General features: G+C 41.4%; 11 protein-coding genes and 3 long non-coding RNA genes across 17 annotated transcripts; 9 read left to right on the top strand and 5 right to left on the bottom strand.

The window, feature by feature from the left end:
- Positions 1-61: 61 nt before the first annotated feature.
- Positions 62-2120, top strand: LOC112567893. 2 transcript variants are annotated; one of them, XR_003099936.1, is made up of 3 exons: positions 62-122; positions 244-339; positions 1052-2120. It is a non-coding gene; the product is annotated as an uncharacterized LOC112567893 (long non-coding RNA). The 2 variants fall into 2 exon arrangements; XR_003099937.1 differs by lacking the exon at positions 244-339 and having other exon boundaries at positions 69-122.
- Positions 1620-3682, bottom strand: LOC112567895. The gene is made up of 2 exons (XR_003099939.1): positions 2729-3682; positions 1620-2192 (listed from the first exon to the last, which is right to left on the bottom strand). It is a non-coding gene; the product is annotated as an uncharacterized LOC112567895 (long non-coding RNA).
- Positions 3683-8283: 4601 nt separating this feature from the next.
- Positions 8284-42739, top strand: LOC112567880. The gene is made up of 5 exons (XM_025244749.1): positions 8284-8318; positions 10971-11099; positions 40910-41021; positions 41393-41556; positions 41909-42739. Exons 2-5 carry the CDS (start codon positions 11073-11075, stop codon positions 42704-42706), a joined length of 1101 nt encoding a protein of 366 aa, XP_025100534.1. The 5' UTR covers positions 8284-8318; positions 10971-11072; the 3' UTR covers positions 42707-42739.
- LOC112567885 lies at positions 27141-31109 on the top strand. Of its 2 annotated transcripts, none has more exons than XM_025244756.1 (3): positions 27141-27358; positions 28632-28987; positions 29968-31109. In XM_025244756.1, the coding sequence occupies exons 1-3, from the start codon at positions 27174-27176 to the stop codon at positions 30345-30347; spliced, it is 921 nt and encodes a 306-aa protein (XP_025100541.1). In that variant the 5' UTR covers positions 27141-27173; the 3' UTR covers positions 30348-31109. The 2 variants fall into 2 exon arrangements, with proteins under 2 accessions (XP_025100541.1, XP_025100542.1); XM_025244757.1 differs by lacking the exon at positions 29968-31109 and adding an exon at positions 29114-29396.
- Positions 42740-62102: 19363 nt separating the features above from the next.
- Positions 62103-139153, top strand: LOC112567888. Of its 2 annotated transcripts, none has more exons than XM_025244762.1 (4): positions 62103-62341; positions 76566-76921; positions 77884-78270; positions 139033-139153. In XM_025244762.1, the coding sequence occupies exons 1-3, from the start codon at positions 62223-62225 to the stop codon at positions 78222-78224; spliced, it is 816 nt and encodes a 271-aa protein (XP_025100547.1). In that variant the 5' UTR covers positions 62103-62222; the 3' UTR covers positions 78225-78270; positions 139033-139153. The 2 variants fall into 2 exon arrangements, with proteins under 2 accessions (XP_025100547.1, XP_025100546.1); XM_025244761.1 differs by lacking the exon at positions 139033-139153 and adding an exon at positions 78405-79083.
- On the bottom strand, positions 78766-79986 carry LOC112567897. Its single transcript, XR_003099940.1, has 2 exons — positions 79728-79986; positions 78766-79155 (listed from the first exon to the last, which is right to left on the bottom strand). It is a non-coding gene; the product is annotated as an uncharacterized LOC112567897 (long non-coding RNA).
- On the top strand, positions 92545-95767 carry LOC112567478. The gene is made up of 3 exons (XM_025244172.1): positions 92545-93226; positions 94507-94552; positions 95757-95767. The coding sequence occupies exons 1-3, from the start codon at positions 92597-92599 to the stop codon at positions 95765-95767; spliced, it is 687 nt and encodes a 228-aa protein (XP_025099957.1). The 5' UTR covers positions 92545-92596.
- On the top strand, positions 96327-100074 carry LOC112567889. The gene is made up of 3 exons (XM_025244764.1): positions 96327-96542; positions 97822-98177; positions 99166-100074. The coding sequence occupies exons 1-3, from the start codon at positions 96364-96366 to the stop codon at positions 99411-99413; spliced, it is 783 nt and encodes a 260-aa protein (XP_025100549.1). The 5' UTR covers positions 96327-96363; the 3' UTR covers positions 99414-100074.
- On the top strand, positions 102820-110648 carry LOC112567892. The gene is made up of 5 exons (XM_025244767.1): positions 102820-102962; positions 109341-109441; positions 109637-109748; positions 110141-110304; positions 110522-110648. Exons 2-5 carry the CDS (start codon positions 109415-109417, stop codon positions 110621-110623), a joined length of 405 nt encoding a protein of 134 aa, XP_025100552.1. The 5' UTR covers positions 102820-102962; positions 109341-109414; the 3' UTR covers positions 110624-110648.
- LOC112567477 (tigger transposable element-derived protein 1-like) lies at positions 108069-108830 on the bottom strand. Its single transcript, XM_025244170.1, has one exon. It carries the CDS (start codon positions 108828-108830, stop codon positions 108069-108071), a length of 762 nt encoding a protein of 253 aa, XP_025099955.1.
- LOC112567476 lies at positions 113252-120934 on the bottom strand. Its single transcript, XM_025244169.1, has 3 exons — positions 120433-120934; positions 119376-120130; positions 113252-113333 (listed from the first exon to the last, which is right to left on the bottom strand). The coding sequence occupies exons 2-3, from the start codon at positions 120077-120079 to the stop codon at positions 113252-113254; spliced, it is 786 nt and encodes a 261-aa protein (XP_025099954.1). The 5' UTR covers positions 120080-120130; positions 120433-120934.
- On the bottom strand, positions 123010-127061 carry LOC112567475 (tigger transposable element-derived protein 1-like). The gene is made up of 3 exons (XM_025244168.1): positions 126445-127061; positions 125672-126310; positions 123010-123196 (listed from the first exon to the last, which is right to left on the bottom strand). The coding sequence occupies exons 1-3, from the start codon at positions 127059-127061 to the stop codon at positions 123010-123012; spliced, it is 1443 nt and encodes a 480-aa protein (XP_025099953.1).
- LOC112567474 lies at positions 132338-137452 on the top strand. The gene is made up of 3 exons (XM_025244167.1): positions 132338-132641; positions 137273-137336; positions 137423-137452. The coding sequence occupies exons 1-3, from the start codon at positions 132373-132375 to the stop codon at positions 137450-137452; spliced, it is 363 nt and encodes a 120-aa protein (XP_025099952.1). The 5' UTR covers positions 132338-132372.
- Positions 136199-139034, top strand: LOC112567891. Its single transcript, XM_025244766.1, has 2 exons — positions 136199-137628; positions 138611-139034. The coding sequence occupies exons 1-2, from the start codon at positions 137466-137468 to the stop codon at positions 138976-138978; spliced, it is 531 nt and encodes a 176-aa protein (XP_025100551.1). The 5' UTR covers positions 136199-137465; the 3' UTR covers positions 138979-139034.
- Positions 139154-144179: the final 5026 nt, after the last annotated feature.

The raw sequence follows: 144179 nt of genomic DNA, 5'->3' as shown, positions 1-144179 counted from the left end.
CCCGCCAGTCAGACAACTGTCTCACCAACGTCAAGGTCACTCAGGTGACAGTCCAGGTGACTGTGTGACGTGCGGTCGTGACGTGGCCAGCTTCCTACACAGTCTCCGTGTTGGTGTTACAGGTAGGTGTGAGTATTGTGTAGTGTAACGTCTGTTGACAGATAAACTTGGTTAGATAACAGGCAGGTGAGAAATAGTCTTGTTAAGATGAATGTGAGATGTTGTTTGTCTAACTACCTACAGGGTGACAGCTCTTCATACGATTTCGTCTTTGACCTTTCATCTGAACCATGGTTTGTGTGGACTGGTCATCTCTGAAAGTGTGACATCATTACCCAGGTTTCTGAATCGGTTTCTGTATCTTTACAACGTGTCTCAGTTTCTAGGACATTTTTATTTAACTGTAACATCTGCGTCATCTTCCCATGTGTTACACGTGTTCATTACTTGTATTACTTGTGTCTACTTCACTGACAATCAATGTTTGGAACTGCTAACCACTCAGTTTTCCTTTGTCTGATGTGCGGACCTCCTGGCTGCACTGTCTGTAGAGTAGATGTTTGTGTCCTCTTCACCTCAACGATGTGACTGACGATGAGTGTGATATCAGGGATTGGTGGTTGTCTGTCGTCTGCTCCATGTGTGTTTGACGCTGCTGTCACGTGATCTTGTGACTGATACTTACCTGTGTTTGTTACTGAAGTATTCAGGTGAATCTTTGTTGACCTCATCTTGACTGTGTGTAACGCCGTTGTTTGTGTTGTTTACTTTGTGTACAACATATTGAGTTTACCTGTAGTGTGATTGTTTGTGGAGTCTGATAATCTACATGGACATTGCTGACTGCTTATGACAAAGCTAATGGCGGAAAAGTTCATTTTCATTGTTATTATAATAAACATTATCATTATGTGTATTATCATTATTATCACTGTGTAAGTCAATGTGTTACTGTTATTTTACGTCGTGTTTATATCCATGTGTCTGTCAGTGTGTACACTGTATCTCCGACAAGTAACTAACAGTAGAAACTAACTTTGAATGTTAACAGAGAATGTCACGACAACAGCCACGACCATCACCTCCACCAACGGCGGCACAACACCGCCCTGCCTGCAGTGGAGAGACATGCTGTTGTTGTACTGGTATAGCATTAGTAACGACTCGGGTATGATGAAGGGACTGAAAGAAGCGGGTATCCCAGTGCGGGTGATGAAGGACGATGACATCGAGGACGTTGCCACGGCTCGCAGTGACGTGGTGTGGGTGACGAGTGGACAGCGTGTTCGTGGTCTGGAGAGAAAAGTTGTTGTCTGTCTGTATGATCGTGCTACAGTCCAGTTTTACTCCATATCCCGGTGTACGTCACAACTTGTGATTGTCTACCCTTAAAACGAACGAAAGGGTATCTGACGTCATCACATCGTGTGTATGACACGTTTATATCTACATGTTGTGTATTGCACTCACAACAGTCGGTGTCTCTCTTTACACAACAACTAGTGTTAACTTTAATAACATACGTATGCACACAGATGAGGTGACACTTTTATTGCAGCATGTAAATACGTTTACAACATAGCACACCACACATAAACTAAACTTTTACGAAAAAATTCTTTTTTATCAACAATTCGAGAAAGTACATGCACTGTAGCTGCAACATCACCAGGAGCAGCAGTAACTGTGTGTCGGGCTGTGGCAGTAAAACGTTTAAGACAAAAAAGATTTTTCTCTAAATATTAACTTTTCTTGTTCTTTTCTGCAGTGGACTGTTGAATTTGTTCCAGTAATATCTTTTCTTGTATTTGTTTATGAATTCACACACAGACTGTGTCATACTAAGTCGTGTACAGACCTCCCTTCAAACCGTTATTTTGCCAGAGCAGCTGTCAACATGTCTCCAAGATCTGAGAATGACGACCCTCACGTGACCTGCCCAGTTGGTTACCCAAATAATAAAACCCATTCTCGTGTGACTTTGTCATTTTTCTCACAGTTACCTTCTACTCTCCTCAGGAGACGATTTTGATTATCTTGCTAATTTGGTCTCTGAATGATTAAACGACAAGAAGTGAACAGGTCTCGACTTTCAAATGAATAAAGACTTTTAATTGTTATCCACCGAGTTCATGTTCACAAGTGTCTGTCAGTCCTTTCACAATCACACTTCTTGCAAGACCAGGACATGACTCCACGGTGTTAGTCTTAGTGAGGAACCTGGTCAGTCCCGCTACACTTGTTTGTTTGTTGTCACAGTACTTTCAACCCAAACACTTGTAACTACACTAATAATTCTCATACTTTGATCTTTGCGTGTGTGTTTTCCCATGTGCGTGAATGTCACGCTGGTTGTCTTGAACATCTTCTTCAGTAGGGTATAGATATTAATGTTTTATGTTCTTTTTACAGCATTAGTAAAGGAGAGAAAAATACAAGACCCATATTATTCAGTGAAGCTTGTCTCGCTCTATCAGCCAACAGACAGACATCCTGCACCAATGGTCACACCCGTTACAACATACCCTGGTGTTGATCAAAACAATTTTAGGTGATTTTTTCATTTATAAACATAACAGCCCTTTTTGCTATATCTGTACTCGCTGCAGACATGACAGTCCGACAAAAAGCCGTTGAAAGGACGGAGTTATTTTCTGGGAAAACCCGATAAAGTAGACTGTTAAAATTTCAGATAAACAATTTACCAGTCATTGCATGTACTCCATACTAGCGGGTGTCTCTTATTTCTAGTGAACTAATCTTGATTACAGCGACAACGCCACCAGAGACAGGCACAACACCGGCCTGGGGACAATGAGACTGGCCGTCAGTGTTGTTGTTGTAACGGTAATTAGCAATCTTAAGCAGTCATCAGTAGTAATGAGCAGTGAGGAACTGCAATTAGTTTTGATGAGAAGTATGGGAATATACTCAGACGTGTACAACCATTTCTGGATAAGGATGAGCCAGACCATTTCCCTAATGTTATTACATGTATATTGTTAAAAGATTCAGATACTCAAGGTAAGACTGACAAGCTACGTGTGTGTAACTTTGTGTGTGTGTGTGTGATTGTGTGTAAGAAATTTTGACCTTTGATCATTTATTGACACCACCATAGGGTTCATATCAAGGGGTAAGTCATTAATATTCAAAAAATACACTGGGTCGGTAAACAATGAAGACATTAAAAATATGTAGTCTGTGGCTCACACGTGGTTATATATACAATCATCTGTGAGTCGAGGGCTCGGTAGATAATTGATGAGGACAGAACAAATCAAACGGGAAGTAATGGTAGTAAAGAAAGCAGTGAGGATAATCTGAACATACGTCCTAGCTATTTGAAGTTTTTGAACTGGAACATAGAATGACTAATGTCAAAGCTAGAAGACACTGACTTTATCGCTGACGTGTCCAAATTTGACTTTGTATGTCTAACTGAAACATTTATAAAGGAGTTCTACTCGAAGAACTTTCCCCATCACACAGCGTTCAGCAAGCCAGGTATTAGACTATCAATGCACGGAAGTTTATCGGGAGGACTATTAGTTTTGATCATGAATGAATTAGTGGCCTATGTAAAGATGTTGATAATAGTTTCGACAACATACTTGCATTTATCCTTAAGAAAGAATTCCTCGGAATAGACAAAGATATGTTATATGTCTGTGCCTATGTGCCCCCTCAACACTCTGTCTACTATGTCGTAACAGGTAACGATAACGGCATCGTTATGAAAAATGTTTATGAAGATGTATACCTCCTTATTTCAGGGGACCTAAATTCAAGAACTGGGACAGAAAACTGCCTTATGTATAGCATTAGTACATTGTATGATATGCATTAAAAAAATGATGAAATGATTACCAAACACAGACAGTCGGAGGATAAGGTGGTAAACAAATATGGCCGATTAGTACTAGATATGTGTTCTACTCTGGACTTGACTATACTAAATGGAGTATGTAATGGCGACCCTTATGGAAGTTTCACATACTTATCAGATAATGGAAATACTATAATAGATTATTACATTGCTTCAGACGAACTCCTACATAAAAAGTCATCTGACTTTAAGATGATAGTGGCAGACAGGAGTGAATCCAAACATTTTCCAGTAGAACGTAGCCTACAAGTTCAGACAGTTGGTCATGTTGTAAGGAATACCGTGTGAGATGTGAAGGCGATTTCACGAATTACATTGAGTGCACAAAGGGAGTTAAGCAAGGAGAGTGTGACCAGCCCTATACTATTTCTCACTTTTTATTAATGAGCTAGCTTTAGAAATTATGAATAATGGAAAAACATGGGGCAACCTTTACACATGAATTTATGGAAATATTCATTCTTTTATTTGCAGATAATATTGTATTGATGTCCGAAACTATAGTAGGACTACAACACCAGCTAAATACTCTATATAACGCATCAGTAAGACTGGGCCTAAATGTTAATCTAAACAAGAGTAATATTGTTGTTTTTAGAAAAGGGGGATTTTTAGCAGCGAGTGAAAGGTGGCTCTATGACAGCCAGATGGAGAAGCATGTACCCGAGTGGTTAGAGTGATGGCGTCCAAACTAAGAGTAATCTGTTTTAATTCCCGAGTAGCAAAGCATGCTCTCCTAATCACCCACCCAGCGAGAATGGGGTATCTGACTGTATATAGGGTAAGACATCGCTCTCATGTAAAGCTGGCTCCAAGAAAAGTGAGGTCTCTGACACCTTACCAACGACCTCAAAAGATTAGGGGATGACTTTTACCTAACCAGCCATTGCCGTCAGTAAAATAGTCAACAGAAAAATCCAGAAAACACGTCATCAAAAAGTAGTGGTTCAAGTTACCGTAGTAAGGCATTATAAATCCGTATTTAAAAAGTAGACGCAATACATAAAGAAACGTTTATATTATTATTATTTACAAAATGTGTAAAGCACATACTCACCATCCTAAGGATCATACTCTTAGTGCTTAAGAACAAGAACAAAACATGGACAGCATGCGAGAGACAGGAAAACAAACAAACGACACATGAGCTAGAAAAGAATGAACAACTGTACTAACGAAGAATAAACAACTGTACTACACAAGTAATAAAATCAAATACAGAAAACACAAAGAGGAACCAAATAACAAGAACAAGAGTTAAGAGTAACATGATATTGCATAAGTAAGAATGTGAAAACGAATAGCATTATGGGAAAGGTTGTTAGGAGTCATGTTAACGGAAGAGGTGCGTTTCTAATATAAGAATATCATTTGTATTACATCATAATTCATCGTGAGAAAAAACGCAACAATAAAAGCATATTCACCTCTCTCGGCGTTTTATTTTTTTTTCTTTAAATTCTTTTTATCTTCCTCGTCAGAAAATACCCAATAATTGTCTAAAGGATGTCACACGGCCAAGTTTGTAGAGGACAGGACTGTCAGTGTTGCCTTTTACGATGTAAATCGTAACCCTTGTAACAACACCGCCCACTGGGAAGTAAATTTCATCTGGAGTATCACCCGACTCGGCATTCGAATGTGAAAGAAATATTCAATTTAAAATAAAAATTTAATCAACACTTAAAAGCAAGCCTAGATTATAAGGTAAACAATTCTTCAGAAAGTTGCTTTTTAAATTTTAATTGCTTAACAAAAATAAGGAACTTATTGAGTCTTTAGAAAAATAATTAAAGCTGCTGATGGCCATACAGTGGCTTGTGGTCACATACGTTGTAGCTGGTATCAGAGTCGTGCAGCGTGCATCATGCTGTAAAATATTCTGTTGCTGCAGACAAGTAAACATCACAACAGTCACAGGTGTATCCCCGGTCAGCCTCACTCCTGCAGTATAATGCTTTATAAAAGTAAAGACGTGCGAGAAGGCCGTTACAACTGACTTGAAAATAACAGGAAGCAAGAGGAGGGTCGTTGTAAAACGCATGCTGATGAAGTGAGGCGGTAGTAGTAAGTACATCGTGTAATGTGATGATAGACACACAGGTAGATGCCGCTCGCTGGATGTTCACAACAGTTAACAGGTGATAATTTTTCCTCATTAAAGGAACACCTTCCCTGCTCACGCGAAGTTTCGCTCCGATACCGCACTAATATTCTTTCGCAACAGCTTTGCATGACTAGTTTACTCATGGTGAACTGCCATCAGAAACAAAAAAAGTTACCTAGGTGATAATAAACCTTGACCTTTAAAACAAAAGGTATCTCGAGACATATACAGCATAAAACAGACAGAACGCATGAAAATATATGAGTTGAAAGAGAGGTAACAGCGTACTAAAAGAAGAATAAAATCAAATACAAAAAACACAGAAGAACCAACTAACAAGAACAAGAGCTGAGAGTTACAGGATATGCAAAATGAAGGATGATTGTTAGCTGTAATGTTTACAGAAGACGTGTGTTTCATTGAACGTGTACAGAATTCAAGCTGGTAGGTGGCGGATATGGGCAGGCAGAGAGTTCCATTATTCGCTATACAATAACTAAACATCATTGGCAAATGTTGTTGTTCTGGTGACAGGAAGAGAAGGAGAACGATCATCAGAGGACCAGAACTTGTGTAACTGAGATGTAAGTGAAGAGCAGATTTCGGAGAACTAATCAGGGCAGGTGTCAGCAAAGAAATTAAAACACAGCACGAAAATGGTGCAGAACGGATTGGGAAATCAGTGTAGACAACGAATGAGAGGGGTGGCGTGGTCACGTGTCCTGCTCTAAGCACCAGATAATAATATGGAATGTCCTTTTTAACTTTAGTTTCAAAAGAGCCAAAAAAAGCAACGTTGCTTCTTAAGAGCTTTGCATGCAGAATAAATTTTCAGGTAGAATTTCTTTTAAAAGTTACATATTTATTACAACTTTATTTACTACTTATCTTGGAAATCAGTTACATCGTTTTCTTCTTTTTCTCCCATAGATAAAATAAACACAGAAAGTAATGTAGAGCTTTATCATCTACCTGCTATGTACTTGTTGAATAAGATGAGACTAGCTTTAGTCCTTACACATCAGTTTTGTACATCTGTACACAGTTCTTGTTAGTAACAAACGGTAACGCTTGTTAATTCCTAATTTTTATTTGTTGTTAGGAACAGGGGGTTGTTGCCCCTGTCTGTGTTAGTCAGGGATTATTGCCTTACCAGTATCAGTGAATTTTGGGTGCGTCGTGTGTTAGCGTCCAGAACACGACGTCATTTTATGACGTAGTTTTAGATTGTGGGGAGAGTGAAAAAGTTTTGGAAGAAGCAGACGACGGGAGACGAGAGATAGAAAAGACAGGCGGGAAAGTGGTCTGACTGTACGTGTGGATACAGGGACCGGTAATAAGTAAACTAGTTGCTTGCCCAGTCAACGAACTACGAAGGGACTCACTGGGAGTGTGGAATCCCAACGTAACCGCCTGAGAGGTGATGAGAAGCGGACGGAGAAACATCCGATGGATTAGTAAGCATTTTCTAGGGTTTATTTATCAGAAACCAGCTCAAAGCATATTGTGAGTTGTATAATTTTGCTTTTGCAATGACATTTTATTTCGTATGTCCTGTAATGTTTCGTCCTTTACTTTTATTTCAAGTAAACTACCAGGCGGTGGTGAAGTTTCGCTTCACGCGCATGCGCAGAATATACCCATACGTTTAGATACGCCCGGAGGTTTCGATTCACTACAGAGCTGTAACAAAGGTCGCTAATACAATCCTGTGTGCAGTGTAGCAGGATATATATTGCTCATAAGTCTTAAGTATCCCGGTAAGTTCACAAAGATTAAAATCACCGAGAATAAACGTAGGGTCGTCTGGGCAAATGACATCTATGTTTGTGTATCCGTCGTCATTCGATAAGTCAGGGTTCAACGAGGCGGATGTAACGTATCCACAGTGTATATACAACTGTGTGAACAGCTGAGAAAATTTCATGCGATTCATCAAGTGTTTCAATCTACTAATTGGGGCCTAAGCCTCGAGGAAACCAGTAAAGGCCATATCCTGTTCCAACGGTCACACTCATAGGAACATCGAACACACCCGGATGTTGATCTATAATACTTATTTATTTAGTTTACATTTCTGTATAAATATCACAATACACTCATCTACACTCATGCCCACTACACATACAATATGATGACATTAAAGCTGAACTATTATTTCGCGATTCGGGAAACTCCGATAAAGTAGATCGACATTGAGAAACATTTTTATAACTGAGTACACAGCTCTTAGTTCCGCCCCCCCCATCTTGCCAGTCCTCGTCGTGACCCAGCAAGAGAAAAATCAGTTATTCACTGCAAAAGCGCGAGAGAGATTTACAGGTGAGTACGATTTCCTTCTGTCGTTGATGTGATAAAGACTTCAATACAGCGATAACATCGCCATCGTGGCCTGAGGAGAGGACACAGGCTGTGAGTGTGTTTGCAATACTTAGCAGTACTGAGTGTATGAAGTGTATATTTGGGTAAATCACAATGCTGAAGTCACTATGAAGTACATGTAGTTCAGTAGTTGTCTCCACAAGCTGGGGAAACAGTGCTAAGACTGCTGGCATCTGATCTGAGAGGCGCTTGGGTTCGATACCCGTGTGGCGCAGCAAACTTTTCCTCGTCAAGCAGCTGCTGGGAATAGCGACATGGCCTTATACAGGGTTGGGGAAGGCAGGACAGTGAGAGAGGAATTTCTCATCATGTTTTATACATTGTAGTTCGTTAATGTTCTTATGTCAAACATCTAGAGTACTCGTTTTAAGCGCAAGCTTATGAATGTGTTTATTTACTTAGTAGCTTTGTAGACACGAATGTGTTGTGTCCACATGATTTGTCTGATAATCCTCAGTCTCAGCTATTATCATCATCTAGGAAAAGGTAGTTTAATACTTTTATTTTTTATATATCCTATCAGGGGTGTCAAACGAGCGGCCCTCGGGCCACATCCGGACGCCATGAAATTTTACCTGGCCCGCGAAAGAATTTTAGATAATCATTGTTAATGGCCCGTCGACGGTGACAGTTAGAAGGCAAAGAACAGAAAAGTTCCCGTCTAGCACAGCAAGCGATGGGATGAGTTTAGTGAAGTTTGTGCAGACCATCAACAGTGCACTGGTCAAGTTACCACCGCTCCTGTTGATGACCTGAAGGGAGGGTGGAGGCGGGGCCCATAAATATGACCTTTGACACGGGACACGCTGGCCTGAACACGGGCCGCGGGTCGAAGATTTTTAGTACCTGTTAACTTCCCTGAATCGGTCCGAGATCAAAGGGTGACTAGGGTCAACCCACGTGTTTGATGAGGCAGCTCAGCAAAAGACTAATAGAAACTCATCACTGTCTGACTCTGCGGGTTGGCGAGCGGAAGTCGTCTCGATGAGACGTTAAGTTGTGAGAAGCAAACTTGTGGAGATCAAGTTGGTGGGAGTATAGCTTCTCCAAGGACAGGGGATTATATATATATATACTACCAACTAGAATTATATGTGCGAACTGTGCGTGATACGTGTGAACTGAATTAAACACGTGGACTGTGGATGATAAGTGACGACTGTGGAATACTGACTGTCCAGTTCCTGGTCGTCAAGAGGGAATGACTGCCGCCAGAGATATAAGTATACGAGTATAAACAGCAAGCCACGGTGTTGAAATTATTGCTGCTTGTGTATTGATGATGTGTGTCTTTTTTGCCTAATTATATCTTCTTTTACATACATATACTGATGCAATAACATCACATGTCATAGCGAATAGTACTGAGCAGAGCAGAGCACGCGATTGCTAAATTAGCCCGGCCATTCAATGAGGGAGAGTTTGTGAAGAGTTGCATGATGAAAGTGTGTGAAGTCTTGTGTCCAAAAAAAAAGTAAATGTTTGCAAATGTAAGCCTCAGCAGAAACACTGTTGCTAATAGGATTTGTGATATGGCCACTGATGTGAAAACACAGCTGAGCGAAAAAAGCAAAGACTTCGTTGCCTACATTTACTCTCTTGCAGTCGAGGAAAGCACTGACACGACGGACACCGCACAGGTCGCCATCTTCATCCGTGGAGTCGACTCCAGTCTGAATATCACAAAAGAAATATTAGACATAAATCCATTCATGGGACAACGACAGGAAAGGACATTTTTGACAACGTATGTCAAAGTATGACTGACATGAACCTGCCCTGGGACAAACTTGTTGCACTTACAACAGATGGAGCGCCGGCGATGTGCGGCCCACAGAGTGGACTAGTTGCAAGGATGTGGTCACATGTCCAAGAAAATTGTAGTGGGGAGTAGAAAGCATATCACTGCATAATACACTAAGAATCGTTGTGTGCTAAAGTCCTCGACATGGAGCTTATTTGTGTGAGCAACATTTCTCTGTGATGAAGATCAACAAAACATCACACAGGAGTCGTCTTACTGATGTACACTTGCAGTCCATCCTGAGAATCTCCACAACACAGAAACTTACTCCAAACATAAACGAACTTGTTGCCAAGAAAAAATGTCAAGACGTCCATTTCTGACAAAGTAAATTAAGAAGAAAAACTGCTAAGCCTTAGTTTGTTATTACTTTAATTTTCTTTTAATGTATGATTTTGTTTACACAAAATTAATAACAAACGTTTAGTTTTCTACTGTTCAATAAAAAGTTATCGGACTTCAATAATAACCTTCGGCCCGCCACCTTGTGTACGATGTGAGATTTGCCCCCTGGGTAATTGAGTTTGACACCCCTGTGCTAAATAAACACAATAAAGTGAGAAATCGGAAGTATTAAAAGAGAAGAGGAACCGAGGAAACAAACAATTATCGTTTAGCATTGTGATTAGTCTTACAAAATGGCTACTGAGGTTAGTTAGTGTATGGGCTATGTTCTAATAAATAACAAAACGATATACCAACACCTACTTGACAATAGAGCTTACAGAAACAGTTTTGTCAGTTTACTGACTCTATGTCACTGACACTATATTACTCTATGACACCAGACACATGACAGTTTGCTGGTTTCTCACCAAGAGTGGAGACCACGTGGTGCAGACTCTGCCTCCTTTAAACTTGGTCCTGTACAGGGGAGACCACTGTCAACAATGTCTGCTCATCCGTCGTCTGGTCAGGTGAGCCACTCTCGCTCCCTGCACGCTTACAGTACTTCGACTAGTTTTATCATCCTGATTTTGTTGTATGCTGGTCCTTTAAGCTAGTATAATGCTGGTGTAGATATTTAATGTCATCCTGTTCATCATCATCTCAGTGATGTACCCAGTGTTCAGTCTCACCATGTTCTCCTCTCACTGTAATAACTGTCACAGGGTAAGCGACCTAAAGGAGGAGGTGGTAGACAGAGTTCTAGAGGCGGTGGCGGGGTCAAAGTTTACCTACACGCTGTGACTGATGAACAGGCGGCACTACTTACAGGTACAGGTAGGTGGTATTTTTAATATGCTTTACTTTTTTTAAAACTAACAATAGATGAAAGCAGAATAAAAAGTAGACAGGAGAAAAGTAGAGAGATAGTATTCACATGTAAACATCAGAATCAGTAAAGCCATGAAAATGGTGGACAATAGAAAAGAAATGATCAATTATTATGATGATTTTGATAATTATAAAGAGCAGCTTCATGATTACGAGTAAATTACTAATGATCTGTGTTCGATGTCAGTACTAAAAATGAACAATAGCATTAGCGCAATCAGTCTTAACATCTCCTCGTAATGATAAATAAACAGTTTAAAAATTATCTTTTATAATTTAGACAATTGTGTATGCGCATTGAAAAACCCTTATAAAAAGGCATTTCTTTTTAAAGTGAACACACGTCCCCTGGAAGAGGTAAAGAAAAACACAGGCGCTGACATACAGTTTGACCCCAACCCCTCACCTGTACCAGGTATGAAGATTCTTATCATACGCGGTCTTCCTTCTCAGATCGAGGCGGCGGTCAGGCTCATCAGCCAGAAGACTGGTTTAAAGGTTTGTTTGTTGACAATCAAATAAATATTAGAACAGTGTGCAACACACTATAACGTAGGAGATAAAAAATACCTTACTGAATGACAGAAAATACAAAGAGCCATCTCCAGTATTAAATAACACTAGGAATACAAGTAAAGTCTGAACAAAAAACCTTAAGTGACTTAATAAGCAGTTATTATTTACCTGACTAGATTGTTCTTCACACAGGACCCATTACCAGACCAGGCCCAGACATTCTGGCTACAGTGGGTGGAGGCCGCGTTCCCTCATCTCGACTCTCGCGCCTACTTCCTGCCTCCTGTCTACGTCAACCGCGTGCCCATGACTAGACAGGCAGCTGCTGGTCAGGAGGTTCTCGTCCTTCAGTCAGCACCTGGACAGGCTGGTCAGTCTAACCAAGTGCCAACGAGTTCATCTTCTGCTGCTCATCCGTCCATTCCTCAACCTCCTCGCCTTCAGAACAGTGATGTCAGAGACGATGCTGCCATGCAGCAGACTTTTGTCTGTCTTCAGAAAATGTTTGAAGAGAACAGAGATGTGATGGTTGGACTGACTCAGCTTCAGTTCGGACAGTACCTGGGTGAACCTTGTTACGCTGCCGCCGCAACCCACCTACCCCGACCCTCCAACCTCCCTCCTTCTCTACCACACAACTGGAAACAGGGAGACTTTGATGTTCTTCTCATTCATCGACAGTACGGACTGGTAGTCTGTGAGGTGAAGGCAGTGGGTGACAATATCAAAGATTTAAACAAGTCACAGCAGGATGTAGACAAGAACATTAGACAGAAACTGAGTAACGCCGTGTCACAGCTGGACAAGGCGGAGGCCATGTTGTCTCACCTGGTGTCCGACATCGCTCCCGGTCTGCCCGTCACTAAGGTCATCGCCTTCCCCAACCTCACGGCTCGTCAACTTCAACAGGCCATCTCCGGTGACGACCTCCTCATTCAGGTTTCAGTACCTTTCCGTAACCTTACATGTCTTCTATAATATACCTTACAGAGTACCTGAATGTGTAAACAATTTTTTTTTTATTATTAATAGAAGACAAACCGATAATGTGGACAGAGCATGTGAATGTGAATGAAATGTTGTGATAGTGTATCTCTATGTTTAAAAAAAGAGAAAATAATTGTTTGGGGGTGTGCATCAATATCAGTGCCAGTAGCGGCGTCCACAGAGTGTCAACTTGTTATCAAATCAAATTCACAATGTAGTGTTACTTGGCAAATAAATGAATTCTTCTTTATTTTTTCTACTTTGGTGTTTACTTTCATCTTCTATCTCTATATTTAACTCTTGTCGCATGACATGATGTGGATCCTCTACAGGACCTGTGCCGGTGTCTTGTAACAACAGATCCCTCCAACATCCCAGGTCTGTGTCTGTGCTGTGATCAGTTGTCTGACCCCAAGACCCCGTGTGACGTCAGTAGTCACGTGCTGAAACAACTCGGACACTGGTGGCAGCGACGTGTGGCTGGGGCTGGACCTGTCAGTCACATGACATCTAAGTTGTACAAGACACTGGTAGCCAGGTAAATATGACAATAATGTGTAGTCACAACACTGTCACAGTCTAAGCCTGTCGTGTACGATGTTAGATGTGACATCAATGTTCACGCCGCTGTTCTCGTCAGACAAATCGTCAACAGACTAAATTTCAAAAGTAAGAGTTTTATCTCTAACAAGGCTTGGTAACTGTTACCAGATGTTATAGGTGATATGTGGAAATGTGATGATTGGCGACGAAGCAGAAGTCCCTAACGCCGATGTAATCAATGGCATGTTGGTTGGTCCTCCATCTACGGTGCCAACCTCTCCAGGAAACTGAGTCTTTGCAGTTGATACGATTTCCAACAACACTTTATTCACAGTATATGCGAGAGTCCTCACTTGCTGACACGTTGGTAACTGAGACACGCGTGTAGATATAGAAATTCGTTAGATTAAAAGTTTAAGTGCATTTCAAATGTTGGAATCTTCGTAGTGTATAGAATATATGTAAAACGTGACCCACCCTAGACCGACCATTTCTTCCTCGAAGATTTTCCTGCATTCTTAAAAACAAAACACTGAAACAAAACACACACACACACGGAAAGCATATACAGAAAACGCAGAGGAACCAAAAAATAAGTACAAGAACTGAGAGTAACATGATATTGCAAAAGGAAGACGAGCATGGAAGTTGTCACAAAGGACTAGCATGGTGGGAAAAGGTGTTAGCAATAATTTTCACGGGAGAAGTGCGTTTTCAGCGCATATGTAGCTCATGAAACCTGTATTCATCAACTGATGTAGTTTCAGGTTCAACAAAAAAATTAAGATGTTGTAAGTCTGACTGTTTGCCAGAGGCGAACCATTGTCACAGTGTTATAATTATTCTCTTGTTTTTTCTAAATACTTTTTTCTACCAGCTCACTAACTGCTTTCTGTAAACTTCTTAAACTTGAAACACATTTTACCTTAAAAAAATTTATTATGCTGTTTGGCATTGTGCTGGAGTACTTCAATACTTAATTTGGAGCAAATCATTGAGTCCATTATAGAAGTAAGCTTTAGAATGTTTCTTAAGCTAACATAAGTTAGACAGTAAAATAAAATGTCTCTTTAGTTTTAATAGAAGTTTTACACATTTGGTGGGAAAATGAATTAATTGTAAAATAATAGTAGTTGTCTTTGTAAAAGACATCAATTGATGTTACTGTACTAGGTTCTGCGGTCCGGCGACAACAGTGACTGTGCCATGTACATGTCCTCCACGTGTGAGTGTCAAGACCCTGGGTCAGGCCGTGTGGTGGACAGGAGAGTGCTATACTGCTGTCATCACACTCTTCCCGGAGCAAGTTCACCTGCTACACACGGCGCCTCCCAGACTCTTTGTCACCGGACCGCCCGGTACAGGTAAAACTGTGGTGCTGCTGCTGATGGCCATACAGTGGCTGCGGTGTGGTCACGACGTCTACATTTTCAGTACTCATAATGGGAGTGAAGCAGCGTGCATGATGTTGTATCACCTGTTGCTGCAGACAGTAAACACACAACAGTCAGCAGGTGTATCACACGGTCAGCCTCACCTCCTGGAGTATGATGGCGGTAAAGACGTGAAGAAGGCCATCAATGACTTGTCACAGGCAGCAAGAGGAGGGTCGTTGTACGTCATCGCTGATGAAGTGACCAGGTGAGTAGTACATCGTGTGATGTGATGATAGACACACAGGTAGATGTCGCTCGCTGTGATCTTATAATCACCACCAGGTGTCTAACAGGTGATATTTCCTCAATGAAAGGAACACCTGCCCTGCTCACGCAAGTTTCGTACCAGTAAGTAACTATTTGTTTTCGCACACACTTTTTATAATGACATGTTCTACGCATGCGCGATCTTCAATACGTGGTTACCAAGGTGACAAGCCTCGACCTCGACTTTCCGAAAGAAACGGCAGTTCGCGTGACGTTAGCTTTCATTCAAACAACAGGTATACAAGTAAACAAAGACGAGATGGAGGTGCTTCAAGACTGATGGTCAAATTAAATGAGAAAGTTGTGATTTGTCCTGATGAACACATTGCGACAGTTAGCGCTGAGTTGAAGACAACGAAGTTGAACAAAAATGTGGAACAGAAGACTACACCAGTCGATGGATTTAATATAGACTCAACAACAAAAACAAAAGTAACAATACTAAATGAGTATTTAATACATTATTGCTTAAAATTGGCAAAGAAAGCTTGCATGTGAAGAACTTTGCATGTTATATAAATATATATATATATTTTAGGTACAATTTCTGTTGTTTAATACAACTATATTTACTACTTATCTTGGAAATCAGTTTCACCCTCCCATCCTCTTTCTCCCATAGACCACATAAACACAGAAAGTAAAATATATTTTATTTCAGTTTCCACCACAATTTCTTTATCGTCTTCTTGCCATGTACGTGTTGAAGAAGATGAAACTAGTCCTTACACATCAGTTTCATACATCTGTACAAAATTCTTTTCAGTAATAAACGTTAATGCTTGTCAATTGCTTAATTTTATTTGTACAAGATACATTTACGTGTATACTTACACATTCTGCTTCAGACAACAGACATATACTCTCTCTTGCCTCCCTCCCTCATGCATGTATACATATCTACACACACAACCACAACATTCACCGCTATTCACACACATTATTATGTACAGTGTCAGTGAGCTTAGTATACAAGTAGCCTCCCCTTGACATCAACATGTTACACAATTACTGTCTAGTCACACACAACACAGACATACTCTGAACACGTGACTTTCTTGTCAATTAAAGTGATATTTCTGTTCATGAAACTTCATAAAATACTTTGACAGGAATTGAACACTTGTGATGTTTGTACGCTCCACGACCTTTGATCAGCGGGAAGCTGTGTGTGACGGTAACTATAGCAACACTCATGTCTGTCACAGGTCAGACTTACGCTCTGTGTGTGACAAGCTGCTGACACGAGTTCCTGATCTCCATCTGTGGGCGGCAAGTTGTTACAATGTAGACGCACCCGCCGGCTGGCAAGTGGAATATTTAACCAGACCCCTCCGCTCTCCACCGGCCGTCATCAGGGAAGTCGAGCAGGACGAGTGGATCACTAAACACCATTATGTCCAGCCGTACAGTGAGCGAGGTGTACCCGACCACACAGACGGCCCGCCAGTCACACGACTGTATCACCAACGTCAAGGTCACTCAGGTGACAGTCCCGAGGACTGTGTGACGTGCGGTCGTGACGTGGCCAGCTTCCTACACAGTCTCCGTGTTGGTGTTACAGGTAGGTGTGAGTATTGTGTAGTGTAACGTCTGTTGACAGATAAACACCGTGTGATAAATAACAAGCAGTTTAGAAGCAGTCTTTTTAAGATGAATGTGAGATGTTTGCCTAACTACCTACAGGGTGACAGCTCTTCATACCATTTCATCTTTGACCTTTTATCTGAACCATGTTTTGTGTGGACTGGTCATCTCTGAAATTGTGACATCATTACCCAGGTTTCTGTATCTTTACAACGTGTCTCAGTTTTCTACATTTTTATTTAACTGTAACATCTACGCCATCTTGCCATATGTTACACCTGTTCATCATTTGTAATACTTGTGTCTACTTCACTGAAACTTTAAACTTTGTTTGGCACTGCTGACCACTCAGTTTTCCTTTGTCTGATGTGCGGACCTGTGCCTCATGGCTGCACTGTCTGTAGAGTAGATGTTTGTGTCCTCTTCATCTCATCGATGTGACTGACGATGAGTGTGATATCAGGGATTAGTGGTTGTCTGTCGTCTGCTCCATGTGTGTTTGAGGCTGCTGTCACGTGATTTTGTGTCTGGATACTTACCTGTGTTGCCTACAAGTGAAGTATTCAGGTGAATCTTTGTTGACCTCCTCTTGACTGTGTGACACCTGTAATGTTGCTGTGTGTAACGCCGTTGTTTACTTTGTGTACAACATGTTTACTGTAGTGTGATTGTGGTGTGGAGTCTGATAATCTACATGGACATTGCTGACTGCTTATGTCAAAGCTAATGGTGGAAAAGAACGCTTTCAGGATGCCATGGTTATTATCTTAACATTATCATGATCATTATGTGTATTATCATTATTATCAATACACTCACTGTGTAAGTCACGTGTTACTGTTATTTTACTTCGTGTTTATATCCATGTGTCTGTCAGTGTGTACGCTGTATCTCCGACAACTAACTAACAGTAGAAACTGTGAATGTTAACAGAGAATATCACTACAACAGCCACGACCGTCACCTCCACCAACGGCGCCACAACACCGCCCTGCCTGCAGTGGAGAGACGTGCTGGTGTTGTACAGGCAGTACATTAGTGACGACTCGGGTATGATGAAGGGACTGAAAGAGGCGAGTATCCCAGTGAGGGTGATGAAGGACGATGACATTGAGGACGTTGCCACGGCCCGCAGTGACGTGGTGTGGGTGACGAAGGGACAGCGTGTTTGTGGTCTGGAGAGAAAAGTCGTGGTCTGTCTGGAGCATCAACTTTTAACCCGGTTCTACTCCATGTCCCGGTGTACGTCACAACTTCTGATTGTCTACTCTTAGGACAAACCAAAGGGTATCTGACGTCATCACATGACGACCCTCACGTGACCTGCCCAGTTGGTTACCCAAATAATAAAACCCATTCTGGTGTGACTTTGTCATTTTTCTCACATGAAGCAACTCTACTGCACTCTTTATCGACACCTCCATCCCATGTTCTTCCGTCAGCTGAGTCCTGGTCTGAACCAGTGCACACATGCCTGGCCTCTCTTCGTACACCGGCACCCGCAGCTCTTCGCCCAGCTCGGTCCTGAGTGTGTTACCGATGATCACTTCCTCCACAAGCCTGGGGATGAGCGCTGCCTCTGCTTTCCCACGGTAATAGGGGGATTCCAAGTAAACTAAGGCCAGTGGGGCGTACGTCGATCCTGTGTTTGCATAGCGTGTCCGCTGTTTACGACCCGTGAAGCATGGGTCAGGGATGAGGTCGCTTCGGATGCACAACATGTCTGCCCCCGTGTCTCGCAGCGCAGTGGCCGGGCGGTTGTTCACTCGAACGGCCTTCCTGAAACTGGCCGTCTTCACACTTTGGGTGCACTCTGTACACAACGCTAGCTTCCCTCCATCGATGATGTTGATCGTCCGTATGACGGCCTCTTCTGTTGTCGGCGTTCCAGTAGCCTTCCCCCGTGGACAGTCCTTCCTCATGTGACCCTCTTGGCCGCAATGATAGCATTGCAGACTTCCCCGATTCTGACCAAGGGCCCGAGTGGGCACTGCCGCCTCCCTCGGACCTTCAGTCCACATCTGTTGCTGGGTTACGACATGGTACTTAGCTAAGTGCTGGGGTGCGGCGTGCTGCTCAGCTGAGTGCCTTGCCTCGGTAAATTGCTGTGCTAGCGTTGCTGCTTCTTCAACATTCTCAGGAGCGCGCTCGCGGACGAATGTGGCCATCTCTACAGACAGGCTGTCGAGCAATTGCTCTAGGAGGAAGAGGTCCTGCAAGCCCTCGAATGTGGACGGTTTACCTGCTAGGTTCAGCCACCTTGTCAGGTATGTTCTTGTCCGCGCTACATACTTCTGGAACGTCTCCGTGCTCTCTCTCCTGGCTGATCGGAACTTCCTCCTGTAGGTATCTGCTGTGAGCTGGAAGCTGACGAGTAGCGCGCTTTTCAGCCTGTCATAATCGCTGGCGTCTGCGTCGCTGAGGCTCACGTACACCTCCCTCCCCTTTCCTTTCAGTAGATTGCCAAGCCTCGCCGCCCATGTGTCCTTACTCCAATCCTGCATCCTGGCACTCCTCTCGAAGTAACGTAGGTATGCCTCTAAATCTTCGTCATCCTCGAAGAAAGGCATCTTAAGTTTGATCCCCTCGAACTCAGCCGCCGCCTTCTGTTGGCTCGCTCCCTCGCTTCTAAGTTTGGCCATCTCTAGCTCATAGTTTCGCTCGTCTCTCCTCTCCTGGCTGTCTCTTTCCCTTTCCCTTTCCTGCCTATCTCTTTCCCTTTCCTGCCTATCTATTTCCCTTTCCCCCTCCTGCCTATCTCTTTCACACTCCTCCCTCACGAAATCTAGCAGATCCCTACCGCTCAGGCCTGCCTTCACGCCCACCTGAACATACCTTTCGGTAGCAGACCCAAAACCTCTCACTCCCACCTCTGAGGTAGCTGTAACACTCACTTGAGGGGGAAACGCCCTCGGTCAAAGGTATCGACCGGCTGATCCTCGCCCTCCGAGTCGCTCTCCATCAGACCGGGCCCCCCTATACGCGCCCGAGTGCGCGCTGATATAGGTAATCCCGACCGCGACATACCGGGGCGATAAAACTCCGACTGTCAAAGAATAAGCCCCTCCCCCATAACTAACGAGCAACCACTGTTAACTTAAACCCACAAGATTACGTCACGTGACGTTGGGAGTGTGTGAGTGGACAGTTAATTCCGCCCTGCCCCGCCCGGCTATATAAACACAGCTATACAAGCCCCCGACTCGCCCCAAACAGGGTCGGACACAGCTCGCGCCCACCCAAACTTATTGACAAAACAATACAATGCAGCTACAGGACAAGACAGCACTGAGGAGCGAGGATTAGGGTAGTGGGTGACTACCCCGCATCTCCAGCCGCTCCCAGCGCCCAACAAACCAACACGCACACGAAACAACGCTACAAATATATATTTAATGAAAACAAAATAAAAAACAACCCCCCCTAAAAAAAAAAAAAAAAAACAGTAAGTACTAAAGTGTTGTCTGTGGAGCACACAAATAACGAGCAGTCACACAACAAACGTGTGTAGGTGAACATACCCACAGAAACATCACACATTATATAACATTAAACTATTGTTATTCATCTTGTTTGACACCAGATGGCGCAGTTTATAGACTATACACAAAGCGTGACATCAGACTAATGGTTACCTTAGAGGTATCTGCCATGACCTCTGACCCACTGTTAGGGTCTGTAGGTCTTCCAGTGCTGGTATGTTCTCATGTTGGTATAAGCTTGACAGAAACTGAGTACACGTGCTTCATCTTCTGTTTCTACTTTACACAGAGGACATGTCACGTGGGCCCACATCGTGTCTGTATCGTTAGCTTATGTGTTGTTATATCAGATATTCCTCATCTAAAGCAGGTATAAGCTACTTTAAAACATTTCATTTGGTAGAGGTTAATGTATCGTTCAGGCTGGAGAGAGATTTTATACGATGACCACATTTCTAGCCATGAACTGTTTCTTACATCGCAATGCCAGTTCTAGGCAAAACAGTCTTCTAGTCTTTGCCGGATTTTTCATCGGGGTACACAGTCGTTCCCTGGCCACACAACTGTGTTGCAGTACAGTTAGTTTATATACAAACACACGCCTTCTCCGGTGGATTTGTTGGTGATAGTAGGACACCTGTCCATGGGAATAGGATGACCAAACCAGCTGACATGTCACTCATTGTCACTGTCAGACTCCTTCAGCCAAGTATCGGTGTAAACAAATATATTAACAGCAGTTAAATCTTATTCATTCAGTGTGAGGTATTTGGTAAGCTACTATGTACTTAAAAACTCCCTACATTTCAAACGAGTCATCATGTGTTTCAATCTACTCACTGGGGCCTAAGCCTACAGGAAACCAGCAAAGACCACATCCTGCGCCAACGGTCACACTCATTAGAAAACGGAAGACACCCGGATGTTGATCTATCATCCTTATTCATTGAGTTTACATTTCTGTTTAAATAGAACAATACACTTCTGTATACTCGTGCCAACAACATATAGAATATGACATCAAACCTGAACTATTATTTCGAGATTCGAGAAAGTCCGATAAAGTAGATGGACATTGAGAAACACTTGTAGAACAGAGTACACAGCTCGTAGTTCCGCCATCTTGCCTTTCATCGTCGTGACCACAGAAAGAGAAATAACTCAGTTATTCCACTGCAAAAGAGCGAGAAAGATTTATTTCAGGACAGGTGAGTACTTAGTTCCTTCTGTCGTTGATGTGATAAAGACTTCAATACAGCGATAACATCGCCATCGTGGTCTGAGGAGGAAGACAGGCTGTGAGTGTGTTTGAGGTCATCACAAGTAAGCAGCAATACTTAGCAGTACTGAGTGAACTGAGTGTATATTGGGTATATCACAGTGCTGAAGTATGCTATTAAGTAATGAGTAATTGTCTCCACTAGCTGGGGAAACAGTGCTAAGAGCGCTGGCATCTGATCTGAGAGACACATGGCTCGATACCCGTGTGGCGCAGCAAACTTTCCCTCGTCAAGCAGCTGCTGGGAATAGCGACATTATACAGGGTTGGGGAGGCAGGACAGTGAGAGAGGAATTTGTCACAGCGTTTTATACATTGTAGTTGGTTGTTGTTCTTATGTCGAACATATCTATAATACTCAAGCTTATTGATGTGTTTATTTACTTACTTGCTTTGTATACACCAATATGCTGTGTCCACATGATTTGTCAGATAATCCTCACTCTCAGCTATTATCTTTATCTAAGGAAAGGTAGTTTTATACTTTTATTTTTTATATATGCTAAATATATACATAATAAAGTGAGAAATCGGAAGAAATTAAAAGAGAAGAGGAACCGAGGAAACAAACAATTATTTTTTAGCATTGTGGCTAGTCTTACAAAATGGCCGTGGAGCTTTTTTATTATTTATTTTCGCCACCAATAATGCATCTTATAATAGGAAACCCAAAGCATTGCAAAAAAATTGCTTTGTTGAAAAAATTCACAAGCAGAAAGTAACCTATAAATGTTGTAATTAAAAAAAGGAGTACTGCAAACATTTGTTTAGAATTGAACAGTGTTCATCTGTACAGCATTCAGAAAGAAAGGTGCACAAACAAAAGAGCATACACAGAGACTGAGAAACATGCAAAGAGAGTAAACTGTACTAAACTTCCAAGCAGCCCACAGACACAAGCACTCCCGTTTGAAGTATCAACTGACCAGTAGGAGAGATTAAATGTGTCACCAAGAAAGCAAAACACCATCACTGTCCAATAACATGTGGCAACCAAATGACTACAAATGTCTCAGAAACCTTTGTATTCTTCTAAAACATACTTCTTAGTTCTCCTGACACTCTGATATATTGTTTTCATCATACCTGAGTTTTGTGCTGTACTAGTACTACAATTACTGAGATGCATACAATCAACCCATTACCTGGAAAGTAATTCAAATTGAGGTGATCTGCATCAGTAACAGCATAGCAAGGCTCCCTGCACCTGCACCTTTTTTTCAAGCATTTTGTTTATGTTTAAAGGAAATTTTTCCTTCACAAAGATTGATTCAATACAGATAATGCATATTTCTAATCCAGACAATCAAAAATTTTGACAGTACCCATACGTTTCATTCACAATTTGACCATTTCCCAAACTCAGAAAATATCCACACAAAAAATATTCACACAAGTGTGCCGTGGAGCTTAGTTAGGGTTTGGGTTATATTCCCTTAAATAACAAAACGAGCTGTCAACACCTACTTGATAATAGAGCTTAAAGAAACAGTTTTGTCAGTTTATGGAACTGATAACATGCTACTGACACCGTGACACTGACACTATATTACTCTATGACACATGACAGTTTGCTGGTTTCTCACCAAGAGTGGAGACCACGTGGTACAGACGCTGCCTCCGTCAGACTTGGTCCTGTACAGGGGAGACCACTGTCAACAATGTCTGCTCATCCGTCGTCTGGTCAGGTGAGCCACTCTCCTTCCCTGCATTCTTAGAGTACTTCAACTAGTTTTATCATCCTATCATTATATCCTATCATCCTATTTTATCATCATTTGTTGTATGAAAACATCTTTAAGCTAGTGTAATGTTGTTGCAGATATTTAATGTCATCCTGTACATAATCATCTCAGTGATGTACCCAGTGTTCACTTCTCCTCTCACTGTAATAACTGTCACAGGGAAAGCGACCTAAAGAAGGAGGTGGTAGACAGAGTCGTAGAGGCGGTGGTCGGGTCAAAGTTTACCTACACGCTGTGACTGATGAACAGGTGACACTACTTACAGATACAGGTAGGTTGTATTTTTTATTTTGCTTTACTTTTTAAAACTCAAAATAGATAAAAGTAGGATAGAAAGTAAAAGTAGTGAAAAAGCATTCACAAGTAAACATCATAGTCGATAAAGCAATGAAAATGGCAGATAACTGACAGAGAAATGATAACCATAATTATGATGATAATCATAATGAGCAGCTTTATGATCACGACTACAGTAATGATGATCTGTGTTCGATGTCAATAATTTTTTTTATGTCATTCGTGTAATCATACAGTTACAGCTCCTCGTAATAATAAATAATAAGTTCAAAAGAAATTTTCTATTTTAAGTTAGAGAAATGTGTATGTTCATTGACAATCAATCATTTCTTTTTAAAGTGAACACACGTCCTCTGGAAGAGGTAAAGAAAAACACAGGCGCTGACATAGAGTTTGACCCCAAACCCTCACCTGTACCAGGTATGAAGATTCTTATCATCCGCGGTCTTCCTTCTCAGATCGAGGCGGCAGTCAGTCTCATCAGCCAGAAGACTGGTAGAAAGGTTTGTTTGTTGACAATCAAATAAATATTAGAACAATGTGCGACACATTATAACGTAGGAGATAAAAAAATACCTTACTGAATGACAGAAAATACAAAGGGCCGTCTCCTGTACTAAATAACAGTAGCTAATACAAGTAAAGTCTGAACACAAATACTCTAATGACCTAATAAGCAGTTATTATTTAATTGACCACACTGTTCTTCACACAGGACCCATTACCAGACCAGGCCCAGACATTCTGGCTACAGTGGGTGGAGGCCGCGTTCCCTCATCTCGACTCTCGCGCCTACTTCCTGCCTCCTGTCTACGTCAACCGCGTGCCCATGACTAGACAGTCAGCTGCTGGTCAGGAGGTTCTCGTCCTACAGTCAGCACCTAGACAGGCTGGTCAGTCTAACCAAGTGCCGACGAGTTCATCTTCTGCTGCTCATCCGTCCATTTTACAGCCTCCTCGCATTCAGGACAGTGATGTCGGAGACGATGCTGCCATGCAGCGGATTTTTGTCTGTCTTCAGAAAATGTTTAAAAAGAACAGAGATGTGATGGTTGGACTGACTCAGCTTAAGTTCGGACAGTACCTGGGTGAACCTTGTTACGCTGCCGCCGCTACCCACCTACCCCGACACTCCAGCCTTCCTCCTTCTCTACCACACAACTGGAAACAGGGAGACTTCAATGTGCTTCTCATTCATCGACAGTACGGACTGGTAGTCTGTGAGGTGAAGGCAGTGGGTGACAATATCAAAGATTTAAACAAGTCACAGCAGGATATTGACAACAACATTAGACAGAAACTGAGTAACGCCGTGTCACAGCTGGACAAGGCGGAGGCCATGTTGTCTCACCTGGTGTCCGACATCGCTCCCGGTCTGCCCGTCACTAAGGTCATCGCCTTCCCCAACCTCACGACTCATCAGCTTCAACAGGCCATCTCCGGTGACAGCCTCCTCATTCAGGTTTCAGTACCTTTCTGTTACCTTACAGATATTCTATAATATACCTTAGAGAGTACCTAAATGTGAAAAAAATTTGTCAATAGAAGACAAACCGATAATGTGGACAGAGAATGAATAAGAATGAAATGTGGTGATAGTGTATCTCTATGTATAAAAAAAGAGAAAATAATTGTTTGGGGGAAGGGGTGTGCATCAATACCAGTGCCAGTAGCGGCGTTCACACGTGTGTAGAAGTGGCGGTCGTTATCAAATCGAATTCCCAATGTAGTGTTACTTGGCAAATAAACGAATTCTTCTTTATTTTTTCTTCTTTGGAGCAAATTATTGTCTTCACGCCATCTCAGGACGATTTGTTTCCATAAAGTCATTGCATGTAGACAGCTGTTCTATCTATTTTAACAACATTATTATCCTGTTGGAGCCATTCTAAGCTACTGATTCGTATTTAACTTGTAATTAATACTTTAATGTTAAGGGTTAGTTAATTTTCGTTAAGTTTACTTCATCTTCTATTTCTATATTTAACTCTTGTCTCATGACATGATGTGGATCCTCTACAGGACCTGTGTCGGTGTCTGGGAACAACAGATCCCTCCAACATCCCAGGTCTGTGTCTGTGCTGTGATCAGTTGTCTGACCCCAAGTCACCGTGTGACGTCAGTAGTCACGTGCTGAGGGAACTCGGACACTGGTGGCAGCGACGTGTGGCTGGGGCTGGACCTGTCAGTCACATGACATCTAAGTTGTACAAGACACTGGTAGCCAGGTAAATATGACAATAATGTGTAGTCACAACACTGTCACAGTCTAATCCTGTCGTGTACGATGTTAGATGTGACATCAGTGCTCACGCCACTTCTAGTCAGAGTAATCGTCAACAGACTATATTTCAAAAGTAAGAGTTTTATTTTCAACAAGGCTTGGTGACTGTTACCAGATGTTACAGGTGATATGTGGAGATGTGATGATTGGCGACGAAGCAGAAGTCACTAACGCCGATGTTGTAATCAATGGCATGTTGGTTGGTCCTCAATCTACGGTGCCAACCTCTCCAGGAAACTGAGTCTTTGCAGTTGATAAGATTTCCAACAACACTTTATTCACAGTATATACGACAGTCCTTACTTGCAGACACGCTGGTAAATCAGAACAACGCTGTAACTACACTAACAGCGACACCTGCTGACCTCACTACTCTGACCACAGTGACACACCTTATATTACATTTTACATTGTAAACATGTCATTATAAGCAGTCAGTTGTAACCCTAAAGTTGTCACAAAGGACTAGCATTGTGGGAAAAGGTGTTAGGAATAATTTTCACGGGAGAAGTGTGTTTTCAGCGCATATGTAGCTCATGAAACTTGTATTCATCCACTGATGTAGTTTCAGGTTCAACAAAAAAATAAAGATGTTGTAAGTCCGACTGTTTGCCAGAGGCCAACCATTGTCACAGTGTTATAATTATTCTCTTGTTTTTTCTAAATACTTGTTTCCTACCAGCTCACTAACCACTTGCTGTAAACTTGTTAAACTTGACACACATTTTACCTAAAAATTTTATTATGCTGTTTTGCATTGTGCTGGAGTACTTCAATACTTAATTTGGAGCAGATCATTGTGTCCATTATAGAAGTAAGCTTTTGAAAGTTTCTTCAGTTAACATAAGTTAGACAGTAAAATAAAATATCTCTTTAGTTTTAATAGAAGTTATACACTTTCGGGGGAAATGAAATACAAATAACAATTAACTAATTATTAATTGTAAAATAATAGTAATAGTATTTGTAAAAGTCATCAATTGATGTGACACTACCAGGTTCTGTGGTCCGGCGACAACAGTGACTGTGCCATGTACATGTCCTCCACGTGTGAGTGTCAAGACCCTGGGTCAGGCCGTGTGGTGGACAGGAGAGTGCTATACTGCTGTCATCACACTCTTCCCGGAGCAAGTTCACCTGCTGAACAACCCGCCTGACAGACTCTTTGTCACCGGACCGCCCGGTACAGGTAAAACTGTGGTGCTGCTGCTGATGGCCATACAGTGGCTGCGGTGTGGTCACCACGTCTACGTTGTCAGTAATTGTGATGAGAGTCGTGCAGCGTGCATCATGTTGTATCACCTGTTGCTGCAGACACTAAAGACACAACAGTCAGCAGGTGCATCCCCCGGTCAGCCTCACCTGCTGCTGTATGATCTTTATGACAATAATGAGAAGGAGGCGGAGAAGATCGTCAACGACTTGTCACAGGCAGCAACAGGAGGGTCGTTGTACGTCATCGTTGATGAAGCGGGGTGAGTAGTACATCGTGTGATGTGATGATAGATACACAGGTAGATGCCGCTCGCTGTGATCTTACAATCACCACCAGGTGTTTAACAGGTGATATTTCCTCAATGAAAGGGACACCTGCCCTTCTCACGCAAGTTTCGTACCAGTAAGTAACTATTTTTTTCGCACACGCTTTTTACAATGACATGTTCTACGCATGCGCGATCTTCCATACGCGGTTACCAAGGTGACAAACCTTGACCTCGACCTTTCGAAGTAAACGGTAGTTCGTGTGACGGTAGCTTTTATTCAAACAACAGGTATACAAGTAAACAAAGACGAGATGGAGGTGCTTCAAGACTGATGGTCAAATTAAATGAGAAAGTTGTGATTTGTCCTGATGAACACATTGCGACAGTTAGCACTGAGTTGAAGACAACGAAGTTGAACAAAGATGTGAAGTAGAAGACTACACCAGTCGATGGATTTAATATATACTTAACAACAAAAACAAAAGTAACAATACTAAATGAGCATTTAATATATTATTACTTAAAATTGGCAAAGAAAGCTTGCATCCTAAGAACTTTGCATTTTATATAAATATATATATATATATATTTTAGGTAGAATTTCTGTTATAAGTGACATATTTAATACAACTATATTTACTACTTATCTTGGAAATCATTTTCACCCTCCCATCCTCTTTCTCCCATAGACCACATAAACACAGAAAGTAAAATATATTTTTTTTCAGTTTACACCACAATTTCTTTATCATCTTCCTGCCATGTACGTGTTGAAGAAGATGAAACTAGTCCTTACACATCAGTTTCGTACATCTGTACAGAATTCTTTTCAGTAATAAACGTTAATGCTTGTCAGTTACTTAATTTTATTTGTACAAGATACATTTACGTGTATACTTACACATTCTGTGTCAGACAACAGACATATACTCTTTCTTGCCTCCCTCCCTCATGCATGTATACATATCTACACACACACAACCACAGTATTCACCGCTATTCACACACATTATTATGTACAGTGTCAGTGAGCTTAGTATACAAGTAGCCTCCCCTTGACATCAACGTGTTACACAATTACTGTCTAGTCACACAACACACACATACTCTGAACACGTGACTTTCTTGTCAATTAAAGTGATATTTCTGTTTATGAAACTTCATAAAATACTTTGACAGGAATTGAACACTTGTGATGTTTGTGCGCTGGACGACCTTTGACCTTGTGTGACGGTAACTATAGCAACACTCATGTCTGTCACAGGTTAGACTTCCACACTGTGTGTGACAAGCTGCGGACACAAGTTCCTGATCTCCATCTTTGGGCGGCAAGTTGTTTCCATAGATACGCACCCGCCGGCTGGCAAGTGGAATATTTAACCAGACCCCTCCGCTCTCCACCGGCCGTCGTCAGGGAAGTCAAGAAGGACGCGTGGATCACTGAGTACCGTCTTGTCCAGCCGTACAGTGAGCGAGGTGTGCCCGACCACACAGACGGCCCGCCAGTCACACGACTGTATCACCAACATCACGGTCACTCAGATGACGGTCCAGATGACTGTGTGACGTGCGGTCGTGACGTGGCCAGCTTCCTACACAGTCTCCGTGTTGGTGTTACAGGTAGGTGTGTGTATTGTGTAGTGTAACGTCTGTTGACAGATAAACACCGTGTGATAAATAACAAGCAGTTGAGAAACAGTCTTGTGAATATAAATGTGAGATGTTGTTTCGTCTAACTACCTACAGGGTGACAGCTCTTCATACCATGTCGTCTTTGACCTTTTATCTGAACCATGGTTTGTGTGGACTGGTCATCTGTGAAAGTGTGACATCATTACCCAAGTTTCTGAATCGGTTTCTGTATCTTTACAACGTTTCTCAGTTTCTAGGACATTTTTATTTAACTGTAACATGTGCACCATCTTGCCATGTGTTACACCTGTTCATCACTTGTATTACTTGTGTCTACTTCACTGACAATCCATGTTTGGCACTGCTGACCACTCAGTTTTCCTTTGTCTGATGTGCGGACCTGTGATTATGTCTGCACTGTGTGTAGAGTAGATGTTTGTGTCCTCTTCATCTCAACGATGTGACTGACGATGAGTGTGATATCAGGGATTGGTGGTTGTCTGTCGTCTGCTCCATGTGTGTTTGAGGCTGCTGTCACGTGATCTTGTGTCTGGATACTTACCTGTGTTGCCTACAACTGAAGTATTCAGGTGAATCTTTGTTCACCTCCTCTTGACTGTGTGACACCTGTAATGTTGCTGTGAGTGACGCTGTTGTTTGTGTTGTTTACTTTGTGTACAACATGTTGAGTTTACCTGTAGTGTGATTGTGTGTGGAGTCTGATAATCTACATGAACATTGCTGACTGCTTATGTCAAAGCTAATGGCCAAAAAGTGCGCTATCAAGATGCCATTGTTTTTATCATAAACATTATCATTATCATTATGTATATATTATTATTACATTCACTGTGTAAGTCACGTGTTACTGTTATTTTACGTCGGGTTTATATCTATGTGTCTGTCAGTGTTTACACTGTATCTCCGACAAGTAACTAACAGTAGAAACTTACTTTGAATGTTAACAGAGAATGTCACGACATTAGCCACGACCGTCACCTCCACCAACGGCGGCACAACACCGCCCTGCCTGCAGTGGAGAGACGTGTTGGTGTTGCACTGGGATGACATTAGTGACGACTCGGGTGTGATGAAGGGACTGAAAGAAGCGGGTATCCCAGTGCGGGTGATGAAGGACGATGACATCGAGGACGTTGCCACGGCCCGCAGTGACGTGGTGTGGGTGGCGAGGGAAGATCGTGTTTGTGGTCTGGAGAGAAAAGTCGTCGTCTGTCTGAAGGATCAAGTTTTAACGCGGTTGTACTCCACGTCCCGGTGTTCGTCACAACTTCTGATTGTCTACTATCGACAAGGCAAAGGGTATCTGACGTCATCACATGGTGTGTAGGAAACATTTCTATACACATGTTTAATGACATTCATATACACATGCTGTGTATGACACATTTATATATACATGTTGTGTATGACACATTTATATCTACATGTTGTGTTTTGCACTCACAACAGTCGGTGTCTCTTTACACAACAACTAGTGTTAACTTTAATATCATACGTATGCACACAGATGAGGTGACACTTTTATTGCAGCATGTAAATACGTTTACAACATAGCACACCACACATAAACTAAACTTTTTGTAAAAAATTCTACTTTTTATCAACAATTCGAGAAAGTACATGCACTGTAGCTGCAACATCACCAGGAGCAGCAGCAACTGTGTGTCGGGCTTTGGCAGTAAAACGTTTAAGACAAATTTTTTTTTTAAATATTAACTTTCTTGTTCTTTTCTGCAGTGGACTGTTGAATATGTTCCAGTAATTTCTTTTCTTGTATTTGTTTATGAATTCACACACAGACTGTGTCACACTAAGTCGTGTACAGACCTCCCTTCAAACCGTTATTTTGCCAGAGCAGCTGTCAACATGTCTCCAAGATCTGAGAATGACGAACCTCACGTGACCTGCCCAGTTGGTTACCCAAATAATAAAACCCATTCTTGTGTGATTTTGTCATTTTTCTCACAGTTACCTTCTACTCTCCTCAGGAGACGATTTTGATTCTATTGCTAATTTGGTCTCTGAATGATTAAACGAGAAGAAGTGAACAGGTCGCGACTTTCAAATGAATAAAGACTTTTAATTGTTATCCACCGAGTTCATGTTCACAAGTGTCTGTCAGTCTTTTCACAATCACACTTCTTGCAAGACCAGGACATGGCTCCACGGTGTTGGTCTGAGTGAAGAACCTGGTCAGTCCCGCTACACTTGTTTGTTTGTTGTCACAGTACTTTCAACCCAAACACTTGTAACTACACTAATAATTCTCATACTTTGATCTTTGCGTGTGTGTTTTCCCATGTGAGTGAATGTCACGCTGGTTATCTTGAACATTTTCTTCAGTAGGGTATAGATATTAATTTTTTATGTTCTTTTTACAGCATAAGTAAAGTACACAAAAATACAAGACCCATATTATTCAGTGAAGCTTGTTTCGCTCTATCAGCCAACAGACAGACATCCTGCACCAATGGTCACACCCGTTACAACATACCCTGGTGTTGATCAAAACAATTTTTGGTGATTTTTTTCATTTGTAAACATAACAGCCTTTTTAAAGCTTCAGAACATTTAGGAAGAGCAATACCCAATTTGACTTACAAAAATATCTGTTGTTACATCTCACCCCGGACCCTGGGGCTTGATCGCCTCCATTACTCAAGTCGACCTGTCAAGTCGTAACAACGGACAGAAAGGATTGTCTTTACTGTCCGCTTCCACTGCCGACCTATAATTATCTACCCCGCTTCAGCTGTTGTTCTCACCTAGAACCAGCTGGTTCATGACAGAATATTTTGTTTAATTTTTGTCGATATCCCATGTTGATGATTATTCTACAAGCATCGCGACTCTTTTTCGCTTCCTTAAGTACTTATCCCATTAAATCTTGTCTAAACTTTTGAAATATTTAAACTCCTCAAATGTGAATCATCTTTTTTCTCACTAATTCCATGTACACTGCCACCCTTCACAATCCAAGATGGCCGCTCCTAGCTGTGCGACGTCTGCAGCTCTCACTTCGGATTCAAATTTATTTCAATTTTTCATCGCTTTCGTCGCACCCTGTGTAGGTTAGTTGTCAAGTTATAGACTTAGGGTGTTGCGTCTGTGTCTAGTGATGATGATTTTTACGTTCATTCTGTTAGGCATGCGTTTATCATTGTGGATGGCTGTGGCCGTTACCACTAGCCGACATTATTAAGATGGCGGTCAGCTTATTTCATGGTGGTCCACGGCTTCTCTACTCCCGCGAGCTCTTGCTCCGTCTTCGTTCATCTCCCTCTGTTACCCGGAGTTTTCGGGCGCTACAAGTCGACATCGCACGGCTCCCTCCACTTCGCAGATCAAGAAGGAGAGGACGCAGAGGCGGTGTGAAGCGGAGACTCAAGAAGTTTCGTCTGGACGATCGACGCAGGTCTCCACCTCTTCCTTCTATCCTGCTCTCCAATGTCCAGTCGATTCGTGGCAAGATTGATGAGCTTGAGGTGTGGATACACAACTTTCGATTGCACAGGGATACTTGTTTGTTGGCGTTTACGGAAACATGGCTACACGACGGTGACGCTGATCTAGACATCGCTGGCTTCTCTGGCCCGTTTAGATCTGATAGATCTGCTGCAGTTACTGGCAAGGCGCGTGGCGGCGGAGTGTGTTTCTATGTCAACAACAGGTACTGTACAACGGTTATTCTTCGTGAAAAGATGTGTACTTGTGACCTTGAACTTCTCACAATTTCGCTTCGCCCATTTTACCTCCCGAGAGAATTCCCCCAGCTGTTTTTCACGCTTGTGTATATTCATCCCAGGGCAAATGTTTCCAATGCGTTACAGTGCATTGCAGAGGTGACTCACAATCTCGACTCGCTTTGTCCTGATGCTCCAAAGTTTGTTTTAGGAGATTTTAACCACTGTGACTGACATCAGTTCTCCCTAACTACGTCCAGTATGTGACATGTCATACTACACTGAGTCAGACAACACTCGACCTCGTGTACGGCACTGTACTACATGCCTACAGATCTCTACCCCTGCCCAGTCTGGGTGCGTCCTATCATTTGAGTGTACAACTGGTACCCGTTTATAAACCTGTGATCAGGCGGGTACGCCGAACAGTTCATTCCACTAAATGCTGGGTTGCCGACAATGTTGCACACTTACAGGACTGTTTTCAATGTACTAACTGGGATGTCTTTTTAGAAGCATGTCCTACTCTGAACGACTTAGTGAACACCATCTCTTCCTATATCTCCTTTTGTGTCGACTGCACCATTCCATCCAAACAATTTGTGCTCTATCCTAATAACAAACCCTGGGTGACCAAGAGCCTGAAAGCTGTGCTTAATAGGAAAAAAAGTGTGTTCTTCACAGGTTCTGCACACGACAAAAAAATAGTCAATCGAGAGGTCCGTGATGCTATCCGTCGAGCCAAGGTGCAATACAAGTCGAAAATCGAGTCACAGTTTGCTACAGGCAACATCCGAGAGGCTTGGCAGGGACTGAAGAATATGGCCAGTACTGTCGATCGGAGTAAGGGGTCGAAAGCCAAAATCTCGATCTCAGGCGTTGACAGTGCGGCCCTTCCTAATGCTCTTAATGCTTTCTTTGCTCGGTTCGAGGCACATGACTTCTCCGTGGAAGTTCACGATGTGCTTCGCTCCCTTCACCCTGTGCCGAAGGTTGAGGTTTGTCGCGAGCAAGTTGTGGAGCTGTTTCAGGGAGTAAATATTCGTAAGGCCTCGGGTCCGGATGGTATTTGTGGCAGAACATTACGTTTCTGTGCGCTCCAACTTGGAGGCATTTTTCAACATCTTTTTCAGCGTTCTATGGATTCACTCTCCATCCCAGCTGCTTGGAAATTATCTACCATTGTTCCAGTTCCAAAGATAGTTTCAGCTCGGCATTTCAATGACTTTAGACCAGTGGCCTTAACATCGTTGGTCATGAAAGTATTTGAGACAATCATCAAATCATTGATTCTTACAGCCGCTAACAATCGTATTGATCCCTTGCAATTTGCATACCAGTCCAACCGAGGTGTTGATGATGCTAAACTGTTCATCCTCCACACTTTAATCAAACACCTGGAGAATCCTCAAGCCCATGCTCGACTATTATTCGCTGATTTCTCTTCGGCCTTTAACACTATCCAGCCACATATCCTAGCTCGAAGACTCCTCGACGAGTTTTCCCTTGATCATCAGCTAGTGTCATGGATAATTCACTTTTTGGTCGACAGGCAGCAACGAGTTCTTGTCAATGGCACTTTTTCCGAATTAACCACCACATGCACCGGCTCACCTCAGGGATGTGTTCTATCCCCGCTTCTGTTTATCCTGTATACCAACAGTTGTCGCAGTAGTCATGAGGGTCACTATCTTGTCAAATTCTCTGATGACACTGCACTGCTGTCTCTCCTTAGCGGGCCGATGCACACCCACGGTGATGCTTTGGAAGAATTCATTGTTTGGTGTGATGTCAACTTTCTAGAACTTAATGTGAGTAAGACGAAGGAGATTGTCTTTGATTTCCGTCGGAATTCTCCACCGTGTCCCGTCTGTGTCATCCATGACAAGGAGGTGGAAATTGTTTCTGCTTTTAAATACCTGGGCACCATCTTCGATAGGCGACTTTGCTGGGATGTCAACACTCAATCTGTCGTGAAGAAGGCTCAACAACGCCTCTTCCTCCTACGGAAGCTGAGGTCTTTCTCTGTCTCCCCCCAATTTCTTCAGCTTTTTTACAGATCACATATAGAGAGCGTGCTGTCCTTCTCGTTCATCTGTTTCTATAATAAATAGTTTATCAGTGAAGGACAAGAGCAGCCTACATCGGGTGGTATCCACCTGCTCCAAAGTCGTTGGATCCACCCAGAGTTCTCTTCAGGATCTGTATAACAGGAGGACTCTTCTGAAAGTGTCTGCCATCCTTCGTGATGACAGGCATGCTCTGTCGGGTGAACTTGTCCAGCTCCCATCAGGTCGCCGATATAGTATGCCTGCATGCAGGACAAACCGACTGCGGCTGTCTTTTGTTGCTTCAGCCGTCAGACTTTTGAATGGATTATGAATGTGATGTGCATGCGATCATGTATGACTTTAATCGAGCTGGTATGATTGACTGCAACACGACTGCCTGTGGGTTTAATATATATAATCGAGCTGCAACTGAATTGCCCTCTAGGGATTAATAAAGTATTATCTTATCTTATCTTATCTTATCTTATCTTATCTTATCTTATCTTATCTTATCTTATCTTATCTTATCTTATCTTCTCTTATCTTATCTTATCTTATCTTATCTTATACACCGTTTAAAAGAGCATTTTAAACACATTTGCGTGGTGTTAATTTCAAGACTTATAGTTTCTGATTTGTTGTAGTAAGCTAACATCAAAGATAGTAACTGTATGGGGCAAAGACTTCAGAACCCGAGGGGAAAGCCACAAGTAAGAAATTAAGAAACTTTTTTTTTACAGAATATATAGAAGCAAAAAGTACCAAACAAGATCATATTTTATTACAATATACATTAGAATTCAAATATTACTTACTGTCATCTTATTTTCTGTTGTTTAAGTACAAATCCACCTCAAATCGAGTGACCTTCAACAATTGTCAATATGGCGCACAGGTAAACAAACTATACAGTGGTTTTAAAAACGAGCAAACACATGATTAGTTGAATGTTTCAGCCCTTAAAGGGAAGTAATCGTTGGAGTAACAAGTCCCAAAGGTTCCCGTGTTTTCTCCCTTGTGTATTCGTTCATTTACGCACAGGGTTTACCCTACACTGGCTACCGCAGTGTTTTGTCCCTGGGCGGCTGAAATGTCCAACCCTAGTATATCCGATATCCACTGTGTATACACAAGTGTGTGAACAGCTGAGGAAATTTCAAACCATTCATCAAGTGTTTCAATCTACTCACCGGGGCCTAAGCCTCGATGAAACCAAAGACTATATCCTGCCCCAACGATCACACTTATAGGAACATCGAACACACCCGATGTTGATCTATAATACTTAGAATTCAAATATTACTTACTGCTATCTTATTTTTTGTTGTTTGAGTACAAATCCACGTCAAATCGAGTGACCTTCAACGAATGTCAATATGGCGCTCAAGTAAACAAACTATACAGTGGTTTAAAACACGAGCAAACACATGATTGGTTGAATATTCCAGCCTTTAAAGGGAAGTAATCGTTGGAGGAACAAGTCCCAAAGGTTCCCGTGTTTTCTCCCTTGTGTATTCGTTCATTTACGCACAGGGTTTACTCTACCGCAGTGTTTCGTCCCTGGGCGGCTGGAATGTCCAACCCAAGTATAGCCGTTTTACCGTCCGCAGGCGGATGAATCGAATCCGTTGTGTATATACAACTGTGTAAACAGCTGACGAAATTTCAATCCATTCATCAAGTGTCTCAATCTACTCACTGGGGCCTAAGCCTCGAGGAAACCAAAGACCATAGTCTGCCCCAACGGTCACACTCATAGGAACATCGAACACACCCGGATGTTGATCTATAATACTTATTTATTTAGTTTACATTTCTGTTTAAATATAACAATACACTCATGTACACTCCTGCCCAATACACATACAATATGATGACATTAAAGCTGAACTATTATTTCGCGATTGGGAAACTCCGATAAAGTAGATCGACATTGAGAAACACTTTTATAACAGAGTACACAGCTCTTAGTTCCGCCATCTTGCCATTCCTCGTCGTGACCACAGCAAGAGAAATAACTCAGTTATTCCACTGCAAACGAGCGAGAAAGATTTATTTCAGGACAGGTGAGTACTTAGTTCCTTCTGTCGTTGATGTGATAAAGACTTCAGTACAGTGATGACATCGCCATCGTGGTCTGAGGAGGAAGACACAGGCTGTGAGTGTGTTTGAGGTCCTCACAAGTAAGCAGCAATACTTAGCAGTACTGAGTGTACTGAGTGAATATTGGTTATGTTACAATGCTGAAGTCAACTGTAAAGTAATCAGTAGTTGTCTCCACTAGCTGGGGAAAGAGTATTAAGAGCGCTGGCATGTGATATGAGAGCCGTATCGGTTCGATACCCGTGTGGCGCAGCAAACTTTCCCTCGTCAAGCAGCTGCTGGGAATAGCGACATGGCTTTACAGTCGAATCTCCCTACTATGCCACCCCGCTACTATGCCACTCTCGGTATTATGCCACTTTTGCTCGGTCCCGACTATAAATTGAATGTAAAAAAAAATTTACTATGCCACCCCAGACTCTCGCTACTATGCCACTTTTTTGTGATTGTTAAAAGGCACAAGTTGTGAAATTCCACGCAGTGCTCGATTATTATACTCTATGGTAGTGTGGGACATGGCAGTTAGGTGGATGGAGCATAGCACGCACACAGGGAGTGTGGAGGCTGGCGATGGGGGGGTGGTGGCTGGCCGGGTGACAGTCACGTGACAGAGGGAGAGCGGGAGGGGGTCGACTAGCGACAGGATGCAGGTGCGAGGATGTGGTTGGGAGGGGTGGAGGATGAAGAGGTGAGGGGGAGAATGAGAGGAGACAGCTAGATTCTTGAGAGCTTTGGACTGATGGGTAACTTGAGCAAATAAAGCCGTTTTTACGAACCCTCGGTATTATGCCACTCTCGCTACTATGCCACTTTTGCTCGGTCTCGGTAGGTGGCATAGTAGAGAGATTTGACTGTATACATGTTTGGGGAAGGCAGGACAGTGAGAGAGGAATTTGTCACAGTATTTTATACATTGTAGTTGGTTGATGTTGATATGTCAAACATATAAGAATACTCCTTTTAAGCTCAAGCTTATTGATGTGTTTATTTACTTATTTGCTTTGTATACACGAACGTGTTGTGTCCACATGATTTGTCAGATAATCCTCACTCTCAGCTATTATCATTATCTAGGGAAAGGTAGTTTTATACTTTTATTTTTTATATATGCTAAATAAACACATAATAAAGTGAGAAATCGGAAGAAATTAAAAGTGAAGAGGAATCGAGGCAACAAACAATTAACGTTTAGCATTGTGGCTAGTCTTACAAAATGGCTACTGAGGTTAGTTAGGGTATGGGCTATGTTCCCATAAATAACAAAACGACATAACAACAACTAGTTGACAACAGAGCTTACAGAAACAGTTTTGTCAGTTTATGGAACTGATACCATGCCACTGACACTATATTACCCTATGACACATGACAGTTTGCTGGTTTCTCACCAAGAGAGGAGACCACGTGGTGAAGACTCTGCCTCCTTCAAACTTTGTCCTGTACAGGGGAGACCACTGTCAACAATGTCTGCTCATCCGTCGTCTGATCAGGTGAGCCACTCTCCTTCCCTGCAAGCTTAGAGTACTTCAACTATTTTTATCATCCTTATTTTGTTATATCTGTAGTGGGTGGGGCTCAGTGAAATCGGACAGTGGGGGAAACCTTTCTGTCCGTTTTTACGACTTGACAGGGCTCCCTGACTTATAGAGGAGATCGAGAACCAGAGTCGGGGGTGGCAGATGTAGTAGGTACGGGATTAGCGCAGTAGGCAGTAGTAGTGTTAGTATTAGAGCGATAGCGTTAGGCACAGGTAGATTAGGTGACGAGTAGTCACGTGTTCTTTTAGTATATAGTTAGGGGTAGATGTGTAGTCGGGGCCTTTCTTCCCAAACACATTACAGTAGCAAGTCTGTGGGGGCCCGTTCTACAAGAACGTATTGCGCTGAACGGAGACAAAGACAGCCTTGACTGGATGATACGACGCAGCCAGCCGTGACCACTTTACCAGCATTAAAGGATCACACACCTGCTGATTCAATTCAATTCAATTCAATTTAACTTTATTATCTCAACGAGGAGAAATTACAAGACGTAGTAAAACAACTGGCTTATAATAAAAACTTAATAAAAACTTAATTCCACTCAAACTATCATCTCACACAAACACATACAGTCCATGTAAATAACCCAACTAAATAAGAAACATCACTAAAACTATATTCACAAAAACACACACCCACACCCACACACTCACAAATCCTTACAACACTTGTTCAGTAAGACAACAGACTTGTTTATAAAACTATTCCTGGAACGGGCAATGGACGCTCTTGGAACATTAAAACGTCTCTTGGACGGAAGAAGATTATAATACTGTGTTAACACGTGTACTATCTTTCACAATCACTCTCGCTTTCCGTACTACTCGTCTTTCATACAACTCACTCAGACACTCCTGTTTCTCCCCAATCACCATCCCACTCACACTCACAACTCTATCTAACACATTCTATTACTAGCTCTCATCCTCCATACCAACATAAAATCCAAATGTCAACACAGACTCAAGAAAACATCTATAAAAGAACTTAAAACCTTTTTGTTGACATTCCGGGAACGGAGTTTTTGTAAACAGTACATCTAGATTGACATTTCTTATGAATAACTCAGTATTGGTGTTAAAAGTGAGTTTGTCGTCAATCACAGTTCCTAGATATTTGTACTGTTCAACACGTTCAACCTTGGCACCATCAATATAGAGGTCAGGGATACAGTGTTTTGCGTGTGAAATCAATCACCAGCTCTTTGTTTTCTTTACATTTAGATCAAGATTAGTTTTTCTGTGCACTGTTTATGAAATTTATCTACTGCATCAACATAGGCAGAGTGTGAGTTTGAGAGGTCTAGGAGAGCAGTATCATCAGAGTATTTAATCAAGAGAGACGAATCAGTGCCACGACAGTCATTGTATAGAGGGTGAAGATTACAGGCGAGAGACATGTACCCTGAGGGCTCCCAACAGATGTATTTCTGGAAGAGGAGAGTGCATGCTGGAAACAGACTGTCTGGGAAGTTTTACCAGAAAGTTAACAATCCAGAGGATGAGTTTGGGGCTGACATCAAGTTGAAGAAGTTTCAGAGCTAACAGATGTGGCTATAAGTATTAAATGCGAAGAAAAATCACTAAAGGAATGTGTACATAGGAGCCAGACCTGTCTAAGTGAGAGTATGCATTGTGCAGAAGAGAGTGTGGCATCGTCAGTGGTCTGTGTTGTTTGTATGCAAATTGAAAGGGATCGAGTGTTGTTGTGTCTGTGAGAGAAGTGTGCGAAGGATGATGCGTTCGAAGCATTTCATACAATAGAGGTCAATGCACGGCCTGTAATCATTTAGTTCAAATCGGTTTCTGGTTTTAGGAACAGGACAAATGATGGATTTTTCAGATGTTTGGTACAGTACTCACATTTTACAGACCAATAGGAACAACTGAGATAAAACACCAGACAGCTGAGTCGCACAGTATTTCAACACTCTTCCACAAATATTATCAGGGCCACATGCTTTCCTCACATTCACCCGTCTAAAAAGTGATAAAACAGCATTTTCCTTAATCACAAAGTCATCCAATTCGCTCCCATGCTGCTCCTTCCCTACTCTCTCCTCCAGTTCAGAAATCACATTAAGTAACTCTTCCCCAATATCATCCCTCTCAAAGTGACAATAAAATTCCTTCAGTTTGTTTGCATAATCTACTCTTTCTTCAAATGACATAAAGAGGACACTGGTCAGCGGTTGGTTTTGACCCGTCAATATTTTCAGGCCTTTCCATGCATCCCTCATGTTCCCACCCTCAAACTGCTTCTCTACCTTTCCTTTATAATCTAACTTGGCTTTTCTAATTTCTTCCCTCAGCTTTGATTGTTCCTGCCTTACTGGTTTGAATGTTGGACGTGTGTTGCCGTCACCATACAACCCCTTACGACTCGGTTACATATGAAAACATCTTTAAGCCAGTGTAATGCTGTTGCAGATATTTAATGTCTTCTTGTACATGATCATCTCAGTGATGTACCCGGTGTTCAGTTCTCCTCTCACTGTAATAACTATCACAGGATCAGCGACCTAAAGGAGGAGGTGGTAGACAGAGTTCTAGAGGCGGTGGTCGGGTCAAAGTTTACCTACACGCTGTGACTGATGAACAGGTGACAATACTTACAGATACAGGTAGGTTGTATTTTTAATATGCTTTACTTTTAAAAACTCAAAATAGATGAAAGTAGGATAAAAAGTAAAAGTAGTGACATAGCATTCACAAGTATACATCATAGTCGATAAAACCATGAAAATGGCGGATAACTGACAGAGAAATGATAACGATAATTATGATGATAATCCTTATGACCAGCTTTATGATAACGACTACAGTAATGATAATCTGTGTTCCATGTTAATATTAAAAAATACTATTAGTCCAATCAGACATTATAGCTCCTCGTAATAATAAATGATCAATTCAAAAGCAATTGTCTGTTATAATTTAAAGAAATGTGTATGTTCATTGGCAATCCATCGTAAAAAAGTATTTCTTTTCAAAGTGAACACACGCCCCCTGGAAGAGGTAAAGAAAAACACAGGCGCTGACATACAGTTTGACCCCAACCCCTCACCTGTACCTGGTATGAAGATTCTTATCATCCGCGGTCTTCCTTCTCAGATCGAGGCGGCAGTCAGGCTCATCAGCCAGAAGACTGGTTTAAAGGTTTGTTTGTTGACAATCAAATAAATATTAGAACAGTGTGCAACACAGTATAGAGAAGAAGATAAAAAAAATACCTTAATGAATGACAGAAAATACAAAGGGCAATCTCCAGTACTAAATAGCAGTAGCTAATACAAGTAAAGTCTCAGCAGGTTTGTTTGTTGATAATCAAATAAATATTAGAACAGTGTGCAACACATTATAACGTAGGAGATAAAAAAAATACCTTACTGAGTGACAGAAATACAAAGGGCCATCATTAATATTAAATAACAGTAGCTAATACAAGTAAAGTCTGAACAGAAACCCTCAAGTGACTAAATAAGCAGTTATTATTTAATTGACCAGACTGGTCTTCACACAGGACCCATTACCAGACCAGGCCCAGACATTCTGGCTACAGTGGGTGGAGGCCGCGTTCCCTCATCTCGACTCTCGCGCCTACTTCCTGCCTCCTGTCTACGTCAACCGCGTGCCCATGACCAGACAGACAGCTGCTGGTCAGGAGGTTCTCATCCTACAGTCAGCACCTGGACAGGCCGGTCAGTCTATCCAAGTGCCAACGAGTTCATCTTCTGCTGCTCATCCGTCCATTCCACAGCCTCCTCGTCTTCAGGACAGTGATGTCGGAGACGATGCTGCCATGCAGCGGATTTTTGTCTGTCTTCAGAAAATGTTTGAAGAGAACAGCGATGTGATTGTTGGACTGACTCACCTTCAGTTCGGACAGTACCTGAGTGAACCTTGTTACGCTGCCGCCGCTACCCACCTACCACGACCCTCCAACCTTCCTCCTTCTCTACCACAAAGCTGGAAACAGGGAGACTTTAATGTGCTTCTCATTCATCGACAGTACGGACTGGTAGTCTGTGAGGTAAAGGCAGTGGGTGACCATATCAAAGCTGTAAACATGTCACAGCAGGATATAGACAACAACATTAGACAGAAACTGAGTAACGCCGTGTCACAGCTGGACAAGGCGGAGGCCATGTTGTCTCACCTGGTGTCCGACATCGCTCCCGGTCTGCCCGTCACTAAGGTCATCGCCTTCCCCAACATCACGACTCGTCAACTTCAACAGGCCATCTCCGGTGACAGCCTCCTCATTCAGGTTTCAGTATCTTTCTGTTACCTTACAAGTCTTCTATAATATACCATTCAAAATACCTAAATGTGTAAAAAACAATTATAAATAGAAGACAAACTGATAATGTCGACAGTGCATGTGGACGAGAATAAAATGTGATAGTGTATCTGTATGTATAAAAAAAGAAAAAAATAATTGTTTGGGGGAAGGGGTGTGTATCAATACCAGTGCCAGTAGCGGCGTCCACAGAGTGTAGAAGCGGAGGTTGTTATCAAATCGAATTCACAATGTAGTGTTACTTGGCAAATAAACGAATTCTTCTTTATTTTTTCTTCTTTGATGCACATTATTGTCTTCACGCCATCTCAGGACGATTTGTTTCAATAAAGTCATTGAATGTAGACAGCTGTTATATCTATTTTAACAACATTATTATCCTGTTGGAGCCATTTTAAGCTACTGATTCGTATTTAAATTGTAATTAATACTTTAATGTTGAGGGTTAGTTAATTTTCGTTAAGTTTACTTTCATCTTCTATCTCTATATTTAACTCTTGTCACATGACATGATGTGGATCCTCTACAGACTGTGTCGGTGTCTGGGAAACAACAGATCCCTCCAACATCCCAGGTCTGTGTCTGGTGCTGGATGATCAGTTGTCTGACCCCAAGACACCCGTGTGAACGTCAGTAGTCACGTTGCTGAGGGAACTCGGACACTGGTGGCAGCGACGTGTGGCTGGGGCTGGACCTGTCAGTCACATGACATCTAAGTTGTACAAGACACTGGTAGCCAGGTAAATATGACAATAATGTGTAGTCACAACACTGTCACAGTCAAAGCCTGTCGTATACGATGTTAGATGTGACATCAGTGCTCACGCCACTGTTCTCGTCACACAAATCGTCAACTGACTAAATTTAAAAAATAAGAGTTTTATCTTTAACAGGGCTTGGTAACTGTTACCAGATGTTACAGGTGATATGTGGAAATGTGATGATTGGCGACGAAGCAGAAGTCCACAAAGCCGATGTCGTAATCAATGGCATGTTGGTTGGTCCTCAATCTACGGTGCCAACCTCTCCAGGAAACTGAGTCTTTGCAGTTGAGAAGATTTCCAACAACACTTTATTCAAAGCATATGCGACAGTCCTCACTTGCAGACACGCTTGTAAATCAGACACGTGGTGTAACTACACTAACACCTGCTGACCTCACAACTCTGACCACAGTGACACACCTTGTATTACATTTTATGTTGTAAACATGTCATTATCAGTAGTCAGTTGTAACCACAAAATACAAATGAACGTCAGATCGCATTATTGTTTTTTACAGGAATATGTTGACAAATACCTTTTGTGTAGATATAGAAATTCGTTAGATTAAAAGTTTAAGTGCATTCTCAAATGTTGGAAATCTTTTGTAGTGTGTATAGAATATATTGTAAAACGTGACCCACCATAGACCGGCCATTTTTTTCTGTGAAGAATTTTCCCGTATTTTTCACCCACCACACCCACACGGAAAGACCATTTTGTCATATGATAATAAACCAAAAAAAAAAAAATGCTAAAATGTGTAAAAAAGTGCCATTTTTTTACTCACCTAGGAGCAAGCTCTAGCGCTTAAGAACACCAGAAGAAACATGGACGAAATACGAGGCAGAACACGAAATAACCACGACTATAAAAGTTAACAACGTTTAATGATATACAACAACATATACGAAAAGCAGAGGACAAAAATAAGTTAGCAGCAAGGTTAATGAAGAGTACACTGATATTTGCAAGATGGGCGGTCAGCGAGTAGTGGTAGAAGATGAGTATGATACGCAAATGGACTTTAGCATTGGTGGGATAAGAAGGGTGGTTAGATATTTTACTGGGTGTGATGTTGTGTTTTTCGCGCTATGTGCTATGTAAGACATATTGCGAGTATCGACTCACGTGCACTGGCTAGTTGTATAGGTTTAGACGTAAAGCGGTAAAAAATAAAGATGTTGTAGTCCGACTGTTTGCACGTAAAAGTGCGAACGATTATGTCAGCACGTCGTTATCAATCAATCATGAAGATAGGGTAATGTCAGATTGATACAGACGGATTGTTATATGATTATAATTCTTGTTTTGTCTAAATCTTTTTTTTCCTACCAGCTCACAATGCTTTCTGTAAACTTCTTAAACTTTGAAACACTTGTGACGTTATTAAAAAATTGCACATGTATGCTTGTTTTTGCATTGACGTGGAGTGCTCGTAAGTAGTAATATTTTATGGGAGATGACATTGTGATGATATTAGAAGAGGGATGATTAGGTGACGTTAGTGAGCGGGTTTGGAAGTTATGTCTTTCAAGTTAGCAGTATAGTATTGTAGAGCATGGTAACAGGATAAGAACTAGCTTGGTTCTCGTTGGTTTATTAATAGAAGTATATCACAGGACTGTTGTGGGGGGAAAGTGATCAATTGTGGAAATGTAGGTGTCTGTATTGTGATGTTTGTAAAAAGCCGTTGATTGATTGATGTGAATTGTCGAGAATTAGTCTTAGGGTCTCCATGCGGTTCGGTGCGGGCCCTGGCAAACGTGCCTGGTGCGTGTCGGGTGTCTCGAATAGGGCGTTACCGTGGTGAGTGTTAGAGCGCTGGGTCGAAGGTGAGTGTGTGGTGGGTGGACGAGAGAGTGCATACTGCTGTTCAGCTCTTCCCTGGAGCGGTTTCACTCTGCTAGCAGGCGATCATAGGCGGAGGATCAGGCGCCTTTAATTTCTCTGACACAGCTCTATTCACCGACGCGGTATGGTAGGAATCTGTGGGGCGATGACTGCTGTGCCGTGAGTGGCGGGTGCGGGTGCAGCTAATGTAGGCTGGCGAGTAGCTGGGGCTGGACGTGTGTCGGTTGTATGCGTTGACGTTTTTTGGTGGGAGTGGTGATAGGCGCGAGCGTGCATATTTGTATCTACATTGTTGCTGCAGACAGTAAAGAGAACAACAGTCAGCAGGTGTATCCACCCGGTAGCCCTCACTACATGCAGTATGATCTTGCTCGAGATAATGAGGAGGCGAGAAGGCACACGATTTCACAGAGCAGCAAGAGGATGGATGTGTATGTCAGCCGCTGATGAGCGAACGAGTGAGTAGTACTCGTGTGATGAGATGATAGAACACAGGAAGATGTCGTCCGCTGTGATCTTATAATCACCATCCAGGTGTTTAACCAGTTGATTTCTCACGCAGTTTGTACAGTTAAGTAATATTTTTTCGCCAACGCTTTTACAATGACATTGTTTAAACGCGATGCGCGATCTGATACGGTTACAGGTGACAAAACTTGACTTCGACTTTCCGAAATAAGGTAGTTCGCGGACCTGAGCTTCTTCAAAGACAGATGGGGTGCTTCAAGACTGGAACTGTTTAAAAATAGAATTGTGATTGTCTTGATGAATCGACTGTGACAGTTGGTATGAGATTGAAGAGAAGAAGTTGAACAAAGATGTGGGAACAGAAGCACACAGTGGATGGATTAATATATACATCAACACAAAAAAAAGTAAATAGTATGAGCTTTAATACATTATTATTTAAAATTGGCATGAAGTGTGAAGAAGATGAAACTAGTCATTACACCAGTTCGTACATCGTACAAATTTTTCAGTAGATGGTGCGCGGATGTCGTGGGAGTTGGTCAAGGCGTAAATGAGCTTGTCGAGTGTGCTTAAGATTTTATTCTGTATCAGAGATATGACATTTACGTGGTATATTCTACACAGTTCTGTGTCAGACAGACAGGATCAGTAAGTACTTGTATGCTCTTCTACATCAGGTTGCAGTGAAAGTCGATACGCTACACTCAGTCAGATAACTCGTTGCATCTGTGATGACTGATCCCTCTCCACATTAATTTAGTATGGTAAAGGTGTTAGTGAGATTAAGTAGAAGCCAGTGCTCTGGCTGGGCCTCCCTGTGGTACAGGCGGTTTCATATTATAGATTCATTAAGTTCACAACTCATGGGGGACTTAGTCTGAGCGACGTGATCCTTCTCTTGTCTATTGAGTGATGATTCGTGGATCGAAGTCTGAGGTCGATAAATGCTTGATCTGGTAATTGAAGCACTTGTGGATGTGTTTGTGTGTGATTAGGTACTATGGAATTGCTAACACTTCATAAGTTCTGTCACAGGTAGACTACTTACATGGCGTGTGTGGCTTGACATATCATAGCTGCTGACAGCCGGTTTGATGCGTCACTATCTTTTGGGGCGGCGAAATGTCTGGTTTGGCTATGCATTACACCGCCGGGTTCAGCAAGGTGGGATATAGGTTTAAGTGTAAGTTATATGGTCACTCAGAACTGGCCGAGGGATACTTCCGGCGCGACATTGTATTACAGTGGCTGGATGATGAGCCGGTGTTAGGAATTCATATTCTTGGCACAGACGGAGATATACGTGGACTGCTCAAGTAATCTATAGCTGGGGAGGTCGCGGTGTGCCGTACTACTCGACGACGGTCCTCGCAAAAGAAGTGAATGGTGCGTAACGTGTGGGAATAGTGTCAGGCTGAAGGGTTCTCCAGTGACTTAACGTGGGAGTGTTCGGTGACGTGGTGCCGCTATCCGATCGTGCCAGTGCTTCCGCGCTGTTGGGATGGTCTACACGCGAGGGTGTAGTTGCGGTGTATCGGATGTAGGACGTCTGCTTTACAGATAAGACTTGGTGTGATAAATTCTCATACATATGCAGGTATGAGTAATGTTTTTATGTGTGAGAATATCTGTGGGATGGTGCTTCGCCTAACTATGCTAAGGTGAGAAAGTCTGATACTAATATGCAACAGAAGGGTGTGTCGTCTGAGTTATGTCGTGGAGACACGTATGTTTTGTGATGGGTTTATGTTCGGGAGGGTCATGGAATGGTGTGAATAGGGTGGATTGTCTTGGTGCATTATGGTTCTTTGGGAAATCTTGTGTGCATGAATAGGTTCGATCTTTACCGACGTGGTCTCAGTAGGTTCTACAACTTGTTTTATGTGGTTTAAATGGTAAGATGAGACTAGGCGTCCATCTCTTGCTTCAAATTTATATGCTGTTATATTTGTAGTTGCTATTAGGACTTGTAGTATGACTGCACGCAATACCTGGTCTTTTACACTATGCGTGGGAGCGAGTCTTTCAGCTTAGGTATTCGTTGCTGCTTATGCTGCGTAGTTAGTGGACTGTGGGGCGTGTGTCGTGGGTTCTGTAGGATGTTGTTGATTGAATACATCTTGGCGTCTTTGTCTTCTTGACGTAAGTGAGACTGTATCGATCTTTGTTGTAAGAATGCAGCGAATTGGGTGGGTTGGTGCGTGTCGCCCCTGTGTGTTGACGGCTTGCTGTCACTTTTGATCTTTGTGTCTGATACTTACTGTTGTGGCCTACACTGATAGTTTCAGGTGAATCTGTGTTCACCTCTGACTGTGTGACCTTAATGTGTAGGGAGTTATCGGCACTTTGGATTATTGTTGTGTGGACAGTCGCCAGCTTGATTTAGATGTGCTGGATGTGTAGCTATTGTGTGGTGACGCTTGTCTGAGTAGGGGTAACTTTAAGGTTTTTAGAGGTAGATGTTGATTTTGTGCTGTAGGGGGTCTTATAATCCTACTTACATTGGTCCAGATGCTAGTTAGTGGAATATAGAGGTTAATCGGCAAGGATATGCTTGGGTTACAGTGATTGACTATAGAGTTGCGGCTATATATATAGGATAGGAAATTGTATATGTTAGTACAGAGATTTTAGCGATGTGAGTAGTTTCATAATACGGTGTCGCGGTAGTTCGTAAGTGGGGATAGCGGACTGATGGTGTTTGGGCGAGGAGACTTGATATGATCTAGGTGATGATATCATTTCAATGATTTAGTACCGTAACGTATTTGCGACGTCGATTTATGACTATATATGGCTAAGAAGCAGTGTAATCATGTAAGCAAGCTGGTGAGACTATCTGGGAATAGAGTGAGACGGTCCAGTGGTGAGGTCTGAATGGTTGATCTTATGAATATTCGTTCGGAATTTTTTTGAGAGTTCGATGATCTGTTGCGTAGAGCAGCGTGTTCATTCAGTGCTGGAGTTGTGTGTGGTATAGTATGAGAACGAAGTAATTTGGCGGAAATCGACTTGGCAACGTGAAACAAAGGGGACGTTTCAGCTTGAGACCACGTAAATCAACTAAGGTATGAATACGTATTATGGAGGTTGCGTAGATGTTGTGCATATGAAGTCATACGTTGTGGGTATGATTCAGTTGTGTACAGCTGTGTCGGGGACGGTAGATAAGAGAATAATTTTACTTTGTGAATGAGAAGTTGGTTCATAGAATTGAGATAAGATAAGGAGAATTGACAATGTATTAGTAGAGGCATGTATTCACGGAGTGGGGTAGGGAGAGAGTGTAAGAGAAATAAGACTAGGGCGACCTATGAGAGAGAAGCTGCGAAACAATGTCTAGCATCGCTATAGGCGTCACGGTGGAGGAGCTGATTTTCCTATGTGTAGAAGACGTTTGTGTTGGGTGATTTGTGACATTGATATTCGTCTTAGTGTGGACTCCGAGTGGTTATGATGAACGGGAATAAGGCAGACGGGAGAAGCGGGTGTCATTGCCGATGCGATTGGGTGATTGATTGATCGAACAGTACATGAGTAGAGGGTGAGTCATGGAACAATAACGGTTCGCGGAGACGTGGTGTGGGTGGAGTGGACTAGTGTTTGTGGTTTGGGCCGCGAATATAAGTTATATCGGCCACTGTGCTGGAGGAATAGCGCTTACGTTGACCCGGGAGTCCTGGGTTTGTACAGCATTTGGTGGAACGCTAATGATTATTACAGTGAATATTCTTGTATAGAGCTGATGGTATCCTATAGCAAGATTAGTGGATAGAGGTTAGCTGACGTACATTGCGATCCAGTCTAGAGCTGTAATAGCTGGAGACGATGCGATGCTTGTGACGATTATATATAAGACTTGGGGTTTTGTATGGTCCTGGTATTAGTACAGGTGGGGCAGAGTTATGGGGTTTTTGTGATACCTACAGTTTAGTATGAGGCATTCGTTGCTTTGTAGCGATATTGCGAGTAGTGGGCAGCTCTCTAATAGCAGGCGAGTGCCTGGGCTTTTTTCCGACTGAGAAGATAGTACCGACTTGTAATATTAAAGCGTATTACTCGTGGCTGAAGATTGTAGTGTGATCCCTATATGCTGCTCTATGGTGTGACTCAGTTGAAACGACTAGTATCAAATATAGTATTTCCGAGAGTCTCTTTTTTAAGGTTATTATATGAAGAGGAACCCATTCGTGAGATAGTTCTTGCACTGTGCATTATGTGCCATGATATCACCAGGAAGGAGTAGTGTACTTGTGGTGTTGGGGTGAGATATATATCGTCCGTAAGAGTCATTAGATAAAGTGGTTGTTTATAATTATCTGATAAGTTTCTTCTGTCGTTTGTAATGCAGGGAGTATGTGCGTGTGAGGGTGGTCTGTAATGTATTCTTATTATTGAGTATCGTATGATATCTAACAGAAGCGAGGTGATCGTGGTCATAACTAAGAGCGTTTTCTGTCGGTAAGACTCCTTACACCGACCTTGTATATTTCGTGTAGACGCTAGTGATGTGGAGATGTTCAAGATCTGAGAATGTACGAACTCACGATATGTCATATAGTTGAGTGTACGGTAGCGGCCAGGGTAATATAACCCATTCTTCGGCTGATATTGGTACATGTCCTTAATGCTCAAGGCGTGTACTATCTCTCTATCGCTCAGGAGACGATGTTTGATTTATTGTAATTGTATCTCTAGATATCTTAAGATGCGAGAATGAAGTGAAACGAAGGTCGCGAGTACATCTGTTTTTCGGATCATGAAAAGTATGGGCCATCGTGTAGAATTATGTTTTATACGCACTGGTTCGGGGAGTAGTCAGTGTTTAACGTTGTGTTGTGGTCAAGGTTCGTGTTGTGTAAGAGTAAACTTTTTTGCATTGGAGTTGCGGACTTGGTCTGAGAGATGTGTTTCATTGAATAAGTCCATGTGGAATAGCCGATTTGAAATATAGGGATATGATGGCGGCGAAAGATCGAAGATTTTGAGATGAGACAGGGCGAGCACCAGACGTAAATGAGTGACGGTCTCGGGAGAGATGGACTGGCCGTCAGTCGTTGTTGTTTTAACGTAATAGCAATCTTAGCAGTCATCAGTAGTATGGAGACGTGAGGATCTGATTAGTTTTAGATGAGAAGTCTGGCATAATACTCAGACGTGTCACATTTCTGGATAAGGATGAGCCAGAGGGAGGTTCCTATGTATATTAATGTATATGGGGTGCTGGTGTTAAAAGTGATTCTGGAATTACTAATTTTCAAAGGATGGGAAGCTGAGAGCTCACTGTGGTACAGTTTGTTTTGTTGGGTGGGTCTAGTGCTCGGATGTCTTGTTACACTCTCTATTGATGATGTGCGTCATATTGCGTAGAGAGAGGACTCTACCAATAATAATAGGTTCATATCAGGGGTAAGTATTATTGTCAAAATCCTTGTGGTAAGGAGCTTGAAGCTTAAAATATGTAGTCTGTGATCACACTGTTTATAATCATTAAATACGAATCGGCAATGACTTTATAGTACGTGTGCGTGTAGACGAATGCGCCGCTCCAAAGCCGAACATCGCGTGCCTTTAAACTCAACACGCACGACGAAACGACAGCCTACAGAATTATTTTATGAAAATAAAATAAAAACAACCCCCTTAAAAAAAAAACGCTCTACACCGGACGCTAACCGATCCATCCAAACGCGCAGTTCCGTTCGGAACGACGGCGGTGACAACGCAGTCAGGCTTCGCAAGTCAGACCACAACCGTTTCTTCGAACGGTAATCACACTAGCCGCCGTTTTCAAGATAGGGGCTCGCACGTCAAAGCACGGTTCCTCATGATGTGTTTGCTTTTTTTTTCCACTCTAATCCAAAAAAAGAACGTAAACAATGACGTAAACTTTATATGGAAGCACAGCCCCGCTTCCCAGGACAAGACTCAGGGCTTGAGCATGCTGCGACACGCGACGTAAGTACTAAAGTGTTTGTCTGTGGGCGCACAAAATAACGAGCAGCCACAACACGTGTGGTGAACATACCCAGAATACACATTTTAATTTAACTATTGTGGTTCCATTTGTTTGACACAGATGGGCGCAGTTTAGACTCTTTACACCAAAGCGTGACATGAGCTAATGTTACTTTAGAGGTATCTTGCAATGAATCTGACCCACTTGTTAGGGTCTGTAGGCTGTGCGATTGCTAGGGGGATCTTATGTGATGTTGGATAAGGCCTTTACAGAAACAGGTACCCGTGCTTCATCTTCTGTTTCTATTTAACACCGAGGACATGTCTACGTGGGACCAAATCGTGTCTGTATGGGAGCTATGTGTGTATATAATAGATATTCTCATTAAAGAGGTATAAGCTAATTAAAACTTCATTTGGTGAGGTTAAGGTATGTTAAGGCTGGAGAGAGATTTTATATCGATGCCCAAATTTAGACTGAATCTGTTTCTTACATGCAATGCAGTTCCGGGAAAACGTCTTCTAGTCTTGCGATTTTCCATGGGGTCAGTCGTTCTCTGGCCACAAGGTGTTGCAGTACCCGGTAGTTATATCAACAACACGCCTTCTCCGGTGGATTTTGTTGGTGATAGCGACACTGTATTGGAATACGGTATGACACACAGTGACTGTATCATTGTCACGTCAGGTCTTCAGCAGTCTCGGTGCAACAAATAGTATTACAGAGTTTAAATCTTATCATTCATGTGAGGATCTTTTGGTAGCTAACTAGTACTTAAACTCCATATTCAACGAGTCTCAGTAGTTAATCTGTTCGGCGTAGCTCGGACGCAAAGACATATCCTGCAAAAGGTACACACTTTAGAAAGGAATACACCGCAGGTTATGGTAGGATCTCGGGTTTATCGATGTATATTTTGAGCATGGAACTGTTGAGCATTATCGGAGGGATGGAGCTTAAAATTTAGGTCTGTTAAATAAGACAATAGAGCGCAGCGATGGCATGCGGACGTGCACGTGTAGATAGTTGAAATTAAGTGCACTGTTAGTACAATGATGTACAGAGACGTTATTGGTGGGAGATTCGCATGACGATAGAGTGTGTCAAAGTATGAGTCCCGACAATGAGAACTTATCGTAGGTACACCCTTGTCGTTCATCTAGATTTTATTCGTGCGATGACGGGAGGTAAATCAGTACACATGATTTAATGTCAATATTAGCTGAAGGAGTGCGAGAAGAATTATTGTTTATGGGACTGGATAAGAAGTAGTATATATAGTAGGTGACTAAAGTCGGTCGCTGTGTTATGGCTGATGATGAGGTTGTAGAAGTAGCGCGTATCTCTCGCTATGAATTAGTGTAGTGGGTGAGGGGAAGAACCCGGCTGTGAGTCGTGTGGGTTCAAAAGTAAGGCAGAATATTAGCAGTATGAGTGTAATGAGTGTATATATGGGTTCATACATGCTAGTATGATATTAATAATGAGTAATTGTCTCACTAAGCTGGGGAGAAGTGCTAAGAGCGCTGGATCTGATCTGAGAGACAACATGGGTTTGATATCCGTGTGGCGGCAAATTTCCTCGTCAGCGCTGCTGGTGGGAACTATGCGGACTGGCTCATACGGTGGGGAGGGCAGGCGTGAAGAGAGGAATTTGTCATAGAGTGTTTTATACATTGTAGTTGGTGTTGATGCTTAATGTCGACATATGCTATAATACTCCAGCTTTGATGTGTTTATTTCTTCTGCTTGTATACATTATGTTGTGTCCACATGATTTGTCAGATAATCTTAATCTTCTATTATCTTATCTAGCGAAAGGTAGTTTTTATAAAATACTTTATTTTATATGCTACTAACATATAAAGTGAGAAATGAAGAATTAAAGAGAAGAGACGGGGACAAACCAATTATTTTTTAGCATTGGTGGTAGTCTACCAAATGGCCGTGGAGCTTTTTTATTATTTATTTTCGCCACGCAAATTGCATCTTATCATAGGAAACCAAAGCCTTACAAAATTGCTTGTTGAAAAAATTCACAGCAAAAGTAACCTATAAACGTTTGTTATTAACAAAAGGAGTATGCAAAAATTTGTTTGGATTCATCTGTTACTGCATTCAAAATGAGGTGACCACAAAGAGCATAACAGAGCCGAAGAAACAGCAAAGAGAGTAATGTACCTAAACTTCCTCAGCAGCACAGACATAGCAGCTCCCGTTTGAAGGTCACTGACCAGTAGAAGAGATTATGTGTCAAGAAAGAAACACATCATGGTCAATAACAGTGGGAACAAATGAATTCAAATGTCTCAGACACTTTGTATCTCTAAAACATACTTTTAGTTATCTGACCTCCTGATATAATTGTTTTTAATCGATACTGATGTTTTGGGGTGTACTAGTATTACATACTGAACTTTAATCAACCATTACCGTGGAAATAATTCAATGAGGTGATCTGCTTCCAGTACAGTCATAGCAAGGCCTACACTGCACCTTTTTCTTCAAGCATTTTGTTTTATGTTTAAGATTTTTTCTTTCACAGATTGATTCAATACAGATTATGGCATATTTCTAATGCAGCATTCAAAATTTTTAAGTTCCCATAGTTTCATAATTTGACCCATTACCAAATTTCAGAAATATCCGAAAAATATTCCACACAGAGTGTGCCGTGGAGTTAGTTTAGGGGTTTTGGCTATATTCTTAAATCCAAAACGAGCTGTCAACGCCTATTGATATGAGCTTAAGAACAGTTTTGTAGTTTATGGAATGCTAACAATGCTCTGATACATGCATGCTTGGTGGTCATGAATATCATTACTCTAGACCGACCATGAAGAGTGGAGACCGATGGTGCAGCTGGTCCTGTCAGGGGAGACCATGTCAAACAATGTTGTCATACCGTCGTCTGGTCGGTGAGCACTCTCCTTCTGATCTTAGAGTATCGAACTATTTTTATCATCTTGCTTTGTTGTATGAACCTCTATTAAGCTGGTATAATGCTGGTGTAAGAATATTAAATGTCTTCTGTACATGATCATCTCAGTGATACTACTTCTCCTCTCAAGTAATACTGTCACAAGGGTAGCGACGCAGGAGGAGGAGGTGGAGACAGAGTTTCGAGGCGGTGGTCGAGTCAAAGTTTACTACACGGTGTGACTGAATGAACAGGCGGCACTTACTCTCAGGTGCAGGTAGGTGGATTTTTAATAGATTTACTTTTAAAACTTAAAGTTAGAGTAAAGTAGGCTAAAAAGTAAAGTACGAAACCATTCACAAGTAATAATCAGAGTGATAAGCTGAAAATTGGCGGATGATGAGAAATGATAAACATACATAATGATGTAATAATGAGAGCTTTATGATCACGCTATAGTATTGAATGACTGTGGTTCGATGTAATATATTTTGTTAAATGTCATTAGTGTATCAAGTTACAGCTCTCCTATACATAATTATATGTTAAGCAATTGTGTTTATCGTTAGAGAAATGTGTATGTTATTGCAATCAATTCATATAAAGTATTTCCTTTACGTGAAACATCTCTGGATAGATGTCAGAAAACACAGGCGCTGATAGAGTTTGACTAACCATCAAATGTCAGGTATAAAGATCTTATCATGCAGGTCTCATTTCAAGAGCTGCAGTCAGGCTCATCAGCAGAAGACTGGTTTAAAGGTTTGTTTATGTTGACAACAATAAATATTCGAACAGTGTGCACTTAAACGTGGAGATAAAAAAAATCCCCTCTGATGACAGAAATACAAGGGCCATCTTCAGTATTAAGTCCAGTATACAATAAAGTGCTGACAGAACCGCCAGTAACTACTAATAAGCAAGTTTATTATTTTTTTTATTGCACCACACTGTCTTCAACACAGGACCATTACCAGACCAGGCCGACATTCTGGCTACAGTGGGTGGAGGCGCGTTCCTCATCTCGACTCTCGCGGCCTACTTTTCCTGTCTACGTCAACCGCGTCCCATGACCAGACAGACATGAGCTGCTGGTCAGGAGGTTCTCTTCTCCTACAGTCAGCCCCTGGACAGGCCGGTCAGTCTAATCCAAGTGCAAGAGATTCATCTTCTGCTGCTCATCCGTCCATATCTCCTCTTTGTGTTCAGGACAGTGATGTCAGAGACGATGCTGCCATGCAGCGGATGTTTGTCTGTTTCAGAAAATGTTGAAAAGAACAGAGATGTGATGGTTGGACTGACTCAGCTTCAGTTCGGACAGTACCTGGTGAACGCTTGCTTTACGCTGCCGCTACCCACCTACCCGACCCTCCAACCTGTCCTCTTCACTTCCAACACAGCTGGAACAGGGAGACTTTGATGTGCTTCTCATACATCGACAGTACGGACTGGTAGTCTGTGAGGTGAAGGCAGTGGGTGACAATATCAAAGATTTAAACCATGTCCAGCGAGGATGTAGACAACAACATTAGACCGAGGAAATGAGGTAACGCCGTGTCACAGCGGACAGGCGGAGGCCATGTGTCTCCTGGTAGTCCGACATCGCTCCCGGTCTGGCCCGTCACTAAGGTCATCGCACCAACCTCAGGGGTCAACAACTCAAAGGCCATCTCCGGTGACAGCTCCCTCATTCGGTTTCAGTCTCTTCTGTTACCTTTACTGTTTCTATAATATTACCATTAAAATACCTAAATTGTGTAAAACAAATAAACATCAAGTAGAAGACAAACGCGATATGTGTACAAGAGCATGTGAAGTGAATGAAATGTGGTATCTGTATGTATAAAAAAGAGAAAAATTGTTTGGGGAATGGGGTTGTGTATATATCGTTCCAGTAGCGGCGTCCCAGCGTGTTTGTGTGTAAGTGGCGGTTGTTGTCAAATTCGAATCCCAATGTAGTGTTACTTGGCAGTAAAGCATTCTTGTTTTATTTTTTTTTCTTTGGTGCACATTATTGTTTCACGCCATCTCAGGACGATTGTTCAGGTAAAGTCATTGCATGTTAAGACAGTAGTCTCTATCTATTTTAACATCAAATATTATCCTGTTGGAGCGCAATCTAAGCGACTGATTTTCGTATTTAAATTGTAATTAATACTGTTAATGTTGTTGGTTGGTTAATTTTCGTTAAGTTTACTTTCATCTTCTATCTCTATATTTAACTCTTGTGCATGACATGATGTGGGATCCTGTACAGGACATGTGGTCGATGTCTGGGAACAACAGATCCTCCAACATCCAGGTCTGTGTCTTGTGCTGTGATCAGTTGTCTGACGCCAAGACCCCGTGTGTGACGTCAGTAGTCAGTGCTGAGGGAACTCGGACACTGGTGCAGCGACGTGTGAGCTCGGCTGGACCATGTCAGTCACATGAATCTAAGTGTACAAGAAACTGGTAGCCCAGGTAAATATGACAATAATGTGTAGTCACAACATGTGTCACAGTCTAAGCCTGTCGTGTACGACGTTCTACGTGACATCAGTGCTCACGCCACTGTTATCGTCAGACAAATCGTCAACAGACTATATTTCATGAGTAAGATTTAATCTTTAACAGGGCTTGGTAAGTGTTACCAGATGTGACAGATGATATGTGGAAATGTGATGATTGGCGACGAAGCAGAAGTCCATAACGCCGATGTCGTAATCAACCTCTCCAGGAGACTGAGTCTTTGCAGTTGATAAGATTTCCAACAACACTTTTTTCACAGCATATGCGACAGTCCTCACTTGCAGACACGCTTGTAAATCAGACACACGCTGTAACTACACTAACAACTACTGACCTCACAACTCTGACCACAGTGACACACCTTGTATTACATTTTACATTGTAAACATGTCATTATCAGCAGTCAGTTGTAACCCTAATACAATGAACGTCAGATCACGTTATTGTTGTTTACAAGGAATATGTTGACAAATTTAATTGTGTGATATAGAATTCGCTAGTTAAAGTTAAGTGCATCTCAAATGTTGGAATGTTTAGTAGTGTATAGAAAGGGTCTCAAACAGGCGTGCCCGCGGGCCGAATGGCACGGAACCTTTTTGTGGGCCCTCGCCAGATCCGCGGTGCATATGTATGTTTGGGTTACTCCGAGTGAAAATTCCCCGTTTTTAGTGCAGAGACAGTAACTTAATTTTAATAAACTACACTGCCTGTCATGTATAACACCTTAAATGTAATTAACTATTATACAAACTTTATTTTAGCATTTATGCAGTGACAGTAGTGGTATCGTAAAAATTTTAAATTTGAAGAAAAACTTTTCTTTTCATGGTGCGGCCCGTGCTGGCTGTTCTTTCCACTGTGGCCACCATGCTATATGAGTTTGAGACCCCTGGTAATAGAATATATGTAAAACTTGACCCACCCTAGACCGGCCATTTTTTCTCGAAGATTTTTCCGCATTTACACAAACAAAACACTGAAACAAAACACACACACACACACACGGAAAGACACATTTGTCATATGATAATAAACAAAATGCTAAATGTGTAAAGTGCATACTCACACACCTAAAGAGCATGCTCTAAGCCAGCGTTCTCAACCTTTTACTTGTGGCGGACCCCTGACAAACACCGGTACTCCGCGACCCCTTAGCCAGCTACTCGGTGAATGAGAGCGGGGGGGGGGGAGCCTTAGCTAACCTCGAACGCCGCGGTCGAGGAAATCAAACAACGGAAAACAAAGTTCGTATCTGCAAGAAGTATACTGTATTTAATGGGTGAAATTTTACTAAAGGCAAATTCTGTGGTGCTAATAAATATTATTTTAATTGGACACTCACTTTGATTAATGAAGAGGTTGAGCCTGCTTGCTGTTGCATAGAGAAGCGAACCTGTGTGCGATGTTCGTACCGCACGCTATTCGCAGCTCAGCCTCTGCGTCCACACGATTTTCTGTATTCGACTTCAGTCTGCTGCGCAATAGCAATCTTGCCACACAATTCAACGAGTTTGAAAATGGCAGAAGAACTTTCATTGCTTCTGCTCAGAAAGCACGTTGACACTAATTCCAGAATGTTGGCACTGGGTTGTTTGGGAAGACCATTTCAGGGGATTGGTCACTCGAAAGGTCGATGAGCTGATCTTCTTCTTGCGTGGAACATCCGCTGGTGCTAGGATCAGCCAGCATGGATTACGATCAATGTATTTCGCACATCATTCAGCGAAATAATGCTGAAAACTTTCTTGCTGTTCCGTTTTAGATTGGCAATAATACATTCTTCCCTGATCAAGGATTCAAGTTGTAGCCTTGCACTTACCAGGCACGGAAACATCAAAATATTTTCTTGGCGGTATCTCTTTGCGTCACACGAAATTTTTCGGACGAAAGTCAATTCATCGTTCGTTGTTTGTATATGGTGGTAGTCCATTCTTGCATAGGAAGTATTCACACGTTCAGCTTTCTCAATATGTCCGATAAATATGCTTAGCAGCAGCCATCGGTCGTTCTTTAAGCAGGTCAGCCTGTTGAAAGTCTCCTCAGAAACCCACCATTCTTCCCGCATTCAAAGATTCCTTGCGAGAGCCTTTCCACGCGACACCATCTTGTTCGCAGTATAGAGCAAGCGTTATGAGTCGGCTCCCATGTTCTTAGACATATCAGAGAAAAAGGCGAGAATCTGGCAGCGCTGTTCTTTACAAAAGTTTACCATTTTCTATACAATCTGTTGCACTGGGTTCAACCTCAAACACTTCAAATCCTTTGGAGCTAGCAAACTTCACGGATGGATCATGCGTGGAGTCCAAACTAGTCTGGAGCACCTTTTTTAATGAAGAGATTGCAACCTTGTCTTCTTTCCCGCCATGCATGGGCGCCATCTGTGCACAGCCGACCGCACGGAACTCACAGGAAAATGCCTTGGTCCTTAAGGGAGTCATCCGGACCAATCCCAAAAATATCTTGGGCTGTTTGCTCTGCGTTCAATTTTCTTTGCAACATAAAAGGTCTTCCAGAAGATTATTTTCCCAACGTAAAGAATGTAAGCAACAAATGTGAGTCACTGCAGTGTCAGTAGTTGTCTACTGCAAAGCAATTTTTGGCTTTTTATACGACCTGATAACACTTGATCAGACACGTCTTCAGAATCCTCAGTTATTCTTCGGCGACAACAACTGATAGTACATTGACAAGCATAGACTTGGCAGTTTGCGTAGCAGCATCGGGTTTCCTATCATGCGTCGACAATGTCCATTGAGCAGACAGTTTTAATGCTCTCCGAATCGTCTGTGCTTTTTTGTTTTTTGAGCAATGCGATAGGACAACTTTGATAACGAGCTAAGCTTTCTTAGAATTGATGTATGTGAGCAAATGTTTTTTTTTTTATTGTCTTGATTGTTATTTCTTGCCAATTTTCGTTAAAAATTCGAGAGGTTTGCAAGGCTAACTCCGCATGCAGTTTCCCAACATTGGCGCCGTATTGTTTGGTTTTCATACTCTTGCAGCTTATGTGAGGCAACAACACACTGTGGCCGCTTCTTTACCATCAACAATTAATGTTTTGTAACATGCTTATTCAAGCTTTCATGTCATATTTCGTTACTTTCGTAGGCAGGCCTTTCCTGGTTTTTATCGGCCAGACCCAAACTTCGCATTCCCGCTGCGCTCTTCTTCCTTTTCTTCTTTTCAAAAAACACCGCAAGCATCAGTTCCTTTTCGCAGCAACAAATTCCTATCCATGGCTAGTTTCAGGAAAAACACGTGTGACTTGATTCCCAAATATTGGGAATTAAAGCATGCTGTCTTTATCCAAGATACGACAAGCGCATTGTCTCGGTAATTGGCCTTCTGTCAGGACCTTATAGAGTATAGGGACTGAGCACGTCCGCGAATGAAAAGGGTGTGGTTGATGGAGTTTCCTAAATGTTGCCTTTTAGATGTTTAAAAAAAGAGGGTGTGACTGGAGAGGGAGAGGGGAGTCAGCGATGAGAGATTGGGAAGAGAGAGGGCAAAAGGTGAGAGGAGGGAGATTGGAAGAACTTAATTGTTGAGACGGGGATTGTGTTTTGAGTTCTTGTAAAGTGAGAAGTTCACTGCATTGCCGAGACAGTGTGTACTGAATGGGAAGAAGAGATTTGGAGTTTGAAGCCCACGCACCACCGGTTACACAATGTAAAACTTATTTCACTAATACCAGTATAAGAAACTTTTTTTAAAAATGACCACCTTCCGACCGACCCCCTTGTAGGCACGTCGCGACCCCCAGGGGGTCGCGCCCCACAGGTTGAGAACCGCTGCTCTAAGCGCTTAAGAACAAGAACCAAACATGGACAGAATACGAGGGACTGGAAAACAAAGGAATAACACACGAACTATAAAAAGATTAAACAACAGTTCTAATGATAAATAAAAAATCATATACAGAAAAAGCAGAGGAACCAAAAAATAAGTACAAGAACTGAGAGTAACATGATATTGCAAAAGGAAGACGAGCATGGAAGTTGTCACAAAGGACTAGGATGGTGGGATAGGGTGTTAGGAATAATTTTCACGGAAGAAGAGCGTTTTCAGCGCATGTGTAGCTCATGAAACTGATGTAGTTTCAGGTTCAACAAAAAAATAAAGATGTTGTAAGTCCGACTGTTTGCCAGAGGCGAACCATTGTCACCCAGTGTTATAATTATTCTCTTGTTTTTTCTAATACTTTTTCCTACCAGGCTCAACTAAACCACTTGCTGTAAACTTGTTAAACTTGAACACAGCATTTTACCTTAAAAAATTTATTATGCTGTTTTGCATTGTGCTGGAGTACTTCAAGTACTTAATTTGGAGCAGATCATTGTGTCCATTATAGAAGTAAGCTTTTGAAAGTTTCTTCAGTTAACATAAGTTAGACAGTAAAATAAAATATCTCTTTAGTTTTAATAGAAGTTATACACTTTCGGGGAAATGAAATACAAATAACAATGTAACTAAGTTATTAATTGCTAAAAAATAATAGTAATAGTTTTTGTAAAAGACATCAACTGATGTGACTGTACCAGGTTCTTGTGGTCCGGCGACAACAGTGACTGTGCCATGTAACATGTCCTCCACGTGTGAGTGTCAAGACCCTGGGTCAGGCCGTGTGGTGGACAGGAGAGTGCTATACTGCTGTCATCACACTCTTCCCGGAGGCAAGTTCACCTGCTGAACAACCCGCCTGACAGACTGTATGTCACCGGACCGCCCGGTACAGGTAAAACTGTGGTGCTGCTGCTGATGGCCATACAGTGGCTGCGGTGTGGTCACCACGTCTACGTTGTCAGTAGTTGTGATGAGAGTTGTGCAGCGTGCATCATGCTGTATCACCTGTTGCTGCAGACACTAAAGACACAACAGTCAGCAGGTGCATCCCCCGGTCAGCCTCACCTGCTGCTGTATGATCTTTATGACGATAATGAGAAGGAGGAGGAGAAGGCCGTCAATGACTTGTCACAGGCAGCAACAGGAGGGTCGTTGTACGTCATCGTTGATGAAGCGGGGTGAGTAGTACATCGTGTGATGTGATGATAGACACACAGGTAGATGTCGCTCGCTGTGATCTTATACTCACCACCAGGTGTCTAACAGGTGATATTTCCTCAATGAAAGGAACACCTGCCCTGCTCACGCAAGTTTCGTACCAGTAAGTAACTACTTTTTTTCGCACACGCTTTTTACAATGACATGTTCTGCGCATGCGCGATCTTCCATACGCGGTTACCAAGGTGACAAACCTTGACCTCGACCTTTCGAAGTAAACGGTAGTTCACGGACCTTCATACCTGGATGCGTGACTTGGGGTCAAGGCCGCGGTTAGTCTTGCTTTCGTTGGCTAACCGAGACTGCGAACACTCTTACCTTCCGGTACGGCGGCTTGTATGAACTCCGATATACGTTTACACACGGCATCTGCTCGCAGACCTAAATGGATTCACAAGAGCCAGCAAAAAAATGGAAAGTGTGCACATTGTTGCTTGTTGGGTGCCATACCACTAAAGCGAAGTGTAGAGGCTTGTCATTCATATCGATTCCTAAAGCAGGCGAGAGCGGAAGATCAAAGACAAGTGGAGGGCGGCTTTGATTAATGCTATCAAATCGGTGCGATAAAAGCTTTCAATCCAAAGAACGCCAAGATCTGCTCTCGACATTTCGAGGAAGGCTGCATAAAATACGGTATGTGCCAATAAGTATGCTATTTTTTTAAAGCTTTTTCTGGAGATGCTGATGGTTATATTTTAGACATATTTTTGTGGCAATGTTTTGAATTATGTTCCCAGAACGTGAACACTATTTTGTACTTTCTAGTAGTTTTTCTTATAATCATCAGCAGCATCATCATGTGCTTTATATTATTTTTGATAAATAACGAATTTTCCATTGTAAAAACAATGACATTCTCAAATTTCTGATTTGTATGATACCGCCAAGTTTTTTAATGTGGTGAGGAGAGAAGAAATTAGTAATGTTTTCTTCCAATTAAATTTCATTATGTTGTTTTTATTCAATAATTTTTTTAACCAAATCCTAACATTTTACAGGTCCATCAGGAAAAATGTAGCGGTCTTGTTCCATGGAGCTTGCCAACTCGTTGGATTGCCAAGCAAATTACATGAATCACCCAAAACCACAAGGCAAAACCTGTAAATTTGTCTGCTCATTTATTTAGTCTTTATAATATAAAATGTATAATACATAACAGTATAAAGTGAGATTTAAAAATAAAGGCCACGGTACTACCTCTTTATTTATAGGAGAGCAATGAAAAGATAAAGGTGATTTAAAAAATATTAAAATAAATTTTATCGCTGAATGTAACTGCAGCTGTCTTCTTTTACAGACTGAACGAGAACAACCTCCATTGCCAGAACGTGTTGTTCTACAAAAACTTTGAAGACATCAAGAAGATTTAAATTAAAATTCAAGCACCATGGATAATCAAGAGTAAACACTCCAGCAAATGTTCAGATTGGGGTTTCATCAGAGGACCGAAATATGTATGGAAAATTATTGTCGAGTTGAGAGCCGAAAACAAACACACAAGCTTATGTGAAGGTAAGCTGTTGTTGAAACACATTTTTTACCTCCGTCATTTCTTTTATAAAACATGTATTGTAGATGGACGTGGTTTAAATTTGTTTTGGTTAATCTTTTAATTGATAGAAATTCTTCACAATGTAAAGGTTACTAAAGAAAAAAAATTTTCTGCTATTATGAGGTAACAAAAGTTATTGCCTCTGATCTATCACTTCAAAAGAGGCAGACATTATCTACCTAAAATTAATATTTAGTTTTATCATAATTATTATTCACTGGATTATACTTTGATCAGATAACATATTTATTTTTGTTGTATATTTGTTATTTTTTATGTACAACTAATACTTTATAGGAATAGTTTGGGCAATTTTGAAAAAAAAAAAAAACTGAACATTTTAGATTAATGTTTTCAGGTTCTTGGGGTGCCTGCTCCACGCTTGACGACAGACCTGGAGTCAAAAAGGCTAAGTACATTTCTGCAAGGAGCTGCAGGTCATGTCGATTTGCACTGGGGTAACTGAAAGTTCACTGCAAGAATATGCTGCCCTACCTGATGGGCAAAACACAATTGTTATCGTCACATTCAGTACACAACAGTTAATGATGTGGTGTGCCATATATCATCAGTCAGATCAGTTCAGTGCTGGCTTCTGCTCCCCAGCAATTCTTCAATTATTGCATGGTTTGTCATCAAAATTGAACATGCACTACTTGAGAAAAAGAAGCGTAAAGAGTCAAGAATATTAACAGCCTGTAAACCAAATGACCGCCACTTCACTGCCTGGACATTGATCAGCTGAAGACCCTCTTTAAAGAAGAACGCAAGGAAAAGATACGTTTAGAAAAAGTCAGCTTCAAATTAGGGCATTCAAGCAGAATTTGAATGAAGATTCTATGACAATGACCAAAGACATGCACAACAGCCTTAGTGCTGTTGACATGACTGAGCTCCAGGATGATGATTTGCCAAGGTTATTCTGGGAGGAGCAGCAAAAGGCTTTTCGGAGAAAAGAACATGGGATGAGGTGGCATCCAATGATGATCAGGCTTGCCATCCTTATCCATAGCAAAAGTAAAGCTGCTTATGAGACTCTCCGAAAAACAGGTGTCCTAAAGCTTTGCCAGGAACTGCCACGCTTAAGGAATACACTAGTGCAATACATCCTCAGAAGGGTTTCAGCCTGAGTTATGGACAAGCTTAACAAGTTTTCTGCAACACTCTCAGAAAATCAGCGATATGTGGGTGCTTCTACATGACGAAATGTCCAGTGAAAAGTGACCTTGTCTTTGACAGTAGATCAGGAGAGCTGATAGGATTTGTCAAAACAAGAGACAAGTGGGAACTTGTTTCACGACACAAACAAGCTGGTATCACATGTTCTGGTCTTTTTTTACGTCGTTGGAGTTAAACTCTTCCTTAAAAATGAGTCTGGGATACTTTGGGACCAGAACTGCTTCTGCTGACCAGTTGTACTACATGTTCTGGCAGGCAGTTGGTTGTCTGGAGGCATGTAATTTAAAAGTTATTGCCAGCACCAGTGATTAAAGCTCCAGCCAACCAGAGGCTGTACCAGATGCATGGAGAAAGTAAAGAAACTGTGCTATAAAACAATAAATATCTTTCACCCGAGAGAGAAATTTTTTCATCTCGGACCCCCCCATCTCATCAAGACCGTCAGAAACATCATCCATAGCAGTCACTGGGGGTCAAACTCTAGATTCTCTGGAAGGATGGGCAGCACATACTATGGCAGCATATTATAGACTTGTATAATATGGATCAAGCACTCCATCTCAGAAGGACGAGCCTTACTTGCTGACCATATCAATCTGACCTCACACTCTGTGATGAATGTTAGATTAGCTGCCACAGGTGGTTGAGCCATCAAGTGGGACGCGTAATGCAGGAGTATGGGTGGGCCCCTGAACAGCAGGAGACTGCCAGATTCATCCTCCTGATGGACAGGTTTTTTGACTGTCTCAATTCCAGGAACCTCTTAGAGGGTAAACGTTTCAGGAAGCCAGACCTGCTCCCATACACACACGTGGAGCGACATTAGGTTTGACTTTCTACAAGGAGAATTTCTTCAATATTTAGAAGACTGGAGGTCATCAGTTCAGAACAGGCAAGGGCAATTTTCGGCAGAGAGAGAGACAAAAAATGTTTCTCTCACTGCAAACATAACAGGGGGCTTGTGATGACAGTGAAATCATTTGTTGAAGTAACGCGGTATCTTCTTTCAAATGGTGTACCATTTGTTCTAAGCCATAAATTTTGCCAGGATCCCCTTGAGGAACATTTTGGGCGTCACAGAGCTATAGGGAGGAGTGCTGAAAATCCCAATCTGTTCCAGTTTGGCCACCAAAGAGAACAGCATCAGGCTCCAACGCCAGATGGCTCTCATAGTTACTCCTAAGGGAAATATCAAAGGGGCAAATCAGCAGCGACCTGCGGTGACTATCACAAGCAGTCCAATGAAGAAAAAGTGCAGGACAAATCGCAATCAATAGTGTGGTATCTATCTTTTTCTTCCTTTTTTTGGGGGGATTACTTGATTGCCCCTTTGTATTTCTTCAACCCAACATTTGAGAATACTTACCACATTCAGTGTCTTCAGTCATTTGGCTGTTGTTAAAACAGTGATATGCCTTCATTTATCCAAGAAACCTCATCTCACATTTGTAATATACCGTGTTTACTCGAATAAATGATTTCACTGTCATCACAAGCTGACCATGAAATCTCACCTTTTATAATATACGAGCCATGTACTGTATTTCCTCTCTACATTTGCAGTGGTTAGATTTTTGGATTTGTGCAAAGCAGCGACGTTGACCGAGGTCCCGATTAAATGCATGTTTGGGCTATCATGCTCCTCAAACGTACTAGACCATTCTATTCACTAATGCTTTGATCCTCAGTGCCAGAAATTGAAAACCATGTGTCCCAGAAATTCATTCATTTGCAGAAGTTTTATTCTGCATGTTCTTTCTAATGACCTTGTCAACAATAAACTGCAATCTAAATTGTAAATCATGGACTGTGAAAAATTGAAACCAGGATCCTGAAGATTGCAGGAGATTTTTGCAGTGTGCCAAGGTTCACTGGCTTTTGTGGATTACTATAGCCCTGTCAAGCCTGTTCTGTTCTTGGCTTCTGCTGGTTTCCTCCACCCATGTGTGTGTGTGAGAGAGAGAGAGAGATTTGAATGATGATGATTGTATCTGTAAGATGCATTTGATGCCTGTTGAAAAGTGCGTGCTTAGGCATCTTCATGAGTTTAAGCGCCTTGAGCCTGCCTGCTGATTGGAAAAGGCCCTCTATAAATAAACTTATTATTATTATTATTATTAAATTTTCACTAAAAATTGGTGATTTTCAACTGTATTTGTGAGTGCAGACTAAGTGGATGATGTTTATGTGCATATTAAGTGTTGTTAGTGTGGGGTAACTTTGAATGAAGCAAAATTTTACATCACTTCATTGCGTTAAACATATATACTATGTGTGTGGGAGGGAAGTGGGATGTGATACAGATTATGCCTATAACATTAACAATAACAAAGCTTACACTATATAGTATATAAAAGCTGTATTAATCATGCTGTATTAATTCATGCTGACATTATTTCAAATAGGCACACAACACATCATACAATAAAACTTACTGTGTGTGGCTGTTTGATTTAAGGGTTTTTCGCAGACTTTTTTTGGCAAAGACCGCACTGAGTTTTTGTTTTTCCATATATTGTCTGCATTCATGGTGAACTCGCACCTTAAAATATAATCTGACAATCCCTTCAAAACACAGCCTCCTTATTGTCCTCGGCACTTTTCTGCCTCATATGTCAGTCCGCTGAATGCCGACGCTATTACACTATCCTGGCTGCACATGGTTTGAAAATCAACCAGTCTGCACCTTTCTACAGACTCTAAAGTAAAGACCTCAAGGGTCTTTTTCTCCAGCAGATGGAAAAAAATATTTGGTTGCAGGCTTTAAAAAATACCAGACCACCTCTATTAAGGTGCTTAGTAAGGCTGTGCACACCATCATCTTCCTGAGTTAGATGTGCCAGACACAACAGCTGTTCTTCCTTTGAAGAGTTCTCCCTACCCCGTTGCAGCCTCTGTTTCATTTTAGTAATAATACTCCCTCCAATGTAGTTTACTATGTCCAGGATATCTTCTGACAACTCTTCATTTATGTTGTCTATATTTGTTGAGGAGGCGATTACCAGGTAATTTTTGTTAAGTAAACATTCAAAGCATCGTAAAGTTAACCACGATGATATCATTGGAGATCCTGTCACGCTGTTCAATGCTCCCATGTTTGAATGTTTGCCTTATGGAAGTTTCCCCATGACTTTTCTCTGTCAGAATGGGAAGTTTTGTCTTGTGCACCAAGCAGGCATTCAAAAATCCCATCTTTCAAGCAGCTGTGATCCTGTAAAACATTAAAATTCACCTATAAGCAAACTAAGTCAATCTGTGTTCAGAAAAAAAAAACTGATGTTTAAAGGTGTATTCATGCTATGCATGTTGTTAGCTGTGTAACACTCTCTGACTGATCAAGGATTATAAAAAATACAGATTACTGTTGACTGATCAAACTTATTTGGAAAGCTCATGTAGATAATGTTATTAAGAAAGTGCATAGCTGCCTGTACTGTCTGAGAATACTAAACGCTTTTAATGTGCACTTCAAAATTCTTGCAAACATCTGTTATATACAGCACATGACCTTCAGGTGTGCTGGGTGAAATCATTGCATAGCAAGACAGGTACAAATTTAACAAGAACATTAAAAAAGCAGGACAGATAGCTAAGAGAGGGCAGAACAATATAATATATGATAAGCTCAAATCAACAAACTGCAATTTTAGCTGACCACTATGAAGACTTCATAAATGTAATGCAGCTAACCCATTTCCATCCATAAAAAGCATAACAACAATTCCTAGCGTTTTTCAGACCATCCATTAAAATTGTTGAAACCCCACCCCATGTTCTTATATATGTAAAGTATATCCTAAACATAACAAGTAATACTTTCCATGTCCAGTTTATTACACAATATCTATACTAGGAGACCTCCTACCTAAACTCCTGATGCAAATTTCTTTGCATAATTTGGAGAACAATTACTTGTTGAAGCATGTTTCTATGCAGTGGAATACATTTATATGGTAGCATTAGTTGTCTGATTACTGAAGAGAAACAAACTGAAGCATTAGTGTCACCCATCCATAAATGTATGTAGTTTGTAATATCTCCCCCCCCCCTTCCCATTAAATTTTTTATGGTTTCAGACCCTCAGCTGTTGAAGGTCTTACCAACCAGTTGCAGAAAAAAAGTAAAAATCAATGTACATGTGTAAAAATATTTGTAATCATCATCCCTGATGTCTAGGAACTGCTTTACATACTCACTTGATGCTTGCTTGAAGAAATCTCTTGCACTGTGTAACACGCAGTTCTGTGACAGTGACGTGCACACACTGTCAATTATTTCCAAGTCAAGCTGCAAAACATATTTGCAATTATTAATTGATCAATACTTCTGATGATTAGAAAGAAATCACCAAAATCATTTATTATCAAAATATATTGTTTTGCTTGTACTGATAATATGCTAATTGCTATATATGATAATATACTAGTCTTGCTTTGCAACATTATTAAATATTAAGATGCTTCTGCAAAATAAGAAAAACAATTACATTTATTATACTTTGATCAGATAACAATTACATTTATTTTAAATAAACAAACTGACACTACTATAATCAACAAACTTAGGTTTCTTTAAAATTTTAAAATAAGAATGTTTTATAATAATGAACACTCGTATCAAGTGGACACATAACACTTATTGTGATATCTCTAAAGGACTGAAAAAGTTAGCAAATATAGCTGCCCACCTCTTTCAACTGTTATGTTTTGAGATGATGCCATCTCATTCTTATTAACAGCACAACAGAGTTCGATTTCATTCTGCACAAAATAATAAATTATATTATTAAGCGCACGTTCAATAAAGAAATCTGATTAAACTGTGGTATAAATTATGTCTAAAAGTATATTTTTTTTCAGAAAAGAACATTCCGTTCACTTGTTTCAAACGTCAATGTTCTGTGGTAAAACAAATCAATACAGTATGTCCTAACGATGAATTTTATATGATAACACGCTCGATAAGGTCAGTCCATCTCTATAAACAAACAGAATACATGTTACAAATAACTCTACTATTAGTTTTACAATCAATCTTCTTCAGAAAGTTTTCTGATAAAAGAAAAGCGTAATTACTCACTTCTAGAATCTGTTCGATGATGGGGAGATCGGCCATTTTGAAATAGGAAACGGAAATGAGTGGGCTTCTTTGTCAAGCCTCGAACTTCAATGATAGGGCAAAGAGGCAGCGAAGGAGAGTCACTCATCCAGGTATGAAGGTCCGTGCGGTAGTTCGCGTGACCGTAGCTTTCATTCAAACAACAGGTATACAAGTAAACAAAGACGAGATGGAGGTGCTTCAAGACTGATGGTCAAATTAAATGAGAAAGTTGTGATTTGTCCCGATGAACACATTGCGACAGTTAGCGCTGAGTTGAAGACAACGAAGTTGAACAAAGATGTGGAACAGAAGACTACACCAGTCGATGGATTTAATATATACTCAACATTAAAAACAAAAGTAATAATACTAAATGAGCATTTAATACATGATTACTTAAAATTGGCAAAGAAAGCTTGCATATTAAGAACTTTGTATGTTATATAAATATATATATAGATAGTTTAGGTAGAATTTCTGTAATAAGTGACATATTTAATACAACTATATTTACTACTTATCTTGGAAATGAGTTTCACCCTCCTATCCTCTTTCTCCCATAGACCACATAAACACAGAAAGTAAAATATATTTTTTTCAGTTTACACCACAATTTCTTTATAATCTTCCTGCCATGTACGTGTTGAAGATGATGAAACTAGTCCTTACACATCAGTTTCGTACATCTGTACAAAATTCTTTACAGTAATAAACGTTAATGCTTGTCAATTGCTTAATTTTATTTGTACAAGATACATTTACGTGTATACTTACACATTCTGTGTCAGACAACAGACATATACTCTCTCTTGCCTCCCTCCCTCATGCATGTATACATATCTACACACACAACCACAGCATTCACCGCTATTCACACACATTATTATGTACAGTGTCAGTGAGCTTCCCTAGCAGCATCGGAAACCATAAGCTCAAGGGGTCCACCAAGTTTGTCTTGATCCGACTGTGATACAGGGGGTCAATCTATCGCAATGCTTGACTCATGGGGCATGGCGCTGCCAGCGCATGCGCACATAAGCCAAGCTCCACGCTCGCCGAGGCGAAACCAGAGTGCGGGAGATCAACCCCACATATAGGGTCGTGACCCCTAACAATGGCAATGACCTTTTTGCCATGGCGTGCTACATACGACCGGCCGCCATTTTCAAATTTGTGAGTCTATACTTTTCCCAACAGAAAAGCTTCTCAAGCGGTCAATTTCTATACTGATACATGTGTTCGACGCTTCGATAACAGTACGTATAATTTTTATACTCTATATTAACATAGTTATTGAGATTTTAACTACAGAAATGTCCAAATTTAATGCAGAATATCATTCTAACAGAAGAAAGAATAAGAGTACACATTAACGCAATAAATGCACAAGTTTTCCAGACAGAGGTAGAATTCGTGCTCAGCAGTTCTGAACGCTTGTATTTGATAATTCTTTAGCCGTTAGCAATGGAGAGAATTTGGAGCTGTCAGAATTTCCTCAAATTGCGATTACGAAAGTGGAACGTAACAGAGCTTCGACAGTTCCGTCTGTTTACTGGTACGATAGCGTTAAAATGCCAGGTTTCTTCGGGCAGTATAATATTTTTTTCTCTTATTTATTGTGGGTTTGTTTTTTTTGTCTTGCAAGTCCTGGGCTGTGTGTGAACTATGCTGATTATTAGGCTCATAACCTTTCATTTATTGTTCAAGAAGCAGTGTTTGTATGGTAAAGGATTTTTGGTGTAAAATGTACTTGCTTTGTCACATATTGCTGATAATGTTGACAGATTTGTCCTTTGGACTCTTAACTCTGCCTCTCAATTTTATAACTTTTTAGGCTAGCTTAAACGACTTTTTCAAACACCAAACTTTCCACTGCAGCAGCTAATTAAGAATATTTGTCAAAGAGCAGCATAAGGATTGTGTTCCCAGTGGTGAACCAAAAAAAAAACTTATATAGATAGCCCATTGACAACTGATTGTGACTGGAAGTATCATTTCAGACAACTTTAATGGTCTTTTTCAACAACAAATCATAATAACTGCATAATGGTCAATAATTTATTTTACTGTTATTCTAGATAGCTGGCTGCTGGCATTTTAAGATGAAAGTGGTCACAGGGTGTGCAACTTCCCACCACAATCTATTGAACCAGATGCAAGCTTCATTAATTAGAGCTATAAAGCTGATTCCTCATGTCCTATGCTTCCAGTTCTCCTGCACAAGTCATTAAGTAAGTGCAATTTACTTTTTGATTCATAATATTCATAATCCTTGTGCAGAAAGAAAATTTATGAAGCATGTGACCATTAATGGTCAAAATGACTTCTATGTTATTGTGTGCTGCAGATTTAAGGAAGGAGAAAAAGATAATACCTGACTGTTTGAACACAGTCATTACACCACAGATAGTGTAGCTTTTGTTGTGATGCTGCACTATAAGAGTGTGTTATTATTATACTTTTGATCTTGATTTGTGAAATCTTATTTGGCCTTCTATATTTATTTCCATGCAGGTAACTACCAAGAATCTAGCTGAATCTGCAAGGGACAAAAATGTCGGAGGTGGAGAGTGATGACAAAAATGCTCCCACTCAACCCAAAAGGATACGGATAACTCCGATTAGATTTCGGTCTGTTTTCATTTCCTCTGCTTAATTTTAGGGAATTTTTTTTGGTGGACATCATGTAGGACACAAGGCTGTGTCTTCTTTTCTGGTAAAATAGCATACAGTGATAAACAAGTTTTGTACAATAACAATAAAATGTTCTTTAAAAAAATGTTAACAACCTATCAGCAGCTGACAGTTTTAAATGTACTAAGCTGAAAAAAGTTTATGCAAATGTATTCATTTGACACAGGGATGCACAGCTAACAGCGAAGGAGAGAAGGATGCCGAGGAATCACTATATGCTGACCATTCAGTTATGCAGCAATGTCCACCACCATTGCCATACTCTTTGCCACTAGTGGTTGGCACCATCTCAAGGGTGTCCCCAAGTAGCAGCTTTCAAAAAAGGACTGTTTCACCTTTGCCTTCACACCCCCAGCGCCTTCCGATTCCATTGTCTGGTTTTCAGCCTGCCAGCATAAAGACCCATAACCCCTTGAAGGTAATTTAAAGCCATTTTGTTTATAATCATTTTAGCTTTTTTTTCTTCTTACCCTGGCCAAGAGTTATGAACAGTGCTTTTATGAGTTTAAACTGGAAGTGGAAAATCCCAGCCTTTTGCCATAGTGAAAAAATTTGAAACAAATATGGATCACATATCAAATAGATATGACAAATGGTAAAGAGTAACCAAAATAAATGGTATTTTCCAGGCATTGTGAACTATAGCAAAGCTAGCAAAGATCAGTATTTTACGTGTTTCTGCTATTGTGTTCTTAGGTTAAACTAAACTAGAGAAAGTTGGGATGCAACAACTGTCTCTTCTGGAAGAGATGAAGAATGATACAAACAACCTTAAAAGGATGTTTACATGGATGGAGGAACAAGAACAGGAAAGGCAAATGACACGGGAAATCTGCCAGAGGGGTTCCAGTCTCCCTTAACAATCAGCAGAAGATGTAGAGAGTCTTGAGGAGATATGAAGACAGACCCATAAAAAAGGACATGCTTGGTATGTGCTTTATTCTGATTTGTTAGTAGGAGGAGTCAAATCTTTTTATCTGATTCCCTTTAAAGGTTTCCATACCATACCATTCATTGTATAAACTAATGACATGTTTGCAGTACTAAAAAGTAATAAAGGCATTGTTATGGTGGCATTGATTAGAGCAGATAGTAAATTTTCTGTACCCACTTTTGCTTGGTTGTATGAAACTTCCTGAATTGTTGCTGTCTTTTTTTTTTGGGGGGGGGTGTCTTTAAATACTAGTTGTCATAACAGGTATTATAATGTTGCCCACTGCAATTTTTTTTTAAATGATGTGTATTTATTTTTGTCTGTTTTCAGGAATGCCATTCGGTGATGCGTCGGGCTTCACATTAAAGCATGTAGTGAGGGGCATTCTATCTGTGCTATTTTCAACTGAGTTGGCCTGATCTTACAACTTCAATGGGACTCAAGAACCACCCCTTCATTTTACAAACAGTTCAGGGTAAGATTTAAATATTTGACTCTGTGTGTGTGTGTGTATACGGTACATTAATACATGCCTGTCATAAAATAGGACTGTTTGGATTGTTTCTTTATCTTTTAGTTATGAACCTTAACCTTTGACTCTGCTAGGTGCAGACAAGAATTTTCATGAGTCATAAAAAAAAAACATGACAGGAAGATAAATCAGGCCTGGAGAACTGTCCCTACCTCATTTTATTGTGATTGAATTACATTGCCAAAATAAAATATGGACACATGTTTACGCAATTTCTAGTGACTGTAGTCCTTTTAATCAGCTCGTTAACACTGTGTAGAAAGGAATTAAAATGACAGTTTATAGACATCTTTACAGTTCCCATGTATTGGGATTGTTTTTGAAATTAGAATTTCCAGAGTTTTTCTGCCTATAGAAATTCTAACTGAAATTCAAATGCAGTTCCACTTGTAGTTCCTTTCTGTTTATAACACTTTAAATTTTTATGCCACTTTACATATCAGTATAATTTGCTTGTACCTCTTTTTGTTTCACATTATATTCTGGATTTTAGGGTCAGTAACCTACAATTAAGTGATTACTTTTTTATGCAGACCTCATATTCTTATATTTGTTCTATTTTTAGATGCTGCAAGAAAAAGTTATCCTGAAGCTACGGATGCTGACTTGCATGCATCAACTTGGTTAGCTGGTGCTAGGGATCAAGAGAATGGCAGAAGGGAAAGGGCTGAGCACAGCCTATACGTCAGTTAATTGTCTGGGGTGGTGGACAAGTAAAGCTGTGCAACTTTCTACCTACAGTTGTAAAATTCTTGTACATAAACCTGCATATACTAAATCTGGATTTATATAATTATATAAACTGTGCTGTGATTATTATTTACTCTAACCCATTAATTTATCAATGAGGATATTTTCACCCGATCCAATAAGAGATGTGTTGTGGTAAATTCAGAATCATTTATATGTTTACAGTTCTTTTCTAATACCTTCTAAAATTCTTGAACATAATTGTGTTTCAAACATGTGTTTGATGGTTTCCTCTTCTTAGTGATAAAGGTGCAATTTAAAATTTTAATCTGTTTTAAAGATTGTAGTTAATACCATAAGCTGCAATCCAACCTAGAACCTTTTATAGTTAATTTCATGACTTTGATTTATTTTTAGAAATGTCTATTAAAGCATCACTCTTTTTTGACAGCAATTCAGTTCATACTTATCATTTGATATATTGTCATAGATCTTTGAACCTTTTCTTTGGGAAAATGTAATTAGTGTTAAGGAAACTGCAATTTAATTTTAATGTTTTTTTCAGTGGATACATGGTTTTGCATCGTTCTACAACTTATAATTCAATAACGAATGTTGCATTAATATATCAAGAGGAAACATCTTTTATGTATGCAAACAGACAATGCTTTAAAAAAAATTTATATATTTTTAAAATTATTTTTTTTTTATCAGTTTGCTTTTTATCCTTATTTATGATAACATTTTTACCTTGATAAATGATAAATTGTTTATGTATACAAATGAGGCAATGCTTTAAAAAAAATTGTATATTTTTAACATTATTTTTTTATTAGTTTGCTTTTTATCCTTATTTGTGATAATATTTTTACCTTGATAAATGATAAATTGTTTATGTATACAAATGAGGCAATGCTTTAAAAAAAATTGTATATTAAAAAAAAATTTTTTAGTTTGCTTTTTATCCTTATTTTACCTCAATAAACGCCAATAAATGACAAATCATGTTTGTTTTTTATAACATTTTGCACTTTTGTGCACTCTTTTGCTGCTTGTTATATATATAATTATTGCAAAATACACAAATTATTAATCCATTTGATATTGTATTTTTTAGGAATTTTGGCATGTCTTGATTTAGAAATATGTAAATCAGATATGCCGAAATCCCTAAAAATACCAATAATCTGAAGATATAAATAGTATATATAAAAAAAAAAAAAAAAAAATGGGACGTACCATGAGCCATCAGGGTTGACTAGCGGTCACAAGGGGGAGAGAAGCGTCCCACGCTTGTTTGACAGGTAAAACCGACATGACCCCGTTGTTACGGCCCGGTTTCACTTTCGCTATGGGTCGGACGCCATTTTGCCACATGGCCCCCGGATACTCAAGACATGTGTCCCACCTGTAGCCAATATTCCTTTGCTGCTGGGGTTAGTATACAAGTAGCCTCCCCTTGACATCAACGTGTTACACAATTACTGTCTAGTCACACAACACAGACATACTCTGAACACGTGACTTTCTTGTCAATTAAAGTGATATTTCTGTTTGTGAAACTTCATAAAATACTTTGACAGGAATTGAACACTTGTGATGTTTGTGTGTGACGGTAACTACTGTAACACTCGTGTCTGTCAAAGGTCATACTTCCACACTGTGTGTGACAAGCTGCGGACACAAGTTCCTGATCTCCATCTTTGGGCGGCAAGTTGTTTCCATGGAGACGCACCCGACGGCTGGCAAGTGGAATATTTAACCAGACCCCTCCGCTCTCCGCCGGCCGTCGTCAGGGAAGTCGAGCAGCACGAGTTTATTACTGAGGAAAATCTTGTCAAGCCATACAGTGAGCGAGGTGTGCCCGACCACACAGACGGCCCGCCAGTCACACGACTGTATCACCGAGGTCAAGGTCACTCAGGTGACAGGCGAGGTGACTGTGTGACGTGCGGTCGTGACGTGGCCAGCTTCCTACACAGTCTCCGTGTTGGTGTTACAGGTAGGTGTGTGTAGTGTGTAGTGTAACGTCTGTTGACAGATAAACACCGTGTGATAAATAACAGGCAGGTGAGAAACAGTCTTGTGAAGATGAATGTGAGATGTTGTTTGTCTAACTACCTACAGGGTGACAGCTCTTCATACCATTTCGTCTTTGACCTTTTATGTGAACCATGGTTTGTGTGGACTGGTCATCTCTGAAAGTGTGACATCATTACCCAGGTTTCTGAATCTGTTTTTGTATCTTTACAACGTGTCTCAGTTTCTAGGACATTTTTATTTAACTGTAACATCTGCGCCATCTTGCCATGTGTTACACCTCTTCATCACTTGTATTACTTGTGTCTACTTCAATGACAATCCATGTTTGGCACTGCTGACCACTCTGTTTTCCGTTGTCTGATGTGCGGACCTGTGCCTCATGGCTGCACTGTCTGTAGAGTAGATGTTTGTGTCATCTTCATCTCAACGATGTGACTGACGATGAGTGTGATATCAGGGATTGGTGGTTGTCTGTCGTCTTCTCCATGTGTGTTTGAGGCTGCTGTCACGTGATCTTGTGTCTGAATACTTACCTGTGTTGCCTACAACTAAGGTATTCAGGTGAATCTGTGTTCATCTCCTCTTGACTGTGTGACACCTGTAATGTTGCTGTGTGTAACGCGTTGTTTGTTGTTTACTTTGTGTACAACATGTAGAGTTTACCTGTAGTGTTATTGTGCTACATGGACATTGCTGACTGTCAGAGCTAATGGCGGAAAAGTGCGCTTTCAAGATGCCATTGTTATTATAATAAACATTATCATTATCATTATGTATATTATCATTATTATCATTACGCTCACTGTGTAAGTCACGTGTTACTGTTATTTTACGTGGTGTTTATATCCATGTGTCTGTCAGTGTGTACGCTAAACCTCCGACAAGTAACTAACAGTAGAAACTTACTTTGAATGTTAACAGAGAATGTCACGACAACAGCCACGACCGTCACCTCCACCAACGGCGGCACAACACCGCCCTGCCTGCAGTGGAGAGACGTGCTGGTGTTGGACTCTTATAACATTAGTGATGACTCAGGTATGATGAAGGGACTGAAAGAAGCGGGTATCCCAGTGCGAATGATGAAGGACGATGACATCGAGGACGTTGCCACGGCTCGCAGTGACGTGGTGTGGGTGACGAGTGGACAGCTTGTTTGTGGTCTGGAGAGAAAAGTCGTCGTCTGTCTGGAGGATAACGTTTTATCCCGGTTCCAATCCATGTCGCGCTGTACGTCACAACTTGTGATTGTCTACTCTTAGGACAAACCAAAGGGTATCTGAAGTCATCACATCGTGTCTATGACACATTCATATACACATGCTTAATGACATTTACAGACATATGGTGTTTATGACATTTATATACACATGTTGTGTATGATACATTTATAGACATATAATGTGTATGACATTTTTATCTACACATGTTGTGTATGACACATTTATATCTACATGTTGTGTATTGCACTCACAACAGTCGGTGTCTGTCTTTACACAACAACTAGTGTTAACTTTAATATCATACGTATGCACACAGATGAGGTGACACTTTTATTGCAGCATGTAAATACGTTTTACAACATAGCACACCACACACGAACTAAACTTTTTGGAAAAAATTCTTTTTTATCAACAATTCGAGAAAGTACATGCACTGTAGCTGCAACATCACCAGGAGCAGCAGTAACTGTGTGTCGGGCTGTGGCAGTAAAACGTTTAACACAAAAAAGTTTTTTTAAATATTAACTTTCTTGTTCTTTTCTGCAGTGGACTGTTGAATATGTTCCAGTAATAACTTTTCTTGTATTTGTTTATGAATTCACACACAGACTGTGTCATACTAAGTCGTGTACAGACCTCCCTTCAAACCGTTATTTTGCCAGAGCAGCTGTCAACATGTCTCCAAGATCTGAGAATGACGAACCTCACGTGACCTGCCCAGTTGGTTACCCAAATAATAAAACACATTCTCGTGTGACTTTGTCATTTTTCTCACAGTTACCTTCTACTCTCCTCAGGAGACGATTTTGATTCTGTTGCTAATTTGGTCTCTGAATGATTAAACGACAAGAAGTGAACAGGTCGCGACTTTCAAATGAATAAAGACTTTTAATTGTTATCCACCGAGTTCATGTTCACAAGTGTCTGTCAGTCCTTTCACAATCACACTTCTTGCAAGACCAGGACATGACTCCACGGTGTTAGTCTTAGTGAGGAACCTGGTCATTCCCGCTACACTTGTTTGTTTGTTGTCACAGTACTTTCAACCCAAACACTTGTAACTACACTAATAATTCTCATACTTTGATCTTTGCGTGTGTGTTTTCCCATGTGCGTGAATGTCACGCTGGTTATCTTGAACATCTTCTGCAGAAGGGTATAGATATTAATGTTTTATGTTCTTTTACAGCATAAGTAAAGTAGACAAAAATACAAGACCTATATTATTCAGTGAAGCTTGTTTCGCTCTATCAGCCAACAGACAGACATCCTGCACCAATGGTCACACCCGTTACAACATACCCTGGTGTTGATCAAAACAATTTTTGGTGATTTTTTCATTTATAAACATAACAGACTTTTTTGCTATATCTGTACTCGCTGCAGACATGACAGTCCGACAAAAAGCCGTTCAAAAGACGGATTTATTCTCTGGGAAAACCCGATAAAGTAGATTAAAGAGTAAATGTTGATGACCAGTCAACTGCTTCACTGTTAAAATTTCAGATAAACAATTTACCAGTCATTGCATGTACTCCATACTAGCGGGTGTCTCTTATTTCTAGTGAACTAATCTTGATTACAGCGACAACGCCACCAGAGACAGACACCACACCGGCCTGGAGACAATGAGACTGGCCGTCAGTGTTGTTGTTTTAACGGTAATTAGCAATCTTAAGCAGTCATCAGTAGTAATGAGCAGTGAGGAACTGCAATTAGTTTTGATGAGAAGTATGGGAATATACTCAGACGCGTACAACCATTTCTGGATAAGGATGAGCCAGACCATTTCCCTAATGTTATTTTATTGTTAAAAGATTCAGATACTCAAGGAAGTCATACAATAAATAAAAAATTTACTTAGAAGATGAGGTTATATATATATATATCAAGACCAACATGAAGCACAATATACTGAATATCTGAAAACAAAATCAGAGACAGAATTTTCAATGTGTTTAGCTGCTCTTGGTAATAGTGTTGAAGACGGGTCGTCCTGTTTTGTAAATTTTCTTCAGAAGCATCTTCCCACATGAAATCAAAGCTCACTGCACAAAAATCTCAGACCTCCACCAACGGCGCCACAACACCGCCCTGCCTGAAGTGGAGAGACGTGCTGGTGTTGAACTCTTATAACTTTAGTGACGACTCGGGTATGATGAAAGGACTTGAAGAAGCGGGTATCCCAGTGAGGGTGATAAAGGATGATGACATTGAGGACGTTGCCACGGCTCGCAGTGACGTGGTGTGGGTGACGAACGGACATCGTGTTTGTGGTCTGGAGAGAAAAGTCGTGGTCTGTGTGGATGATCGTGCTTCAGTCTCTTTCTACTCCATGTCCCGGTGTACGTCACAACTTGTGATTGTCTACTCTTATGACAAACCGAACGATATCTGACGTCATCACCTCGTGACATCATACACATGTTGTGCATGACACATTTATATACACATGTTGTGTAGGACACTTTGATACACGTTTTCTACACTACAGGAGGTGTAGTCGGTGTCTCGATCTCTTTACACATCAACTGGTGTAAACATCAACATCATGCAATGGTTTTTGTTTGTATAACAACTGGTGTCAACGTTAATATCCTGCACACTGGGTCTTGTTTACAACTATTGTTATATCAGACCTCTAACACACTGGGTCTTGTTTACTCAACTTGTAGTAATATCAAACTCACACACCCTGGGTATTGTTTACACAACAACTAGTGTTATCATCAATATCAGATGGCGTACACACTGGGTCCAGCGTGTGACTAGCGTACATCTGTACAAAACGTATTTTCTACTTTTATCAATGTTGGGCTAAAGTTTGATTAAAGTTAATTGGAATAGGGACATGTGGGCAAGCTGGCACCACATCGGCCTCGACCGTCGCGACACCCGTCTAGTTCAAACATTCATGACCATTGTCCAGTCGGGGGCAACGAAAACATACGCCTCCCCCCCTTACCTGGGCGGCCAAGATTCACTTACGTCTTACGGCCATGGGAGATAACTGTGTAACAGTCACATCGCTTGTGTGTCCAGCTATAAGCCGGGTATCGCTCAAGGCGTCCACCACACCTATTGAACAAGGTCTTTCAGTACTGGCACCGGCATTTACTCCATCGGACCGTCCAGTACCGTCAAAAGCAGACTACTGTGTCACCAATGTCACAGTTACCCATTCCACCTGATGACAGCGCGGTGACCAACGCGTCCGCTCCACTCGTGGAGGCAACAGAAGTGTGGAAATAACACTATAGACCTATTCGTAGTTATCTTATGACACCGGGACTTGTTTACACAACAGCTAGTGTCAACGTCAACATCAACTAACCTACACACCGAGTCTTGTTTACTAAGCGTTAGGGTTAGAGACTGGAGTTCATAAGGTCACATTCTACAACAGTCTGAATTAAATGTCTTGTCAAATGTTATCTTGACATACATTAACACACACGATGTTATTAATAGCATCATTAAGACATGTCATACAATAACACACACTTGCTGCTATCAATAGTACCATTAAGACATGTCATACATTAACATACAGCTGATGCTATAAATCTTATTATTAATAATACATGTAATCCTAAAAATATATTGTTGCTGCTATAAATATTATTTATACATATATACTATCTTCAGAATCTTCTACCTCAGTGACATTCGATAGCTTGTCAGTCAAATACTCAGACTATGGTTAATATAAGATACTACTAGTGCGTCTCGCATGCTTGCTTTATTCATTCATTTGCTTGTTGAATTTATTTCATTGCTTATTGTCTAATAATTTTATACACTACACCTCGTCTGTCGAATATCACAAATTATGTTTGGTCTTTCTTTCAGAACCCACAACTCCGGTTGCTGCAAAGCTAAAGAGTTTTTTTTTTAATGTGGTGCAGGTCGTAAGGTCAGGAAGACTTCCTTCCCGTGGCCAGCGACCTGACAGTCAGTAGTGGTGATCACCACAAAATCAATCGGCTGATTGATGTATTTTCTTTTCCTTCTGTTTCTCCTTTTTTCTCTCGAAAGGCAAGAATGATGTTCAAGAAAAAAAAAATCTCATTACATTTTTTCTACAAAATGAACTGTTGTTTTCCACTATTATGCTACCAAAAATTCTGTCAAAATATCTTGATAATAAAACTGTATGATCTTTCCTATCTTTGAGTTTCATTTCATGCGTGTGTGCATGCATGTGCATTATCTATACTTTTTAAATACAAAATGAAATGACAGTGCCATTCATATCAGGTATTATGATGACACGACAGGTTATCCAGATTTTCAGTTTTTGCAAATTGACAGTCTGTAGAACACTGCAGTAGACAATTTACAAGTCTTCCAAAATCATCTTTCAAAACAAATATTTATATGTATAAATTTTCTATTGCTGGTGTTTTCACCACAAAAACCAAATGAAAGATAATTGTGATGAAAATGTCCTTAGTATGTTAACAACAAAACGCAGATAGACATTCATGATGCGATGTACAAATATTGTGTCTGAGGGTGCATACAGCTTGACATTATACAACACAAGAAAGTGTTCTGATTATTTGTTAAATGTTTTAGGTAGATGTGTCTCATATCACATAGACAGAAAGACATCATCATGTTCACTTAATACTTAATAATTAAATGCTGACACAAACATATTGCTACAGAGATGCAACGGTCATGTAACAGTTACGTGATAACTCTTCTCCAGTAGAATTGAATCAACAAATAGTTTAATGGGGTGTAAGGTGTCTGGCGAATGGTTCTGGGAGATGCTCGTCATCCAGACATCAACTGTGCATGTTTGTTTTGCTTTAAGGAGTGCTAGTGTTAAATGAATAATGATTAAGTGAAGTAGGTTGGTAATTTGCTAGAAATCTTATTCGCAAGATTCAACTTAATCTCTTGAAACAGATAATGAAATAGCAACAAAAAATAACAGAGAGAGAGAGAGAGAATACCTGACACACAACACAAAACACACACAAGAGGAATACTATCAAAAGGTACGTGTACACCTTTTTAGTACATATTTTTTCCATTTTTTGACATCTTAAATATAGTAATACCCTTCTATCACACGTCAAAGTTTGTGAAAGAGGGAAAGTCTTAGTTTAGACAAAGTTTATCCAAGCATGCAGTAGCAAAATCATCTCAGTTGAAAGTGCTCTAGGAATAAACGCACGAACAAATCAACGGATTTCGTCAAGCAAAGAAATACAAGAGAGGATAAATGAGATTCTTAATATAGACTACCGATTTCTCCTTACTCTATTGGATATTGCCAATAAATATAAGAACACAAAGCCAAACTAAATGCCAGCCTCGAACATGGGAAACCTTGAACATATTACCTCTCCTCACCCTATCCCTTCTAACCCCTTTCATCTTATTTCCCCTATACATCAAAGGTTCCCAACAACAACAACAACAACAACAACAACAACAACAACAACAACAACAACAACAACAACAAAGTGTTAACTGTAAAGATCTGACGACTGTGCTGTCTTCGTGTTTATGGTGTGGTCTATCATAGCTTTACTCACATCTCAAAAGATTGCACTTGTTTAAAAAATATTCTCTGTACTGTTGACCTCCTGATTCTTGTAGTCGATGTTCAGTGAACTATGTGAGGACAAAGAATAAGTAAAGTCGCTTTCCTTTCTGATCAGAACTTTGTATTGGTGAGGAATGGTTCCACTTTGTAACTGGCACTGGATCTTGGCGCACATTGGCCGCAATTGCCTAAGGGGAGTTTTCTTCAATATTTTATTAAATTAGCTTTTCATTGCATTGAGACGCAGAGCTGCATTACTACTAATAAAACGCTAATAATGATTGCATTCTTAAGCTAATAATTTAAATTATTAAAAGCAAGGTAGCTTTGAGTTCTAATGCATTTAAAGATAAAATTAGGAAATGTACTGAACGGTCACTACCGTTAGTAATATTAGGTATGTTTATCACCAATTATCATTGGTAATTGTTTTACTGGTTTTAAAAATGTTGGTCATCTTTGCTAGAGACATTAGCAATGCATATGGGGCCAGTCCTTTTTTTTTTTGGTAGTACACATGGTCTAATAAAACTACTTAAAGATTTCTTTCTTTCTTTTATTTGCTTACCATACATACTACAAGATCATTTTTTACTTACAATACAACTACCAGATAATAGAATGTAGCGGTTTCTGTATATGATGGTAGTGGGGCTTGTCGGAGGTGGTATTTACTGACCTGACTTTTTTCTTCTCAACTTTGTAAAGGGACCCCTTAGAGTTATCCTGGGACCCCTTAGAAATCTGAAAAAGGGGTCCCTGGGACCCCAAAGAATTTAGCCTTAGCAGAAGCCCTGCGCCGGTAAGCATGTATGATTAAAGGTGTATATCAGAGATTTCTATCATAAAATAAGACATGTAAAAATTAGTGTACATCGTCACATGCACTACTTTGCGGCATCATTTTAAAAAGGTTTGTGATGTACTGCATCTCACGGCCATTACACTTGATAGACATGATATACTCTCTTTCACGATGCCACAAGTATTCTCTCCTCGAATGAGTTATCTTCTTCATTAATAGGTCACAGATCAGCCCAATAGTTCTGGAAACTTGAATTTGTTTGTGAGAATGGTGAATGTTTAGCTGTCTAAGGTTTTGTGGTATCAGATTGTGAAAGAGCCGAGAGAATGGTGTGTGTGTGTGTTTATGTATGTGCGTTTATACATATATGGTCGTAGTGTTACAGTCTCATAGTCATTTCACAGAACCCAGCCGCAAACCGTCCAGCACAAAGAATTAATTGTCACAACGCATGTCGCTCACTCACAACTTGTTCTAAGAACAGAACCACTGACCTTAATGCACGATGACTTGGTCGCTAGGCCAGCGAGGTTAGATAAGTATTATTGTAGGTTCACATACACATACTGATAAGGAAAACATGTATTAAACAGATAGACAAGGTAAGTAGAGTTTATGTGGAGTATAATAACAATAGAGGGAACTGCGTAGAGAAATAAATAAATGAAGTAAAGAAGCTCAAGCTGCCACAGTCCTCAGAAACCTAAAAGAAGGAGAGGCTGACGCTTTAAAAGCTCTCATGCTGTAGTTTTTTTTTTTTTTTAACTGTACTGATAAAAATTCTCCAATATGGTAAACAGCAACACAGTGAATTAACAATGGAAAAAACTCAGTCTGACTAGACCAGGGATGCCCAACCTACGGCCCGCGAAACTTCTGCCCACAGTACAGGAAATCGGCATGTTAGTAATAAAGAAAACCTAAAAAAACGAAAAAAGCGGAAGAAGAAGTATTTATCCCTACGTAGGGGCGTCTCTCAATCTTCCGATGAATTTCATTCTTGATTTTCGTCTTGGGAGGAAACCAGTGTTTGAGAACGAGGGACGCCGCATTCCACAGGGGATTAGTGATCTTTTGATTGGTTAATATTTGAATCAGTCGTTAAAGAGATTGAAAATACAGACTCCGGGCTTTCTAGAAAGGTATAAAACAATGAGGTTCTGATAAGGAAGCAATACCGAAACAGCGTTTGAATTTCGTCTTTTTCCTGTGGAAAACAGGACGGATCGCCTTGGGGTACCTCGATTAAAATGTATTTTCAGACAATTTCTAACTTTTATTTTAACAAGACAACTTCAAATATCCCACTAATTACTACATCATTAATGGTAAGTACAACTTGCTTCTAATAAAAATAATATATGTTCTTTTTTTTGTATTTTTGCGTTGAAGTGGCCCGCGACACGGCTGTCCGAAATGGATATGGCCCGCAGGCCGAAATAGGTTGGGCATCACTGCCTTAGAAGTATCTGCCATGACCTCTGACCCACTGTTAGGATCTGTAGGTCTTGCAGTGGGGCATGTTCTGATGTTGGTATGAGCTTTACAGAAAGAGTACATGGGCATCATCTTCTGTTTGTAGTTTACATAGAGGACATGTCTCGTGGGCCCACATCATGTCTGTATCGTTAGCTTATTTGTTGTTATATCAGATATTCCTCATCTAGAGCAGGTATAAGCAGCAAGCTACATTAAAACATTTCAGTTGGTAGAGGTTAATGTATCGTTCAGGCTGGAGAGAGATTTTTATACGATGCCCACATTTCTAGACATGAACTGTTTCTTACATCGCAATGAGAGTTCCGGGCAAAACAGTCTTCCAGTCTTTGCCGGATTTTTCATCGGGTACACAGTCGTTCCCTGGCACAAACGGTGTTGCAGTACAGTTAGTTTATATAAAACACACGCCTTCTCCGGTAGATTTGTTGGTGATAGTAGGACACCTGTCCATGGGAATAGGATGACCAAACAAACTGACATGTCAGTGATGTCACTGTCAGACTCCTTCAGCCAAGTCTCGGTGTAAACAAATATATTAACAGCAGTTAAATCTTATTCATTCAATGTGAGGTATTTGGTAAGCTACTATGTACTTAAAAAGTCCCTACATTTCAAACAAGTCATCATGTGTTTCAATCTAGTCACTTGGGCCTAAGCCTACAGGAAACCAGCAAGGAGCACATCCTGTCCCAACGGTCAAACTCATTAGAAAACGGAAGACACCCGGATGTTGATCTATCATCCTTATTCATTGAGTTTACATTTCTGTTTAAATAGAACAATACACTTCTGTACACTCGTGCCCACAACATATAGAATATGACATCAAACTGAACTATTATTTCGAGATTCGAGAAAGTCCGATAAAGTAGATGGACATTGAGAAACACTTGTAGAACAGAGTACACAGCTCTTAGTTCCGCCATCTTGCCTTTCATCGTCGTGACCACAGAAAGAGAAATAACTCAGTTATTCCACTGCCAAAGCGCGAGAAAAATTTTTTTCAGGACAGGTGAGTACTGATTTCCTTCTGTCATTGATGTGATAAAGACTTCAGTACAGCGATAACATCCCCATCGTGGCCTGAGGAGGAAGACAGGCTGTGAGTGTGTTTGAGGTCATCACAAGTAAGCAGTACTTAGCAGTACTGAGTGTACTGAAAGTATATTGGGTTTATCACAGTGCTGAAATCAACTATTAAGTAATCAGTAATTGTCTCCACTAGCTGGGGAAACAGTGCTAAGAGCGCTGGCATCTGATCTGAGAGACACATGGTTCGATACCCGTGTGGCGCAGCAAACTTTCCCTCGTCAAGCAGCTGCTGGGAATAGCGACATGGCTTTATACAGGGTTGGGGAAGGCAGGACAGTGAGAGAGGAATTTGTCATAGCGTTTTATACATTGTAGTTGGTTGTTGATCTTATGTCGAACATATCTGGAATACTCAAGCTTATTGATGTGTTTATTTACTTACTTGCTTTGTTTACACGAACGTGCTGTGTCCATATGATTTGTGAGATAATCCTCACTCTCTGCTATTACCATTATCTATGGAAAGGTAGTTTTATACTTTTATTTTTTATATATTCTAAATATATACATAATAAAGTGAGAAATCGGAAGAAATTAAAAGAGAACAGGAACCGAGGAAACAAACAATTATTTTTTATCATTGTGGCTAGGCTTACAAAATGGCCGTGGAGCTTTTTTTTATTATTTGTTTTCGCCACCAATAATGCATCTTATAATAGGAAATCCAAAGCATGAAAAAAAATGCTTTGTTGAAAAAATTCACAAGCAAAAAGCAACCTATAAACCAGGGGTGGGCAACTTATCCGGTCGGCGGGCCGGATATGGGAAATGAAGTCCTTGGCGGGCCAGATTACTGGATCAATACCTTAATCGCGTATTTATCTACCTATGCAAGGAATCGTGTTTAAAGTAAACTCATAAACTTTAATTTTAAAGCATAGAGACTGAAAACAGTATTTAATGAATGTTAACGGAATGTACTTCAATAGCTGCTGAAGTCGATGAGACAGCTGCGGTCGATCACAGTTGTCAACAAGTTGCTTGAACTCTGGCTGCATGTCGGACGTAGACATCCTCAGTAAAGACTGCAGGTGAACATCAGTTAGGTTGGAACGCAGATTGGTCTTGTTAATGTTCATGGTCAAAAATGTTTGCTCACAAATGTATGTAGACCCGAACAGAACAAGTAGTTTCATGTGATCTTTCTCAGGTTGGCAAACTTAGACTCATTCAGTGAGGCATACAATTTGTCAATGCTTTCAGATTGGAATTTCTCTGTCAGGGTAGAGACACACTGCAGGTCAATCCAGTCCAGCTGTAGACCATCCGGCACCTTTTCAAAGTCAGTTGTAAACGGGGATGACAAGATCTCAAACTCAGCAGCAAGTTTCTGGAAATCCGCAACACGACGAGCAAATTCATTGTCTAGTGTAGATATCATGTTGGTGTATTTCTCAGTTGACATCATCTGGGCTGCCATAGTCTCGAGTGTTGGAAAGTGTGTTGTGATATTCTGACAAATTCACCATCACTGAACGATTTGCTGTGCTTGGCAATGTTGTATGCGACCACAAAGCTGACATGAGTAATAGCTTTCTGGGGTACTTTGCTTTTTACGAATACATTCTGCTGCTTTACAAGTTTTCTGTCCAGTTCTGTTGCTCTTGTTTGCCGTTCGACTGCTGATAAAGTCCTGCCATAGCCTGCCATAGCTTGCCATAGTACTGCCATAGTACTGCCATAGCTTGCCATAGCACTGCCATAGTACTGCCATAGTACTGTCATAGTACTGCCATAGTACTGTCATAGCTTGCCATAGTACTGCCATAGTACTGCCATAGCTTGCCATAGCACTGCCATAGTACTGCCATAGTACTGCCATAGTACTGCCATAGCCTGCATGCTTTGTCGCATAATGGCGGCTAACGTTGTACTCTGTCATCACGGCAACACTTTCTCTGCACAACAAACACACTGCTTTCTTGCCGACTTCTAAATCTAATTCTAACTGAAAACAAAGAATAAAAAAACAAAGAAAACAAAGAACCCAAAAATAACTAACAGTCACTATTATTCGACGCAGTAAGCAAGTAATTAGTACATGTAGTGGGAGATTGCGGCAGACTGTGCCCGCGGGCCACATTATCATGTACGACCAGAAACAGTCTGCGGGCCAGTCAAAATCCCGTCGCGGGCCGGATCCGGCCCGTGGGCCGTATGTTGCCCACCCCTGCTTTAGAGGTATCTGCTATGACCTCTGACCCACTGTTAGGGTCTGTAGGTTTTGCAGTGTTCGGACGTCTTCTGATGTTGGTATAAGCTTTACAGAAACAGAGTACACGTGCATCATCTTCTGTTTGTACTTTACACAGAGGGCATGTCGAGTGGACCCACATCATGTCTGTATCGGAGCTTATTTGTTGTTATATCAGATATTCCTCATCTAGAGCAGGTATAAGCTACTTTTCAGTTGGTAGAGGTTAATGTATCGTTCACGTTGGAGAGAGATTTTATACGATGGCCACATTTCTAGACATGAACTGTTTCTTACATCGCAATGCCAGTTCCGGGCAAAACAGTCTTCCAGCCTTTGCCGGTGTTGCAGTACAGTTAGTTTATATAAAACACACTCCTTCTCCGGTGGATTTGATGGTGACAGTAGGACACCTGTACATGGGAATAGGATAACCAAACCAGCTGACATGTCACTGTCAAACTCCTTTAGCAAAGTCTCGGTGTAAAAAATATATAAAAATAGCAGTTAAAGCTTATCCATTCAGTGTGAGGTATATGGTAAGCTAATATGTACTTAACCACTCCCTACATTTCAGACGAGTCATCAAGTGTTTCAATCTACTCACTGGGGCCTAAGCCTCGAGGAAACCAAAGACCACATCCTGCCCCAACTGTCACACTCGTAGGAACATCGAACACACCCGGATGTTGATCTATAATACTTATTCATTGAGTTTACATTTCTGTTTAAATATCACAACACATTATTTATTTTCGCCACCAATAATGCATCTTATAAAAGGAAACCCAAAGCATTACAAAAAAATTGCTTTGTTGTAAAAATTCACAAGCAAAAAGTAACCTATAAATGTTGTAATTAAAAAAAGGAGTACTGCAAAAATGTGTTTAGGATTACATCTGTACAGCATTCAGAAAGAAAGGTGCACACACAATAGACCATAGACAGAGACTGAGAAACATGCAAAGAGAGTAAACTGTACAAAACTTCCCAGCAACCCACAGACACAAGCACTCCCGTTTGAAGTATCAACTGACCAGTAGGAGAGATTAAATGTGTCACCAAGAAAGCAAAACATCATCACTGTCCAATAACATGTGGCAAGCAAATGATTACAAATGTCTCAGAAACCTTTGTATTCTTCTAAAACATACTTCTTAGTTCTCCTGACACTCTGATATATTGTTTTCATCATACCTGAGTTTTGGGCTGTACAAGTACTACAATTACTGAGATGCATACAATCAACCCATTACCTGGAAAATAATTCAAATTGAGGTGATCTGCTTCAGTAACAGCATAGCAAAGCTCCCTACACCTGCACCTTTTCTTCAAGCATTTTGTTTATGTTTACAGAAAATTTTTCCTTCTCAAAGATTGATTCAATACAGATTATGCATATTTCTAATGCAGACATTCAACAATTTTGACAGTACCCATACGTTTCATTCACAATTTGACCATTTCCCAAATTCAGAAAATATCCACAGAAAAAATATTCATACAAGTGTGCCGTGGAGCGTAGTTAGGGTTTGGGTTATATTCCCTTAAATAACAAAACGAGCTGTCAACGACTACTTGATAATAGAGCTTAAAGAAACAGTTTTGTCAGTTTATGGAACTGATAACATGCTACTGACACTATATTACTCTACGACCCCAGACACATGACAGTTTGCTGGTGTCTCACCAAGAGTGGAGACCACGTGGTGCAGAAGCTGGTCCTGTACAGGGGAGACCACTGTCAACAATGTCTGCTCATCAGTCGTCTGGTCAGGTGAGCCACTCTCCTTAACTGCACGCTTACAGTACTTCAACTAGTTTTATCATCCTAATTTTGTTGTATGAAAATACCTTTAAGCCAGTATAATGCCGGTGTAGATATTTAATGTCTTCTTGTACATGATCATCAGTGATGTACCCGGTGTTCACTTCTCCTCTCACTGTAATCACTATCACAGGGTAAGCGACCCAGAAGAGGAGATGGTAGACAGAGTTCTAGAGGCGGTGGTCGGGTCAAAGTTTACCTACACGCTGTGACTGATGAACAGGCGACACTACTTACAGATACAGGTAGGTTGTATTTTTTAATATGCTTTACTTTTTAAAACTCAAAATAGATAAAAGTAGAATAAAAAGTAAAAGTAGTGAAAAAGCATTCACAAGTAAACATCATAGTCGATAAAGCAATGAAAATGGCGAATAACTGACAGAGAAATGATAATCATAACTATGATGATAATCATAATGAGCAGCTATATGAGCACGACTACAGTAATGATGATCTGTGTTCGATGTTAATATTTTTTTAAATGTCATTAGTATAATCATACAGTTACAGCTCCTCGTAATAATCAGTGTTGTCCATAGGAAGGGGAATCCCATGGGAATCCCATGGGAAACGTCCCATGGGATGGGATGAGATGGGACAGCACACATTTGTATTTCCCATGGTAGTCGATACTTGATATTGTAAAATAAATTTACGCTGAAATTTGCATTGTCAGACTTTTTAAGCACAGGAAAAATACTTTTTTATTCCAGTTTCATTATGCCATGACTTTGTTAACATGTGTGCAATGCGCAGTGTTGTCCATAGGAATGTTATTACCATGGTAAATGTCCCATGGGATGGGATGGGATAGAAAAATATGTCCCATGCACAACCCTGGTAATAATAAATGATAAGTTTAAATTAAATTGTCTATTATAAGTTAGAGAAATGTGCATGTTCATTGGCAATCAATCATTTCTTTTTAAAGTGAACACACGTCCTCTGGAAGAGGTAAAGAAAAACACAGGCGCTGACATACAGTTTGACCCCAACCCCTCACCTGTACCAGGTATGAAGATTCTTATCATCCGCGGTCTTCCTTCTCAGATCGAGGCGGCAGTCAGTCTCATCACCCAGAAGACTGGTTTAAAGGTTTGTTTGTTGACAATCAGATAAATATTAGAACAGTGTGCAACTCATTATTACGTGGGAGATAAAAAAAAATACATTACTGAATGACAGAAAATACAAAGGGCCATCTCCAGTATTAAATAACAGTAGACAATACAAGTAAAGTCTGAACAGAAATACTTAAATAACCTAATAGGTAGTTATTATTTAACTGACAAGACTGTTCTTCACACAGGACACATTACCAGACCAGGCCCAGACATTCTGGCTACAGTGGGTGGAGGCCGCGTTCCCTGATCTCGACTCTCGCGCCTACTTCCTGCCTCCTGTCTACGTCAACCGCGTGCCCATGACTAGACAGTCAGCTGCTGGTCAGGAGGTTCTCGTCCTACAGTCAGCACCTGGACAGGCTGGTCAGTCTAACCAAGTGCCTAAGAGTTCATCTTCTGCTGCTCATCCGTCCATTCCACAGCCTCCTCTTCAAGACAGTGATGTCAGAGACGATGCTGCCATGCAGCGGATATTTGTCTGTCTTCAGAAAATGTTTGAAGAGAACAGAGATGTGATGGTTGGAATGACTCAGCTTCAGTTTCAACAGTACCTGAGTGAACCTTGTTACGCTGCCGCCGCTACCCACCTACCCCGACCCTCCAACCTTCCTCCTTCTCTACCACACAACTGGAAACAGGGAGACTTTAATGTGCTTGTCATTCATCGACAGTACGGACTGGTAATCTGTGAGGTGAAGTCAGTGGGTGACAATGTTCAGTCTGTAAACATGTCACAGCAAGATGTAGACAACAACATTAGACAGAAACTGAGTAACGCCGTGTCACAGCTGGACAAGGCGGAGGCCATGTTGTCTCACCTGGTGTCCGACATCGCTCCCGGTCTGCGCATCACTAAGGTCATCGCCTTCCCCAACCTCACGGGTCGTCAGCTTCAACAGGCCATCTCTGGTGACAGCCTCCTCATTCAGGTTTCAGTACCTTTCCGTTACCTTACATGTCTTCTATAATATACCTTACAGAGTACCTAAATGTGTAAACAATTTTTTTTATTGATAGAAGACAAACCGATAATGTGGACAGTGTATGTGAATGAGAATGAAATGTTGTGATAGTGTATCTGTATGTATAAAAAAAAGAGAAAATAATTATTTGGGTGAAGGTGTGTGTATCAATATCAGTATCAGGAACGGCGTCCACACGTGTGTAGAAGTGGCGGTTGTTATCAAATCGAATTCCCAATGTAGTGTTACTTGGCAAATAAACGAATTCTTCTTTATTTTTTCTTCTGTGATCCACATTATTTTTTTAACTCCATCTCAGCACGATTTGTTTCAATAAAGTCATTTTATTTAGACAGCTGTTCTATTTTAACATTATTATTATCCTGTTGGAGCCATTCTAAGCTACTGTAAACCACGCTCGCCGCACTCTTTCACCTTTTTCAACAAAAAGGTCCGGCCAACGATTAACACATTTAATGTTTATGAAATTAACTAACGATGAGATGAGGATGAAACAAAATAAAATAACGCTAACCCCTCCAGCGTCAACCTCCTCCTAACGTTTCTCAGACGGTTGGCGCTGACGAGATCACTGACCAGCAGGTTAATCCCATGAATCACTTCACGCAGTTCGTGAAGTTAAGGAGAGATTAAAGCCGTATCGGCGAAGATGTTATATTTCGACTGAATTGATTTCTACACCACACTCGGAATACACACGATAATACTCCACAGGAAAACCGTTGGATATCCGTTGCAGGCAGTTAACCACACACTGTTCACTGACCACGGAGCTCTGCACTCTCCAACTGCTTGGTCTCGTCTGTGTCAAGAAACGTTAGAATCACCTAGTTAACTCGTCCTTTTTTCCCTCCTGACCAATTAGGCACCCCTAGCGACCAGGTAACTAGGACGACCATCCAACAGTCTTTCTTGGAGACTCTCTCAACCAATCATGAGTACTACATGGCTCTCCATTGCCTATCGTCGCCCTAGTTACACTGTGCTCAGTTCATTTTACGTCATTCACTATATGACGCAAAAGAATCGTCACGCAGAGCTACGTCAGCGCTCGCGCGACTGCTCTTCCCTGACCACAGGGAGAGTTAAAAATAAACATGAATCTAACTAGATTCGTCTCAATCGCGAATCGTTACATAGGGTTAGTTAATTTTCGTAAAGTTTACTTTCATCTTCTATCTCTATATTTAACTCTTGTCGCATGACATGATGTGGATCTTTTACAGGACCTGTGTCGATGTCTGGGAACAACAGATCCCTCCAGCATCCCAGGTCTGTGTCTGTGCTGTGATCAGTTGTCTGACCCCAAGACCCCGTGTGACGTCAGTAGTCACGTGCTGAGGGAACTCGGACACTGGTGGCAGCGACGTGTGGCTGGGGCTGGACCTGACAGTCACATGACATCTAAGTTGTACAAGACACTGGTAGCCAGGTAAATATGACAATAATGTGTAGTCACAACACTGTCACAGTCTAAGCCTGTCGTGTACGATGTTAGATGTGACATCAGTGCTCACGCCGCTTTTCTCGTCAGACAAATCGTCATCAGACTATATTCCATAAGTAAGAATTTCATCTTCAACAAGGCTTGGTAAGTATTTCCAGATGTTACATTCGAAATGTGTTGATTGGCGAGAAAGCAGAAGTCCTTAAAGCCGATATCGTAATCAATGGCATGTTGGTTGGTCCTCCATCTACGGTGCCAACCTCTCCAGGAGACTGAGTCTTTGCAGTTGATAAGATTTCCAACAACACTTTATTCACAGTATATACGACAGTCCTAACCTGAAGACACGCTGGTAAATGAGACACGCGTGTAGATATAGAAATTCGTTAGATTTAAAGTTTAAGTGTATCTCAAATGTTGGAATCTTTGTAGTGTGTGTAGAATATATGTAAAACGTGACCCACCCTAGACCTGCCATTTTTTCGTCGAAGATTTTCCTGCATTTACACAAACCAAACATTAAAACAAAACACACACACACACACACATACAAAAGACAAAATGTGTAAAGTACATACTCATCATCCTAAGGAGCAAGCTCTTAGCGCTTAAGAACAAGAACGGAACATGGACAGAATACGAGGGACAGGAAAACAAACGAATAACACACGAACTATAAAAAGATTAAACAACAGTTCTAATGATAAATAAAAAAATCATATACAGAAAACGCAGAGGAACAAAAAAATAAGTACAAGAACTGAGAGTAACATGATATTGCAAAAGGAAGACGAGCATGGAAGTTGTCACAAAGGACTAGCATGGTGGGATAGGGTGTTAGGAATAATTTGTACGGAAGAAGTGCGTTTTCAGTGCATATGTAGCTCATGAAACCTGTATTCATCCACTGATGTAGTCTCAGGTTCAACAAAAAAATAAAGATGTTGTAAGTCCGACTGTTTGCCAGAGGCGAACCATTGTCACAGTGTTATAATTATTCTCTTGTTTTTTCTAAATACTTTTTTCTAGGAGCTCACTAACTGCTTTCTGTAAACTTGTTAAACTTTAAACACATTGTACCTTAAAATATTTTATTATGCTGTTTAGCATTGTGATTTAGTACTTTAATACTTAATTTGGAGTAGATCATTGTGTCCATCATCGAAGTAAGCTTTTGAAAGTTTTATAAGTTAATAGATAGTAAAATAAAACGTCTCTTTAGTTTTAATAGAAGTTATACACTTTTGGGGGAAAACGAAATACAGTTAACAAATAACTTATTATTAATTGTAAAATAATAGTAATAGTATTTGTAAAAGACATCAATTGATGTGACTGTACTAGATTCTGCGGTCCGGCGACAACAGTGACTGTGCCATGTACATGTCCTCCACGTGTGAGTGTCAAGACCCTGGGTCAGGCCGTGTGGTGGACAGGAGAGTGCTATACTGCTGTCATCACACTCTTCCCGGAGCAAGTTCACCTGCTACACAACCCGCCTGACAGACTCTTTGTCACCGGACCGCCCGGTACAGGTAAAACTGTGGTGCTGCTGCTGATGGCCATACGGTGGCTGCGTTGTGGTCACCACGTCTACGTTGTCAGTACTTGCTGGGAGAGTCGTTCAGCGTGCAGCATGTTGTATCACCTGTTGCTGCAGACAGTAAACACACAACAGTCAGCAGGTGTATCCCCCGGTCAGCCTCACCTGCTGCTGTATCGTCTTTATGAGTATAAGGATGCGGAGAAGGCCATCAACGACTTGTCACAGGCAGCAACAGGAGGGTCGTTGTATGTCATCGCTGATGAAGCGGGGTGAGTAGTGCATCGTGTGATGTGATGATAGACACACAGGTAGATGTCGCTTGCTGTGATCTTACAATCACCACCAGGTGTTTCACAGGTAATATTTCCTTAATGAAAGGGACACCTGCCCTGCTCACGCAAGTTTCGTACCAGTAAGTAACTATTTTTTTCTCACACGCTTTTTACAATGACATGTTCTACGCATGCGCGATCTTCCATACGTGGTTACCCAGGTGACAAGCCTCGACCTCGACTTTCCGAAAGAAACGGTAGTTCGCGTGACCGTGGCTTTCATTCAAACAACAGGTATACAAGTAAACAAAGACGAGATGGAGGTGCTTCAAGACTGATGGTCAAATTAAATGAGAAAGTTGCGATTTGTCCTGATGAACACATTGTGACAGTTAGCACTGAGTTGAAGACAACGAAGTTGAACAAAGATGTGGAACAGAAGACTACATCAGTCGATGGATTTAATATATACTCAACAACAAAAACAAAAGTAACAATACTAAATAAACATTTAATACATTATTACTTAAAATTGGCAAAGAAAACTTGCATCTTAAGAACTTTGCATCTTATATAAATATATATATAGTTTAGGTAGAATTTCTGTTATAAGTGACATATTGAATACAACTATATTTACTACTTATCTAGGAAATCAGTTTTACCCTCCCATCTTCTTTCTCCCATAGATCACATAAACACAGAAAGTAAAATATATATTTTTTTCAGTTTACACCACAATTTCTTTATCATCTTCCTGCCATGTACATGTTGAAGAAGATGAAACTAGTCCTTACACATTAGTTTCGTACATCTGTACAAAATTCTTTTCAGTAACAAACGTTAATGCTTGTAAGTTGCTTATTTTTATTTGTACAAGATACATTTACGTGTATACTAACACATTCTCTGTTAGACAACAGACACATACTCTCTCTTGCCTCCCTCCCTCATGCATGTATACATATCTACACACACAACCACAGCATTCACCGCTATTCACACACATTATTATGTACAGTGTCAGTGAGCTTAGTATACAAGTAGCCTCCCCTTGACATCAACGTGTTACACAATTACTGTCTAGTCACACACAACACAGACATACTCTGAACACGTGACTTTCTTGTGAATTAAAGTGATATTTCTGTTCATGAAACTTCATAAAATACTTTGACAGGAATTGAACACTTGTGATGTTTGTGCGCTCGACGACCTTTGATCAGCGGGAAGCTGTGTGTGACGGTAACTATAGCAACACTCATGTCTGTCACAGGTCAAACTTCCCCACTGTGTGTGACAAGCTGCTGACACAAGTTCCTGATCTCCATCTTTGGGCGGCAAGTTGTTACGATGGATACGCACCCGCCAGCTGGCAAGTGGAATATTTAACCAGACCCCTCCGCTCTCCACCGGCCGTCGTCAGGGAAGTCAAGAAAGATATAGATCTTACTCTGAGATATCGTGTCAAGCCATACAGTAAGAGAGGTGTGCCCGACCACACATACGGCCCGCCAGTCAGACGACTGTATCACCAACTTCACGGTCACTCAGGTTACAGTCCAGTTCACTGTGTGACGTGCGGTCGTGACGTGGCCAGCTTCCTACTCAGTCTCCGTGTTGGTGTAACAGGTAGGTGTGGGTGTTGTGTAGTGTAACGTCTGTTGACAAATAAACACCGTGTGATAAATAACAAGCAACTGAGAAACAGTCTTGTGAAGATGAATGTGAGATGTTGTTTGCCTAACTACCTACAGGGTGACAGCTCTTCATACCATGTCGTCTTTGACCTTTTATCTGAACCATGGTTTGTGTGGACTGGTCATCTCTGAAAGTGTGACATCATTACCCAAGTTTCTGAATCGGTTTCTGTATCTTTACAACGTGTCTCAGTTTCTAGGACATTTTTATTTAACTGTAACATCTACACCATCTTGCCATATGTTACACCTGTTCATCATGTGTATTACTTGTGTCTACTTCACTGACAATCCATGTTTGGCACTGCTGACCACTCAGTTTTCCGTTGTCTGATGTGCGGACCTGTGCCTCATGGCTGCACTGTCTGTAGAGTAGATGTTTGTGTCCTCTTCATCTCAACGATGTGACTGACGATGAGTGTGATATCAGGGATTGGTGGTTGTCTGTCGTCTGCTCCATGTGTGTTTGAGGCTGCTGTCACGTGATCTTGTGTCTGGATACTTACCTGTGTTGCCTACAACTGAAGTATTCAGGTGAATCTGTGTTCACCTCCTCTTGACTGTGTGACACCTGTAATGTTGCTGTGTGTAACGCCGTTGTTTGTGTTGTTTACTTTGTGTACAACATGTTGAGTTTACCTGTAGTGTGATTGTGCTGTGGAGTCTGATAATCTACATGGACATTGCTGACTGCTTATGTCAAAACTAATGGCGGAAAAGTGCGCTTACAAAATGCCACTATTATTATAATAAACATTATCATTATTATTATGTGTATTATCATTATTATCATTACGCTCACTGTGTAAGTCACGTGTTACTGTTATTTTACGTCATGTTTATATCCATGTGTCTCTCAGTGTGTACGCTGTATCTCTGACAAGTAACTAACAGTAGAAACTTACTTTGAATGTTAACAGAGAATGTCATGACAACAGCCACGACCGTCACCTCCACCAACAGCGCCACAACACCGTCCTGCCTGCGGTGGAGAGACGTGCTGGTGTTGAACTGGGATGACATTAGTGTTGACTCGGGTATGGTGAAGGGACTGAAAGAAGCGGGTATCCCAGTGCGGATGATGAAGGACGATGACATCGAGGACGTTGCCACGGCCCGCAGTGACGTGGTGTGGGTGACGAGTGGAGATCGTGTTTGTGGTCTGTAGAGAAAAGTCGTCGTCTGTCTGGAGAATAACGTTTTATCCCGGTTCCACTCCATGTCCCGGTGTACGTCACATTTTCTGATTGTCTACTCTAAAGACAAACCAAAGGGTATCTGACGTCATCACATGTTGTGTATGACACATTTCTATATACATGTTGTGTATTGCACTCACAACAGTCGGTGTCTGTCTTTACACAACAACTAGTGTTAACTTCAATATCATACGTATGCACACAGATGAGGTGACACTTTTATTGCAGCATGTAAATACGTTTTACAACATAGCACACCACACATAAACTAAACTTTTTGGAAAAAATTCTTTTTTCTTATCAACAATTCGAGAAAGTACATGCACTGTAGCTGCAACATCACCAGGAGCAGCAGTAACTGTGTGTCGGGCTGTGGCAGTAAAACGTTTAAGACAAAAAAGTTTTTTTAAATATTAACTTTCCATGTTCTTTTCTGCAGTGGATTGTTAAATATGTTCCAGGGATTTGTTTTCTTGTATTTGTTTATGAATTCACACACAGACTGTGTCATACTAAGTCGTGTACAGACCTCCCTTCAAACCGTTATTTTGCCAGAGCAGCTGTCAACATGTCTCCAAGATCTGAGAATGACGAACATCACGTGACCTGCCCAGTTAGTTACACAAATAATAAAACCCATTCTCGTGTGACTTTGTCATTTTTCTCACAGTTACCTTCTACTCTCCTCAGGAGACGATTTTGATTCTATTGCTAATTTGGTCTCTGAATGATTACACCACAAGAAGTGAACAGGTCGCGACTTTCAAATGAATAAAGACTTTTAATTGTTATCCACCGAGTTCATGTTCACAAGTTTCTGTCAGTCCTTTCACAATCACACTTCTTGCAAGACCAGGACATGACTCCACGGTGTTAGTCTGAGTGAGGAACCTGGTCAGTCCCGCTACACTTGTTTGTTTGTTGTCACAGTACTGTCAACCCAAACACTTGTAACTACACTAATAATTCTCATACTTTGATCTTTGCGTGTGTTTTCCCATGTGCGTGAATGTCACGCTGGTTATCTTGAACATCTTATTCAGTAGGGTATAGATATTAATGTTTTACTTTTACTTTTTAACGATTAACACATTTAATGTTTATGAAATTAATTAACGTTGAGATGAGGATGAAACAAAATAAAATAACGCTACCCCCTCCAGCGTCAACCTCTTCCAAACGTTTCTCAGACGGTTGGCGCTGACGAAATCACTGACCAGCAGACTAATCCTCTGAATTTCTTCACGCAGTTCGTGAAGTTAACTGTGTAGTTAACTGTGAAGTCCGCTGAATTTCTTCACGCAGTTCGTGAAGATAAAAGATAAAAAGCCGTATCGGCGAAGATATTATATTCCGCTTGGATTGATTCCTGTACCACACTGGGTAATACTTCACACGATAATACTCCACCGGACACACGTCGGCTATCCGTTGCTGGCAGTTAACCATACACTGTACACTCCCCACGGAGCTCTGTACACACCAACTGCTTGGTCTCGTCTGCCCCTAGGAACGTTAGATCTCCTAGGTTAACTCGTTCTTTTTCTCTTCCTGACCAATCAGGCACCCTTAGCGACCAGGAAACTAGGACGACCATCCAACTGTCTTTCTTGGAGACTCTCTCAACCAATCATGAGTACTGCATGGCTCTCCATTGCCTACCGTCGCCCTAGTTACACTGTGCTCAGTTCATTTTACGTCATTCACTATATGACGCAAAAGAATCGTCACGCAGAGCTACGTCAGCGCTCGCGCGACTGCTCTTCCCTGACCACAGGGAAAGTTAAAAATAAAAATGAATCTAACTAGATTCGACTCAATCGCGAATCGTTACAATCCGCCGTCATTTGATGTCAGGGTTCAACGAGGTCACACTCTCCTTGTGGGCATGGAAAATCACCAATTTAAAAAAAAATCATTAAAAATAACTGTAAAAGATAGAAAAAAATTAAACTAATAATAAGAGATCAAACTGTGTGAAACAAAACTGTTTACATTTGAATCCTGCATAAACAGTCATTTATTAGGTAATCTAAAGCATATTAGGTAGGTGTAATTAAATTTTTTAAAATTTCACACAGGGTTTCACAGGATATATCATGCGAGCACAAGTTACACCTCCAGGAATCACACTTTGATAACTGCATATAAAGTTGAGATGAAAGAACTTTTTTTTTTGTCAAAAAAAAAAAAAATAAATAAAAAAAAAATCAGATTGATGCATTTAATAATATTATTATCGGTATTCTAAGAACGTACAGAGCCGCTCGAAAAAAAAAAAATCACTACGGAGCACCGAGTAGTCGCGAAGCAAATTTTCACCGGTGTTAAAAAATTTATATCTGTTAAACTACAAAAAAGAGAAATATATGTGATGCGCTTTTTCAAGGAGCATTTTAAAAACACATTTGCGCGGTATTAATTTTTATAGGTTTTGATTTCTCGTATTAAAGATTTCTCGTAAAGCTCACATCAAAGATAGTAACTGTATGGGGCTTAGATTTCAGAAACCGGTCGGAAATTCAAGAACATTTTTTGTGCATGATATATACAAGCATAAAGTACCAAAGAAGATCATATTTTATTAGAATATACATTAGAATTTAAATGTTACTTACTGTTTTCTTCTCAATTTTTGTTGTTTGAGTACAAATCCACGTCAAATCGAGTGACCTTCATCTAATGTCAATATGATGCTCAAGTAAACAAACTATAAATGGCGCTTTCCACAGATGACGTCACGATCTAGCCGCGCAAGGGCTTCTGGGAATGCAAAGCGGATATTTTTTTGTTGTTTGAGTACAAATCCAGGACAAATCGAGTGACTTTTCAACTAATGTGAATATGGCGCACAAGAAAACAAAGTATACAGTGGTTTAAAACACGATGAAACACATGATTGGTTGAATTTCTTAGCACTTAAAGGGAAGTAATCGTTGAGGGAACAGATCCCAAAGGTTCCAGTGTTTTCTCCCTTATGTATTCGTTTATTTACGCACAGGGTTTACCCTACACTGGCTACCGCAGTGTTTTGTCCTTGGTCGGCTGAAATGTCCAACCTTAGTATAGCCGATATCCACTGTGTATACACAAGTGTGTGAACAGCTGAGGTAATTTCAAACGATTCATCAAGTGTTTCAATCTACTCACTGGGGCCTAAGCCTCGAGGAATACCAGAAAAGACCATATCGTGCCCAAACGATTACACTAATATTAACATTGAACACACCCGGATGTTGATCTATAATACTTATTTATTTAGTTTACATTTCTGTTTAAACACAACAATACACTCATGTACACTCCTGCCCACTACACATACAATATCATCGATGACATTAAAGCTGAACTATTATTTCGCGATTCGGGAAACTCCGATAAAGTAGATCGACATTGAGGAACATTTTTATAACAGAGTACACAGCTCTTAGTTCCGCCATCTTGCCATTCCTCATCGTGACCACAGCAAGAGAAATAACTCAGTTATTCCACTGTAAAAGCGCGAGAGAGATTTACAGGTGAGTACTGATTTCCTTCTGTCGTTGATGTGATAAAAACTTTAATACAGCGATAACATCGCCATCGTGGCCTGAGGAGGAGGACACAGGCTTTTAGTGTGTTTGCAATACTTAGCAGTACTGAGTGTACTTTGTGTATATTGGGTATATCACAATGCTGAAGTCAACTATGAAGTACATGTAGTCAGTAGTTGTCTCCACAAGCTGTGGAAACAGTGCTAAGACCGCTGGCATCTGATCTGAGAGGCGCTTGGGTTCGATACCCGTGTGGCGCAGCAAACTTTCCCTTGTCAACCAGCTGCTGGGAATAGCGACATGGCCTTAAACAGGGTTGGGGGAGGCAGGACAGTGAGAGAGGAATTTCTCATCATATTTTATACATTGTAGCTTGTAAATGTTGTTATGTCAAACATCTAGAGTACTCGTTTTAAGCTCAAGCTTATGAATGTGTTTCTTTACTTAGTTACTTTGTAGACACGAATGTGTTGTGTCCACATGATTTGTCTGATAATCCTCACTCTCAGCTATTATCAGCATCTAGGAAAAGGTAGTTTAATACTTTTATTTTTTATAGATGCTAAATCAGGGGTGTCAAACACGCGGTCCGCGGACCACATCCGGCACGCCATGAAATTTTACCTGGCCCACGAAAGAATTTTAGTTAATCACTGTCAATGGCCCCTTCGACGGTGACAGTTAGAAGGCAAAGAACAGAAAAGTTCCCGTCTAGCACAGCAAGCGATGGGATGAGTTTAGTGAAGTTTGTGCAGACCACCAACAGTGCACTGGTCAAGTTACCACCGCTCCTGTTGATGACCTGAAGGGAGGGTGAAGGCGGGGCCCATAAATCTGACCTTTGACACGGGACACGCTGGCCTGAACACGGGCCGCGGGTCGAAGACTTTTAGTACCTGTTAACTTCCCTGAATCGGTCCGAGATCAAAGGGTGACTAGGGTCAACCCACGTGTATGATGAGGCAGCTCAGCAAAAGACTAATAGAAACTCATCACTGTCTGACTCTGCGGGTTGGCGAGCGGAAGTCGTCTCGATGAGACGTTAAGTTGTGAGAAGCAAACTTGTGGAGATCAAGTTGGTGGGCAGGCTCGTTCTTAGCCCCCGCGGGGCCCGAGACAAAAGGCATGTGCGGGGCCCTCACGCCACGATCACACGGTTTTAGTTGGGATCTAAAGTCACTTTTTTCCTCAGGGATATCTCGTCTTTTATCATTGACAGCACGCTGCATACACATTACAACATAAGCCTACGATTAATTTATTTGTAACGTTCGTCAATAGGTTACAACAAAGGGAACCCTATAGTCTGCAGTCGTAGTTGAGGTTGAGTTGATGGGTTTGCATCCGCCATTAAGTAACACACAACACACACACCGACACACGTACATGCGAAGGACATTCAGATTTAGTAACCAAATAACATAGCAACACGTAAACATACGGCATAATATAACATGCAAGTGTTCAACACTAAAAAATATTTACAAGTGAACTTTCCTGGCCTTCATTGAAGCAAAATCATCAATCAGTTCACTGAAATCTAATTCCCGAGAAACACTGTTCTCGATGGAGAGTATGGCCACAGGCCATGTTCCTCAGCCGATCTTGGCACATCGTTGACCGCATGTAAGTTTTAATTAATTTCAGCTTCGAGAAACTTCGTTCTCCGGAAGCTACTGTCACAGGTATTGTGAGGGCAATTCTTAAGGCAATCCATACATTCGGAAAATCGAATGATTGTCCTTTAATGGAGAGGAAAGTCAACATCTTACGAAGGTCTCCATGCACAGAATCTGGAAAAACATACTTCAATACGTCCATTTCCTCGGCAAGCATGTATCCATCGACATCTCGGCTTTCTCCATGTGTTAACACATCTTCCAAATTCTTCCCACATGACTTCAGCACCGACTTTGGCAGCTCCTTGAAGTTGTAGATAAATCCAAAAATTTGATTATGATTCCTTAATTGTTCCAATCTTCTTTGAAGAGACGCAGTTGCTGTATCCACTATTATGTTGAAGCAGTTGATGCGGAAATCCTCCTGGGCATTTCTTCCTCCTACATCTTCTCCTTTGTATTGTTCGTAATCATTCTCCTTCTCTTTCTAATTCGTGTAGCTTTAAAAACTGGTTCTGTATCCAAATCCTCTGCAATTTCTCTTGCATTAATCAGAGAGCTTGAAAATCCATTTTGACGATAATCTGTCAGCCATGTGCAAATGCCCTCCAAGCCATTTAGTGCATCTGAAAAATCCGCAGTCAGACCTTGAAGTTCTTTACTGTTTATTCGAAACAACAAGTCATACCAGAAGCACAAGGAAACAAGGAATTTGAAATTCTTCAGTTCGTTAGCCAGTGATTCAGTTTCACTCCGAGTTTTTGGATCGTTCGTTTCCTCCGACAGTTTGACCAATGCATCATAAAAGTTTCCAGCCTGATACCTCACAGCTTTCACGCTGTCTACACGACACTCCCATCGTGTTTAACATAAAGGTTTGGGAGTCAGGTCTGTCACAAACTGAAGCAAGATTCCCCACCTTTTCCCAGATCCAGAGAAGAGAAGGTACAATCGTTGCAGGATGCCGAAAAATGTCATACCTTCTGGGTAACATTTGGCCATATCACCAAGCAGGAGGTTGTAACTGTGACATGCACAGGGGGAAAATAAGGCGCGTGGATTTATTTCCCTAAGACGCGCTTGGACTCCAGACTTTTCTCCTTTCATTTTGGCGCCGTTGTCGTAACCTTGGCCACGTATATCAGCAAAATCTAGCCCCAGTTTTTCTAGCTCTTCTAGAAGGACATTAGTCAGATCCTCTCCCATACTTTCAGGAACAACCATGAACTCAATGAAATGTTCATAGACTCCTGGAGGAACGTCATCGACGGAACTGTCTGAAACGTACCGTATTGTTAACGACATTTGCTATGTGATACGGCTGACTACACTTCCATATGCCTAGTTACCATATCAATCAAAAGCCCGGGGCCCCTTGAAGAGCGGGGCCATAGGCAGATGCCTCGTCCGCCTGCCCCTAAGCACGGCCCTGTTGGTGGGAGTATAGCTTCTCCAAGGACAGGGGATTATATATATATGCCTACCAACTAGAATTATATGTGCAAACTGTGCATGATACGTGGGAACTGAATTAAACACGTGGACTGTGGATGATAAGTGCCGACTGTGGAATACTGACTGTCCAGTTCCTGCGTCGTCAAGAGGGAATGACTGCCGCCAGAGAGATATAAGTATCCGAGTATAAACAGCAAGCCACGGTGTTGAAATAATTGCTGCTTGTGTATTGATGATGTGTGTCTTTTTTGCCAAATTATATCTTCTTTTACATACATGTACTGATGCAATAACATCACATGTCATAGCAAATAGTACTGAGCAGGCCAGAGCACGCGATTGCTAAATCAGCCCGGCCATTCAATGAGGGAGAGTTTGTGAAGAGTTGCATGATGAAAGTGTGTGAAGTCTTGTTTCCAAACAAAAGGCAAAGGTTTGCAAATGTAAGCCTCAGCAGAAACACGGTTGCTAATAGGATTTGTGAGATGGCCACTGATGTGAAAACACAGCTGATCGAAAAAAGCAAAAACTTCGTTGCCTACATTTACACTCTTGCAGTCGATGAAAGCACTGACACGACGGACACCGCACAGCTCGCCATCTTCATCCGTGGAGTCGACTCCAGTCTGAGTATCACAGAAGAAATATTAGACATAAATCCATTCATGGGACAAAGACAGGAAAGGACATTTTTGACAACGTGTGTCAAAGTATGACTGACATGAACCTGCCCTGGGACAAACTTGTTGCACTTACAACAGATGGAGCGCCGGCGATGTGCGGCCACAGAGTGGACTAGTTGCACGGATGCGGTCACATATCCAAGAAAATTGTAGTGGGGAGTAGAAAGCATATCACTGCATAATACACCAAGAATCGTTGTGTGCTAAAGTCCTCAACATGGAGCTTATTTGTGTGAGCAACTTTTCTCTGTGATGAAGATCAACAAAACATCACACAGGAGTTGTCTTACTGATGTACACTTGCAGTCCATCCTTAGAATCTCCACAACACAGAATCTTACTCCAAATATAAACGAACTTGTTGCCAAGAAAAAATGTCAAAACGTCCACTTCTGACAAAGTAAATTAAGAAAAAAACCTGCTAAGCCTTGGTTTGTTATTACAGTGGAACCTCGGTTAACGAACTTAATCCGTTCTGGAAAGCTGTTCGTTATCCGAAATGTTCGTTATCCGAAACAATTTTTCCCATAAGAAATAAAGGAAACAGATTTAATTGGTTCCCAGCCCCTTTTGACTCGCTAATATTTGAAAGTTACAGGCTATATAGGTATTTGTTTAATAAGAACAGTTATGATACAAAATAAATGAAGTTAAATAAACATAAAAACATTAACGAAAGCATTTAAACATCAGAAAACTCGCCGTTTTGACGGCGTGGTTGGAAGCAGGTGTGGGAAGGAAGGGGTGGAATTACTGCCTGAATTCCCCCTCCATGAGCATACGTGACATTGTAAAATCGGGGGAGACTTCCCTTTTCTGTCGCTTTGAGGTTGAAGGAAAAAACTTGTCCAGTGTCTGTTCCTTCTGTCTCTCTTGTAAAACTCTTCGGTAATACGACATCACATTATCATCGAACATGTTTAGGTTCCTATTGCCTATCGCACTGTTAAGGAAAGACTTTTCTACAAACATTTGCAATTCCCTCCACTTCGCACACATTTCTTTAATCATTGAACTTGGGAATTCCTCCTTCCCTTCTTCCTCCCCCTCCGAAGACATATTCTCAGCTAAATTCTTTTCTTGCTCAGCCTGAAGGTGCTGCAACTCTTCAGTAGTGAGTTCGTTATCGTGCTCCTCCACAAGCTCTTCAACATCGTCATTATCCACTTCCAACCCCATGCTTTGGCCCAGGGAAACAATGTCATCAACAATGTCTTGTTGGAATCCTTCAAAATCTCGCTCTGGCACACAGTCAGGCCAGAGTTTCCTCCATCCTGAATTCATCGTACGGTAGGTCACTTGGTTCCAAGCGCTATCAATAAGATGAACACAATTCAAAACGTGGAAATGAAGTCCTTGAGAGTTAAGTTGGTATCATTCCTTACATCGAAGCACTTTTTGAATAAGGCTTTCGTGTACAGTTTTTTGAAGTTTGAAATGACCTGTTGATCCATAGAATGCAGCAAAGGGGTTGTGTTTGGTGGCAGATAGCGCACATGAACAAAATCGAACTCGCCTTCTAAATACTCGTTGAGATTTGGAGGATGTGCTGGAGCATTATCCAGCAGGAGAAGGCATTTGAGGGGTAAGTTGTTCTTCTGTAGGTATTCTTTCACAGTCGGGGCAAAAACTTTGGTCACCCACTCAACAAAAAATTGGCGGGTCACCCAGGCCTTAGAATTAGACCTCCACATAACAGGCAATTTCTGTTTTATTACATTGTTCTTCTTAAATACTCTTGGATTGTCTGAATGGTAGACTAACAGCGGCTTCAGCTTCAAATCCCCACTGGCGTTACTGCACAATAGAAGAGTTACCCTATCTTTCATAGGCTTGTGCCCTGGCAGTGCTTTCTCCTCCTTCGTAATGTACGTTTTATTCGGCAGCTTCTTCCAAAACAGTCCTGTCTCATCCGCGTTAAAAACCTGTTGCGGTATGTAACCTCCTTCTATGATTTGTCTGAATTCTTGTACGAACTTCTCGGCCCCTGCCTTGTCAGAACTCGCTGCCTCCCCGTGCCTTGTGACGCAGTGGATGCCTGTTCTGTGCCTAAATTTCTCAAACGAGCCTCGACTGGCTTTGAAAACAAAATTCATCGCAGCACTTGTCCCTGGGGTTTTCTTCTGCAAATCTTCGTAGGTTGTCAGCTATCCGAGGTTCCACTGTACTTTAATTTTGTTTTAATGTATGATTTTGTTTACACAAAATTAATAACAAACGTTTAGTTTTCTACTGTTCAATAAAAAGTTATCGGACTTAATTGATAACCTTCGGCCAGCCACCTTGTGTACGATGTGACATTTGCCCCCTGGGTAATTGAGTTTGACACCCCTATGCTAAATAAACACATAATAAAGTGAGAAATAGGAAGAAATTAAAAGAGAAGAGGAACCGAGGAAACAAACAATTATCGTTTAGCATTGTGGCTAGTCTTACAAAATGGCTACTGAGGTTAGTTAGGGAATGGGCTATGTTCTAATAATTAACAAAACGAGATAACTACAATAGAGCTTACAGAAACAGTTTTGTCAGTTTACTGACTCTATGGCACTGATAACATGCTACTGATACTATGCCACTGACACTGTATTACTCCATGACCCCAGACACATGACAGTTTGCTCGTTTCTCACCACGTGGTGTAGACGCTGGTCCTGTACAGGGGAGACCACTGTCAACAATGTCTGCTCATCCGTCGTCTGGTCAGGTGAGCCACTCTCCCTCCCTGCACGCTTAGAGTACTTCAACTAGTTTTATCATCATAATTTTGTAGTATGCTGGTCGTTTAAGCTAGTATAATGCTGGTGTAGATATTTAATGTCATCCTGTACATTATCATCTCAGTGATGTACCCGGTGTTCAGTCTCACCATGTTCTCCTCTCACTGTAATAACTGTCACAGGGTAAGCGACCTAAAGGAGGAGGTGGTAGCCAGAGTTCTAGAGCCGGTGGTGGGGTCAAAGTTTACCTACACGCTGTGACTGATGAACAGGCGGCACTACTTACAGATACAGGTAGGTTGTATTTTTAATATGCTTTACTTTTTTCAAAAACTGACAATAGATGAAAGCAGAATAAAAAGTAGACAGGAGAAAAGTAGAGAGATAGTATTCACATGTAAACATCAGAATCAGTAAAGCCATGAAAATGGTGGACAATAGAAAAGAAATGATCAATTATTATGGTGATTTTGATAATTATAAAGAGCAGCTTCATGATTACGAGTAAATTACTAATGATCTGTGTTGGATGTCAATGCTAAAAATAAACAATAGCATTAGCGCAATCAGTCGTTACACCTCCTCGTAGTGATAAATAAACAGTTTAAAAAAATTATCTTTTATAATTTAGACAATTGTGTATGCGCATTGAAAAACCCTTATAAAAAAAGTATTTCTTTTTAAAGTAAACACACGTCCTCTGGAAGAGGTAAAGAAAAACACAGGCGCTGACATAGAGTTTGACCCCAACCCCTCACCTGTACCAGGTATGAAGATTCTTATCATCCGCGGTCTTCCTTCTCAGATCGAGGCTGCAGTCAGGCTCATCAGCCAGAAGAGTGGTTTAAAGGTTTGTTTGTTGACAATCAAATAAATCTAAGAACAGTGTGCAACACATTATAACGTAGGAGATAAAAAAGCACCTTACTGAATGACAGAAAATACAAAGGGCCATCTTCAGTACTAAATAGCAGTAGCTAATACAAGTAAAGTCTCAGCAAAAAACACAAATGATTTAAAAATAATAAGCAGTTATTATTTAATTGACAAGACTGGTCTTCACACAGGACCCATTACCAGACCAGGCCCAGACATTCTGGCTACAGTGGGTGGAGGCCGCGTTCCTCATCTCGACTCTCGCGCCTACTTCCTGCCTCCTGTCTACGTAACCGCGTGCCGAATGACTAGACAGGCAGCTGACTCCTGGTCAGGAGGATTTCTCGTCCTACAGTCAGCACTGGTCAGCGGGTCCATCGCTGGTCAGTCTAACCATTCTACGTGCCAACGAGTTCATCTTCTGCTGCTCATCCGTCATTCCACAGCCTCCTCCGTCCTTCAAGACAGTGATGTCAAAGATGATGCTGCCATGCAGCGGATGTTTGTTTGTCTTCAAAAATGTTTGAAGAGAAACGAGATGTGATGGTTGGACTGACTCAGCTTCAGTTCGGACAGTACCTGGGTGAACCTTGTTACGGCTGACGCCGCTACCAACCTACCCCGACCACTCCAAACCTTTCTCCTTCTCTACCACACAACTGGAAACAGGGAGACTTTGATGTGCTTCTCATTCACCGACAGTACGGACTGACAGTCTGTGAGGTGAAGGCAGTGGGTGACAATATCAAAGATTTAAACATGTCACAGCAGGATATAGTCAACAACATTAGACAGAAACTGAGTAACGCCGTGTCACAGCTGGACAAGGCGGAGGCCATGTTGTCTCACCTGGTGTCCGACATCGCTCCCGGTCTGCCCGTCGCTAAGGTCATCGCCTTCCCCAACCTCACGGCTCGTCAACTTCAACAGGCCATCTCCGGTGACAACCTCCTCATTCAGGTTTCAGTACCTTTCCGTTATCCTACCTGTCTTCTATAATATACCTTACAAAGTACCTAAATGTGTTTTTTTTAATTAATAGAAGACAAACCGATAATGTGGACAGAGCATGTGAATGAGAATGAAATGTTGTGATAGTGTATCTCTATGTATAAAAAAAGAAGAAGAAAATTGTTTGGGGGAAGGGGTGTGTATCAATACCAGTAGCAGCGTCCACACGTGTGTATAAGTGGCGGTTGTTATCAAATCGAATTCCCAATGTAGTGTTACTTGGCAAATAAACGAATTCTTCTTTAATTTTTCTTCTTTGGTGCACATTATTGTCTTCACGCCATCTCAGGACGATTTGTTTCAATAAAGTCATTGAATGTAGACAACAGTTCTATCTATTTTAACAACAATATTATCCTGTTGGAGCCATTCTAAGCTACTGATTCGTATTTAAATTGTAATTAATACTTTAATGTTGAGGGTTGGTTAATTTTCGTTAAGTTTACTTTCATCTTCTATCTCTATATTTAACTCTTGTCGCATGACATGATGTGGATCCTCTACAGGACCTGTGTCGGTGTCTGGGGGGTGGATCGCCTTGGGGTACCTCGATTAAAATGTATTTTAACACAATTTCTAACTTTTATTTTAACAAGACAACTTCAAATACCTCACTAATTACTACATAATTAATGGTAAGTACAACTTGCTTCTAATAAAAATGGTATCTGTTCTATTTTTTTTTCTTTTTTGTATTTTTGCGTTGAAGTGGCCCGCGACACGGCTGTCCGAAATGGATATGGCCCGCAGGCCGAAAAAGGTTGGGCATCACTGCCTTACAGGTATCTGCCATGACCTCTGACCCACTGTTAGGATCTGTAGGTCTTGCAGTGGGGCATGTTCTGATGTCGGTATACGCTTTACAGAGAGAGTACATGGGCATCATCTTCTGTTTGTAGTTTACACTGAGGACATGTCTCGTGGGCCCACATCATGTCTGTATTGTTAGCTAATGTGTTGTCATATCAGATATTCCTCATCTAAAGCAGGTACAAGGTACTTTTCAGTTGGTAGAGGTTAATGTATCGTTCAGGTTGGAGAGAGATTTTATACGATGCCCACATTTCTAGACATGAACTGTTTCTTACATCGCCAAGCCAGTTCTGGGCAAAACAGTCTTCTAGTCTTTGCAGGAGTGTAGGTGAATATATTAACACTTCCTACACATTGCTGTAACCATACAAGTCCATAAACATTTACACACAGAACTTCTTTCACGAGGTGTGCCTAACTGTTCTTTCCCAAATTCTGCAAATGTACAGTTGAAGTCAATATTTGATAAATCTTACTTTGGATACAGTACAATTCGCAAACTGATTGTTGAAATGCACTGAGCTGACTGACAAGCAGGATATTAAGTTGTAATATTCAGGGTATCATTGTGTACATATGAAGAGTGTATTCTGCTTGCCTGACTGTCGCGACACCCGTCTAGCTCCCACATTCAGGACCACTGTCCAGTCGGGGGCAACGAAAACATACGTCATCATTAAGGTGATCAGACGTCCCGCTTTTGACCTCGTGTTTGTCCTGCTTTCTGGCTTTCTGGCAAGTCCATCAAATGTCCCGGTTGTCCGTAAAAATCTGAATACCGTACGCTGACACGCCCCCTCCCCCACTTTCTTCGGCGTTCTTTGACGGTGACGACACCATCATCGGCACGTGTCCCTCTTTCGCTCCCGAAACGTCTGGTCACCTTAGCCATCATTATACGTGGGCGGCCGCGAGTCACTTACGGCCATGGGAGATAACTGTGTAACAGTCACACCCCCTTTCTTGTCCAGCTATAAGCCGGGTATCGCTCAAGGCGTCCACTGCCCCTCTTGAGTAAGATCTTTTAGTACTAGCACTGGCCTTTTGTCCATCGGACGGTCCAGTACCGCCAAAGGCGGACTACTGTGTCCCCGACGTCACGTCACCTTGACCCCTAACCCGTCCCCACGGTTACCCATTCCACCTGATGACAGCGCGGTGACTAGCGCGTCCGCTCCACTGGTGGAGGCAACAGAAGTGTGGTAATAACACTAGAGACCTATTCCTAGTTATCATATGACACCGGGACTTGTTTACACAACGGTACACGGACGTTTCGGCGAGGGGCACTTCATTTCGGCATTTCACGCGAGACCTTTAGCCGAAGTCAAGTGTGGGACGCCCCTTAGCTCACACATTTCTCTCGCCATTGTATCAATGTATCAGTGAACTCTCTCTCACTATCCCTCCTCATGTGAACCGTTAGCTCACACATTTCTCTCGCCATTGTATCAATGTTTTTTCTCAAAGCTGTTGCGCATAATCTGTGACAATCAAAGTGAACTGTCTGTGAAGTCTGTGTGTAAAATTTGTTTGAAATAAAGAATTATTGTGTAATCTAGTAGTTACTTTCATTCTTTGAGAAGTAAGTAAGCTCTCTCTCTCTCTCTGACATAATGCGGCGAAACGTCCGCACACGTACACAACAGCTAGTGTCAACATCAACTAACCTACACACCGAGTCTTGTTTACTAAACCTTAGGGTTAGAGGCTGGAGTTCATAAGGTCACACTGTTCAACAGTCTGAATTAAATGTCTTGATGGGTCTAATCAAGTCAAATGTTATCTTGACGAAAGACTGACAAGCTTCGTGTGTGTAACTTTGTGTGTGTGTGTGATTCTGTGTGTAAGACCTTTTGACCTTTGATCATTTATTGACACCACCATAGGGTTCATATCAAGGGGCAGGTCATTAATATTCAAATAATACACTAGGTCGGTAAACATTGAAGACATTAAAATATGTAGTCTGTGGTTCACACGTGGTTATAAATACAATATCTAAATACCATCGTCATGAGCTTACATAGTAAGTACTAAAGTGTTGTCTGTGGAGCACACAAATAACGAGCAGCCACACAACAAACGTGTGTAGGTGAACATACCCACAGAAACATCACACATTATATAACATTAAACTATTGTTGTTCATCCAGGGCCGCCGAGAGCCAGCCCGGGCCCCGGGACAGACGACCTCTCCGGGCCCCTTGTACTTGTAATCGTAAATTATTTTCCCAGTATCTAATGTATGTTTACAATTCGGATCTCAATATCTACACTTCATTCAGTGTCACGACCGGTAGTCGGACATTGCGCATTCTTTACGAAGAACGACAAGAGATCACTTCAGATTGAGACGTTCTGTTATTTATTATACACCAAAAAGAAAAAATACTAAAAAAAAAAAACATAAATTGTAATACAAGAATTTCCAGCAGGTCAAATTAAACCATACAGCACAAGTTCACTGTTATCCGTTCTAAATCAGAAAGTATACATCCTAGGTTGGTTCAACACCGACACTACGGCAGCGCGCAGGCTGCTACAACAGTTCTCATACACATGTCCGTTTCAATCCACACCTAACGATATGTCTCTCCGAGCACCTTTCTAGCCACCAGCAATGTCCGTGTGCTCATAAATGTTCATCAAACACCTACAAACAGTCTGTGTAAACCGTCTTATTCTCCCTCTAACGTTGACGGTGGAGATAAACAATGGGGGGTACGACCTTCCCCCTCTCTCTCTCTCTGGAGGTAAACTCAAAAGGCAAAAGTCTTACTTTGCGTTGTCGGCACCAGCGGACAATCAAATCGTCAGTGTCCTCAACACTCCATTGCACGACTTTTTAAAGACGACAGCGACGGCCCTCCACGCGGTCGGTGTGTCGTCGTCGTTGTCAAGTACGAGAGTGGAGCCCACTTGCTCAACACTCCCCAGCTGTGATGAGATGCTGCCCGCCTATAGTCGTCGGCTCGGGTTGTTCTTCTTTGTCCACCGCTCCCAGTAGCAGATTCGGCGAGGAACCTTCAGCAGCAGTTCTACTGAAGTTGCGATCCCCAAAACACAGCAACAGCAACGGCTCCGTAGCAAACACGGTACAGCAAGTCCGTCATCAATACACTCCACTCACAATTAACACAATTAACAGCCGCCGCTGTATCAATCAGCTTCTCGATCGCTGGATGGCTCTCTCCCCCCCTCAACTCGCTGCTTGATACTTCCTCTTGTTACTCGTTTCTCCCTCCCCCCCGACCGACGCTACGGTCCGCCTTAAATCTTCACCCCCAGTCCCCTAGACCAGGTGTCGCATTCTTTCAGCCGCACGTGAGGTCCGAAACTCACGTGGGGTTCACGACCTCTATATCCGTCAACTAATTACGCCGTTGACTGTCCATCGCAGAGGGGCACACACACACAGGGCTGGCTACGCCACCCCGCTCCCCCCTCCATTTCCTTCCACCAAACTCAGGCGCAATTGCCACAAAAAAAAAAACAAAGGAGGCACGGACTGATCCGTGACATTCAGTAACGAAATATAGACTGCAAACAGTAGGACAAGTGCACTAGGATCTACATCACTACTTGAACATAAAGTTGTTTACATGCGAGTGGTTAGTAAATGAGGACAAATGATGTTAAAGGATCAGACTTGTAGCACTTGAGGGGTATGTGCATGAGTGCGTGGTGCGCATGGCACTGGCATCGATATAAATCCACACATTTTGTCAAACTCAACTAAATTTGACAGGAAGATTATCAGGCAAACGGACATCACCTGGACAAAATGAAGTACCCATGCTAGTTATGAATGCAAGAAAGTGAATGAAATTGTACCCGTTACATTTTACTCTACCGTGGGTAAGTAGACCTCTTCGTTGCAAAGGCGTAAACTTTGAAAAAGATTGCTTATAAGGCCTGCAAGATCTCGCACACTGTTCTATTTAGTAAAAAAAATAGTAAAATACAGTCAAATCTCTCTCTACTATGCCATCCCGCTACTATGCCACTCTCGGTATTGTGCCACTTTTGCTCGATCCCGACTATAAATTCAATGTAAAAAAAAATTTACTATGCCACCCCAGACTCTCGCTACTATGCCACTTTTGTGTGATTGTTAAAAGGCACAAGTTGTGAAATTCCGCGCAGTGCTCCATTATTATACTGTATGGTAGTGTGGGACATCGCAGTTAGTGGGGATGGAACATAGCACGCACACAGGGAGGGTGGAGGCTGGCGATGTGGGGGGGGGTGGTCGCTGGCCGGGTGACAGCCACGTGACAGAGGGAAGGTGTGATGGGGTCGACTAGCGACAGGATGCAGGTGTGCGGATGTGGTTGGGAGGGGCGGAGGATGAAAAGGTGAGGGGGAGAATGAGAGGAGACAGCTAGCGCCAGCCGACGATTCTTGAGAGCTTTGGACTGACAAGTAACTTGAGCAAATAAAGCCGTTTTTACGAACCCTCGCTACTATGCCACTTTTGCTCGGTCCCGGTAGGTGGCATAGTAGCGAGATTTGACTGTAGTGTCATACAATAATCACCTTTTAAAAACTGCCTAGGGCTAAGACGTATCTCTCTCGTAATCTCGTTAGTACCTCTTCTAATTGTCTTCTGTCTATCCCAACACTGTGGTATCACAAAGCGCTTTTGTACTAAGCTCACTGACGTGCAAGGAAATGTTCTCTATGTAAGTGATTTATACTTCTACATGGAAAGAGGAAGAACCAAAGAAGTAAATGCCTAAACAAGTCTTCATCGAGTGTCGTTAATAACCTCATTTAAAAAAGTGTTTGCTGCGACGAACAGCAGAGCACATCAGTTATCATTTTTATCAACTTACATAACAAACACGCAGAACCTATCGAAAGTCCCTTCCTATATTATTCCTTTAGCAAAACCGCACGCGCGCGCGCACACACACACATTTTGAATTTATCCAACTTTTTACGAAGCATAAACTCGGTCAACTTCAACCGCCATCAGTCATTAGCCGTTAAAATACGTGCTCAGTTTTAGAAGACAAAGCAACTGTTTTAAAGACTAGTTAGCTAGTAAGTGTTAATACTTTTAATATTTAAGGAGATTAGAAGGTTTTGTAAAAATGACAGAAAAATAGAAATGTTTAGCATATTTTAGCTGAATCGTAATAGTTCATAGAACAAAGTTATACAGTACTAATATTGTCATTTTACCTGCTGACTAAAAACTTGTAACCAACATGTCAAATGGCTACGTAGAGGGGGCTGTCGTACCAGAAATAACAGAGAGATTGAATCCGCACTATGAAGTTTTTTATTCAGTTTGCTCAGCGTCTGGCCTAACTGCTCTCTCTCAAATTCACAAAAGCTGCCATCCCACTGTCAGTCCTACTATTTCTTCCCTACCTCGAACATTTTAGCCCTTCTTCGCAGACATTTTACTTTGAACATTGCTACATTGTTGAACATCATTTCCTCCCTCGCACAAGGCATTCTACCTTTACATTGCTCCGTGCTGAACATTCTAGAATATAGATGCAATCTACAACCCAAAGACATTATACTTTGTACACTACTAGAGTGCTACAAACTTAATGAGCTTTTCTCACAAACTTCATTATTGTCAGTCAATTTGAGACGCTAGTCACTCTCATTGACACTGATGTTCCTGCCTTGTCAAATGCTATTTGCCAATAAACAGAAAATCATAGAAGCATAAATAAAAAACTAGTGTACTGACCATAATAACAAAGTGCCGCGTATCTCGGCTTTTCGAGTGTAGAAGACAGCGTGCGACAGGCAGGAGAGTGCGGTGTGAAATTAAGTGACTACATGTATCGCTATCTCTAAGGTCCAACTGTCCAAGCTTTCTTTGGTCCAATGACTCCGATCGAAAGGGATGGGAAAATTAAGTGTCAGGTCAAACACACGGCGACTTTACCGCTGACTCGTCTATCTCATAAAAATATCAGTCTACACCTCCAATTGCTCCAAACCCCGACCATTTAATTCCCAGTCCATTCCGTGGAGTCTTCCAGAAACTATCACACCCCCACCCCCTTTCCTTTTGTCGTGTTGTCAGCAACAATGCATTACGGCCCACGATGGCCGGCATGGGTGGAAGTTGCTGTCATCTTAGTCACTGGCCTCTAAACTAAAACATAATTTGCCTCTACCTTGATTGTGGGGTTCAAGACATGGAGAAATTTAATGAAAACGTGGACAAACTAACACTTATGTCATAACTCATAACACATCTGTAAACTTTTCTTTTCTTCCATTCTTCATCGTGAAACAAATATACGTTACACGAAGCTCCTTTAAAAACACATTCAAATATATGTGATAATTCGAAAAGCAAATGTCGCAGCCACCGCAAAACTCAATATACAGCACCATATATGACAGCTTCCTTGAAGACAACTAGCGCACAATCAGAAAGATTCCGAGGTGGCTTTGGGGGACGGATGGCGGTTAGATAGTATCTCCTTTTTACCGGGGGCTTTGTCGGCAAAGAGCAAAAGAACCACCGTGATCAATTTATAAACCTAATATTTGCGGGACAGCAGTTTTTCAAATGTTTTGCAATAATGTGTTCTATTTTGCTGGCTGCGATAGTATTACAGGATAATATAGTCTCATTGTATCAAGGATCTACTGTGTAGACTAATGTAGTTGTTTGTTTGGTGATGGAGATACGGTTAAGGAAAGTCTCAGTGTTGCTTAGTAACTACGAAAAAAAGCAGCCTTGATGTCTCTCGCTTACAGGCTGCAGCGCCAGGGGCGGGACCCCACCATGTCCGTTCACAGAGTGGCCACACATCAGTAACATACCTGCCTGATCTCCACTGTTAAGTCCGATTTGCTTGCAGGGCCCGCCCCCTCCTCCATTCCCCCCCCTCCCGTAGGGGCACCTGTAGCCAGCAATCTCATGGCACGAACGTTCTTCAGGGCGGTTCACACGCGATAAAATCTTCAGTGTCCAGCAGCCGTCGCCTCTTGGCTTGTCCAGCGAGAATATGATACCCGCTGACTACACTTCTCACGACAGGCCCCAGCACCCCGAAATTGTATTCTACAGACTTGAAACTCAACTTCTGCATGTGTAATGCTTGAGTGTTCTGTCCTTAGACCTTTCTTTAAAAGAAAAAGAAAAGGAGAAGAAGAAAAAAAAAATCCACTGACCAAGGCCGGGCCCCCTTGACAGCCGCGGGCCCGGGTACACCAGACCCCCTGTCCCACCCTATCGTCAGGCCTGTCTCTTTGTACACCGGCACCTGCAGCTTTTCGCCCAGCTCGGTCCTGAGTGTGTTACCGATGATCACTTCCTCCACAAGCCTGGGGATGAGCGCTGCCTCTTCTTTTCCACGGTAATAGGGGGATTCTGAGTAGACTAAGGCCAGTGGGGCGTACGTCGATCCTGTGTTCGCATAGCGTATCCGCTGTTTACGACCCGTGAAGCATGGGTCAGGGATGAGGTCGCCTCGGATGCACAACATGTCTGCCCCCGTGTTTCGCAGCGCAGTGGCCGGGGGGTTGTTCACTCGAACGGCCTTTCTGAAACTGGCCGTCTTCACACTTTGGGTGCACTCTGTACACAACGCTAGCTTCCCTTCATCGATGATGTTGATCGTCCGTATGACGGCTTCTTCTGTTGTCGGCGTTCCAGTAGCCTTCCACCGTGGACAGTCCTTCCTCATGTGACCCTCTTGGCCGCAATGATAGCATTGCAGTCTTCCCCGATTCTGACCAAGGGCCCGAGTGGGCACTGCCGCCTCCCTCGGACCTTCAGTCCACATCTGTTGCTGGGTTACGACATGGTACTTGGCTAAATGCTGGGATGTGGCGTGCTGCTCAGTTGAGTGCCTTGCCTCGGTAAATTGCTGTGCTAGCGTTGCCGCTTCTTCAACATTCTCAGGAGTGCGCTCGCGGACGAACGTGGCCATCTCTACAGACAGGCTATCGAGCAATTGCTCTAGGAGGAAGAGGTCCTGCAAGCCTTCGAATGTGGACGGTTTACCTGCTAGGTTCAGCCACCTTGTCAGGTATGTTCTTGTCCAAGCTACACACTTCTGGAACATCTCCGTGCTCTCTCTCCTGGCTGATCGGAACTTCCTCCTCTAGGTATCTGCTGTGAGCTGGAAGCTGACGAGTAGTGCGCTCTTCAGCCTGTCATAATCGCTGGCGTCTGCGTCGCTGAGGCTCACATACACCTCCCTCCCTCTTCCTTTCAGTAAATTGCCAAGCCTCGCCGCCCATGTGTCCTTACTCCAATTTTGCATTCTGGTACTCCTCTCGAAGTAACGTAAGTATGCCTCTAAATCTTCTTCATCCTCGAAGAAAGGCATCTTAAATTTGATCCCCTCGAACTCAGCCACTGCCTTCTGTTGGCTCGCTCCCTCGCTTCTAAGTTTGGCCATCTCTAGCTCATAGTTTCGCTCATCTCTCCTCTCCTGCATATCTCTTTTCCTTTCCCTTCCTGCCTATCTCTTTCCCTTTCCCTCTCCTGCCTATCTCTTTCACACTCCTCCCTCACGAAATCTAGCAGATCCCTACCGCTCAGGCCTGCCTTCACGCCCACCTGAACATACCTTTCGGTAGCAGACCCAAAACCTCTCACTCCCGCATGTGAGGTAGCTGTAACACTCACCTGAGGGGGAAACGTCTCGCGCCCTCGGTCAAAGGTATCGACCGGCTGACCCTCGCCTTCCGAGTCGCTCTCCATCAGACCGGGCCCCCCTATACGCGCCCGAGTGCGCGCTGATATAGGTAATCCCGACCGCGACATACCGGAGCGATAAAACTCCGATTGTCAATGAATAAGCCCCTCCCCCGACTATCGTAACTAACGAGTAACAACTGTTAAATTAAACCCACAAGATTACGTCACGTGACGTTGGGAGTGTGTGAGTGGACAGTTAATTCCGCCCTGCCGCTCCCGGCTATATAAACACAGCTATACAAGCCCCCGACTAGCCCCAAACAGGGTCGGACACAGCTCGCACCCTCCCAACCTATTGACGAAACAATACAATGCAGCTACAGGACAAGACAGCACTGAGGAGCGAGGATTAGGGTAGTGGGTGACTACGCCGCATCTCCACCAGTTGTCCCGTGTAGAGACGAATCCAGCCGCTCCCAGCGCCGAACAAACCAACACGCACACGAAACGACGCTACAAATATATATTTAATGAAAACAAAATAAAAAACGAACGCCCCAAAAAAACAAAAAACACAAATGCCTCCCAACCGGACGCCAACCGATCCCACCCACAACTCCAGACAGTTCCGTTCCCACAACAGAACCGCGGTGACAACCAAGTCCAGGCTTCCGCAACGATAACAGCCACAACCGTTCCTTCGACGGTAATCACCACACTAGACCACGTTTCTTCAACGATAGGCTCCGCACAGTCCGAAGAAAAAAAAACGTCACCAAACAAAATTACGTCAAACTTTATTAACGCAACAGCCCCCCGCCCTTCCCCCAGGACCAAGACTCAGGCTGAGGCAGCATGCGACACGCGACAGTAAGTACTAAAGTGTTGTCTGTGGAGCACACAAATAACGAGCAGCCACACAACAAACGTGTGTAGTGAACATACTCACAGAAACATCACACATTATATAACATTAAACTATTGTTGTTCATCTTGTTTGACACAACATGGCGCAGTTTATAGACTATACACAAAGCGTGAAATCAGCCTAATGGTTACCTTAGAGGTATCTGCCATGACCTCCGACCCACTGTTAGGGTCTGTAGGTCTCGCAGTGCTGGGACGTGTTCTGATGTTGGTATAAGCTTTACAGAAAGAGTACACGTGCTTCATCCTCTGTTTCTACTTTACACAGAGGACATGTCACGTGGGCCCACATCATGTCTGTATCGTTAGCTTATGTGTTGTTATATCAGATATTCATCTAAAGCAGGTATAAGCTACTTTAAAACATTTCATTTGGTAGAGGTTAATGTATCGTTCAGGTTGGAGAGAGATTTTATACGATGCCCACATTTCTAGACATGAACTGTTTCTTACATCGCAATGCCAGTTCCGGGCAAAACAGTCTTCTAGTCTTTGCCGGATTTTTCATCGGGGTACACAGTCGTTCCCTGGCCACAACGGTGTTGCAGTACAGTTAGTTTATATAAAACACACGCCTTCTCCGGTGGATTTGTTGGTGATAGTAGGACACCTGTCCATGGGAATGGGATGACCAAACCAGCTGACATGTCACTCATTGTCACTGTCAGACTCCTTCAGCCAAGTCTCGGTGTAAACAAATATATTAATAGCAGTTAAAGCTTATCCATTCAGTGTGAGGTATTTGGTAAGCTAATATGTACTTAGCCACTCCCTACATTTCAAATGATTCATCAAGTGTTTCAATCTACTCACTGGGGCCTAAGCCTACAAGAAACCAGCGAAGACCACACCCTGTCCCAACGGTCACACTCGTAGGAACATCGAACACACCCTGATGTTGATCTATAATATTTATTCATTTAGTTTACATTTCTGTTTAAATATAACAATACACTTCTCTACACTCCTGCCCACTACACATACAATATGATGACATTAAAGCTGAACTATTATTTCGCGATTCGGGAAACTCCGATAAAGTAGATCGACATTGAGAAACACATTTATAACAGAGTACACAGCTCTTAGTTCCGCCATCTTGCCATTCCTCGTCGTGACAACAGCAAGAGAAATAACTCAGTTATTCCACTGCAAAAGCGCGAGAGAGATTTACAGGTGAGTATTGATTTCCTTCTGTCGTTGATGTGATAAACACTTCAATACAGCGATAACATCGCCATCGTGGCCTGAGGAGGAAGACACAGGCTGTGAGTGTGTTTGCAATACTTAGCAGTACTGAGTGCACTGAGTGTATATTGGGTATATCACAATGCTGAAGTCAACTATGAAGTACATGTAGTCAGTAGTTGTCTCCACAAGCTGTGGAAACAGTGCTAAGACCGCCGGCATCTGATCTGAGGGGCGCTTGGGTTCGATACCCGTGTGGCGCAGCAAACTTTCCCTTGTGAACCAGCTGCTGGGAATAGCGACATGGCCTTATACAGAACTGGGGAAGGCAGGACAGTGAGAGAGGAATTTCTCATCATGTTTTATACATTGTAGTTAGTTAATGTTGTTATGTCAAACAGCTAGAGTACTCGTTTAAAGCTCAAGCTTATTAATGTGTTTATTTACTTAGTTGCTTTGTAGACGCGAATGTGTTGTGTCCACATGATTTGTCTGATAATCCTCACTCTCAGCTATTATCATCATCTAGGAAAAGGTAGTTTAATACTTTTATTTTTTATATATGCTAAATCAGGGGTGTCAAACAATCGGCCCGCGGGCCACATCCAGCCCGCCATGAAATTTTACCTGGCCCGCGAAAGAATTTTAGTTAATCATTGTTAATGGCCCGTCAACGGTGACAGTTAGAAGGCAAAGAACAGAAAAGTTCCCGTCTAGCACAGCAAGCGATGGGATGAGTTTAGTGAAGTTTGTGCAGACCATCAACAGTGCACACTGGTCAAGTTACCACCGCTCCTGTTGATGACCTGAAGGGAGGGTGGAGGCGGGGCCCATAAATCTGACCTTTGACACGGGACACGCTGGCCTGAACACGGGCCGCGGGTCGAAGATTTTTAGTACCTGTTAACTTCCCTGACTCGGTCCGAGATCAAAGGGTGACTAGGGGAAACATACGTGTATGATGAGGCAGCTCAGCAAAAGACTAATAGAAACTCATCACTGTCTGACTCTGCGGGTTGGCGAGCGGAAGTCGTCTCGATGAGACTTTAAGTTGTGAGAAGCAAACTTGTGGAGATCAAGTTGGTGGGAGAATAGCTTCTCCAAGGACAGGGGATTATATATATACCTACCAACTAGAATTATATGTGCAAACTGTGCGTGATACGTGTGAACTGAATTAAACACGTGGACTGTGGATGATAAGTGCCAACTGTGGAATACTGACTGTCAAGAGTTAATGACTGCCGCCAGAGATATAAGTATCCGAGTAAAAACAGCAAGCCACGGTGTTGAAATAATTGCTGCTTGTGTATTGATGATGTGTGTCTTTTTTGCCTAATTATATCTTCTTTTACATACATATACTGATGCACTAACATCACATGTCATAGCAAATAGTACTGAGCAGAGCAGAGCACGCGATCGCTATATCAGCCCGGCCATTCAATGAGGGAGAGTTTGTGAAGAGTTGCATGATGAAAGTGTGTGAAGTCTTGTGTCCAAACAAAAGGCAAATGTTTGCAAATGTAAGCCTCAGCAGAAACACGGTTGCTAATAGGATTTGTGAGATGGCCACTGATGTGAAAACACAGCTGAGCGAAAAAACCAAAGACTTCGTTGCCTACATTTACTCTCTTGCAGTCGATGAAAGCACTGACACGACGGACACCGCACAACTCGCCATCTTCATCCGTGGAGTAGACTACAGTCTGAATATCACAGAAGAAATATTAGACATAAAATCCATTCATGGGACAACGACAGGAAAGGACATTTTTGACAACGTATGTCAAAGTATCACTGACATGAACCTTGGGACAAACTTGTTGCACTTACAACAGATGGAGCGCCGGCGATGTGCGGCCCACAGAGCGAACTAGTTGCAAGAATGCGGTCACATATCCAAGAAAATTGTAGTGGGGAGTAGAAAGCATATCACTGCATAATACACCAAGAATCGTTGTGTGCTAAAGTCCTCAACATGGAGCTTATTTGTGTGAGCAACTTTTCTCTGTGATGAAGATCAACAAAACATAACACAGGAGTCGTCTTACTGATGTACACTTGCAGTCCATCCTGAGAATCTCCACAACACAGAAACTTACTTCAAACATAAACGAACTTGTTGCCAAGAAAAAATGTCAAAACGTCCACTTCTGACAAAGTAAATTAAGAAGAAAAACTGCTAAGCCTTGGTTTGTTATTACAGTGGAACCTCGGTTAACGAACTTAATACGTTCTAGAAAGCTGTTCGTTATCCGAAATGTTCGTTATCCGAAACAATTTTTCCCATAAGAAATAAAGGAAACATATTTAATTGGTTCCAAGCCCCCGTTGACTCGCTAATATTTGAAAGTTACAGGTTATATAGGTATTTGTTTAATAAGAACAGTTATGATACAAAATAAATTAAGTTAAATAAACATAAAAACATTAACAAAACCATTTAAACATCAGAAAACTTGCCGTTTTGACGGCGTGGGTGGAAGCAGGTGTGGGGAAGAAGGGGTGGAATTACTGCCTGAATTCCCCCTCCATGAGCACACGTGACATTGTAAAATCGGGGGTGACTTCCCTTTTCTGTAGCTTTGAGGTTGAAGGAAAAAACTTGTCCAGTGTCTGTTCCTTCTGCCTCTCTTGTAAAACTCTTGGGTAATACGACATCACATTATCATTGAACATGTTTAGGTTCCTATTGCCTATCGCACTGTTAGGGAAAGACTTTTCTACAAACATTTGCAATTCCCTCCACTTAGCAAACATTTCTTTAATCATTGAACTTGGGAATTCCTCCTTCCCTTCTTCCTCCCTCTCCGAAGATATATTCTCAGCTAAATTCTTTTCTTGCTCAGCCTGAAGGTGCTGCAACTCTTCAGTAGTGAGTTCGTTATCGTGCTCCTCCACAAGCTCTTCAACATCGTCATTATCCACTTCCAACCCTATGCTTTGGCCCAGGGAAACAATGTCATCAACAATGTCTTGTTCGAATCCTTCAAAATCTCGCTCTGGCACACAGTCAGGCCAGAGTTTCCTCCATCCTGAATTCATCGTACGGTAGGTCACTTGGTTCCAAGCGCTATCAATAAGATGAACACAATTCAAAACGTGGAAATGATTCTCCCAGAAGTCCTTGAGAGTTAAGTTGGTATCATTCCTTACATCGAAGCACTTTTTGAATAAGGCTTTCTTGTACAGTTTTTTGAAGTTTGAAATGACCTGTTGATCCATAGGCTGCAGCAAAGGGGTTGTGTTTGGTGGCAGATAGCGCACATGAACAAAATCGAACTCGCCTTCTAAATACTCGTTGAGATTTGGAGGGTGTGCTGGAGCATTATCCAGCAGAAGGCATTTGAGGGACAGGTGTTCTTCTGTAGGTATTCTTTCACAGTCGGGGCAAAAACTGTGGTCACCCACTCAACAAAAAATTGGCGGGTCACCCAGGCCTTAGAATTAGACCTCCACATAACAGGCAATTTCTGTTTTATTACATTGTTCTTCTTAAATACTCTTGGATTGTCTGAATGGTAGACTAACAGCGGCTTCAGCTTCAAATCCCCACTGGCGTTACTGCACAATAGAAGAGTTAGCCTATCTTTCATAGACTTGTGCCCTGGCAGTGCTTTCTCCTCCTTCGTAATGTACGTTTTATTCGGCAGCTTCTTCCAAAACAGTCCTGTCTCATCCGCGTTAAAAACCTGTTGCGGTATGTAACCTCCTTCTTCTATGATTTGTCTGAATTCTTGTACGAACTTCTCGGCCCCTGCCTTGTCAGAACTCGCTGCCTCCCCGTGCCTTGTGACGCAGTGGATGCCTGTTCTGTGCCTAAATTTCTCAAACCAGCCTCGACTGGCTTTGAAAACAAAATTCCTCGCAGCACTTGTCCCTGGGGTTTTCTTCTGCAAATCTTCGTAGGTTGTCAGCGCCTTCTCACAAATGAACGACTCACTGATGCTAACACCTTCTAACTGCTTCTCGTTTATATACACAAGCAACAACTTTTCTACTTCTTCCTTTATTTTAGGCCTTTGCTTTGTTAAAGTACTCACTCCTTTCGAAACATTAGCTTCTTTAAGCTGCTCCTTTAGCTTTAAAATCGTCGAGATTGTCGACCTTGACATTCTGTATTTGGCGGCAATATCCGACAGACGCATTCCTCCTTCATACTTTGAAATCATTTCCTTTTTCAATTCAATTGTTGGCCGCTTCCTTGTCATTACCTCACTACTATTGCTCTTAATCTTCTTTGGAGCCATGATTGAGGATTATCTTATTAAAATAAAGCACAACAATCACTAAATAAGAAGGATGCGCACAGGTAAGGAACCTGATCGTAACTGTGTCTCGAGCGCGAATGATTACATGCTGGTTGGTCACGTGTGGTTCACGTGGCTGTTCGTTATCCGAAATTTTGTTCGCTATCGGAGATAAATTTTTAACGAAATTTTTGTTCGTTATCCGAAATTTTGTTCCCTATCCGAGACAAATTTTTAGCGAAATTTTTGTTCTTAACCGAAAAAATTCGCTATCCGAGGCGTTCGCTAACCGAGGTTCCACTCTACTTTAATTTCGTTTTAATGTATGATTTTGTTTACACAAAATTAATAACAAACGTCTAGTTTTCTACTGTTCAATAAAAAGTTATCGGACTTAATTGATAACCTTCTGCCCGCAACCTTGTGTACGATGTGAGATTTGCCCCCTGGGTAATTGAGTTTGACACCCCTGTGCTAAATAAACACATAATAAAGTGAGAAATCGGAAGAAATTAAAAGAGAAGAGGAACCGAGGAAACAAACAATTATCGTTTAGCATTGTGGCCTGTCTTACAGAATGGGTACTGAGGTTAGTTCGGGTATGGGCTATGTTCCCATAAATAACAAAACGAGATAACAACACCTACTTGACAATAGAGCTTGAAGAAACAGTTTTGTCAGTTTACTGACACTATGGCACTGATAACATGCTACTGACACTATATTACTCTATGACCCCAGACACATGACAGTTTTCTCGTGTCTCACCACATGGTGCAGACGCTGGTCCTGTACAGGGGAGACCACTGTCAACAATGTCTGCTCATCCGTCGTCTGGTCAGGTGAGCCACTCTCCCTCCCTGCACGCTTACAGTACTTCAACTATTTTTATCATCCTGATTTTGTGGTATGCTGGTCGTTTAAGCTAGTATAATGCTGGTGCAGATATTTAATGTCATCCTGTGTATTATCATCTCAGTGATGTACCCGGTGTTCACTCCTCTCACTGTAATAACTATCACAGGATCAGCGACCTAAAGGAGGAGGTGGTAGACAGAGTTCTAGAGGCGGTGGCGGGGTCAAAGTTTACCTACACGCTGTGACTGATGAACAGGCGGCAATACTTACAGATACAGGTAGGTTGTATTTTTAATATGCTTTACTTTTTTTAAAAACTGACAATAGATGAAAGCAGAATAAAAAGTAGACAGAAGAAATGTAGACAGATAGCATTCACATGTAAACATCAGAATCAGTAAAGCCATGAAAATGGTGGACAATAGAAAAGAAATGATCAATTATTATGATGATTTTGATAATTATAAAGAGCAGCTTTATGATTACGAGTAAATTACTAATGATCTGTGTTCGATGTCAATACTAAAAATAAACCATAGCATTAGCGCAATCAGCCGTTACATCTCCTCGTAATGATAAATAAACAGTTTAAAAAATTATCTTTTATAATTTAGACAATTGTGTATGCGCATTGAAAAAACCTTATAAAAAGTATTTCTTTTTAAAGTAAACACACGCCCCCTGGAAGAGGTAAAGAAAAACACAGGCGCTGACATACAGTTTGACCCCAACCCCTCACCTGTACCAGGTATGAAGATTCTTATCATCCGCGGTCTTCCTTCTCAGATCGAGGCGGCAGTCAGGCTCATCAGCCAGAAGACTGGTTTAAAGGTTTGTTTTTTGACAACCAAATAAATATTAGAACAGTATGCAACACACTATAGAGAAGGAGATAAAAAAATACCTTACCTAAAGACACAAAATACAAAGAGCCATCTCCTGTATTAAAAAACAATAGACAATACAAGTAAAGTTTGAACACAAATACTCAAATGACTTAATAAGCAGTTTTCATTTAATTGACCACACTGGTCTTCACACAGGACCCATTACCAGACCAGGCCCAGACATTCTGGCTACAGTGGGTGGAGGCCGCGTTCCCTCATCTCGACTCTCGCGCCTACTTCCTGCCTCCTGTCTACGTCAACCGCGTGCCCATGACTAGACAGGCAGCTGCTGGTCAGGAGGTTCTCGTCCTTGAACCAGCACCTGGACAGGCTGGTCAGTCTAACCAAGTGCCGACGAGTTCATCTTCTGCTGCTCCTCTGTCCATTCCTCAGCCTCCTCGTCTTCAGGACAGTGATGTCAGAGACGATGCTGCCATGCAGCGGATGTTTATTTGTCTTCAGAAAATGTTTGAAGAGAACAACGATGTCGTGGTTGGACTGACTCAGCTTCAGTTCGGAGAGTACCTGGGTGAACCTTGTTACGCTGCCGCCGCTACCCACCTACCCCGACCCTCCAACCTTCCTCCTTCTCTACCACACAACTGGAAACAGGGAGACTTTGATGTGCTTCTGATTCATCGACAGTACGGACTGGTAGTCTGTGAGGTGAAGGCATTGGGTGACAATATCAAAGATTTAAACAAGTCACAGCAGGATGTAGACAACAACATTAGACAGAAACTAAGTAACGCCGTGTCACAGCTGGACAAGGCGGAGGCCATGTTGTCTCACCTGGTGTCCGACATCGCTCCCGGTCTGCCCGTCACTAAGGTCATCGCCTTCCCCAACCTCACGGCTCGTCAGCTTCAACAGGCCATCTCTGGTGACAGCCTCCTCATTCAGGTTTCAGTACCTTTCTGTTACCTTACAAGTCTTCTATAATATACCTTATAAAGTACCTAAATGTGTAAAAAAAAAAAATATTAATAGAAGACAAACCGGTAATGTGGACAGAAGATGTGAATGAGAATGAAATGTTGTGATAGTGTATCTGTATGTATAAAAAAAGAGAAAATAATTGTTTGGGGGAAGGGGTGTGTATAAATATCAGTGTCAGGAACGGCGTCCACACGTTTGTATAAGTGACGGTTGTTATCAAATCGAATTCACACTGTAGTGTTACTTGGAAAATAAAATTCTTCTTTATTTTTTCTTCTGTGGTGCACATTATTTTTTTAACTCCATCTCAGCAGGACTTGTTTCAATAAAGTCATTGCATGTAGACAGCTGTTCTATCTATTTTAACAACAATATTATCCAGCCATTCTAAGCTACTGTTTCGTATTTAAATTGTATTTAATACTTTAATGTTGAGGGTTGGTTAGTTTTGGTTAGGTTTACTTTCATCTTCTATCTCTATATTTAACTCTTGTCGCATGACATGATGTGGATTCCCTACAGGACCTGTGTCGGTGTCTGGGAACAACAGATCCCTCCAACATCCCAGGTCTGTGTCTGTGCTGTGATCAGTTGTCTGACCCCAAGACCCCGTGTGACGTCAGTAGTCACGTGCTGAGGGAACTCGGACACTGGTGGCAGCGACGTGTGGTTGAGGCTGGACCTGACAGTCACATGACATCTAAGTTGTACAAGACACTGGTAGCCAGGTAAGTATGACAATAATGTGTAGTCACAACACTGTCACAGTCTAAGCCTGTCGTGTACGATGTTAGATGTGACATCAGTGCTCACGCCACTGCTCTCGTCAGAGAAATCGTCAACAGACTAAATTTCAAAAGTAAGAGTTTTATCTTCATCAGGGCTTGGTAACTGTTACCAGATGTTACAGGTGATATGTGGAAATGTGATGATTGGCAACGCAGCAGAAGTCCATAACGCCGATGTCGTAATCAATGGCATGTTGGTTGGTCCTCAATCTACGGTGCCAACCTCTCCAGGAAACTGAGAATTTGCAGTTGCTAAGATTTCCAACAACACTTTATTCACAGTATATACGACATTTCTCATTTGCAGACACGTTTGTAAATCAGACACACGCTGTAACTACACTAACACCTGCTGACTTCACAACTCTGACCTCAGTGACACACCTTATATTACATTTTACATTGTAAACATGTCATTATCAGCAGTCAGTTACAACCCTAAAATACAAATGATCGTCAGATCACATTATTGTTGTTTACAGGAATATGTTGACAAATACCTTTTGTGTAGATATAGAAATTCGTTAAATTAAAAGTTTAAGTGCATCTCAAATGTTGGAATCTTTGTAGTGTGTATAGAATATATGTAACACGTGACCCACCCTAGAAAGGCCATTTTTTCTTTGAAGATTTTCCCGCATTTACACAAAGAAAACACGGAAACAAAAAAAAAAAAAAAGCACACACACACCGAAAGACACTGTTCTCATATGATAATAAACAAAATACAAAATGTGTAAAGTGCATACTCACTCTCCTCAGGAGCATGCTCTTAGCGCTTAGGAACAAGAACGAAACATGGACAGCATACGAGGGAAAGGAAAACAAACAAATAACACACAAACTATAAAAAGATTAAACAACAGTTCTAATGATAAATAACAACAAATCATATACAGAAAACGCAGAGGAACCAAAAAATAAGCACAGGAACTGAGAGTAACATGATATTGCTAAAGAAGACGAGCATAGAAGTTGTCACAAAGGACTAGCATGGTGGGAAAGGGTGTTAGGAATAATTTTAACGGAAGAAGTGCGTTTTCAGTGCATATGTAGCTCATCAAACCTGTATTCATCCACTGATGTAGTTTCAGGTTCAACCAAAAAATAAAGATGTTGTAAGTCCGACTGTTTGCCAGAGGCGAACCATTGTCACAGTGTTATAATTATTCTCTTGTTGTTTCTAAATATTTTTTTTCTACCAGCTCACTAACTGCTTTCTGTAAACTTGTTAAACTTGAAACACATTTTACCTTAAAAATTGTATTATGCTGTTTTGCATTGTGCTGGAGTACTTCAATACTTAATTTGAGCAGATCATTGTGTCTATTATAGAAGTAAGCTTTAGAAAGTTTCTTCAGTTAACATAAGTTAGATAGTAAAATAAAATGTCTCTTTAGTTTTAATAGAAGTTATACACTTTTGTGGGGAAAAAGAAATACAGTTAACAATTAACTTATTATTAATTGCAAAATAATAGTAAAAATTTTTGTAAAAGACATCAACTGATGTGACTCTACTAGATTCTGCGGTCCGGCGACAACAGTGACTGTGCCATGCACATGTCCTCCACGTGTGAGTGTCAAGACCCTGGGTCAGGCCGTGTGGTGGACAGGAGAGTGCTATACTGCTGTCATCACACTCTTCCCGGAGCAACTTCACCTGCTACACCACCCTCCTGACAGACTCTTTGTCACCGGACCGCCCGGTACAGGTAAAACTGTGGTGCTGCTGCTGATGGCCATACAGTGGCTGCGGTGTGGTCACGACGTCTACGTTGTCAGTACTTGTGATGGGAGTGAAGCAGCGTGCATGATGTTGTATCACCTGTTGCTGCAGTCAGTAAAGACACAACAGTCAGCAGGTGTATCTCCCGGTCAGCCTCACCCTCTTAAGTATTTGAAGTATGATCTTTGTAAAGGTAAAGACGTGGAGAAGGCCGTCAACGCCTTGTCACAGGCAGCAAGAGGAGGGTCGTTGTACGTCATCGTTGATGAAGTGAGCGGGTGAGTAGTACATCGTGTGATGTGATGATAGACACACAGGTAGATGTCGCTCGCTGTGATCTTATATAATCACCACCAAGTGTTTTACAGGTGATATTTCCTCAATGAAAGGAACACCTGCCCTGCTCACGCAAGTTTCGTACCAGGAACTATTTTTTTTCGCACAAGCTTTTTACAATGACATACGTGGTTACCAAGGTGACAAGCCTCGACCTCGACCTTCCGAAATAAACGGTAGTTCGCGTGACTTTGTCGCGGAACTCTGGGGAAGAGCACGTGAAGATGGTCAGAGGTTGCGATGCCTCTCCCTCTGTCTCATCACACTCTCGACACCTCTACTAACTCACGCCGACATAACGTGTAGGCGCACACTTACACTAAATTGCTAATTACCTTTTACTTGACTCAAGAGCCCCCAGCGTACCTCCCCAATAAACTACACCAGGCAATTTAGTGCGTTTAAGAACGTTGTTAATAATCTAGATTCTTTTACAACAATTTACAGATGATACACACTCAAAATATGGCCGTTATCTAGGGTGTCCTGTGATTTCTCTACCCCTAGTCTAGGTAACATGAGCCACTAATCAGCTTAACTAATACACACCGCACATGCACTTGCCACTTATCTTTACACACAAGTCTCTAGTCACTTGAGGGGCCCCTCCGTTGTTGACGTCCGAGAATCCGTTGATGATGCTCCGTCGGTCGTAGCTGACTCCCTCGCAAGCGCTGAGTCTCTGGCACCGCCGCGTGCCACCACGTGTCTGTCTCACGTCCCTAGGCCGGACTGCTGTCTCAAGCTTCACAGCGCCTAACAGGACCGACACTTATCTACCAGCTTTGCCTCTACTGTTTGCGACCAAACAGACACTGGAGATGAAGCCTCGTACACTCTGCGACAGAGCGGGTCTTCCACACCTCTGAGTCGGTTGTGCTGGAGTTGTCACGATTCCCAGACAAACTCACTGCGGATAATCTGAACAGCCTTGAACAGATTTCGGCTACAACCTTCCCCTTCGAGCATCAGTGCGAAAGACCACGAGTCTTGACCGATCACAGTATTAAATCCTCATCTGCGAGGATCATCCTCTCTCGTGATTGGCCAAACATTCCACAGACTCACTTCGACTATTCCACTATCCAGATTCATCCAATCACACTCAGCTAACATATGATGGACAGGTGGTCATTTTGGCTTATTCCAGCCCACACTACAACCCGCTCTTTACCCCCACCCACTCGTGACGTAGTCTGCGACTACGGCGCCGTCCAGTCTGGCTTCCCAATCACCCTGTGTCCAGCGGGTGACAATAAAAGGTAGCACTGTTGTCCTGTTTCAGGTGTGTCGCGGACTTCTATAATTAACGGGCGTAGGCTGATTGATGCTCTCCCGTTCTCTGAGAGATCCCCTGCACCGACAACTAACACCCCGCATTCCAACCTGACTTTGATCTATGTCCGTCATGATGTAAGTGGTCCGTGGGTCTACTGATTCCAGGGGAGGTAAACGGTGGTGAGACTTCTTGGCCCTTTGTCCACCCGACGGTCCAGTGCCGCCAAAGGCCGGCTACTCGTCTCGACATACCTCACCGCAAACACACCCTGCAATTACCCATTCAACCTTCTGACAGTCTGCTTACCAGCGCGTCCGCCTGTTTCGTGGAGGGAGCAGAAGTGAGACACCAACACTATAGCCCTATACTAGTTATCACATGACAGACGTAAGCTTTTATTTAAACAATAGGTATAAAAGTAAACAAAGACGAGATTTATGTGCTTCAAGACTGATTGTCAAATTAAATGAGAAAGTTGTGATTTGTCCTGATGAACACATTGCGACAGTTAGCGCTGAGTTGAAGAGAATGAAGTTGAACAAAGATGTGCAGCAGATGTAATTAACTCCATTAGGGAGAGTAGCAATACTTAAGTCCTTAATTTTATCAAAATTAGTACACCTTTGGTTACTACTACCTAACCCTCCAGACTTTGTTATTAATGACATACAGAAATCTATCTTTAGGTTTGTTTGGAATGGAAAAAATGATAAAATTAATAGAAAAATATCCATTAAAAATATCCAGACTGAAGGCATGGGCATACCTGATGTTTAAACTTATAAGAATGCGTTAAAATTATCATGGCTGTGGAAAATAAAGAAAAGCAACCACAGCTGGAAAAAAATCTTCTGTCTACACATAAAATAATGTTATTTGGACAAACTGGGCCATGCAGTTTGCCACTACATGTATATTAATGCAAATAGCTTCTGGACGAATGTACTAAAAGCATATAGGATATTTGGAGAGAATATAGTGTGTGATAAACATGAAATTTTGTCAGAACCTATCTTTTGTAACGATAGAATATCAATTGGGAATAAGTCAATTCTATATAGAAGATGGGTGGAGAAAGATGTATACTCAATTAAACACTTGACAGATGAAAGAGGAAACTTTCTATCATAACAAGCTGTTCAAAATAAATATGATTTTAACATTGACTTTGTCTCTTTTAATGGTTGCATAAAGGCCATAAAAACATACATAAACTTAAATAGAATGAATAAAACAGATTTATCTCCTTCTACATATGACATAAACAAAACTTTAAGAATAATTTGATCAATACAGAAAGGCGCAAGACCATATTATGATAAAATGTTATCTAACGCATGTATACCAAACTGTTGCTTAAACTGGGATAAAAGGATAAATGGAAATGTTGATTGGCATGTTATATTTAAAGCAATGGCTAATATGAAATATATTAAATTAAAACGGCTTCAAATCAGAGTGTTACATAGAATCCTGGCGACAACAGTAATATTATTCCACATGGGACAAGAAGAGGATGATGTCTGCAGCCTTTGCAGAGATGATAAAGAAAATCGTGTGCGGACGTTTTGCCGCATTATGTCAGAGAGAGAGAGCTTACTTACTTCTCAAAGAATGAAAGTAACTACTAGATTACACAATAATTCTTTATTTCAAACAAATTTTACACACAGACTTCACAGACAGTTCACTTTGATTGTCACAGATTATGCGCAACAGCTTTGAGAAAAAACATTGATACAATGGCGAGAGAAATGTGTGAGCTAACGGTTCACATGAGGAGGGATAGTGAGAGAGAGTTCACTGATACATTGATACAATGGCGAGAGAAATGTGTGAGCTAAGGGGCGTCACACACTTGACTTCGGCTAAAGGTCCCGCGTGAAATGCCGAAATGAAGTGCCCCGCGCCGAAACGTCCGTCGACGAAACGTCCGTCGGCGAAAAGTCCGTGTACCAAAGAAAATATTCAGCATATTTTTTGGAAGTGTAAATATGTTAATGTTTTTTGAAAAAATTACAAAATTGTATATTAGACAAATATACAAATGCTCCTAAGATAACTTTTAGTGAACATTTGATTTTGTTTGGATGCAATAACAACTTTGAGACAGATGTTGCATTTGATTTAATTTTATTGCTGGCAAAAGCATACATATATTCTTGTATATTTAAAAAAGTCATTCCCCAGTTAGAACCCTTTATCCAAATATTGAAACACAGATATTCAATTGAAAAATTTAATGCATGTTTAGAATTAACCGAAGAAAAGTTTGCTAAACACTGGCTATCCTATGAACAACTTGTTAACTAAACTAAATACTGATTATATACATTTATCTGATCTTGATTATCAAAACATACATATGTCTTGATATACATTAATATTGTGCTGTCATCCTATGACACATGGGCTCCAAGGTGCCTTCTATGATGATTGCTTTGTTTGTGTGGCTTCTCTGGGCAGATGGATGTATTCTTAAAATGTTTGTTAATTTATGTGTATATGTTTGTTTTTTATGTTGGTATATTGTAAAATATTGCTTGTTAGTTATGTATACTTATATTGTTATGAATCTGTAAAAAAATCATCTATCCCTTATGTCTCCTCGTAGTCTGGATACTCTATACCTACTTGAAAATGTGTGTGAATAGACATGTTTTCCTTCCCTGATTTGGTATTTGTATATGTGAAGATAATATATGGGTGAGCTATGCGTCAGATGTAGCTTATGTCATAAATGTATAGATAAGTATAAGTTCAGTGTACAGCTGAAATGTGCGAACTGCCTGAAATATGTGTTATTTATTGATAGATGTTGAAAGCTATCGGTATTTGTGTAGGCTACAACTAAAAGACAAACCACTACAACCTATACTGTTACTAGCATCAGGTTTCATAGGGTAGGGCATGATGAGATGGAGGAAAGATTTGTGTAGATTGTCAGAGATATGTTTGTTGATCTATTTATGTAAATTGATGTGTGCGGTAGTTTTTGTTATGTTTTGTATATGTATTGTTTAATATAATATATATACAGTGTCAGTGAGCTTAGTATACAAGTAGCCTCCCCTTGACATCAACGTGTTACACAATTACAGTCTAGTCACACACAACACACACATACTCTGAACACGTGACTTTATTGTCAATTAAAGTGATATTTCTGTTCATGAAACTTCATAAAATACTTTGACAGGAATTGAACACTTGTGATGTTTGTGACTCGACGACCTTTGATCAGCGGGAAGCTTTGTGTGACGGTAACTATAGCAACACTCATGTCTGTCACAGGTCATACTTCCACACTGTGTGTGACAAGCTGCTGACACAAGTTCCTGATCTCCATCTGTGGCCGGCAAGTTGTTACCATGAAGACACACCCGACGGCTGGCAAGTGGAACATTTAACCAGACCCCTCCGCTCTCCACCGGCCGTCGTCAGGGAAGTCGAGCAGGATACGTTTATCACTAAACACCGTGATGTCATGCCGTACAGTGAGCGAGGTGTACCCGACGACACAGACGGCCCGCCAGTCACACGACTGTATCACCGAGGTCAAGGTCACTCAGGTCGCTGGCCAGGTGACTGTGTGACGTGCGGTCGTGACGTGGCCAGCTTCCTACACAGTCTCCGTGTTGGTGTTACAGGTAGGTGTGGGTATTGTGTAGTGTCACGTCTGTTGACAGATAAAAACCGTGTGATAAATAACAGGCAGGTGAGAAACAGTCTTGTGAATATGAATGTGAGATGTTGTTTGTCTAACTACCTACAGGGTGACAGCTCTTCATACCATTCCGTCTTTGACCTTTTATCTGAACCATGGTTTGTGTGGACTGGTCATCTCTGAAAGTGTGACATCATTACCCAGGTTTCTGAACCGGTTTCCTTATCTTTACAAGGTGTCTCAGTTTCTAGGACATTTTTATTTAACTGTAACATCTGCGTCATCTATCTATATGTTAGACCTGTTCATCACTTGTATTACTTGTGTCTACTTCACTGACAATCCATGTTTGACACTGCTGACCACTCAGTTTTCCGTTGTCTGATGTGCGGATCTGTGCCTCATGGCTGCACTGTCTGTAGAGTAGATGTTTGTGTCCTCTTCATCTCAACGATGTGACTGACGATGAGTGTGATATCAGGGATTGGTGGTTGTCTGTCGTCTGCTCCATGTGTGTTTAAGGCTACTGTCACGTGATCTTGTGTCTGGATACTTACCTGTGTTGTCGTACAACTGAAGTATTCAGGTGAATCTGTGTTCACCTCCTCTTGACTGTGTGACACCTGTAATGTTGCTGTGTGTGACGCCGTTGTTTGTGTTGTTTACTTTGTGTACAACATGTTGAGTTTACCTGTAGTGTGATTGTGTGTGGAGTCTGATAATCTACATGGACATTGCTGACTACTTATGTCAAAGCTAATTGCGGAAAAGTGCGCTATCAAGATTCCATTATTATTATCATAAACATTATCATTATGTATATTATCATTATTTTCATTACGCTCACTGTGTAAGTCACATGTTACTGTCATTTTACGACGTGTTTATATCCATGTGTCTGTCAGTGTGTACGCTGTATCTCCGACAAGTGACTAACAGTACAAACTGACTTTGAATGTTAACAGAAAATGTCACGACAACAGCCACGAGCGTCACCTCCACCAACGGCGGCACAACACCGCCCTGCCTGCAGTGGAGAGACGTGCTGGTGTTGGACTGGTGTGACGTTAGTGACGACTCGGGTATGGTGAAGGGACTGAAAGGAGCGGGTATCCCAGTGCAGGTGATGAAGGACGATGACATGGAAGACGTTGCAACGGCCCACAGTGACGTGGTGTGCGTGACGAGTGGAGATCGTGTTTGTGGTCTGGAGAGAAAAGTTGTTGTCTGTCTGAATGATCTAGTTACAACCCGGATGTTCTCCATGTCGCGCTGTACGTCACAACTTTTGATTGTATCAAAAAGAAGAGTATCTGACGTCATCACACATTGACGTCATGGACATGTGGTCTATGATATTATTATCTACACATGTTGCGTACGACACATTTATATATACGTGTTGTGTATTGCACTCACAACAGTCGGTGTCTCTCTTTACACAACAACTAGTGTTAACTTTAATATCATACGTATGCACACAGATGAGGTGACACTTTTATTGCAGCATGTAAATACGTTTTACCCCGCTTCGGCCATTGTTCTGACCTAGAACCAGCTGGTTCATGACAGAATATTTTGTTTAATTTTTGTCGATTTCACTGTTGATGATGATTCTACAAGCATCGCGACTCTTTTTCGCTTCCTTAAGTACTCATCACATTTAAATCTTGTCTAAACTTTTAAAATATTTCAACTCCTCAAATGTGAATCATCTTTTTTCTCACTAATTCCATGTACACTGCCACCCTCAGCCTCTCTTTTCTTTCTTTGCCAATAAATGTGTGTGTGTTTGTTTGTGTGTGTGAGTGTGAGGCTGTAGCGGACAGGGGTATGAGTGGATGAAAGGTTGTCACTCGTGAATGTCCTAATGTTAGTAGAAATCGTGGGCCTCGTGATTAAACTAAAGTTTTTGGAAAAAATTCTACTTTTTTTTATCAACAATTCGAGAAAGTACATGCACTGTAGCTGCAACATCACCAGGAGCAGCAGTAACTGTGTGTCGGGCTGTGGCAGTAAAACGTTTAAGACAAAAATGTTTTTTTAAATATTAACTTTCTTGTTCTTTTCTGCAGTGGACTGTTGAATATGTTCCAGTAATTTCTTTTCTTGTATTTGTTTATGAATTCACACACAGACTGTGTCACACTAAGTCGTGTACAGACCTCCCTTCAAACCGTTATTTTGCCAGAGCAGCTGTCAACATGTCTCCAAGATCTGAGAATGACGAACCTCACGTGACCTGCCCAGTTGGTTACCCAAATAATAAAACCCATTCTCGTGTGACTTTGTCATTTTTCTCACAGTTACCTTCTACTCTCCTCAGCAGACGATTTTGATTCTGTTGCTAATTTGGTCTCTGAATGATTAAACGACAAGAAGTGAACAGGTCGCGACTTTCAAATGAATAAAGACTTTTAATTGTTATCCAAGGAGCTCATGTTCACAAATGTCTGTCAGTCCTTTCACAATCACACTTCTTACAACACCAGCATGTGGCTCCACGGTGTTAGTCTGATTGAGGAACCTGGTCAGTCCCGCTACACTTGTTTGTTTGTTGTCACAGTACTTTCAACCCAAACACTTGTAACTACACTAATAATTCTCATACTTTGATCTTTACGTGTGTGTTTTCCCATGTGCGTTAATGTCACGCTGGTTATCTTGAACATCTTCTGCAGTAGGGTATAGATATTAATGTTTTATGTTCTTTTTACAGCATAAGTAAAGTAGACAAAAATACAAGACCATATTATTCAGTGAAGCTTGTCTCGCTCTATCAGCCAACAGACAGACATCCTGCACCAATGGTCACACCCGTTACAACATACCCTGGTGTTGATCAAAACAATTTTTGGTGATTTTTTTCATTTATAAACATAACAGCCTTTTTGCTATATCTGTACTCGCTGCAGACATGACATTCCGAAAAAAAGCCGTTGAAAGGACGGAGTTATTCTCTGGGAAATCCCGATAAATTAGATTAAAGAGTAAATGTTGATGACCAGTTAACTGCTTGACTGCTAAAATTTCAGATAAGCAATTTACCAGTCATTGCATGTACTCCATACTACCGGGTGTCTCTTATTTCTAGTGAACTAATCTTGATTACAGCAACAACGCCACCAGAGACAGACACCACACCGCCCTGGGGACAATGAGACTGGCCGTCAGTGTTGTTGTTTTAACGGTAATTAGCAATCTTAAGCAGTCATCAGTAGTAATGAGCAGTGAGGAACTGCGATTAGTTTTGATGAGAAGTATGGGAATATACTCAGACGTGTACAACCATTTCTGGATAAGGATGAGCCAGACCATTTCCCTAATGTTATTACATGTATAGTGTTAAAAGATTCAGATACACAAGGTAAGACTGACAAGCTACGTGTGTGTAACTTTGTGCGTGTGTGTGTGTGATTCTGTGTTTAAGAAATTTTGACCTTTGATCATTTATTGACACCACCATAGGGTTCATATCAAGGGGTAAGTCGTTATTATTAAAAATACACTGGGTAGGTAAACAATGAAGACATTAAAAATATGTAGTCTGTGGCTCACACGTGGTTACAAATACAATCATCTAAATACCATCGTCATGAGCTTACATAGTAAGTACTAAAGTGTTGTCTGTGGAGCACACAAATAACGAGCAGCCACACAACAAACGTGTGTAGTGAACATACCCACAGAAACATCACACATTATATAACATTAAACTATTTTTGTTCATCTTGTTTGACACCAGCATGGCGCAGTTTATAGACTATATACACAAAGCGTGACATCAGACTAATGGTTACCTCAGAGGTATCTGCCATGACCTCTGACCCACTGTTAGGGTCTGTAGGTCTTGCAGTGCTGGCATGTGTTCTGATGTTGGTATAAGCTTGACAGAAAGAGTACACGTGCTTCATCTTCTGTTTCTAAAACAGTCTTTCAGCCTTTGCAGGAGTGTAGGTATGAATATATTAACACTTCCTACACCGTGCTGTAACCATACAAGTCCATAAGCATTTACACACAAAGGTGTGCCTAACTGTTCTTTCCCAATTCGTGCAAATGTACATTTGAAGTCAATATTTGATAAATCTTACTTTGGATACAATACAATTCGCAAACTGATTGTTGAAATGCATTGAGCTGACTGACAAGCAGGATATTAAGTTGTAATATTCAGGGTATCATTGTGTACATATGAAGAGTGTATTCTGCTTGCCTGCCACTCGTGTGTGAACCGGGGTCAGAGCTGTAACAAAGGTCGCTAATACAATCCTGTGTGCAGTGTAGCAAGACATATATTGCTCATAAGTCTTAATAAACTTAGGGTCGTCTGGGCAAATGACATCTATGTTTGTGTATCCGCCGTCATTCGATACGTCAGGGTTCAACGGGGAGGATGTAACGTATCCCATGTGTATATACAAGTGTGTGAACAGCTGACGAAATTTTAAACCATTCATCAAGTGTTTCAATCGACTCACTGGGGCCTAAGCCTCGAGGAAACCAAAGACCATATCCTGCCCCAACGGTCACACTCATAGGAACATCGAACACACCCGGATGTTGATCTATAATACTTATTTATTGAGTTTACATTTCTGTTTAAATATAACAATACCCTAATGTACACTCATGCCCACTACACATACATTATGATGACATTAAAGCTGAACTATTATTTCGCGATTCGGGAAACTCCGATAAAGTAGATCGACATTGAGAAACACTTTTACAACAGAGTACACAGCGCTTAGTTCCGCCATCTTGCCATTCCTCGTCGTGACCACAGAAAGAGAAATAACTCAGTTATTCCACTGTGAAAGCGCGAGAAAGATTTATTTCAGGACAGGTGAGTACTTAGTTCCTTCTGTCGTTGATGTGATAAAGATTTCAATACAACGATAACATCGCCATCGTGGCATGAGGAGGAAGACAGGCTGTGAGTGTGTTTGAGGTCCTCACAAGTAAGGAGCAATACTTAGCAGTACTGAGTGTATATTGGGTATATCACAATGCTGAAGTAAACTATGAAGTACATGTAATCAGTAATTGTCTCCACTAGCTGAGGAAAAAGTGCTCAGAGCGCTGGCATCTGATCTGAGAGGCGATTGGTTCTATACTCGTGTAGCGCAGCAAACTTTCCCTCGTCAAGCAGCTGCTGGCGAAAACGACATGGCTTTATTCAGGGTTGAGGAAGGCAGGACAGTGAGAGAGGAATTTGTCATAGTGTTTTATACATTGTAGTTAGTTGATGTTGTTATGTCGAACATATCTAGAATACTCTAGATCAGTGATGCCCAACCTTTTTCGGCCTGCGGGCCATATCCATTTCGGAGATCCGTGTCGCAGGCCACTTCACCGCAAAAATACAAAAAAAGAAAAAAAAATAGAGCAGATACCATTTTTTATTAGAAACAAGTTGTACTTACCATTAATTATGTAGTAATTAGTGGGATATTTGAAGTTGTTTACCCGAAACCAACTTCTGAATGTCCGGCCTTATCGTAGAGACACCAAGTCAGAGCACTGAATCGAAATGTTCGTCCATCGAAAAAAAGATTGAGAGACGCCCCTACGTGGGGAGAAATACTTCTTCTTCCCTTTTTTCGTTTTTTTTTCGGGGTTTTTTTTTTTTATTGCTAACATGCCGATTTCCTGTACTGTGGGTAGAAGTTTCGCGGGCCGGATGGCACCGCGTCGCGGGCCGGATATGGCTCTCGGGCCGTAGGTTGGGCATCCCTGTCTAGATTATCAAGCTTATTAATGTGTTTATTTACTTAGTTGCTTTGTATACACTAATGTGCTGTGTCCACATGATTTGTCAGATAATCCTCACTCTCAGACATTACCATTATCTAGGGCAGGGGTGGGCAACTTCTCCGGTCGTCGAGCCGGATATGGGGAAATGAAGTCCTTGGCGGGCCAGATTACTGGATCAATACCTTAATCGCATATTTATCTATATATGCAAGGTGTCACGGACCATCCGCAGACACGCGCATTCTTTCCAAAAACCAATATAAGATCGCTTAAGGGTGGGCGTCCCTCCTTAGAGGCACCAATAATTATTAGAACCAAAGACAAGTTTACAAGTAGACCAAAATATGCACAGTAATCCACAGTCAATAATAATAACACTTCATCACGTTCACACCATCAAAGTTTACCAAGCCACTGCCGGAATCCACACGGCACCAATTTAAAGAGTTTCAATAATAACACACCATCAAAGTTTAACATGTCACTCAGCCGGAATCCACACGGCATCAAATGAAGAATTGCAATAATAACACACCATCAAAGTTCAACATGTTAATAACCGTTTAGTCCCTGCAGCTCTCCAGTCCCCGGTTTCTTTTAGTCCACTTTAATCCTTTCTTCTACAGTTCAATAAATGATAAAAGAGTGTTTTTACCATACCGATAAGTTAGTGTCAGGCGGGGTAGACCAATATGTAGCTGGGATAAAGCTAAGAGGGAAACCATCCCTCCTCCGGCGGTTAGTTTCAGCTGACCAGGCACCCTCCCTGGTGGT

The sequence above is a fragment of the Pomacea canaliculata genome, linkage group LG7 (assembly GCF_003073045.1).
Source record: "Pomacea canaliculata isolate SZHN2017 linkage group LG7, ASM307304v1, whole genome shotgun sequence".
Classification (NCBI taxonomy): domain Eukaryota; kingdom Metazoa; phylum Mollusca; class Gastropoda; order Architaenioglossa; family Ampullariidae; genus Pomacea; species Pomacea canaliculata.
This window is presented reverse-complemented; position numbering and strand designations above follow the sequence as displayed.

Excerpts from the sequence above, each read along its gene's own strand:
- LOC112567477 (XM_025244170.1), bottom strand. The coding sequence starts at position 108,830 with ATGAATTTTGTTTTCAAAGCCAGTCGAGGCTCGTTTGAGAAATTTAGG.
- LOC112567892 (XM_025244767.1), top strand. The coding sequence starts at position 109,415 with ATGTCTGCTCATCCGTCGTCTGGTCAG. Across the intron at positions 109,749-110,140 it reads GGCACTACTTACAGATACAG|TAAACACACGTCCTCTGGAA; the intron begins GTAGGTTGTATT and ends TTCTTTTTAAAG. Across the intron at positions 110,305-110,521 it reads GCCAGAAGAGTGGTTTAAAG|GACCCATTACCAGACCAGGC; the intron begins GTTTGTTTGTTG and ends GTCTTCACACAG.
- LOC112567478 (XM_025244172.1), top strand. The coding sequence starts at position 92,597 with ATGACTAGACAGTCAGCTGCTGGTCAGGAGGTTCTCGTCCTACAGTCA. Across the intron at positions 93,227-94,506 it reads GTGACAGCCTCCTCATTCAG|GACCTGTGTCGATGTCTGGG; the intron begins GTTTCAGTACCT and ends GATCTTTTACAG.
- LOC112567891 (XM_025244766.1), top strand. The coding sequence starts at position 137,466 with ATGCCGTACAGTGAGCGAGGTGTACCCGACGACACAGACGGCCCGCCA. Across the intron at positions 137,629-138,610 it reads TCTCCGTGTTGGTGTTACAG|AAAATGTCACGACAACAGCC; the intron begins GTAGGTGTGGGT and ends GAATGTTAACAG.
- LOC112567475 (XM_025244168.1), bottom strand. The coding sequence starts at position 127,061 with ATGCGTCTGTCGGATATTGCCGCCAAATACAGAATGTCAAGGTCGACA. Across the intron at positions 126,311-126,444 it reads GATTTGAAGCTGAAGCCGCT|TTTTTGCCCCGACTGTGAAA; the intron begins GTTAGTCTACCA and ends GGGTGACCACAG. Across the intron at positions 123,197-125,671 it reads AGTTCAATGATTAAAGAAAT|CTGGTTCACAAGGGAAAGTT; the intron begins GTTTGCTAAGTG and ends TATTCCCAGCAG.
- LOC112567880 (XM_025244749.1), top strand. The coding sequence starts at position 11,073 with ATGTCTGCTCATCCGTCGTCTGGTCAG. Across the intron at positions 41,022-41,392 it reads GACAATACTTACAGATACAG|TGAACACACGCCCCCTGGAA; the intron begins GTAGGTTGTATT and ends TTCTTTTCAAAG. Across the intron at positions 41,557-41,908 it reads GCCAGAAGACTGGTTTAAAG|GTCTTCACACAGGACCCATT; the intron begins GTTTGTTTGTTG and ends TTGACCAGACTG.
- LOC112567888 (XM_025244762.1), top strand. The coding sequence starts at position 62,223 with ATGATAGACACACAGGTAGATGTCGCTCGCTGTGATCTTATACTCACC. Across the intron at positions 62,342-76,565 it reads CTCACGCAAGTTTCGTACCA|GTCATACTTCCACACTGTGT; the intron begins GTAAGTAACTAC and ends TGTCTGTCAAAG. Across the intron at positions 76,922-77,883 it reads TCTCCGTGTTGGTGTTACAG|AGAATGTCACGACAACAGCC; the intron begins GTAGGTGTGTGT and ends GAATGTTAACAG.
- LOC112567476 (XM_025244169.1), bottom strand. The coding sequence starts at position 120,079 with ATGGCCACGTTCGTCCGCGAGCGCACTCCTGAGAATGTTGAAGAAGCG. Across the intron at positions 113,334-119,375 it reads GAGACAGGCCTGACGATAGG|TGGAGCGGACGCGCTAGTCA; the intron begins GTGGGACAGGGG and ends TGCCTCCACCAG.
- LOC112567885 (XM_025244756.1), top strand. The coding sequence starts at position 27,174 with ATGTTGTATCACCTGTTGCTGCAGACACTAAAGACACAACAGTCAGCA. Across the intron at positions 27,359-28,631 it reads GTCATCGTTGATGAAGCGGG|GTTAGACTTCCACACTGTGT; the intron begins GTGAGTAGTACA and ends TGTCTGTCACAG. Across the intron at positions 28,988-29,967 it reads TCTCCGTGTTGGTGTTACAG|AGAATGTCACGACATTAGCC; the intron begins GTAGGTGTGTGT and ends GAATGTTAACAG.
- LOC112567889 (XM_025244764.1), top strand. The coding sequence starts at position 96,364 with ATGTTGTATCACCTGTTGCTGCAGACAGTAAACACACAACAGTCAGCA. Across the intron at positions 96,543-97,821 it reads GTCATCGCTGATGAAGCGGG|GTCAAACTTCCCCACTGTGT; the intron begins GTGAGTAGTGCA and ends TGTCTGTCACAG. Across the intron at positions 98,178-99,165 it reads TCTCCGTGTTGGTGTAACAG|AGAATGTCATGACAACAGCC; the intron begins GTAGGTGTGGGT and ends GAATGTTAACAG.
- LOC112567474 (XM_025244167.1), top strand. The coding sequence starts at position 132,373 with ATGGCCATACAGTGGCTGCGGTGTGGTCACGACGTCTACGTTGTCAGT. Across the intron at positions 132,642-137,272 it reads ATCGTTGATGAAGTGAGCGG|GTCATACTTCCACACTGTGT; the intron begins GTGAGTAGTACA and ends TGTCTGTCACAG. Across the intron at positions 137,337-137,422 it reads CTGATCTCCATCTGTGGCCG|GGAAGTCGAGCAGGATACGT; the intron begins GCAAGTTGTTAC and ends GGCCGTCGTCAG.